The 126,840-nt window shown below is 31.7% G+C and overlaps 2 protein-coding genes across 10 annotated transcripts; both read right to left on the bottom strand.

Moving 5' to 3' along the window:
- Positions 1-7,111: 7,111 nt before the first annotated feature.
- On the bottom strand, positions 7,112-83,480 carry LOC143239618 (zinc finger RNA-binding protein-like). Of its 9 annotated transcripts, none has more exons than XM_076480909.1 (23): positions 83,141-83,479; positions 77,333-77,555; positions 71,118-71,208; positions 60,302-60,424; positions 53,557-53,736; positions 53,012-53,259; positions 50,951-51,130; positions 47,523-47,700; positions 45,494-45,565; positions 44,752-44,805; positions 39,961-40,100; positions 37,002-37,144; positions 35,036-35,216; positions 33,866-34,023; positions 28,844-28,939; positions 26,815-27,010; positions 26,006-26,159; positions 20,795-20,880; positions 16,973-17,068; positions 16,569-16,680; positions 15,132-15,229; positions 14,557-14,692; positions 7,112-7,901 (listed from the first exon to the last, which is right to left on the bottom strand). In XM_076480909.1, exons 1-23 carry the CDS (start codon positions 83,188-83,190, stop codon positions 7,834-7,836), a joined length of 3,063 nt encoding a protein of 1,020 aa, XP_076337024.1. In that variant the 5' UTR covers positions 83,191-83,479; the 3' UTR covers positions 7,112-7,833. The 9 variants fall into 9 exon arrangements, 7 of the variants coding, with proteins under 7 accessions (XP_076337024.1, XP_076337033.1, XP_076337048.1 ...); XM_076480918.1 differs by having other exon boundaries at positions 53,012-53,247; XR_013021284.1 differs by lacking the exon at positions 20,795-20,880.
- Positions 83,481-99,964: 16,484 nt separating this feature from the next.
- Positions 99,965-102,033, bottom strand: LOC143235327 (myogenesis-regulating glycosidase-like). Its single transcript, XM_076473379.1, has one exon. The coding sequence runs from the start codon at positions 102,011-102,013 to the stop codon at positions 100,049-100,051; it is 1,965 nt and encodes a 654-aa protein (XP_076329494.1). The 5' UTR covers positions 102,014-102,033; the 3' UTR covers positions 99,965-100,048.
- Positions 102,034-126,840: the final 24,807 nt, after the last annotated feature.

Genomic DNA, 126,840 nt, shown 5'->3' with positions numbered 1-126,840 from the left:
AAACAAAGAGTTCCCAGACAGAATTGAGTAAAAGAATGAGTTCCCAGACAGAATTGAGTAAAACAAAGAGTACCATACAGAATTGAGTAAAAGAATGAGTTCCCAGACTGAAAAGAGAAAAACAATTAGAGTTCCCAGACAGAATTGAGTAAAGCAATGAGTTCCCAAACAGAATTGAGTAAAACAATGAGTTCCCAAACAGAATTGAGTAAAACAACGAGTTCCCAGACAGAATTGAGTAAAACAAAGAGTTCCCAGACAGAATTGAGTAAAAGAATGAGTTCCCAGACAGAATTGAGTAAAACAATAGGTTCCCAAACAGATTTGAGTAAAACAATAGGTTCCCAAACAGATTTGAGTAAAACAATAGGTTCCCAAACAGATTTGAGTAAAACAATTAGAGTTCCCAAAAAGAACTGAGTAAAAAAAAATTAAATAGTTCCCAGACAGAACTGAGTAAAAGAATTAAATAGTTCCCAGACAGAATTCAGTAAAAGAATGAAATAGTTCCGAGAGAAGTGAGTGAAACAATTAGACTTCTCAGAGAGAAGTGAGTGAAACAATTAGACTTCTCAGAGAGAAGTGAGTGAAACAATTAAAGAGTTCCCAGACAGAATTGAGTAAAGCAATTAGAGTTCCAGACAGATTTGAGTAAAACAATGAGTTCCCAGACAGATTTGAGTAAAACAATGAGTTCCCAGACAGAACTGAGTAAAACAATGAGTTCCCAGACAGAACTGAGTAAAGCAATTAGAGTTCCCAGACAGAACTGAGTAAAGCAATTAGAGTTCCCAGACAGAATTGAGTAAAGCAATTAGAGTTCCCAGACAGAATTGAGTAAAACAAAGAGTTCCCAGACTGAATTGAGTAAAAGAATGAGTTCCCAGACTGAAAAGAGAAAAACAATTAAAGAGTTCCCAGACAGAATTGAGTAAAACAATGAGTTCCCAGACAGAATTGAGTAAAACAATGAGTTCCCAGACAGAATTGAGTAAAACAATGAGTTCCCAGACAGAATTGAGTAAAACAATGAGTTCCCAAACAGATTTGAGTAAAACAATTAGAGTTCCCAAAAAGAACTGAGTAAAAAAAATTAAATAGTTCCCAGACAGAAGTGAGTGAAACAATTAAAGAGTTCCCAGACAGATTTGAGAAAAGCAATTAGAGTTACAGACAGATTTGAGTAAAACAAAGAGTTCCCAGACAGAATTGAGTAAAACAAAGAGTTCCCAGACAGAATTGAGTAAAACAAAGAGTTCCCACACAGAATTGAGTAAAAGAATGAGTTCCCAGACTGAAAAGAGAAAAACAATTAGAGTTCCCAGACAGAATTGAGTAAAGCAATGAGTTCCCAAACAGAATTGAGTAAAACAACGAGTTCCCAAACAGAATTGAGTAAAACAATGAGTTCCCAAACAGAATTGAGTAAAACAACGAGTTCCCAGACAGAATTCAGTAAAAGAATGAGTTCCCAGACAGAATTGAGTAAAACAACGAGTTCCCAGACAGAATTGAGTAAAAGAATGAGTTCCCAGACAGAATTGAGTAAAACAATAGGTTCCCAAACAGATTTGAGTGGAACAATAGGTTCCCAAACAGATTTGAGTAAAAAAAAAATTAAATAGTTCCCAGACAGAACTGAGTAAAATAATGAAATAGTTCCCAGACAGAAGTGAGTGAAACAATTAGACTTCTCAGAGAGAAGTGAGAGAAACAATTAAAGAGTTCCCAGACAGATTTGAGTAAAACAATGAGTTCCAGACAGAACTGAGTAAAACAATGAGTTCCCAGACAGAACTGAGTAAAGCAATTAGAGTTCCCAGACAGAATTGAGTAAAGCAATTAGAGTTCCCAGACAGAATTGAGTAAAACAAAGAGTTCCCAGACTGAATTGAGTAAAACAAACAGTTCCCAGACAGAATTGAGTAAAAGAATGAGTTCCCAGACTGAAAAGAGAAAAACAATTAAAGAGTTCCCAGACAGAATTGAGTAAAACAATTAAAGAGTTCCCAGACAGAATTGAGTAAAACAATTAAAGAGTTCCCAGACAGAATTGAGTAAAGCAATTAAAGAGTTCCCAGACAGAATTGAGTAAAGCAATTAGAGTTCCAGACAGAATTGAGTAAAGCAATTAGAGTTCCAGACAGATTTGAGTAAAACAATTAAAGAGTTCCCAGACAGAATTGAGTAAAACAATTAAAGAGTTCCCAGACAGATTTGAGTAAAACAATTAAAGAGTTCCATGACAGAATTGAGTAAAACAATTAAAGAGTTCCATGACAGAATTGAGTAAAACAATTAAAGAGTTCCATGACAGAATTGAGTAAAACAATTAAGAGTTCCCAGACAGAATTGAGTAAAACAATTAAGAGTTCCCAGACAGAATTGAGTAAAACGATTAGAGTTCCCAGACAGAATTGAATAAAACAATTAGAGTTCCCAGACAGATTTGAGTAAAACAATTAGAGTTCCATGACAGAATTGAGTTAAACAATTAAAGAGTTCCGAGACAGAATTGAGTAAAACAATGAGTTCCCAGACAGAACTGAGTAAAGCAATTAGAGTTCCCAGACAGAATTGAGTAAAGCAATTAGAGTTCCCAGACAGAATTGAGTAAAACAAAGAGTTCACAGACAGAATTGAGTAAAACAAAGAGTTCCCAGACAGAATTGAGTAAAAGAATGAGTTCCCAGACAGAATTGAGTAAAAGAATGAGTTCCCAGACTGAAAAGAGAAAAACAATTAGAGTTCCCAGACAGAATTGAGTAAAACAATTAAAGAGTTCCCAGACAGAATTGAGTAAAGCAATTAGAGTTCCAGACAGAATTGAGTAAAGCAATTAGTGTTCCAGACAGATTTGAGTAAAACAATAAGTTCCCAAACAGAACTGAGTAAAACAATTAAAGAGTTCCCAGACATAATTGAGTAAAACAATTAAAGAGTTCCCAGACAGAATTGAGTAAAACAATTAAAGAGTTCCCAGACGGAATTGAGTAAAACAATTAAAGTTCCCAGACGGAATTGAGTAAAACAATTAAAGTTCCCAGACGGAATTGAGTAAAACAATTAGAGTTCCCAGACAGATTTGAGTAAAACATTTAAAGAGTTCCCAGACAGAATTGAGTAAAACAATTAAAGAGTTCCCAGACAGAATTGAGTAAAACAATTAGAGTTCCATGACAGAATTGAGTAAAACAATTAGAGTTCCATGACAGATTTGAGTAAAACAATTAAAGAGTTCCATGACAGATTTGAGTAAAACAATTAAAGAGTTCCATGACAGAATTGAGTAAAACAATTAAAGAGTTCCATGACAGAATTGAGTAAAACAATTAAAGAGTTCCCAGACAGAATTGAGTAAAACAATTAAGAGTTCCCAGACAGAATTGAGTAAAACAATTAGTTCCCAGACAGATTTGAGTAAAACAATTAGTTCCCAGACAGATTTGAGTAAAACAATTAGAGTTCCATGACAGAATTGAGTAAAACAATTAAAGTTCCATGACAGAATTGAGTAAAACAATTAAAGAGTTCCATGACAGAATTGAGTTAAACAATTAAAGAGTTCCGAGACAGAATTGAGTAAAACAATTAAAGAGTTCCCAGACAGAATTAAGTAACACAATTAAAGAGTTCCCAGACAGAATTGAGTAAAACAATTAAAGAGTTCCGAGACAGAATTGAGTAAAACAGAGTTCCCAGACATAAGTGTGTTACTTAGTAGAACTGAATAAAGCTTTTAGGAATGTAGTGTGTTGTAGTTTTAAGTATATGGGCAGATTCTGGCAACATGAATAATACTGACTACAGCATTATTTAATTTGATTTTCCACCACTACAATCAAATTAGTGTAAATTTAAGACACTGTACATACATATTGGTCATATCAGCCTTTCTTATGCAAGTCTAATGATAATGGAAATTATCATCTAGAAATTGAGGTAAAATATTGTTAATGACATTTTACATACAAAAAATAACGAATTAACAACTGTTTCCTCTTATGAAAAATCTGTATTTTATACAATTTATAACAGCTGGTGTCTTTTAATTCTCACAAAGAATGTTAGAATGCTAGAGTGCCATGGTGCGAATAGTCGCTTTACGTCTAAGGTCATTGCATCAAATACAACGAGGCTTTTTAATTTTATGTTGAGAAAGTCGTTACAGATTATTCTGTATTAAAACTTTCAATGAATACAGGGTAGTCCAAACTTATCCTTCCTATTTTAAAATTTAATAACTTACTAAGAAACTACACCTATGTAGTTTTCAATATCTTATAGGCCAAGTCAAACAGGTTTTATTGACATGTCAGCAGACTTGTATGTGTGCACCAGTAGTGGTTACCATCATCCATGACCAATACTTGATTTCAGTGCAGTATCACTACAGTTATGCTGGAAACAGCATGCAAATCATGATCTTCAGCTTTGTTAAGTTTGCTACAGGTGCACAATGCACGATATCCTTAACGTCCACCCATACTTCCTTCCTGTACTTGCAATTGTAATTACACCAGACTACAGTGATTGATTTGGCCTGTGAAATTCAAATGCCACATTAAGCCTTGTCTTGCACAGATGTCACTTTACAGGATAACTTCACTCACTGGAGTGAGAAACAACAAAAAAACATTATAATAAAAACTGTTTGAGACTGGCTACAAGATGTTGAAAACTGTGTTGTTGTATTTCTTTAGTTATTTATTAAATCCTGAAATAGGAAATATAAATTTGAGTCACCCAGTATTATCTGTCAGAAGCATACTGGTTAAGGAACATTGGTTCTAGTGCCTCATCACTGTGGCATTAATAAACAGTTTGGAGTTAAAGGTACTTTACCATAATTTTCATATACCTTCTGCGAACCAATACAACTGAAAATACTGACAATACAGTTTACAGGTGTGGTCGAATATTCTTCTCTGAAGATTTTGTGCAAAAGGTGCTCTTATGTTGTTTTCTTGGTAGTATTACTACCACATACATGTGTATGTTAATGTGAGATAGGCAACAAGAAATGATCTCACTTAATCAAGTACTTGAATGTTTCCATCCTCATATATGTATCTTTGGTTATATAGTTTACTGAGTGTCTAGTATTTTAACTTGAAGGTGTAAAAACTTGAGTCATAGAGGAATTACTAATTTAAGCCGAAAAGCAGTGCTAGAAAGATTAATATGATTTTACAGAAAACCATTTAGTGTTTAAAAAAGTTACATCTGACACTAAAGATGATCCATAACATATTAGCAGCCATCACATAGGGTTAGCTCATAGTTTTATTTTAAAGGAAAGCTACAGTGGGCTATCTGCTGTGTTCACGCAGGTAATCAGTCACCAGCTTTTACCATCGTAAATCAGTACACATATCAATGTCTGATCGTGTACATGGACTATTTTGGTTCATGATGTTTGTCCTAAAAGGGAGTTAAAAAGTCTCTAAAATAGAACACATTCATTTTCTACAGACCTTTTAATGTTAAAACACAAGCACTTGACCAATTAAATTAATCAGGATACATCATTACTTCAGATTATCCTTTGTACAATATTTGCTATCGTAATCACTCCCAGCTGGATAAAACAATAGTGGATTACAAATAAATTCTCTTAATGACATTTAAGCACTTCAGCTTTAGTAGTGGCAGACCATGTATTATATTCTAATTATAAATCCTGCTTTATAATTTGATTAATTTAACTGATTAAGCACTTGTTTTCAACATCCAATATCAAAAAGCTCTGAAACAGAACACATTTCTATTGTATGGCTTATGGTGAGATTGGAGAAAAAATAAGACTACAATAACTCAAAGGATTCTATTGACATAGCACTATCTTGCACGTGTAATATACAGTGGTACCGACAAAGTCTAATAAGAATTATGGACATCAGAAGGAAAAGATATCAGAGTTAAATGCAACAAAACCCCTCTTATTACAATCCACATTCAGTGTAGTTCTTACAGATATTAAAGTTGAAGTAAAATCAAAATCTGACAGACCTCACAACCAATAAAAACATTATTTACTGTCAAACATAGAAGGAGAACAAAATTATATATTTAAAACTATGAAATGTTTATGAGAATCTGAACTTTTGCACTGTTGAACGACGCAGCAGATTCCTAAAAACCAGAAATCACACTCGAGTTAGGAAAGGCCCGAAAGTTAACATTAACACAAACAGTAAATCTTATAAACTGTGTACAAAAGTGCAAATACATCAGCAATTTCTGGTGTCATCACCGCTCAATATTCCATTGACTGAATGTCTGTACACTTGTTACAATGAAAAATTTGTAATTTTCCCATTTTACAAAATGTTTGTAAACAGTGAAATAGTGTAAGATAACAAAAACTAAATATTTCATAGAATCACTCTGGCCAATACTTACAGTTAAAAACAAAGTTCACACACACTTGTGTTCTTCTGAATTTCTACTTTATTTTTATTTCTAACTCCATTTGTGATGTATTAGTCAGAACAGTCCACCTAGTGGACAAGAATATAGATTAAATAAAGGTTTTTACTTGATTATTCTGAATTAAGTTATACTTTTTTTTATTCTGTCTGTACCACGTATGGATAAACTTTCCACAGTGCGCATGTTTGTTCTACTGAATAGGTTCCACTATTCTCATTAAGAACTTCTGAAACTGGTGCTCTTACCAGTTTCCTAATAAATATTTGTAATTAAATACAGGACTCTTTTACCCTACAAATTAAGACCCAGTTTCTTTTCTTACGTCTGATACTTTCAATCTTACGATTTTTCTTTTCCACAAAATTAGTTTAATTAAAGCCATAACAATATTTTTTCATTTTTTATAACTGTCTTTTCTGCTATGCCTGAATACATTTTTTCTTTCTGAATGATATATGTACATCATGTAAAATCTTAAATCTTTAAAAATGTGATCTTACATACTTTTGGAGCAAATGTAACAAATTAAACGAAAGTGTTTCATACTAAAGCAAAGCCAAAGACAATACCTAATAAAAATGATAAAATTAGCTGATTGTAATTCCTTGGTACACTCACATACACGTAAAGGAATGCTTAAAATTTTCCAATTCAAATCAGCTACTTGTTACTTGTCTTTTATTTTAGCACTTCATTTTATTTTAACAAACTTTATGGATTAATACATTTGTCATGTTTAATATAAAATAACCTTTTAAATGAGCAATCCAAGAAGATAACTTTCATGTTTTATACATTTTGTATCTGAACAGAAAACTGAATTAATAGTTAGATTAAAGTAAAAATGAGATTATTTTATCTTTTTTCTTCAAGTTTATACATTTATTAACTTTGTTCTTTACATGAACAGTTAATTTCACATTTGTAGAGGAAAGACTAAACTGGTACTAAATAAAGCGAGAAGCATGCAGGATTGTAATGTAACAACACATGTAACCTTAAATGGTAAAACGTCGACATATGGTCTGTACGGTGATGACAAAATATTAATGTTCCCTTCAAATATCTCACAAGCAAACTTGAAGTTAAAATTCAGAAAACTGATTGACTGCAAGCAAAGATTTGGGAAATGCATTCCACTAAAAATGTGTTATGAAACCTTTCAGTGACATAATATACCATTAGAGACAATGACAGTTAAAACAAAACTAATACTGCAAATACAGATTACTTGAAAAATCATTTCCTATCAAAATACACTTTTGGCAAAACTAGAAGCACTACAGGAAATGGTGAAACAAGTACTGACAAATGAAAAAAACAAGAAGAAAATGTGCAAATGACTGGATAATTCTGCCTAAACCTCCATTAGGTCCTTGAATTATAAATACAAGTTCTTTACACCTTCTCTTGGTTTTCTTCAACATTATTTTCAGATTCTTTCTTGTCTTTCTTTCCCTCTGAACCTAAAACAACATTTAACTTTTTACAACAAAGGAAAACACAAAGTTTTTGATATACAATTACACTTAAAAAGGATAAAAACAGTAGCACTGACTATAAATATTTGTCTAGGTGTTATACCTACTTAAGTTTGTAGCTGAAATTAACACACTTTTAATATATTCTACATTTTGTTTATATGGCTCATTCCAAGTGCAATGAGCAATTCTGTGGTAACAGAATGCAAACCAAAGATCTTTGGATTCACAGCCAATGATAATACTCACCAGGGCATGTGCAGTTCATGCTTTCATTACAAAAAGATGGTACCGAGTTTGTTACAAATATAAAAGTGACATTAAATGTACTAGCTTGTTGCACTTATAACCTGAATGGAAGTATGGTAAATTAAAGATTAATGAAAGCTCGTCTTACATCCTGAAAAGTTGTTTCCTTCATATATAATTGAAAACATCCACAGCAAAGCACAAAAGGTGAATCCGTAAATTTGTATGTATCTCCTCATGGACCCAACAAACCTCCATGCCAAATTTGGTGAAGTCCATTGAGAGGCACAAAGTGGTGGAAAGAAAAAAACAACAAACTGCAAAACACTCATTAAAAACTGCAAAAAATTGAAAATGTGTGTATATTTCCCCATGGACCTAATGAACCTCCATGCCAATTTTGGTGATAATCCAAGGGAGGCAAAAATGGTAAAATCGTGACTTCTGTTGCAAATCTACATGTATGCAGGATAAAAATTTCAAAAAGTTGGCAGTTGCATATCACATAACAAAAATGTTTTTCCAGTATGATATAAGCGAGAGTTCCATTATAGTACAATTTTGTGACGTGAAAAATAATGTTTTTAAGGCTTACTTCCTGTAAAATACTTAACATTATTTCCATTATGATCCCAAACTTCTTTAAGTATTTGAGTAAAAATATTCTTTCTTCTTCAAACTTAATGCAAGACTATTTTAGTGTTATGTTCATAAAAAATGTTGATGACTGAAAGAAATAAAAATTCCACACACACACACAAAACACCTAACTTTTAAACTATTCAGGTCTATTTATATCAGGATATGATATATTAATAATGTATTATATCCAACAGTGGAAAATAATGCTATTAACAGAACTATTAAGATAAATGTGTGTGTGTGTTTCAACATTCCAAGTTATCCACTTTTGCAAGTACCTACACCAAAGTCAGTTAAGTTCAATCACACACTAGCATGATTAGAACTACAGAAATAAATATCTGATAACCAATAATTTATCATATATAATAACAATGACATAATAACATCATAAACCTAATCTTTCTAAGTGATATACCTAATTTTTGCTCATAATTCTTATCAGAGTGGCTTCACATGAAACAAAAGTTAATTTAATAAAGGTCTTATTTATTTTCTTAGCATTATATAGCACTCACAGCTTTCTAGATGAAAAGTTATAATAGTTTCAGACACAACAGTGCCAACTTGAGCCTTGCAACAAGTGTAATTTTATCAATTTTAGTCAATCAAATTTTTGAATCCCAATTGTCTTAGTGTGATGTAACCTGTTATATCCCAACTTGAAGGCATCGCAGGCTAGTGATAAAAACCGTAATAAATCTCTTTGCAACTGTATAATGCAACGTGGCTTCCAGTTCAGTAGACTCGCACAGACATCAAAATGATATAATAAAACTTAGTTTAAAACCTAGTAGAAAACATGTTTATAAACAACTTCTGCTACACACCTAACTTACTTTAAAACAGGTTTAATTATTTCATATTTAAATCATGATATAGCATTATAATAGGAAAATAAATGCTTCTTGAGAAACAATATAAGTTGGAGTTATTTAAGCCATTTTGCACTTGACCATATCAAGTTTTGTTCTACAGCTGTTATGCCAGAATTATAGTAGGTATTAAGTAAATAAATTTATATTAATAAATTTGTCAAAATCCATCAGAGAAATTCCATACATCTATATTCAACTCTCTATTAAGAGCCTCTACAAGGTTCTCAAACATGCTTAAAACCAACAAAAGTAATGGTTTCTCCTCTATAGAAATCTTACATTGCACTGTTTAGTTTTACTATTAAAACCCAGGGTAAACCATTAGTTGACAAAAGTATTTGGTTTTGGTGATAACAGTTCTTTCCTCCAAGCACTTAGATTTATTTAAGCTCACTTAGAAAGTTGAATAAATTATAGTTGTTTTCAGATATCTTATTCTAGAGCCTGACATATTTTGTGTGTTTGAAAGCTACATGAATTTTACTTTCAATGGTTAGCTTTCAATCACAAAGAATCATACATTTTACTCATGGTCTTAACTACAGATGGATAAATAGATTTTTACTGAGATTTATTGTTTTTCAAGAAGACAAAGGTTCAGAGTCCAAACAATAAATCCATAAACTTCAAATAGATGTGAAAAGACTAAAGATTGAGATAGTAAATTAAAAAAAAATGAAAGTTTTACAAAAAAGATAAATTTAAAGAATAATATGATAAAAATATTATTCATTTTGTTTCATATTTTTCATTTCACCACACATTCATGATTTTTCTATAGTTAGTATTAGGGTAATGGAAATAACAGTTAAAAAGTTTTGCCACAAAACTTTAGATGTTTCATTAGAAGCCTTTGAGGTCATGCAAATGAAACATGAAAACAGTAAAATGAAAAATATTTGCATTCTAGACATCAATATTGCCTTTTGTGTGGACTGACTGCAAATGTTTGGTAAATTCAGAGAGAATTCTTTAGAAGGAATGCTTTATTAAAATACCTTTTCTTGAATACAATCCATCTGTAATGTTTACTTAAATGTTTACTGATTTTTGTGAAGATACACTTGGTGAATAAATAATTATAGTATGTATAGTTTTACATGTCTGATGTTGATCAATGCAAATGATACTTAACTCCAACTGTAAGTAAATAGAGCAAGTAAGTATGTCAAGCAACCATAATTACAGAAAGGAAGTAAGAAGTACAGCAAACCAAACCCAGTACTAAAGGAACTTTACCTTGCCTTGATTCAACCATAAAAACAGGAAATTCTGTAACCAGTATTACATACAGAATCAGAACTCACTCAACTGTAAATGTAGGATAGAGAATCCTTAGTCCAGAATTATGAGGACAAACAGCATTCACACAACTGTAGGAACAGAACAAGAACATCACACTGCTGGTTATTACAAAACAGACAGTCTCTCAAGTCCAACTGTAGAAGCAAGAAAAAACTTTCTGCAACTAGAAATAACAAAGAGAGAGAGACACCTTCTGCACACACTGGAGTACTGTCATTCCTAATCTGGAATTATGAGGGCAGCTCAAAATATTTATTAGTTTTAATGAGAGTGGGCTGCTCAGGTAGAAAAACTGCAGGAGAAGCACCACTAGGGAGCAAATTGTACCCTCATCTCCTAATAATTATAGTAACACTGAGGAGGAGAAGTGTGGTCCAGAGGAACATCACACTAGAGGGTACAATGGGTGACTATGTTTCTCTTTTGTGAAAAACAGACCGAACCTCATTAATCCTCTTACTACAAGTATCCTTCACTAAACATAACACAAAATTCTACTGTTTTACATTCAAAATTTTACTCAAGTACTTTTGTTTTGTGTTATACCAATTAATACAAGGTAAAAATCTTGGCTAGTAATCCATATTTTAATAATTAATCCCTGAGACCAGACGAAATTTAAGTATGAAAATAATTTGGTGATATCAGGATGAACAATGGCTGTTTGAGGTTAATGAAGGAAAGACCTAGACAGGGGGGTAAAGGCAGGGAACTTTTTGCAAGCAAAGTCCAAAGCAGAGGGAACCAAGGCTGTGTAGGCCAATACAGAGCAACCAGCAGGGCGAGACAAGGCATGTTCTGGATTAGGTATAGAACTTAAAAAAAAAAAAAAGGGGGGGTGGGGTGGAGGTGAAGGTCCTTCCAATTCTGACTGAGCATGTTTTCACCCAGAAATGATGAGTTGGAATACAAGATCAAAAGAAAAGTTCAGCGTTTCAGTGTGTGTAAAAGGTATCGATAATGATTTCCCCAATTGAGAACACACCCACTGAAAAACTTGTTGATGAATGGATCACTCCTTTGGAGGAACTTGGTTCTGGAACTGACAAAAGCCTTGCATACAGATTCATGGCTCCAGGAACATGGCAAGTTAACACCACCATGGTGTGATTGCAAAACGAAAAAAGAAGATACAAAATAGGAAAACACAGAGGTTTGGATTTCTTTCTACCCTGCTTGGTGATGTAATTTGATGACAGTGAAATCATCAGAGTGGATCATAACCACCCACCCATGCAGGAGTAGAAGAAAGTGGGTCAAAGTGTGATGAACTGACGAAAGCTTGAGGATGTTGATAGAGTATGGAGACCACAGACTTGAAATCTCTAGAGAATTGAAGATAGTCCCTCAATCCACCAAAATGTATACATGAGCAGATGTAATTTTGTTAGTTGGAGGAATGGGATCCTCACTGTGGTATGATCCTCATCAAATCACAAAGCTAATCTTCTCTAATCACAGAATGAATGAAAACAGGATGGTCCACAAGGGATCTAGGGAGAAGTTCCAACTGAAGTAAATGTATGTCAGCATAATTCTAGGGAATGAGAGCTTCCATGGAAGCCCAAATCCCTAAGAGAGATAGAACCTCTTGAGCCATGAGATAGAGTTAAGAGCTTTTAGAACTGACCATTCCATATCCTCAAGATGAAGAGAAGTCTGGGCCCAACTGAGGTGTGAATTGAAGAAAATCCCCAAATAAACCAAATACTGGGTGAAAGTAAGAACAAACTTTACCACTTTGATCAGAAAACCCACTCAAGCTGGTTCTTGTAGAAGTAAACATGTGTCATTCACTGATTACAAATAGAAATAGATAAGGAGTCAGTCATTCATATGATGATGAATGTGAAAACACAGTGAGTGAAGGTGTTAAAGCAAACCACTTGACAAAACACATAAGGAGCTGAAAAGAGGCAGAACAGCAGAGCCCTAAACTGGAAAACTTAATGCTTATCAATGAACTGATGAAAACAGTGACACTGGAGCAATGGGAATGTGATGATAGGCATCCATCATGTCAAATTTGGTCATCCAGAATCCCAGTGAAAACACCCACCAATATGAGAGAAGATTTCATGGTGAAATGAGAGGGTTCCAGAAATGAATTCAGCTATGACAGTTCTATAATTGGCCTCCAATCACCCATCATGTTGGGAACCATGAAGAGACAAACACAAATCTCCATGAGTGCGAACCACCTGCTTAATTGCTACTTGGCACAGCAAGTCTTAAACAACCTTGGCTAGACAACTGAGGATCCCGAGAAGGAAAGCAAATTGGGGAAGGGTAAAGAGATAGGGACTGGAACTGAAGATAGGATCTGTAGAACTCATGGTCTGTTATGAAATGCCACATGGTTAAGAAATGGACCAATTTAGATCCAAAGGACAGGGAACCTCTGTTGTGTAAACAATAATGCTGGCATCTGAACAAACAGAGATGTGAATGCCTTGAGGAAGGTAAAAGACAATCTGAAAAAGAAGGACAGCAAGAAAGCAGTGGAAGTAAATCCTGAGAGGTAATGAGAGGATAAGAGAAACATGTGGTGTGGCTAGGGGGGATAAGGATGGATGTAACCTAGCTACATCAATCCATGATTCTAGGCCAGGGGTTCCCAACCTTTTGGCACTCGCGACTTGAAAATGTAATTGATGAAATAAAATTAATGTTATCCCAAGCTACTTCTAACAAGGCTACGCGACTACCCTGCCAAGGATGCGCGACCCCCCCCAGGGGTCGCGACCCACCGGTTGGGAACCCCTGTTCTAGGCAATTCAGACAACCCCAAAGACAGAATCATGTATAAAAGGGGTGGAGTCAGAGACCTAGTAAGGAGGAAATGGACGACAAACCCCTTCCACTAAAACATTTCCCTCTAACAAGTCCTAACACCAAAAGAGCCAGGTATTGAGGGAAAAGGCAGAGGCTGATATACGAGCCATGGCTGCCAAAACAGGAACATGAGCACTTCTGAAAAGTCAACAGACACTGACTGAAGGGAGAAAAGGTAAGATAAAAGTGAGATCAGATAAAGGTAAATACTATAAAACTGCATCTAACTGAATTGCAAGAAAGACCCAAGATTTGTGCACTACAGGGTAAAGAGAGTATCTAAATGCTTATAACCCAAAAAGAGATCAGAGGCATAGTCATAAGCCAAGGTACACTGATACAACAAACTAGGTGGATGGGCCATGCTTACACTTGATTTTAGTTGATCAGAAAATTTTCAGAAAGAACAGGGGAAAGGGAAGAAAGAAAACTGTAATAATTAGAAGGTGTAAACTGTCACCCATGGTTGGAACATCATTTTCCATCCCATTAAAAATGTGCAATTCAGAAATAAGAATGTAGCTGAATGCACAGTTGTAGAAACAACTGAAAACAAACACAAAGTTTAAAAAACTATGAGAATAAACTTCAACTGAAAAGGAAACAAAGCACAATTAAAAACTGCAATCACGCTTAAAAAAGTAAACATACATCTGAAGTGTGTCATTCCAATCAAAAAAGTGGGAACTGAGCAGGAATACCAGACGAAGCTAGTTTATATATAAACTCACCTTCTTCATTACTTTCTGGTTTGTTGTCTCGACGACGCTTGCGACTGAACTGCCCCCTGTTAAACTTGGGAGGTGGAAGAGGATCCATACCAAGTACTTTATGAATCTGGCGGAATGTTATTAATCGCAAAGCGTGCTATGGAGAAAAATAAATATTATCATCATATATTCCAATGGAAAAAATCTCTAAAATATTAAACAAATTAGTTTTAATTTTAAACATGTTTATATTTTGCTCTAGTTCTAAAAGATAAGCAAACTATTGTCATGCAGCCTCACTCAATTTTCAAAAAATCTACAAATTTACACAAATATTTTCATGTGATTGTAATAAGTGAAGAAAACTAACAAAGATACAAATAAAACTTCTACTACCAATAACACATACAACACAAAGAAGAAAGATGTCCAATTAAAATAATGCCACCAGTAACACCAAGTACATATTGAAACTATTGTAATTCTACAGTTAAAAAGTCATCCAACCTTTCAAGATTAAAGCATTTTGAACCAAATGTTATGCTTTATCAACTGCAAAATGCTGAATTCTGCAAACCATAAAAACAAGTATTCACCTGTGCGCTTGCTGTAATATCTTCTCGCTCTTGATTGGTTAGTTTCATAATTGCATCCGTTGTATCTTTTTCACAAGGATCTAGCAATCCAGGACCAACTGTAATGAATAGGGAAACATAAAAGATCATTCTAGAGAAAGTAGTAAAAAATATTATTATAGATAAACATAAGAATTATGTTCCTACGTTCCTTACATTTTCCATTAAAGAACAATAACCACACAGGTGATTGCACAAAAATACCAAATTCATATCCTCTAAAAGACAATTACAGTACTGAAAGCAGAACAGTCAGTTAGTCTACAGATAACTTTGGGAAAAAAACCCACAAAAAACAAATATATTTATACTGTATCCAGAATGTTTTAAAACTCATGTTCCTGCTGGTATTAAAGGTATATGAATAGTTAAACCTGAAATTTATATGCTAAATATATTTTTATTTAGGTGACAAAAATACATAACTGTGAGTCATTCCATAACATTTCTAAAATTCAAACCTAGTTCACAAAAATTATTTTCCTAAATATTTTCACAAAACCACTTAAAATGTTCCTAAATATACTCACTGTGTGCTAGTTTTATCAGTAATATTCAGATTTTACCTCCTGTACTGATAAAAAGCTGTAACTTTCATTACAAACCTTTTAAACCCTTAAAACAAATCTCATGACTAAAAGCTTCTGTGCCAAAATAAATGACAAACCAATACCTGAGCACTTAATATTAAGCATTAAAAATAATAACATTAAACGTTTACCTGACTTTTCTAGGTTAACTTGATTTTGTGAATTTAATAAGGCGCTATCTGTAATAATAATATCTTCCTATTTTTTGCCATGAAAGAAGAATAAAGACTGTTCACCATTCTTCACTCAGGCAACACTTAAACGTTTATGTAAACAGATCTAAAAAACTAAAACTTTACTATTTCTATTCTATGTCTAAAATTATCTTGAGGCTACAATGGCAGGCTAAATCCAGAAAAATGGAAATTTGGTATTCCCTTTTGAAAATAATTTTATGTAATGTTTTCAATTACACAAAATAGTTCAGAAACAAGAAATGAAAATCATGAAAAGTATAATTAGTATTTATAATACAGTACACATACACTACACTATCAGTCAGTACTGCACCCACACCAAACACTTTGTTTATCAAAACAAAGTACTCCTGATAGATTCTTCTTTAATAGTTTAACACAGTTTTCTAAACAATTATCAATATCCGAACGTCATTTCTAACATTCTTCTGTTCTTGTTCCAACAAAAGTTAATAAATATTTGTTCAATATCTGTCTAATTTAACCAACTTAACAGACAGTTATTAGATCCATCAAAGTAAAATCATTTTCTTTAAACTACACTAGAATAAAAAGAGGTTAACTTATGCTCTGTATAACTTCACGAGAAAAGAAATTTGAAACAAACAAACTTGATAATAGAATTCCAGATGCTACAGCTTCAAAGACTCTGCGTAAAGCATCACCCACACTCAGAGGGTGTGGATGGCTACTAAGAACCTTTTCAACAAGGAGTTCTAATGCCTGTATTAAATACAAGTAAAAACTTATATTTACCACTTAAAATGACTATATATGAAACACTATTTCATTCTATTTAATCATCAAGAAATAATTCATAAATGTTTTATCATATATAAACAAATAATACAAATCACAGTATATATTTTTTTTTTTAAATGACAAAAACAATAATTTCTGAAATATTATTTTCAGCAAGCAACATTTCAGGCAATGAGAAAACAATATTTTTAATCTATCATGGAATTTTATGATTTTCATTTCAAAACAGTCAAATTTTTTATGTTAGGCTTACCCAGTTATCTAATTTGCTCCAGGTAGGAATTCTCTGACATAAATCTCGCATTATTCGAATAACAATTAAACAAGACCTCAGACCACTTGCTCTAGCCTGTAATATGCATCAAAATACAATATCTCACAAGAATAATAACTTCCTAAAAGTTCCACATAAGTTAACAAAAAAGGGCACAATTTTAAGCAAAATTTATACAGCAAAAAATGTTTTGGTATAAGGTTTTTAAAACTTAAGGAATAATCTGTTAGCTTTGATCTTTTAATATTTTTTTAGGCTGGTATCACTAAATTGTTGTAAATAAAAATCAATAAATATAATATTTTATGTTACACAGGATTTAGATACGCAAAGACCCCACTTAAATAACTCAACACCAAAATGTTGCCTGACTCACCAATGATACAAACCTTTTGTTTTTTTACTAATGTTTGCAATATCTCACTGGAACAAGTACAACTGCATGTAGTAACAAGAAATTACTACACCCAACATCATTATTACTCCTATTAGTATATTATTATTTTGTGAATCCCAGCAACAAAAACCAGGAATAATCTCCAATTATAATAATTAATTCACTTGTACAACAAAATTTCATTTAAAGTGAAGTATTTATTTCATATGTTAACATCTCTTATATAAGATCATTTATTTATAAGTTACAAGTTCATTACATTAATTACATTTTGTCTGTAATATAAACTTAAACAATTATATCTAGAATATCTAACAGCTTGTGGTTTTTTTAAATTGGTTTCTTCTGAAAGCTAAATTTTGTAAGAACATCTACCATCAACCTATGAAATGTTAGATGTTTAACCCTTTCACTGCAACTTTTACAGATGGATTCTTGCTTTTAAAATTCTTGCACAAGGTGTTAGATTACAAAGTTTTGTGGTAATGTTGTCTACGCAGATTTCACTACATGTTTTCACATGGCAAGTCGATTATTTCACTTTTTTTATTCACAAGTCTCTCTCCAAATGTCATAGAGGTGTGTAAGATATCTTATTGCTTCAGCAATCAGTTTCATTGAAGCTGAAAAAAACTTGATTATTTTATGGGTTTACTAGATAGCATTAACTCTGATGAGTTGACATAATCAAAAAAAGAAACTTAAGAGGCCACATATGTACTAGTTGCAGTGAACAGGTTAATTATATTACTGAAAAAAAAAAAAACAAAAAAAAAAACTAAAAACGTTTCACCTCTCAACAAAAACCTAGATTCCTCTCATACATTTATGATTAATTTACTTGTACAATATAATTTGATTATGGTGTAGTTATATAATGATTTATGATGAAATACTAATTTCAGAAAATGTTGTGCAAATGTTTCATTTCTAAAAGTAGATATAAACTAATTTCTAACAAATTCTCATTAGAGAAACCTTCTTATGGAAAAGCATTATCATTATGAAAGCTTTCAAAAGATTATTTCTGGTCACTAAATTATAAATGTTTGGGCATCAAAGTGAAGGCTAATGAAATAAAGAAAAAAAAAATCTCTCAAGAATGAATATCTTATACATCTCTAATACAGTACAGAACTAAAAGGCAAACATAACAGTGATGCATTGTTATATATATGGACAGGAGAAACTGAGTTTAAGGTGTAACAATATATAAATATAAATAAAAAATTACCATATTCTAGTGTGACCTGATGTTACACACATGAACTGCAAAGATTTGACACAAAGTGTACAAGTAAACTATGCCTTTCTTTTTTGTGTTCTGTTCAGATAAGTAGTGTGTTTCAAAGTGCAGAGCAGTCAATATTTCAAAATCAATCAAGTTCAATATATTATTATTTAATAAAATATCTGTGCTACATAAGAATATCATGTAATCAATGTTTTCATTTCATCAGTGGTTGAAGTTATTCAATAGATGAAGATTTCATTTGGCCACAACTAAGTCTCCAGGACTATCAGGCCTCGAGAAGTAAAGCTACTCACCAAAACAAGCTATATCTGTTAACAAAAAGGGGTTAAAGTTTTTAGACCATAAATTGTAAACTAGCTGGTTAGGGTTACAGGTGCCACTATAACAAGATCAAGCTGTATCAGCAACTGTCAAATTGCTCACAACAGTTCAATTCACATAAAGAAAACAATGTGGAAACAGTTTTTAAAATAAAGAGAGTACCAACTTCTTAAAGTGCTATTCTAGAAAGAAAGATTACATGTTTCATATATTTTTCTCATAATATTACTTATATTATAGGCAGTGCATCAAAAATACAATTACATTTGTTTTTTTTTATATTAACAACCATCGTGAGTTGCAAAAAACAACTGTTGGGAAGAGTCATGCTTCAGTCGAGTGCTAAGGAATCGAGCACAAACTAAACTTTAATGATTTAGAAACAAAACAAAAAGTGGTATGTTTTTAAAGTCCTGTAATGTAAATATTAAATGTTTTAAACTGTTGAATCTAAATTTCTCTAAAGCTGCATATTTCTTTATCATTTTCGGTACATTAATGTATTAAAAAAAAAAAAAGCCAGTTTTTAGTAGCTGGATAGTAATAATACAGTTTAAATTTGTACCATTTAGTTTTTTTCATATCAAGGTGATTTCAACCATATGCTGATCTTACGCAAATCATGATAATAAACTAATAAACTGATAAAATAAAAGGGAATACTAATTAAAGAATAGTACAACAAGCTAGCCAAGGAGAGAGTAAAATCAGAATGTAAACCTGTCCAGCCACTAATAAAATTAGGCCCAAGGAACAGAGCTTCTAGGCTTGGGTTAGAAGATGCCTACTTCACCAATCAATTGAAGAACTGTTAAAATAAACACATTCTACAGCTAATCATTTTGCAAGAAACTTTAACAAAAGGTAAGAAGAGACAGAAATACAAAGCAAGTTTCTTTTCCTACAAACAGAAAATTAATTTAGAATCACAATAATTTGGGAACATAATAAATAGTTAGAGAGTTTAAAATATGTTACATTATTATAATGATTACAAAAATGTTAATGATAAGAAAAATGTGTCAGCTTTTAACTTGCCTTGCTGGGCAAAACAAATAATACAGAATGTTTACTAAAGCTCTGTTCTTTCAAAACAGGAAAATGATAACCATGCAATGTAACCTCTCAGGGAATAATTTTTCATAACTGTACAAATATGAGGGCACTCTGTAATTCATTAAAAATGAGTAAAAACTTAACCCTAACTATTATATCTAGAAGTGAGTAAAAGAATGCTCATTTTTGGCTAGAAGTCTTTACAATATATACAAGAGAATTTTAAACAGTACAATTAGTGAATCTCACTTCTCAACTTTCCAGCCTCATGTGTTACACGCTAGCATATTATTTCAAGCTGCCGATGTGTATCTGTTCAAATGTTTCAAGTGTTCAAAATAAAGCTTAAGATAACAAAACCTTCAAAACTAATTACGCTTATATTTTTATATAAAAATATCTAAAAACAGTTTACTATTCAAAATATTGGCAAATCCATGTAACATTTTTTAGGGCACACTTATAACATTTTATTTGCTTGGTTTATATCATATGCAAGTGAATACAATACCTATAAAAACCTTGACATTATTAAAATCATAAGCAAGGCTTTAAGGTACCGAAAACAAATATTATTTTTCCAATTTTATTACTGCAATAAAAGATACTGTAAACATTAAACTGGTCAATCTAACTTTTCCACTAAAAAATGTTAGGTGGACTTGTTCTTATACAAAAACAACATTGTCCTTTCTATACGTCACCCAGTGAAACTACTAAACAAATATTATGATAACACCAACAAGAGGCTGAAAAGTAGAAGGTTGCAAACCTGGAACCACTTAGCATGTCTCAAGGCGGCCAGGGCATCCAGGCATTTCTGCCTGTCCAACACATCCGGAGGGTCTTTAACACTCTCTAGAAACCAGATGATAGTATATATTAATGCGTTTGGTCAAACACTAACACAAGAAAGGTTTTTTGATCTTCAATTTAGCAGAACTGTGTCCTTTCAACATAAAGAGACCAACACTGCCAACATTTATTAAAAATAAATAGGCATTACACAAAAAAAACCTCTACAAGACTTTAAGACTAAAATATCTTAAGACACTTCCTTTCATTACATTTTTTCTTAATGAAACTTACTTTTTCAAAACCTTCTCTACAAATACACAAAATTTTCTAAATGACATAATTTACATATATCAACATTTTTCAGCCACAGTATTCTGGGTCACACATGGAGAAAAATTGTGTTAAACTTGTTATGCATACCCACATATTTTCTCCAAATTAAAATTACTAATAAACTATTGACATTATAAACTTTCTTTTGATTAAGTTTTATTATTTGTTTATAATAAAATAACTTTAAAAAATCTAATCATCAGCTTTAAATTTTCATAATCAGCCTCTTTTCAGAATTGTTATTCACGATACACGAGTAAAATGAATGTCCTGTTTGAGCACAGACACTAAAGATGACATAAGACCAGAAACATAGATTTAGAAGAAATGTCAACTTTACTTTTAACTGAGATGGTTTAAAAATAGTAACTTTTTAATTCAGTGATACCAAGAACTGCAAAATTCTGTCCACAAAATTTTTTTATTTTAAATTTCTTGTTCCTAAAAGTTGTCAAAATTATACATAATCTGAAACATTGGATCATTTTCTTTCTCACACTTTTATCTGTAGAACTTCCTTTCTTCTTTATATACAATAGAAAGTTTTAAATGTTTTTGTTGGTACATTATGAGAATTGTTAACAGAAATAATGTAAACAGCCTTGTACTGTTTCTGTGCTATAAATATGTAATGAAATGACTTACTGGTGTGTTTATTTTGTTCACGTTGTTACTTTCATAGAAAAATTCTCGCTATGGTAAATTGACATCTAACAGAGAAGGCCACCATTCTCAGTTATGAAGTTCACGAATAGCACAAACTAGATGTCTAACTGTGCACTCTAGCCTTTAGCATTTGAAACAGTTTTACATGATAAACATACATATTATGCATAAGATCTAATAATACTGTATCTTTATATTTGTTATAATGTTTCACAAGATATTTTACTAAACCATTTCTTTTAAGAAAGTGGGATACTGCTTGATGCATTTCTCATAAGGACTGCTTGCAACATTCTTCCTGTTGTGTAGTAATTTTTTACCATCGTTCATTAGAATGAAATACATAAATAAAGGCAATGATTTGTAAAGATAAAAAACTTGTTTAAAAATTGAATGCATGTCTCTTTAGTGGATAATTCCACATTTTATGTAATAAACAATATATTAGATATTTTAAGAATGAGAGAGAGATATAAACATATCTTGAGTAACATCCAGTGTCCGCTATAGGTCAATCATTTACGAAATGTAACTTTTAGACTAAAGGTTACAAGCATACTGTAAAATGTCAGAGTATATTATGTAACATACTGATTGTTATTTCATTATAATTTGTAAACTTGTCAAAAAAATCAAACTTATACTTACGCATTTCTTATGATTAGTGAGATGTGTGGTTGAAACGTATGTCTGCTGTGTGTTCAGATTTGGAGACTTATAAGTTATTAATTTTTATTAATGAAAGATCATGGGTGGATTAATACTGAACTAAGGAGTGAAAAGGTTAAAACCTGACATAAAACCATGTTTTACAGCTTGTTAGATGTTACACTGTGGAAAATGCACCTTAATTTTGGAATGATTTGTTTTGAATTTTGCACAAAGCTACACGAGGGCTATCTAGCCGTCCCTAATTTAGCAGTGTAATACCAGAGGGAAGGCAACTAGTCATCACCACCTGCTGCTAACTCTTAGGCTACTCTTTTACCAATGAATAGTGGGATTGACCATCACATTATAATGCCCCCACGGCTGAAAGGGCGAGCATGTTTGGTGTGATGTGGATTCAAACCTACGATTCTTGGATTACAAGTTGAGTGCTTTAACCACCTGGCCATGCCAGGCTGTCTAATTTTGGTAAGACAAAAATATTTTGACTCAGCAACCAACACTTTGATGTAACTATAACTTTTTCTCAACTGAGTAAATACAGTCAAATACATCATATTCTTCACAGTATATTGACAATATTAGTTAAATTAAATGTTTTATGATATTGAAAATACTTGTAACTGGTAATTAATGGGATTACGATCTATACGAGAGACTGTTTTCAGAAGACCGTACGCTAACCTCTTTCCATAACCCATCACTTTTGTCTTGGAAGATACATGAGAATTTTTCAAGGTACTTTGAAAGAAAACAGTGCATCTTACAGGTGAAAAACATAGTATGTGAATTGTTTATAGTTTATTAAAATCCCACTAATGTATTATGAAGCACTGAAGAATTAAAAAAAACATATAAACACAGCATGCACGCTCACACACAACTTCATAAAGATACCTACATATAATAGTCAAAAACCACTAGTGTGAAACATGAAGACAAAGTTTTATATACTGTTCTACATTCAAATCATTAGTAGAAGACATGTAAAATTAACCTTTCTCGTTATCTCTCTTATATTCTAGAATATATTTACATTCATTTTTTTTCCTTTCCTTTAGATTACGATATAAAACATTTATAAACTTATTTTTAGAAAATACACCAAAAGATGTATAAATATTTCTAGATAAAATTAAGTACATGTATTTTTCAGATAGTGATGATTTAAAAAAAAAATTCATATTTGCTAAGAATTGATCAAAACTGATTGTTAATATCTTCAACAGTTTTGTTTTTATTGTTTCATGCAAAACTACTCAAGGACTATCTGCACTAATTATCACTAATTCTGAAGTGAAAGGCTGTTATTTACACAATAATAGTGGAATTAACTATCAACTCACAAAACCTCCCATGGCTGAAAGGATGAGCATGTTTAGCGACAGATTTTGATCATGAAATCTCCAGAATTCAAGTGTCATAACCTAACAACCAGGCCATACCAGGCCTGTACAAGAGAGAGAGATAATCCAGTAAGAATATGTAAAAAAAACAAACTCTGAACAGTTTGGTTACTGGATTCACAGCTCTGTAGCAATAAGAACTGAGAAGTATGGATATATTATTCCCAACAAACAGTATCATAACACATAACGCCTCAACAAAACTTCTGCAACATCAACTGAATCACGAGCAGGAAAATTTCCAAGTCAACTAGCTGTTTCTCTCTTTATTAAACATGAAAATAACAGCCAAACTGACAGACCTTCCCACTTACTCCCATAAGTTACTTTCTTGGTCATGCAATCATACCTAAACACTTATAATCATAGACTTACAGCTTCTCTAATCAATTTTTAAAGCCTACTTAAAACAATATTCAGATTTTAAAGCAAATCTATAAAAAATATTAAAGATTATGACACAGTGTCCATAAGATCAAAAATCCTTTCTTATTCACCAAACACAAAAGAGCATTCTCCACTCGTGTTGATCACCGTTACATGTCGGACTGACAAATCTGTCTCTCAGCTAAACAAAGCAAAGCATATGGATTACTAAACACAATTAACTGCAGTGGCTTCTGATTTACAGACAACAGATAAAAATTATGTATCTTGTTAGAATATATGCTTGTTGGTCAAAATGGAAACAATTTCAATGTCTGCTAATAGTTAAAACTAACAATAACATATCGAAATCACTAGATATACATCAAAAAAGAAACAGACTAGACATCTCATAAATACTTTTAACTTTATGAGACTATTTTTACAGACAAAAAAAATAATACAACTTACCACAATGAACTGACATAAATAAGAGTAATTAGCACACATACTTTTATTCACATACACACAATAAAATTATGATTTACTGGAAATATAAGCCTTAAAATGTACTCAATGAAAGTTCCAAGCCAAAACTTAAATCTTAGCACAACTCATATTTTTGAGAAAAGAAAGTATAATTAGGAGAAAATAATTAAATTCAGAAGTTTTAACAAATTTGTATTTTTCACAAAATGTTAGAAGTACGAAAAAAATTGCATATTGTAAGAAAATTTACCATTCTTCTACAAATAAGCATCTTATAGGGTAATGAAAATTAAATATGCATTATAACAAAATCTTACATACCCTAATTCATGTTCTTACTGAATGCTGTGTGTGTGTGTGTCTAAGGAGAATATACCGTGTCTTTCTAATCCTAGTTTGTGGTTCATTGCTTACCAATGGTTCTTCATTTGATTTTTTTTTTCCTACTTTAAGTACAGATGCATTCAGTATATGTCAGTGGATACTGAGTGTAATCATAGAAGAATAAAGCTGTTTGCTGAGATGTTAATACACGTACTAATTCTTTAGCCATAAAGGGTTTGGTCCTTCACCTTATAAAGGGTTTATCACAAATCTAATAAATCACTTCAAAACTGCCTGACTGGCAAGTCATACGAGTTATATAACTGCTAAATAGGGATAGTCAAAAATTATTTATCACATACAGACCTAGAACTGATGCAATTGATTTCTTTGTGCAGTATGAATTAAAAAACATTAAAAAACTGAAGCATAATCAAGTATGAAATGTTTGTCACGATATTAAAATAATATGCGAAAGATGGTATTTTCAAGCATCTTCCTGATTACCGATTAAGGAAGGGTTTGACTTTATCAGAAGAAATATTACAGGTTAAAAAAAATTCCTCATTTTGAAATATATATTAACAAAATAGGTTTCCCATTATTACACTTTTTAATAATCAACAGTGTTTCACTATTTATGACAATCCTGTCTGTTATGAGAATTTGTGACTCCAAGGCAGCATTGGTCATGTTACATTGCTTTTGAAGCCTTCTAAACAATATTCATTGGAGCAAATATCATATACTGAAATTAAATACTTCATATTTGAAACCACTCAATTTCCACAGATAATATCAAAAAATATTTGTAGTTTTCTTCAATTCTTACTCTTCTTTATAAATAATTTACCTCAGCATAAGAGTAAATGAAAATAACTAAAAATACAGGTACAATTTATGACATTTCTCAACTGCACAGAAGGCCTTACCAGTAGCTGTTCCCTCAGTATCTTTAGCTTCTCTCATCATTGGTGAGGTTAGTGTTACAGTTACTGTCACCTCTGGACTGGACTTGGCATGAACCACAATCGCTGCTTCCTCAACACAGAGCTTTACTTTGTAAGTTATCTTGGTTTTCAATTCCTATTATAAAAAATGATCTCAGTAGAACATTTAAACATTATTAGAATTTTTTTTCTTATTTTTACATCATATAAACATCTTTAATTCTTTTCAGTTCAGTGGACAGTTGTACACACAACTCAAAAGCAACATGCATTTGAAACTACAACAATTCATATAAAAACAACACAGAATGCTCTGGAATCTAAAATCAGATTTTTTTTTGTAACTTTACACTTCATAATGGAAAACAAACAAACAAAAAACCAACAAACTATGTGAAATCGCTGTATAGTTTGCCATTAAGATATACACCCATAATCATTCACCTGAATGCCAGGTTAGACAGTAACTTATTAGCAATAATACAATCACAAGTTTAATGATGTCATATGCTAGCCTACTTTGTTGAAAGAATATTTTCAATAAAATGTTTCTTTCTCATTGTAAGTGCATCAAAATCACATTTTTTCTCTGAAGTCATGTAAGCAAGTTTGCAGACATCATGCAAACTAAACAATTTGACAAAGATAAAAACTATAAGGCTACTTTAAACATTTCCATTTTGTAAATTTGCCTGAATCTTCCAAATAATTTACAAGCAAAATACACAGTTTTGAGTAATCTTAAATAACTCTTTGACAAATAACAACTGGAATCACTTAGCTGTTCTTACATCAATTTGTTTTGGAAGGTTGTCGGCTACTCTTTCCAGTAACGTGCGTGTTGGTTTTTCTGCACACATGACCACAAGCTGAACTGAAGTTTCCCCGGTGAGCAACAAGCCTTTTGCTAAACCCCCTACACGCATGACACCTTTCAACACACGCTGTGAATGAGCTGATTGGTCAGATTCCTCTTTCTCCTCTTTGCTGTCACAATAATGAACAATATTCATTTATTACAAGCTGCTATTTTGCTCATATCAAAAAAAAAGTTCCTGTCCTATCATAAAATTAAAAAAATGAACACACAGTAAACATTTGTGCTTCATAATAGCTTTTCATTACAAATTATCTAACTTAGTGTAGTTCAAAATCATAACTTTTTGTTAGAAAAAAGTACACAGTATAATTTCTTTAATGTCTTGTCATATCAGTAAATTCTAATACAAATATAGCCCACAAATGCATCTCAGAACAGCTGGTATGGGTACTAACACTTATTGATAAGGAGAGAACAATGTTTCAACCTTCCTTCAAGTGAGTTTCTCATCATCAGGAACAGTCCACAAACTTAAAATTACAACAACATCCATTTTAAACAAGTAAATGTATACAAAGCACTGTCATACTAAATATATCTTCTGTGGTTATTTCATGCTTAAAATTAGTACATAAGTACCAGGAGTGGTATAAAGACTAATTAAAACTAATAAACAATTTCAAATTTAACCCAAAATGAAAGTATGGTATTTTGCTAAATGGATAATGTCCCATCAAATCTTGGAAAGCATAAATAAATTAAAGGGGTAGACAGAGTGTATTATATGGAGAATTTTGTTTCAGTTGGAAAGGTCAAATGCTGTGGGGGTTAAGAATTACACAAAGTGGAACAGCTCTGTGTGATAGTCATCAGTCTAGCTGAGCAGATACAGCTATTCACTCCCACTATTTATTTCTGAAACCTTCTACAAAATACCCAGTCATTATACAAACGTCTAGACCATTTCATTTTTTGACCCCTTTTATGCCTTATTGTTTTTAGCTACAGGCACCCCACATTTGCTATTCTGATAACATTAGGGGTATTTTAGAAATCTTGCACTTGCAGGTCAGCTTTGGAAATGACAACTGTAATACTTTTGTGAAGTTTAGAATGACTAGTTAAAGAATTTTTGATGAAATGTAATGCATTACTATTAAACCTCATTAAATGTGTGTATTTCATAGCAAAGCCACATTGGGTTATCTGCTGTGTCCACAAAGAGGGAATGAATCCTTGATTTTGGCATTATAAATTCAAAGTTTTACCACTGTACAACCAGCAGATAGACTGCATTAAAAAATTTGACAACAATTTCTAGCAAATATAATTGTTACAAATAACCCTTAAAAAAACACAGATATTAACCTTTTCAGAATTGTTCGACACAATCATAAAATAAGCAGTACTATTTCTTGTTCTTCACACATTTTTTTACTTAGTATTATAAAAGTAAAGTAAGGTGTAAAAAATTAGAAACATTAAGTTATATAAGGTAAGAATGAATAAACAATTATAATAATAAAAATTCATGAGGTAGGCTCATGAGTTAACATTATCAGCTATGCATTCACCGAGTGATTTACTACTTGTGGCAGAATTATTAGTTAGACACTAAATATAAACAGATGCAGACTGTTACAAGCCATAACCTATTTAATCATTCTAAAGAGAAAAAGGATAAGTGAAGTTTATTTTGTATTTTTTATGCTTTTTACAAGGTCACTCAAACAAACCAGATATTTAGTTAGGGTAAAGAAAGTAACAATAATGCAAATATTATAATTCTAACTTTGTCCTTTCCAGTTCTTAATCAAATCCATTCTTTCCAATGATTAATCATATTTTATACCTTTAATATAATATTTAACAAACATCTGTAACATTAACTTTTAATTACTATGATGTCTCACTGTGTGGTCTAAATAAACATATATTATCAAAAGAAACTTTAAGCCTGATATAACACTTTTCATATAAAATATTTGAAATTATCACACCTTGTTTCTTTTTCTACTTTTACATCTTTTGTTTCCTTTTTCTTTGATTCTTTTTGGGGTTTAACAGTTTCTTCCTGTTTTCTTTCAGCAGTTTGACTAAAACATTAAAAAGAAAAAATATACAAACTTTACCCTTCAATAAGTTTGTATAATTCATTTTACATTTAGCTCAGAACTGCACTTAGCAGCTTGGATTTATTAATGTATTTTCCAATTAAAAAAAATCCCCAATGAACTTCCTTTACCACTTATAAACTGTAGTATGTGATGAAACAATGCTCAGCAAATACATCTCAGCAGATAAATTAAGACTTCTCAAAATGTACATTATAATGTCCTTTCAACCTCAATACAATGAATTAAAAAAATATTTAGAACACAAAACATTATGAATAATTAAGACATTTTTACAAATAATAAATTATTGATTGAAATACAAATCAATCTTGAAAATTACATCTCACTGAAACAGAAATATATATCAATCAATTTAGTGCAGCAATTTGTCAAATAATAGTATTGTCGTACCATCATGGCTGATAAACAATTTATAATGTTACTTTCTGATAGCTAAAACCACCTAAAACTCCATAAACTATAAAGAAGTGTAATCGTAATTTTCTTCAGAATGAGATTTATGACTATGTTTAAGTACCACCAGTACTACATATAACTTAACATAAAATTCCACAAGGCATTTCAGAGACAAAGTAACTTCCAAAGATCTAATATACTAATTTTAACTAAATATGGACTCCATCAAGATTAACTTATTTTCGAATACATTACAAATATGTGGTTCCAGCTGTATAAATGTTCTAGCAATAACAACAGTGCCTAAACTATCCAAAAAGCACTTATTCACAAAAAATTCAGATAACAAACCCTCCCTACCCAGGCACTATGCATGTCATGTGGTTTTAGCGATTTACTTTCAAGATTTTATAAAACTAGTTTTTATTTTATAACAATATTACAAAAAGAAATCTTAGCTAATAATGCATATTTTAATAACATATATTTTAAGTTCTTGATATTATATGGCAATATTTTTAAAAAATCCTGAATTCCCCCTAGTGTGAGAAAGGTGACATTTTCTTCACACATCTCTTTTCTACTTCATTCACCACCCTTACAATAAGTATTACATTTAATGTAAATTACTCACTATAAAACTGTCATTGCTCAGACAAACCATAACTTTTATAGCCTTCAATTCTGTTTGTAAAGAGCCATCAAACAAGAAATCTGATTCCTCCTGCCTCACCACCTGTCACATCCTCTCTTTGAAGATTTCTTGATATTTCTCTTGTATGTTTACTTCTATATTATCTAAACGCAATGGAATGCCAAGGTTTACATTTACCAAATGACACGTTACATTATTTTTTAATACATTTTTTGTCAATTTCTCTGTTAGTACAAGCTTCATTCCTATGGGAAAGGCAATGACAAGTTTGATTGAATTTGTAACAGCACTTATTGCATAGTTAAAAAGCCACAAAAACTATGATAATTGAGAAGAAATTGTCTGCTTTTTGCATGTTACCATTCTGTGTTCTTTGGTGTATTATTTAATTACATTAAATTATTTAGTGTATTACCACTATTAATTAAAAGAAAACTGTGGTTAATTGTCATCAGTAGTCAAGAGCAGGAAAAAAAAAAAAGACACATAAGTACTTTATTTCTTGTTTGTATGTTTAGTCTTTACATGTTACTATAAAAGTAGCTAAAAAGTAAAAATAGGGATCTCTTTCCATTAGTTAAGGTCAGACAAGATAAAATAAATAATAAAAATATTTCATGTCTCCTGTACTCGAGCAACCCTCAGGTAACATAATTCAATGGTGTAACAAGAGCTCCATGTTCCTCAAGTAATTTATAATGATGCAATTAGTACTTAGACATGGTTCAAAGGACAATAAAAGAGCAATAAAAAATACAATTTATGCATAAATAGATGCATGTTGTTATAAGGTTAGAGCTATTTAGGATAAATAAATAGTTTCATGTTACAGTCTCAAGTCATTTTAGAAAGTGTACTTTAGATTTATTCAATTTTTTATGGTGGTTATTGGATTGGTGAAATTGGCTAACTTTGTATACACAGTTAGGATTGAAAAAATAAAAGATAAAATATAATGCTTTACTGAAAAGAAACATCTGAAATGTATTTAGAAGGTTTTAAAGATTACACTAGTAAAAACAGAGTTCTGAGATGAAGACCAGTATTTTGAACATTTTTTATATCAAATCAAATTTTATCAAATACTTTGCTAAAAAAATATGACTTTTTTGTATGTGAAAGACTTCTAATGTTTACTGAAAGTGTGCCAAATTGTGTGAAAATATATAAACTACATTAAATGTTAGTAGCACTAAATATATATAGACTAAACAAGTACAAAGAGGTTACACAGTTGGTCAAATCAACCGAGCCACACTGAGAAAAAAAAAATAAATTTTAATGCTGCTTATAAACCTTGTCTTCACCAACAAGAGTCTAACATTTCTCTGAAATTAAAATTGTTATTGAAAGTAACTGTTACCTCTTGAAGATTTGATAATAGAATTTTCCAACTATAAATATTGCTGGTATTGTTTAACAAAAAATAAATTAATTCATTAGAAACCCATGGATTGAAAATTAGAAACAAATTAACCCACCTTATTTGTTTCTAAGAAAATGTTAAAACACTATCCATGTAATTTTCATTTAATCTTCACACAATTTAAGTCTTTCACATAAAAAAAATTATATTTTAATAAAGTACTTTTAATAAAATAAAATAAAGATATGTCCACGAATATATTTAGTACTTCTTATAAATAGTTCATGTGCAAAGTGATTTTCATGTAAAGATGAAAAATACTATTATCTCAAAAATCTCAAATTTACCTTGTGTATTCCTTAAAACCTCCAAAATAAATTTCAAACATTTGTTTTCAGTAACACTTTATATATTAAACTCTCTACCCTACCTTTATACAAGATCAATTTGACCTACTTCAAAACCACCAAAAATCTAAAAATCCTCTTTTTTTTCTTTCTGGAATGACTCCAAATGTAACATCACATCACATTAGTTTATTCTTATAAGAGCTAACACTTATTTACAATTAAATTTTATTTTCCCTCTGAACTGTGGCTAGTTACTGCTCATTTCATTATAAGTTGTAAATCACTTGTGAAATGTGGAGTCCATGTAACACTATCAAATGACATAACCCAGTTGCTCATGCACATACCACGTGAATTTTATTATTGTTATTTTACTTTAATCTAACCTTAAGTAACCTAGAGAGATCCCTATCTTTACATTTTAGTTAATGTTTAATAATAAATAAAAAAAACATGAAAAACAAAGTGCTTACTTTAGTTGTCTTCTCTGTTGATGATGCTTAAACCTTATGTTTTTAACTGGTAGCAGTAATGTACTAAACAATGTTCATTTAATTAAATACTGCATTAAATAACAGAGTACAAAAGAGACAACTTCCTCTATCACAATTTTTCAGGCTTTAAACCAATGTGATAAGATCTATTAAAAATTTATCCAAATTAGTTAAATGGGAACGAAGCTTATACTAACAGAAAAACTGGCAATTCTCCATTGAGAAAACCACATGTCAGATAAAAACCTTGGCTTTCTACTGGTTATTCATAAAACAGAATTAAATGTAAGAAAGAACTATTAAACAATCCTAAAAGAGAGGTTGTGAAGGTAGGTGTTACAAGAAGTATCTGACTTTCTATTTGTTGTCTCTGTAAGCAAAAAAAAAGAAAGTTATAAAAATTAGGGTTTGTTTAAACAATGACGGTTTTATAGTGAGCAACTTACGTTGAATTTCATAGTTACTGGAGGAGCAGTGAATAAATTCAGAGAAGTCAAGATGCCCAGAGAAAATCTGTTACCTTTTTCACACTCGGCAAATTTCAGAATTTTTAAAAAATATTTCCTTATAAAATTAGGAACTTAATACTTATATACTATCAAAATAAAGAATATAATCTACAGTTTTATCCTATACTAATTTGTATAATGTAAACAAAAAACAGCTTAATAAAATTTGACCCCTTACAAACATAGAAAGTGAAATAAAGGAATTAAAATATTAACCTTATGTGTACAGTTGTGTCAAAATACTGTGCATGTCGTGACCTTTTCTGGGGTGCATTCAAAACTAAATTAAAATTCCCCTGAAGCTAGTTCAGTATTTCTGAATGACCTTGTTATCACTAGGTAATAACAACAAATGTTCATCTTCACCCCATCATACGTCTCTTCACAAAATTTAACAAGTTCTTTGTACACAAAAGAAATGTGATTGTTTAACAAAGTATTTTAATTAAAGATTTGTCTGTCAATATTTAGACAAGTGTTGAAAAATCCAAATGCAATGTAATTTTCACATTAAGACAAATACTTTTTTCACCTAAAAATTTTAAAAAATTTAATTTATGTAATTTATTAAAGTTCTTATTTGGTTTGGTTTGTTTTGAATTTTGTGCAATGCTACTCAAGGGCTATCTGCACTAGCTGTCCCTAATATAGCAGTGTAAGACTAGAGGGAAGGCAGCTAGTCATTACCACCCACTGCCAACTCTTGGGCTACTCTTTCACCAACAAATAGTGGGATTGATCATCACAATATCATGCCCCACAGCTGAAAGGATGAGCATGTTTAGTGTGACAAAGATTTGAACCCATGACCCTCAGATTACAATTCGAGTACCTTGACCACCTGGCCATACTGGCCCTAAACCTCTTAAATGGATAAACTATTTCCATATTTTATCTATTACTTTTACTACCCTAATTCTACATTGATTTTGAACATATAACATTTTAAGTATGGTCTTCTAAATACAAACTATCACACCTAGTTTTATTCCTATTCTATATATTTATCCAGCAAAAACTAAAGAAGTGAGGCAAGGAAGATGAAATTATGTACGTTACACACACAACATTTACTCTAAAAATGTGTATCAGTTTTTCACAGTAAAATTAATACCTATCAGTTAAAAAGTCAGAAACCAATTTCAAAGCTTTTTCTGTGTCAGTTAAAACAGTTTGCACAGCATTCAATTCTGATTCCTTGGGATATATGGTGGAATGTTTGGCCATGACGTGACGATCGTCTGCAGAGTCTGGTCTAGATGTGGGACGACTCTGAAAAGGAAAATATTCTCAGATGACTTCTGGAACATGTGTAACACACATTACTGCAAAATATACTCACACACCCAAAAAGACTATTTGATAAATGACTTTCCCATTCTTTTCGTTAAAATTCTATAACCTGCTTGTTTTAGTTCAAAGTTAAACATTTCTTCACTGGCAATTATATCATTCTTCTCAGATGGAAACAAGACTAAATAATCTATACTAATGTATGCTTAACAGTGGGTTCAAATATCTTGTCATTAAATTTCACATTACTATCAAAATATATAAGTTAAAATATGAACTGAATTTTGATATATCATAAATTAACATATTTCTTTATAATACTGTCGAGTTTGGCAATCACATCCCTTAAATCAAACAAAAAATCTTCATGAAAAGTTCTTACTGAAACATTTAAAAATAATAAACAGCAAATGTATAAAACAAGAACTAATTACAGCAATGATTCCTATTGTAAATAGACGTTTCAAACAATATTTTCTGTTTTGGGTTTCGAGGTCATTGAATATGGTATAGGTAAAGCTCTTAAAACAATATCCTGATAATTCTAACATATTTGCACAATTTATAAATGGAAAAAATGTTGAAGAATTTAAAAAAAATTTACACCTTTCTTCACCAGTACCTTAGTAATATCTTCATTTCACAGCTACCAATTGAAACATTGTGAAAAACAGAAATTATTACAAATTGAAAACAAATTTGGACAACCATCTTAAAATCTGTTCCTGTTTGGACAAAATGTACAAACTGACAAAAACAAAATGATGGCTAAACAGGTATTATTGTATTAGGGACAAGAGATACAAGTAAATTTATAAATATAAAATTTGCATTATATATTATTATTTTTCTAGAGAATTTTCATAAAGATATTTGAATTTCAACTTTCCAACACACTTACTTCAGTCCATACTAAAAACAAAGTAAGAGAATTTTTAGTGGTCTTTCTACATGTTACAGCTCTTTATCTGACACAAAGTTTTTAACTCACCATTAGTGGCATCATAGGAGGCCTCAATGGAGGAGTCCCAAACATTGATCGTGGTGGAACTGGCATTGGTGGTAAATCTCGAGGATCACGACCAGAGCGTATTTGCCATTCCATAAATTCTAGTTCTTCTTCATACCTACGCCGCTCATCCCAATATATTCTCTCTTCTTCTTCCATAAGTCTGATTAATGAACAATAATTTTCAGATTCAGAAATACATGTTTTCCTATGCATAATTATTTAATTTAAAAAAAGTCATAGCACATAAATTTAAACACAGTAATTCAGAACTTGTTAAAACATCATCAAATCAAAAAATATTGGCAAACAAAGCAAATACAATTCAAGATTTAACACAAGGTCTTATGAAACACCCTTTTTAACCTTTTTTTTAACCACAGAACCCAGAATAAAATAAAGGAGTATGATTGAAAGACCATATAACAGTCATCCAAACAAAAATAAAATTGTAAAGAATAATGTTTCAACCTTCTTAGGTCATCTTCAGGTTAACTTTCAGTAAAAGTTTCAATACCCATACCAGTAATCTTGAGATACATTTATACTTGTTATAAAGAGGTCAACCAAATGTCTCATGTTTTTTTTCAGTTTAATGGATATCACTAATATGGAAAAAATCCTGATAGTATAAAAATTCACTATAAAGGAATGATAATATCAGAATATACCATTTCTTAAAACATGACTGAATTTGGTGATATAGGTCACTGTTGCAATCAGGGATCACAGTGTTGAAAAGTATCAGATAATATCTACAACTAGCACTAATTCATAATGACAACTTGAAAGGCTTTGTAAATTCAGAAAACTGGACAAGTAAACCGTAACTGTTAAACAATACTACAAATAGTGGGTAAAATTAAAAAATAATGTATTAAATGTTTAAGTAGAATACATAATAATGATGCAAAAATATAATCAAAAATACACACATTTTACATAAATCATTTACAGAAGCAAACAAACAGAAAAAATCACAACTATGTTATGCATGTAGCACAATCAGCCAGTTTCAACTAGTATCTAAATGTATTTTATAAAAACTGAAGAACTGAAATGTATTTACACCTGTGAATGTTCACAATAATTCTGTGAAGTAATGAATATGTTATGATGCAGATACTAAAGTGCAATACATCAATTACACTCAGTGTCAAGTTGAAGCTTAAACAAATATCCTGGGTAACCTTTATTAATGCTTTTAAAAAAGTACCCATTATTTGCTTGCAATTGTTACAAATCTTATACTTCAAAAACTATTTTTATCATGTTTTGAAAATGATGCAAGTACCATTACACTACTTCACTGTAATTTAGATACATTTAACATAGTTTAAGAGAGTCCGTTGAAATTTCAAAATAAACATATGTTGTACATGATAAAAACAAGTTACAAACAACATGAGATTTAATTTATTCTCAGGTGTAAGGGGTACCTGATCAACAGATTTATACTGTTAGTGTGTTCAGTATATTAGTGGTACTCACGATAAAAACACTCAGACACAGTACACACAAGAACCTTCTACTGCCATTTGGAAAATAAAAACTAAACAAAAACTAACAAAATATAAAACTAATTAAACCATTGTTTTAATCACATATGCCAAACTTCTGAGTATACATTAATCCATTGCAGCAAAAATTGAAACACAATATGAAAAGTATTATAAAGCACAAGAAAATATCATTGCAAACCTGGCAAATTCCACTTTGTTACTATACTGGTCATTAACATATTAAATAGTGTGTTTGTAATTAATCATTACATGTGTAACACTGAAAATGATATTTCACTTTGTAATTCAAATGGTTTTATCAAATAAATGATTATTTTAGGCAATATGTACTGATAAACATTAGTGGAAATTGTAAGAAAAACCAAAATACACAGATTTTATAATACCAGTTTTAATCATTTTAACATCTCCAGGTTTCTTCTCACCTCATTTCTTCCCTTAACCGCTCATCCTCAAGTCGTCTGTAGAACTCTTCACGCAGCTGTTGTCTCCGTAACGTACTCTCCTGGATCTTTCTCTGACGTAAACTAGGTTTGATATCCACGACAAGCTCAGGATCCACTTTTTTCTAACAGAAATATGTTATAACTTTCAAACAGAAACTTCACAGTCTTTGTTAAATAACTAATATTTACAGTAAATTGTATAGTTATATGTCAAGTACCAATTGTTGCTGTGAAATAAAACATCAGCTGATTAAATAAAAAGAGAAAACAAAAGCAAGATACATTTATACAACAACAGATCACTTAATTTAATTAACAACCACGGCAAAGACCAAAGTTGTAAGCTGTCTTAAAGAAAAGATTAACATACAAATAATCTCCACAACATAAAAGTACTTCATGGTACTAACAGATAATCCGACAACAGAATGGCATCAAACGTTAAATGTCATTTTTGGTTTATTTTATACACTGTAAATTATTACACACAACATCCTTTAAAAAATACATTTTATCCCCTTAAAGATTAAACAAATTTGAGAAAATACATTAAACAATATCAACATAAACAACTGTACCATCTTATCACATTTCTACTGTTTTGGTATATACATAGTATCCATAAAGCTTTATACATTAAGTTTGGCTGAATAATACTATACTGACCTCTCTAGCAATGATTAGCATTTTAAATATGGCTCTCAAGGTAATGTTAAGAGCACTGAAGTATTTCCTTATACCTAGTTATTGAGTTTACACATTCCCATATATTCTACCAACCAAGCACATCTTCCCTTATAATAATCAAGCAGATGAGTGTATCAAGCATGTGAAAATATTAAAAACTATTTTAACATCTGTGTTGTGTCACATATCCACCATCACACTTCAATAAACTTTCAAATATGTGCACAGTAAGCTAATCATTCCTTGAACTATCTATTTTCAATGAAAGTCACTATATACACACACTAATTTTTGATATACCAGATAATTTGAGCAAAAGCAATCAAGTTGTCCTTTATTTCATAAAACTGCACAAAAATGGGTTTGGGTATTGTATATAAATTTGTAACCATGATGATATACAAACCATGACTCTTAAGATACTTAACATAACAACAAAATTTTGTGCATTTTCAGTAAACATTAAAACTTTAGCTGTTGTTGTGACACTGTCAGTGTTGACTACTTCATGTACAAAGTGATTTTCACGTAAAAATTAGAAACATTTTTATTCACCTGAGAAGTTTGAATTTCCATTTCCATAATCCACTCTCAATAAATATTTTGTTTTATTGCCCTTTACATTGTTTCTAACTAAATTCACCATTATAAGTTGTAAATCACATGTGAAGCATACACACCTCATGTTATACAATCAAATTACATTATTCATGAGCTGCTTGGAAAATTTTTATTATTATTACTATTATTATTTATTTTACCTAATTTAACCTACAAAAATATCCAACTTTACATTTTAGTTAGTTTTGTAATGATAAAGATTAAACATGAAAAACACTAAACAAAGTACTTACTCAGGTCCACCTTTTTTTTTTTTCTTTCCTATTGGCTGTCGATTACACTTAATCCTGCTTTACTATACATTAATGGTAGTAATACACTAAATTTGTATTTAGTAACACAACAAAGAATAAAAACAAATATAAAAATAAGATAATTTCCCCCAACTCACAAAACTTTTCTGGCTTTCAACTACATGACAAAAGCCATTACAAATACACCAAGTTTGACATCTGCTTTCCATTGGGAATTAAGCTTGTACTAACAAGAGAAACTGACAGTTCTCTGAACAGAAAACAATATATTGTTTCTTGATGAAAACCTTGACTTTCTATTGGTACAAATAATACAGAATTAAATGTAAGAGAAAACTATTAATAAATCCCAAGAGAGAATGTAACAGTGTTTGATGAGGCATGCACAGGAGAAGCTCACTGGCAAGGTAATTTGATAGCATAACATAAGCTCCATGTTAACCAAGTGATTTATGGTGGTGTGGATAGTAATTAAACATAGTTCAAAGAGTAATCAAAGAAAAACAAAACAACTTAAGTATAAATAAATGCATACTGTTACAAGTTTAAAGCTACTTAGGATAACTGAAAGTAGTTTCATGTTACAATTTGAAATCATTCAAAAAGGAAGAAAAAGGTATACATTTATTTCAACTTTTCTTTTTGTGGTTAAAGGTTGGTAAAACTGACCAACCTCGTACAGAGTTAGGACAGAGAAAATATCAAATGAAATATAAAGTTTTACTCAAAAATAAACATTTGTTTACATTTAGGATGTTTTAGATATTATACAAATTAAATTTTAGATTTTTGAGATAAAGAAAAGTACTTTTAATTTTAATACAAAAATTACTTTGCACACAAACTAGTAAAAAAAATACTCAATATATTCAAGAATAAACCTTTTAGTTTGTTAAATATGCAACTAAAATAAATATTTTTCATATCTGAATTACTTATAATGTTTACAGACAGTATGCCAAGTTTTTTACAGATACACAAATTAAAAGTTTGTAGTATCAAAACCATAAAGACTTCAAATGAGTACAAAGAGGTCATGTGGTCAGTCAAATAGAGTTTGAGAGTTTACATCTCTTTGTTGAATATTGGCTGCATATACTAAAGATATAATTAATGTTAGGCCTCAGACAAGTGGGCATACAGATTCAGTGTCTTCAATTAGAATTAATTTTTATTTCTGAATGAATTGTGTGTTTATAAACACACTGTTGCAACAAACATAATAATATAACCACAGATATTTTGAGTCTCTGTAAATTCATAATAAAAGTTATGATCAAATTTCTTCTGTGTGAAAAATAACTTATAAACAGTATAAAACCTCAGTTAATTAACACAATTAAAGTACACATTTTACATTAAAAAAAATTAGTCACCTTGTATTGCAAACGATGCCGACGACCTTTCATATGCATTTCCTTAGCATTTGGGTCATTAAATCTGCACTCACATAACTTACACTGAAAACTAATTATTTTACCATCATCATTTTTCATTTCTTCTATGTAGTCATGCCCTAAAAATAACACAAATTTACATCATTGGTAGTTCTGTTTCTTCAACAAAAATTAAATACCTCTTATGATTTCGACACTTCTATAACTTAAGATTTAAAATTAAACTGGTTATCATCAAAAACACACAGGGTCAAGAAACAACTAAAGACACCAAACTAGAAATGCTCAATTCTTTATTTCTCTATGTTAACACAAAAAGACATCTACAATATATCATAAAATTCAGTAATAATTAAAATAGTATTATTTAACTGTTGATTAATACCTAACAATTTTGTAACATTCCAGAGGGATACCACTGAGCAAACTATCCACAAAAACCCTCACTGTTCATTACGTACCACATCGTTATGTGCTGGTACATCAAGGTTTCTTTCACTAAAACTATATTAACTATAAAAGCCTGCAAATGTAAACATCAATAAAAGCTGTTTTGGTTTTAATAACCGACTGTTCATCATTCAGCTACACAGATTTTGAAAATAATATTCTTTTTCTTTCATTTACATAAGAATTTTGTTACATATTGTGAAGAAAAAAAACTTACTTATATCAAGTTATTGTTTCATTTTCCATGATTAACATTTATGTTTTTCAACAAAGTTACAAATAAACTGAAGGTAAAAACAATGATGTCAAGCAAATACACACCCTCATTCATCCCAATTATTTTGTGAAATGGCCATATTTTAATCTCAAAACTACATGTTGTGAACTTTCTTCAATTACGTCATCCGTACCATCTAGCAGTAATCAGCTATCATGGTAATGTTTCACTTCCTCTGACACTTCAGCTTCATTTCCCTAATGTGTTGATCAAACTTTTCCCCTTGTTCTTTGCTGACAATGGAGATTTTCAGGTAAATAGTCAATATACGAGTGTGTAAAAAATGACCTTTCAAGCAGATATTACACCTCGACTCTGAATTTATCAAGTATGTCGTTGACAATATTTTTGCAATTTGGGTCCTTGTTGGAAAGATCAAGTCTCTCACCAAATAATTAAGTTCATCTTGTGTGAAAAATTGTGATTCAACAGGCGCTTCAAGTTGAAAACAATCCCTATTTCTATTCAAATTAGATGGAACTGTACCAAGAGTCTCCGAATGGATGTACTTCACATCCATGAACAAATCTTACAGCAGATTAAAGGTTTGCATGGGAAATTTCTTTTTTATTTCAAATGTTATAGTCTTACATGTTATGCGATTAAAAAGAGCAGTCATCTTAATGGTTTCAAAGCTGGCACCAAACCAATGGAACTCCAAAAGGCAGAGATTTTTCTTACCTTCAGTCCATTGTTTTAACTGACACAAATGGTGCAAACTTTGTGCAAGGCCCATGATTTGTCTATGGCCCCAAGTTGTATTCCAAAATACATGTCATACACAGTTTTGATGAATTCTGCAGTGTTTTGCCTTTTTCTCTACAACGAATTTACCATAAATATAACATAATATTTGGGTCATTTAAATAACCTCTTACTGCCACAGAAAAGAAAAATATTGAAAAAAATAATGTGAAAGAGCATGCAGTTTGTTCACCATTTCTTAATGAATAGCAAGATTCTCATAGATTCTAGAACATTTGATGAGACTCATGTCATGACTGGTCTAGAGAAATCTATAGCCAGTGATTGTCAACATTTTAAGCATAACAGTGTGAACTAATTTCAATGAAAAAGATCCATTTATGTAAAAGTGCAAAAGAATTTTCATAAAATATCACAGGCACTTTTACACAAGTGAATATTTTTTATTTTTAGGTGTATTACAGAACTTGTAAACATTTTGAGACAATAAAACCATCACAAGCCTGTGTTATCACATCTGGCAATAGTTATCTTGTTCAATTCTATGATACAGTAACAGATATTACAAAATCACTTCTTAGGTTTGATATATTAACACACTTAGAATTAAAGATTACTACATATAATGTGATATCTGTAGTGCTTGGAATGTCTTTTATATTGCACAAAAAACAATAAACTTGGATTAAAATAAAGATGATTCCACTTTGTTCAACAATTATACCATTTACAATATTCAAGTTCTTCTCTATCACACACAGTCATTATTCAAAATACAAAAATAAGTTTAACACTGTTCACATACTTCAAAAACTGGGTATTTTAAAGACCAAATGGTGATATACAAAACTAATACAAATACAAGTGGGTGAGCCATAGCATCTAAACATTTACCAGTTGGTACTGGTCTATAAATACACAGCATTATAAAGCAAGTTAAGTATTTCTGCCAGACAACTTTGAAATAATACATGCTAATTGTACGGCACCATTAAGGACTGTTGTGTGAAATGTTTTGATATTGGAATCCATTCATTCATTCACCAATCAGCAGGACTATAACAGTTAACCAATGTTAACACTTGACAAAAAACAAACAAAAATCACAATCAACACACATAATGCACTTATCCACTGCTGTCATTTATTTACTGTATTTCAAGGTCATTGTATTACTATCTATTCTTGTATGTTTTCTTTTATAATTTATTCTGTACAAATTTCATAGATTTTTATGAAGCAACAAAGCTCCCTCTTGTACAACAATTCTCCCACAAACTATATCTTTACATCCAGTATATTTTTCATCAATATATTGTTGGTGGGAGAACTGTACAACAAAGCTCCCTCTTGTACAACAATTCTCCCACAAACTATATGTTTACATCCAGTATATTTTTCATCAATATATAGTTGGTGGGAGAACTGTACAACAAAGCTCCCTGTTGTACAACAATTCTCCCACAAACTATATGTTTACATCCAGTATATTTTACATCAATATATTGTTGGTGGGAGAACTGTACAACAAAGCTCCCTCTTGTACAACAATTCTCCCACAAACTATATGTTTACATCCAGTATATTTTTCATCAACATATTGTTGGTGGGAGAACTGTACAACAAAGCTCCCTCTTCTACAACAATTCTCCCACAAACTATATGTTTACATCCAGTATATTTTTCATCAACATATTGTTGGTGGGAGAACTGTACAACAAAGCTCCCTCTTCTACAACAATTCTCCCACAAACTATATGTTTACATCCAGTATATTTTTCATCAATTTATTGTTGGTGGGAGAACTGTACAACAAAGCTCCCTGTTGTACAACAATTCTCCCACAAACTATATGTTTACATCCAGTATATTTTTCATCAACATATTGTTGGTGGGAGAACTGTACAACAATTCTCCCTCTTGTACAACAATTCTCCCACAAACTATATGTTTACATCCAGTATATTTTTCATCAACATATTGTTGGTGGGAGAACTGTACAACAAAGCTCCCTCTTGTACAACAATTCTCCCACAAACTATATGTTTACATCCAGTATATTTTTCATCAATCTTGTGCTTCTTTTATTAAATCCTAAAGTTTAGTTCCCGAAATACTTGGATAAAATCCCGAATTTATTATTTCTTTGTTACTAGTAATATATAGCTGACAACATAAAAACACAACATAATACAAAACATTAGCTTAAGAACATAGGTTCTCTATAATAAAATCCATATCTGTTTACCTGTATAAAGTACTTTACATCAGAAGCACTTTGTGTTCACTTTACAAATACAGTAGAGATTTTGTCAATTGGGTGTGATGTGCCTGTTGCATGTTTACCACACGAAAAGTTAATGTTACTACAGTGAACTTCCAACTCTATTAAACAAAAATTATTAAATTTTTAAATAGCATAATAATGACTTAAGTAAGAAGCATATAATTATAAATAAATGAAACTGTGAGTGATAGGAGATCTTACCTGGTTTTATTTACTATGTTCTGGCATGATGCCATAAACAGGAGCTTAACTTTCTATAACAAACTCTAACTAAACTAAAATTTTTCTTCATAACTACAAACTAAATGTGTGATCACTTCTGTGGCACATACATAGAAATATAAATATCATTATAAACAGGGAAGAAATACTTACACAGTACAGTTCCACATAAGAAAATCAACTGAACTCAAACTAAATAAGTAATGTTTAAAGTTACTATGTGCAAGCTACTCTATATTACAATTTCAAATCAGAAATTTTTGTTAATATTTAATTACATTTGAGAAGACCATCTATTATTTTTATTCATTACTAACATGTATTTTTCTGCAGGAAAATATTCCTTAATTTTCATGTGTGAGAAACTGACAACTCCAGAACAGTTCTTAAATATTATCTGGCATTCTGATCTGCAATTTATCATAATCTAAGAAACACTGTATTACTGCTTCACTTTTTTCATTCCATCTTCCATTTGTTTGTCCTAGAATGTGCTCATATAATGAAATGTGCATTGAATGGTCTCCCACTTTTATTCTGTGTATTTTTTGTTAAATACCATACTCTCATATTTAAGAAATTGAGAAAGATTTTTGTTTTGCTGTACATGTTGGACATGAAAGTTGATTGAGAAAATATTTCAGAGTCATGCCTGTTACCTGTATGCTTCTAATTAAGACACCAACCATTAGTTAAGATTTGCATAATTTCTCGGCCAGTCCACCCACACAGCTGAACAATCTTTGTACTCACACTTCTGTTTTCCATTTAATTAATTCACAAAGAAAAATTATAATTTTAAGGTACTTGAAGTGAAAGAGTAACTTACCAACAGGTTGAATATCAGCTTTGTCATCCAACTTAGACAAATCTATTTTGGTTTCTAATAAAAGAATAAACAAGTACATGAATTTGATTGTGAATTAAATGAATGAAAAAGTTAGAGTTCACAGTCAAAACATCAACAAATTCTACACAAAATAACATACAACTGCTTACAATGTGAAAATTACATACCTCTTTGGAGCTGCTTTAGCAATACAAATAAACTCTCTCAAAACAAAAGCTTTAGTTTTATAAAGTGAAGATTTATTCACAATAGGTAATTTTTTAGCAACAAACAACATTTTACTTTATTATTAGTTTATAAACTTTAGTTTTATAAAGTGAAGATTTATTCACAATAGGTAATTTTTTAGCAACAAACAACATTTTACTTTATTATTATTATTGTTTCCCATGCAACTGATGAATGTATATTAATTAATTGCTCATTTGTAATTCTTTAATCACCAAAATTATTGCTCTAAATTTACTGGCAAAGTTAAAAGAAAGAAGTTTTACAATAAGTACAGGACTCATAAAAATATAAAATATATTCCATATATACACTGAAAATTGAGATATAAATTATTTAATATCTCATAATGCTATATACAAATTTTCATCTATTTTTTTCAAAAAATATCAGTGCTAAGAATATAGTTCTGTTCAGAAAAAATACAAGATAATATCACTATTCCACTTTATCATATAATGTCAACGAGATTAAAAAAATAGCACTATCTCACCCTCAGTTCTTTCTTCTGATTTACTTTCATCTTGTTTCTCCTTAGATCCAGTAGTATTCAATTTTGCCCCACCTAGAACAACACCAACCTGACCTTACATTGCATACATACCTGTTTATACTGAGCTGAAGTGAAAATTACAACAATCTCTGTGGGTTCAGAATACCTAATGTTCTGCTAGTTTGTTTGTTTTTTACTAATGCCCCACAAGGTACAACTACATTAAATACCTGCTACTTATCAAATTTAATGTAAGTTCTTTATTGACAATTATTCTACTTATATTAACAGTCTCAGCTTTCACATTTTTTCATAAACTTTCTAGTTTTACTGTTTTACAACACTATTTGATGTCTCTAAGTATGTCAAGCATGTTATACCTCAGAAGGACAATGTAATGTAAACAAATGAACCAAGTTGCATCATGCAACCTTAGAGCGTGAATTACACAAGCCAGTTTGATCACGAAATCACAAAATTTTTAGTAAGTTTTGTTTATCTGACAATGTTTCTTATTTTAAAATTTTACTTATTTTTGTTTACAAATTAAAAACTGAACAAATTTAAGACATTCTGAATGATTGCTTAAGGGACAACCATTTCCCAGACTTTTGGTTGTTCTGTAAAGAAAAAGACTCATTTTGTAAGCAGTAATAATTAAAAAAAAATACTCACAACAACGTTAGAATTGTGTACACAAAAAACAACAACAGATGATTAACGAGGTTATATCAAATAGATTGTTAATTACTATAAACACCATTATCACCACTGACACAATATTATGTATTCACTGATGCCTCAACAAACAACTGTAAAATGCTCATCAATACAGTGGGCTAGTTCTTTAAGTCATTATGTCCATTACTGGACACTAAGGTGCCCTTGCATTTCTATTACTGAAAAGAAATAATAATATATAATAAAGGACATGCAAACATATGAGAATTGACCTAAATAGTGAATACAATATTCTCTTTATGACAGAATCATTAATTTATTATCTGGAAATAAAACAGAAATAGTGACAAAGGTTATAAAATGCTGTGAGCTCTGAAGCACAAACACAAGTGAAAAATTATGAATATGTTATGTAACAGGATAACATTTAGTTCTCACACAGTATTTTTAACTTGTACAAGAACGTAAGACTGCTGACAAAATTAGCACCGAAATATATGGTGATTACTGTGTTTCAAATTTAGAGTTAATAAGTTTCAATAATGATACGTTTAAAATAGTAGAATTTGCTAAACTGTTAAACTACACTCCTGATATGAAAAATGTACTTGAGTAAATTGTTCTATGAGTAACTTTCCAACTATTTAAAATTAATATCTGGAATTTAGAATCTAGATTTACAAAAAAATGTTCAGTGTATTTTCTTTCCAAACAAAATTTGTTCTAGAAAAAGGCCTAGCAAAATCTCAGGTGCTAGGTACCATGACACCCAGTACTTTCTTCCACTCTATTCATATGTAGGGCTATGCTAAACAGAACCCAAATCTGGAATACTTTTGAAGTCCAGAATTACATTCACACTCTTTCAGTCCAACATTAAACTCTGTTTCTAGGATTTTAATAATGGATTCAGCTAAAAATAAAAGAGGCAAGTCTAGACTTGCCAACTGGCCAACTTACAATTTGAATGCATGCCAAATCCTGTGTGCAAAAAGTCTGGATATCATGCAACACCTGAACTTTTGCAACTAAAATGCATTTCCAAGTGACAATTTTTCAAAACATAAGTTATTGCCTAGAATTGTAATAGCACAATTATTTTGAAAAAAAATTTCAGAAAAATGCAAATAACTAAGAATTGCAAATAATGAAGGTGCAGATAATCGAGGCACCAGTGTAGCCCCCCATTTCCCAGTACAAACAGTAGTCAGGTTAGGCACACTTAGCTCATGAGTTTTGGGGCCAACTCCTAGATCAAAAATATTTGTCGAGGATTGTTCTTGAATAATAAAATAATTACACTTACAGTACAAAAAGATAAAGAAAAACCTATATAAAATGGTCTTACCGACAAAGTTTATTTTAGGCACCAATACATTTGCTTTGTCTCCTGAGGTACCACCATCTGACTTAGCAGAATCACCATCACCACCTTTGATACCTTTCTGAGTGATGGAATTGGTACTAATGACTACAGGATCTGCAGAAGGAATTGGTTTACCAAGTTTTGTGTGCAACTTTACGACCTACAAAAAGTAACAAAAATATTCTAGTAACATTGACTGAAGTAACAGCAAAACAGGCAAACAGTTAAAAATTAAGCCAAATAATATCTCTTATAAATCACCTGATGTGACTTCTACAAAACAAGATTATTACATACCAACTTCATATGCTTTTTACAAGGCAAGATTACTTCACAACTACTTAACTTCTAGAAAACAAAACTGCTTCACAGCTACTCAACTGACTTCTTTGAAAAACAAAATTACTTCAAGTTTTTAACTTGACTGGCCTTGTACTTCAAATTCTTTATGAAAACAAATGGCATGACATTTAAAAAATTGTCCCATCTCTCTCCAATATCATCTATAAAACAAATTAAAACTGTTTATCCTAAAAATAAAAAATTTTAATAAGGTAATTTTATGAAAACTGTCTATAATTATATAATGTCAGAGGCTTGACTGTTATGAGCTTATTGATTTTCATGTTAAGATCAAAAATACTTTTCTTCATTTTAAAATTTCAATTGCATAATCCCTAAAACCTCTTCAATTAAATGTCAAATTCATTTTTTATTGCAGAAAAATTTATTTCATCTGTTATTTTCAATAATATAACTATATATAGGGATGGTTCATTTTACTGATCTCATAACCACTGTAATAATATTAAGTAATTTTAAGTTATCCTTTTTTCTTTCTAAAATGACTGCAAACTGTAACACAAAACTACAACTGTTTATCCTAATTATCTTAATATTTCTAACAGTATATGTATATTTCTACTTAATTTATTGTTTTCTTGCTTCTATAAACCTTGTCTGACAAATAATCCTGCCAAACAAGTTGTAAATTACTTGGCATACATGTAAATCATTATTTTATCAAAGTACATAACACTTCAGCTACTTACAAACATACCGTGAAAAACTTTTATTAATGTTATTCTTTATCTTACCTAAAGTAACCTATTACACTCTTAAGTTTTACAATTTAGTTACATCCATAGCAGTAAATAGAGAATACACATGAAAAACAAAAAATATCCAATTACCCAGGTTTTCTTTTCCTTTGCTATCAATGAAACTTAAACCTAATTTTTATACTAATGGTACTACCACACTAAATGTTTGAACTAAAATAAAAATTGATCATTCTCTGTATAAAATACAATGTAATGTAACACATCATTTGATAGATTAAAACCTAAGCTTTCTACTGGTTATATATAATATGGTATAAAACATCAGAGAAAACTAGCAGAAAGTTCTAAAATACAGAATGTGAAAAGTGGGCATGGGAAGAGGGATCTGATTTTCTACTTGATGGCTACAAATAAAGTCAAAAGCTATAAAAATTATGCATTGTCTGAGTGATAATGACATTATAATAAGTAATTTATGTTAAATTTTGTACTTCTTGAAAGAGTGATAACTCATTTAGAGAAAATCGAGTTATCTAAAGATAAAATGTCACAATTCTCATACTAAGAGAAATTCAGAACTTTTTTAAATATTGCCTTACAAAATCAAAGAATTTAAAACTTAGATACTATTAAAATCTGAGTTATTAGCTAAATTTTTATGTTTAATCACATATTACAATATAGTTTAATTAAACTTTGAATGTAACTCACTAAAACCTAATGACATGCAGAGCAAAAGAGGCAAATGACAAGTGTTGACAAGTAATCCTTGACTCAACAGTAACAGAAAAAGTAGGACACTCTGCAGTAACTATATCCAGAATTTACTTTTTTTTGAAAATCCATAGGAACATGCATTATTTTATAAGAAATCTAAAAGTATGTAACGAACAGTAACAGGATAAAACCAAAGACATTATGACTTTTTTTTTTTTTATCAGTACAGTTGGGTGATTTTTTACCTTAATTGAGACAATTGTCATGGCATGATTTTAGTACATCAATTAAACATTTGAACTTTTTGAAGAACTACTGACAAAAATTAGACTGTATTAAGAGTTTGTTCTTGACAAGATGTAAATGAGATAAGATTCAAAGCTAACCTAAAATTTAAATTAGCAATGTCTAAAGTGTTACAAGTATGAATGCAACCATGATTCACATCAGATCCTCAAAAAGTTAGCAGTAAGGAAATGTTAGAAGCAATACTGTTAAAGAACCTAAATAGAAGTACGTATGCATATTGGTATAGTTACAAATGTATCCAATGTCTTGTCTTCAAATGGTAAAGACAGAGAAGACAATGTGACATGATGTGAATCTTGAGGATACTAAGGGGAACAATTTAAGATCAGGTAAGGAATAGAGAATAAAAGGACTTTCTAACTGTAGTAAATGTCCACTACACATAAAAAGACATAAGAGTACTAATATGATGATGACATAGCAAAATAATAGTTTGCAGGTAAGATAAAACCACCTTAACAACTACCCAAATTAAAGAAAACAACACAAAGTGCAAAGACAAACTTGATTAAACTTTATTACAAATGTGTGACATTTTGACAAAATTGTCATCATAAATAAATAACCTTGCCAAAACACTGTAAATTTGTGATAAAGTTTATTTCATTATCTATTCAAGCTGTCCCAAACTTGAATTTTCAAAAAAGCGAGTTCCTCGTCATCAAATTCATGCACGGTGAAAAGATCTTTGTATCATGCCACACCTAGCCATATACCTCACTCTCAAACTTCCAGATTTCTGGATGAGAAGAAATACCCCACCATTTACCAAAATAGTCATATCTGCTGCTATTGAGTCAGAGATTACTAGTTAATTAAATTTTGAAGGTACCCTATAATAATAAACATTATGATATTTGAACTTTAACCAAACTACTTATACACAGTTCATAGAACTGTATATTGACTTCATTAAATATAAACCTCAGATAGATGTAATTTTTGTATATTTTTGCTCTACAATTGCTTTGCTGCACACAAATAAAAAGCTTAAAATGTACTGAAATATAATTTGGAGTTACACAATTCTAATTTTTCATGTTAAACAACCAGCTTGATTATAGCCAAACTTATAACTGCCATTTCTATTTAAACTCTCATATACCTTGTATTAGCATTTGATGATGTAAATATTTCAGTTAAGTTTCAGATGTTTTAAAGGAAACTAATTACATTTTGTTTAAATAAAAGATATTTCAAATAATTAATCTACATATTTCAAAAAATGAAATATTTTGGTTATTTACAGAAACAACTAATCTTTTAAAACCTTACTGCATCAAAAAATACACATGATTAACTGTTCTTCCTTTCACTCACTTTTTGATGTTTAGCTCCACGAATGTGTGCTGCATAAGTATCAGCTCCTGTGCAGGTAACATCACAGAGCTCACATCGAAGAGATGTTCCACCTCGAGGATTTGGTACGATATTATTTCCCTGTTTTGATGAGGCTTCTTTCTTCTTGTGTTTCTGACCTTCTACATGCTCTCTGTATGTCTATTATCATCATCACAACAATATCTGAATTACTACTTAGCCTGGGTTTACAAATGTAAATTAAACATTAATTATCAAAAGCATTGAACACTATAATTTAGAACTGAATCAAATATGTTGAAAGTATAGTTTCATAAACATTCACCTCACCATAAATATAATCAGAAACTAGATTTTGGCCACATCAACACATTTTAATTACAGGCATTACTAAAATCCTTATACTTGGAATACTTTACACCCACATCTGTTTTACTGATGGTGGATGCAACCCAAACCATGAACTACTTGATCATGAGTGCTGATAAAAGCAGCTTCCAAAGAGGGTCTTACTAATGATATTTTATTGAATACAGCACAATAAAAGAATTATTTCAGTAAATCAAATATCTACATCATAAATATCTTCAATATAGTGTGTTTGTATCATAAATAAGGAATACTAAATTATCTAACTCTATTTGAGCTATGTTCAACTAATAAGTACAAAATTTGTCAGAAATCAAATTTTAAATTAGTTATTTTTCATTAGAATGATTTTATTTTTCAAACTATACATTTATTTAAGGAAGTTATTTTACCACTTTTTATCCATTTTTAATACTAATTAAGTTTTTCAAATGGCTGTTAAATAATTAGTTTTCAAAAAATTTATTTTTTATAACAAATGTTTTGTACATTCTCCTGAATTATTTCATTAACACTACTGAATTAAAAATTATTACAGACAAACTTCTTTTCATGTCATTCCTGATGTGTGAAGAATCTTAATATTTTAAAATGTGGCATATCTAAAAACAGTTGTTGGTATTTAACAAAGCTATACAAAAAATTACTTATACCACATTCACTACAGGCCCAAAACTCAATTTTTAGCATTACAAGCCTTCAGACTTATTACTGAGTTCAGAAAAAGATACATTTATTACATAATCTGTAATGCTAAAGGCAAACCCCAGCACAAACAATTTGAAAAGTGGGTTAATCACTGCTTAATAAATATATCTTTTCAACTGCAAATTTCAAATGCTATTTTTAAAACAGAAATACTTTGAATAAAGCTTAAATTACTCTGTTACTAGTAAAGGATAAAAAGAAACAGTAAACAATTTAGCTTTCACCTTACTTTCTATTATACGTAATCTTCACTTACTATAAGTTAGTAATATGAGTATATTTCACATTTATTCTTTAAATTGTAGTCTATTTAATATTCAATCCTCATTTCTAGGTTTAACAACAATGAAAAAGACAATTTCATAATTTTAAAGACCAAATGAAAGTTATGCAATTTTTGCATTCAAAATAACCAACTGAATATTACCTGCTGAAAATATAATACATTAATTTGCATGAACTGAACACTAATAGCTCCAAAAAATTGATCTAAAACCTCATTAACAGTTATTTTTACAACTGAACTCATGTTGACTGGTACAAAACACTATACAAGTTTTATTTTCATACAATCAGTTCATTTACAGTAAAAAATAATGTAATCCTTCACATTTTTCATAACTTTACTAACATACTTCCTCAACATAAAATATTTTTAAAAAGTTGCTTGTAAATCCTGCTACCATAAAAAACCTCAAATTATCAATAACTTAAAAAACTTTGTAATTTTTATTAACAACTTGTATAATTAGCTGTCATAAGTTATTTTAGAACTGAATTTATTTCAACTAGCATTTTTTACTTTGCTAAAAAGCATGCAAAAGCTCAACAGGGTCATTCAATAAACTTTCAAGCAATCCATAAAATGGAACAAAAAGACCAAGGTTTAACTAGAGAAATAGCATACAATGCCAAAGTTATAAATTAAAGGTATAATTAAATAGAATTGCAACTTGACTAATACATAGAAGGTAAATACCACACCTGAGGACCAGCACAACTAATCTTGCACACTTCACAATAGTGTAACTGTTCAGGTTTGGGTGCAGCTTTTTGTTTCTGGAACCTCATAGGTACTCTTTTAAAACCAGACCAATTATTACTGTGAACTTTTGAAGGCTGCAAATTAGAAGTGGTGGTATTCTGTTGATTGGTAGTAGTATTAGCAGCAAGAGGTGTACTAGACTGAGCTGTCTGTTGTTGATGTCCATATACAGGAGCTACATAAAGAACTGATATATATTAGAAAATGACTTTTCCTGATCAAAGGAGCGCACTTTTAATTTATACTATGAATACAACTCTGAATATTCACATAACAATTACAATTAGTTTCACAAATGCTTTTTTTATTATAATGTCTTCAAAATGTGCAAATAAATCTAAAGTTTCTTTATCTAAGTTCTTCTAATAGAACTGAAAATAATTACAATGCAATGGGTATTAAACACAAAACCAAAGCACACAATCTAAAGCTTCATTGTTTTAAATTTAAACAACTGGTATTCATATAAATAAAAGAGTATTACTTCTAGTAGTGTAGTTTCCACTACTTCCTGTATTAAATGTAGAGTAACTAGAAGATACTCCAGGTGTATTTGTTGTGTAGGCATAAGATGAAATTGAGCCAGCTGGCACATTCTGAGTCTTCTGTGGTTGACGCTGAGATGCATATGCTGTATTTGTTGAATATGAAGGTTTTCCTGCAGCTATAAAACATATACATATACATGTTTTACCAAATTTAGAGATTTGAAAATAAGACCACTAGCAAACTTCTTATTCATTATACAGTATATTCTCTATGGAGTATCAATATTTTAAATTGTTTGTACAGTTAATTCACATATTAACTAATCCTTTTCTAAATGCTTGGTTTGTACATCTTAAATTACAAATTAAATTATAAATGGGTCTTCCTACTTTGAAAAATTATCAACTTCCCAAACTAGAAAGTATTGAAACCTGTCCCAATAGGAAAAAAAAAAAAAGCTTAACTTAGTCAAAATACTATAATATCAGAAATGATCACATGATGTTTTTAAGAGTACAGATGATCCCAGAGATTCATAAGTTAGATGAAGAGAAATTCAGTTAGCACCTCTCCTTAGCCAAACAACTTTTAAATATTCATGAAGACTAAATGGAAAAATAAAAATATAATGCTGGAGTAAAACAGAGAAGAGAAAAATCATGCTAGTTCACAACTACAAAAAATAAAAATACTACATGAAGTAAGCATAACTAAAACAAATAGTGAACACAAGCTAACAATCAACAAATGTAAGTAATTTTTTTATAACCAATCCTCAATTATATTTTATGGTTAGTAAAAAACAAACAAGTATTTGTAAATGAAAATTAATACCAAAAAATTCTATATTTTAATGCCATACTGCAGAAAAACTGTTAAATTCCAAGACACTTCACTTATGTATGCATGTGTAATGAAGTCACATTTTACATTATTTTGTGTTTTAAAACATTAAAAAAGATTAAAGCATTTACTGCTGTGCAGGAAAAGCCATCAGATGAGAAACACTTTGAAATTCACATTCAGTCATCATCTGATCAACAAATATAAAATTGATATTCAAGCAGTTTATTTAGTTTGGTTTAAATTTCGAGCAAAGATACACGAGGGCTATCTGCATTAGCTGTCCCTAATTTAGCAGTGTAAGACTAGAGGGAAAGCAGCTAGTCATCACCACCCACTTGGGCTACCCTTTCACCACCAAATAGTGAGATTGACCATCACATTATAATGCCCTGATGGCTGAAAGGGCAAGCATGTTTGGTGCGATGGGGATTTGAACTCACACCCCTAAGATTACGAGTCGAGTGCCTCATCCACCTGGCTGTGTCAAGCTTATTCAAGCAGTATCAGCAACAAGTTACTCTTATAGTTTGTGAGATATTAGTCAACTTTTGACTGCTAATCAAATATATTTACATTACAGCAATATATTTTAACTGACTTGTGTTATTCCCATAAATGATATATTATTAATTAAGGAACTTATGAGTGGATATAAGGAAGAACATAAGTGCCAGCAAAACCTTTCACTCACTTCCATGAATCATCAGACCAACTGGGATACAACAAACACTGTACCAGTCAAAATGCTATTTATCATCAACTACTCTTACCAGTTTTGCTTAAGCTGTTTTATATCAGAATAATAACTGATTTTTTATTACACTAAATTGTACAAAAATAGGAGTACCTATGGGTACTAACACTTATTTCTTCCATTCTAAATAAAGCACTTTTTTTTTAAAACCACAGGTAATGTTTATGTCACCACCACCAACAACAAAAAACAAATAACATATCGTTTCTTTAAGTAGTTAGTGTTTAGTCAGTCAAACACTATGTATTTTCACTCTATTTACATTAGTGGTGAAAACTGGTATGTGTTAGCCAGTACAATCAAACTTGTATTCCATTTTTCTTCAATTTCATTTCCTGATTATTTTCCCCTTTTATACAAACAAAAAAATTAATTATGCCAGTAAAAAAAATACAGATTTTAATTCAACCAAGTTTCATTCATTACTTTGGAGTTGTCCTACTGAGAAAACTGATGCATTAAGTCTAGCCATTATGAATATTAGCACCTCAATGATCACAGACACCTTTCACTAAATGAAATGGAGTGATATTTTACAACATAAAACAAACATATAGAGGTTAACAAGCACTACTTTCTACTTTAAAATTAGTTACATTTTATGAATGGACTTTATATTAATCACAAAAAATTGACTCAAATGTTTTACACTACAACTTTCCTCATAGGTAAATGGTTGAAAAGTAGTTTTAAAACAACACTTGCTCTGAAATCGAAACAGATCTATTAAAAGATGCCACAGTTACACAAAATATAGAACTGAGTGAAGTATATAGTCACAAACACAACAGAAATTGTTAGACTCTGAATAAATTTGCCATAGATTAATATATCACATTCCCTTATAAGTCTATTTATAAATAATATCTTGAGTAGATAGATTATTTTACAGTATTTTGTCATATATAATGCACATCTACATTAATTACAAAGTAATTTAAAATTAACATTCTATTAAATCTGTAGTACTTTTGATGTTGTATCTACATTTCACATACATATTAAATTGTATACAATGTATTGTAAGTTATTTTCCGTGATTGATGTAATTACAGAACCTGGCTGACATTTTTAGTAGCCTACAACTGCCTTATCTTACCAGGATGGTTTCTTTTAATTGTTTAACAAATCTACTTGTAACTCACTCCATAGTTATATTTTAGCCTTTATTCTACAAGAAACTTTTAACTGGATTCCAAACCTAGGATCTTAGCAACTGGATACAGGAATTTCATATATTGGACTGGGTTTGCATGTTAACAGCTCCTTTGACAGTTATCTTTATGTTTCCATTAGTGATGATTAGGTTTATCAATGTAAATCCTCAGTTTGTTTAGAAGATTTTTAGCTGTTGGACATCGAAGATTTCTTTAATTTTCTTGTTTCTAAAAATTACTACTGGAATATTATTTTGTATATGGTGATTCTCTTGTCTGACATATGTAACATATTGATCTTACATGAACTTACTACTTCACTAATATATTTATTCATGTTCATGTACAAAGTAAAAACTTAAATTTTTCTTTCTAAATGTACTTGAAGGAGGGGTTTGTTATTGGAAATGGTCTAAAGTGAGAGTGGGTGAAACTGGAATCCTAACTTTAGACCACAAATTAAAAAATAAGTATTACACTTTCAGTGAGATTTCTTGATATTTTCACTTTTCTCTGAGCTTCAAACATGAACTGAGGTACTTAAGAATAAAACTGTTTGCATACTTTCACAATGCACAAAACACAGGGCACCTTTTAAACTTATTGTACCAGCTATATACTTGGAAAATCCGTTATAAGCCTTTCTTCTAGGAATCATTCTCTAAATTAATAGGGAGTTACTGTATGTTGGAAAATTATCTGAAACAATTGTACTAAAGTGCTCAATCCAGAATGTGAAATGGACAGTAATTTTAACAGTTGTAAACTAAAATTTCCATCACTTTGGATGAGCTGTTCTCTGTATTTTTCTAGCTCGCCAAAAATAAAGCAAGATACATATCAATTCTCTGATATAACTGCACTATCTTCTAACCCTACTGAAGAAATCTTTCAAAGTATACTTGAAGTAGCTGTAAACACAAGTTTAGCTCTTTATGAACTAGTATCTCAGGTTTTTATAGAGATAAAATGAAAGCATCAAGTATTAGAGCATTACATGCAATATATTCCCTCTAATAAACTCCAAAATAAAATAATAAATGAAATTTTGGGGTTTTAAATTTTCTTGAGATGCAAGCTTTATTAATATATGTTTTGAGTGAATTTAGTTTAAAAGATTTCAACTGATAGCCCTAATTTTCAATTACTTCCCTATTGTAATTACTATTGAGTCTTTGGAAATCTTTAAATTTCCCACCTGCAATGACATAACTTAACGGATGAAACTAAGCTACAAATTTGTAAGTTTTCACTGATTTGAGGCTTGTTTTTGTTCAAATAGTTTTAAAACTAAAGTTTGAAAGTAATGTCAAAAACTATATATTTTCAACTATCTGAATGTTTTTTTTAAAATAATATTTAAGTTTTTAAAGTTGACACGTTCGTATATATATCTTCTAGAACCTTGTAGTATTTCCTTTCCCACAATCATCTACCACAGAGATCCATCCCTTCCTCACAAAGTGACAACAAACTGTAAAGTTACAAAACTTATTACATCCCAATGTGCCTTGAGTAAGTAGATCTCTTGTTCTTATGTTAGTAATGGTTTAGTGATATTTGAGCAACACAGAAAAGTAATAGGCTAGTTTAATATATTTCAACTAACATTTATATACTGCACTAAAGTTTTCTAACTTGAAGCTGTGGTGAATGCTGGTATGATACTTTGTCCTCAAGCAAGGGTAAAAACATGAACACAATAACTTGGTAAAAGGAGGAAATTTACAAGATTTATACATGTGTTTGAAGTGCCTGTCTTTGAAATACTGTGATGTTTATACACACGTGTTTGAAGTGCCTGTCTTTGAAATACTGTGAATTTTATGTATTACCAATTTTTATCAATGCAAATTTAGAGGTGGCATAATACTTACCACCAAGCTCCTCAAGGGATAAACCAGTTTTTCAAAAGCCATAACAAACCAATATACCAGCTGGTATGTATGTAACTTCTTCAGGATTCAGTTGAAGAAAAAAGTTAATCTTATGCAAACCATATGAATCAGGCAATGAGTATTGGCAAACCAATAGACCAATCTAGATGAGAACTTCAAAACATCAATAACATAAGCTTTTATATCAATGATAATTCAACAGCTGTATTGCATTTGACACAAAACCTCCAAATTAGCAGAACAATACCAGTACCATAACCTTAGAGTCACAAATGAAGCAACCTTCCACATCTGCCTAAGAACCCACTAAGCAAATCATCTGCTGAAATTAGAAAAGTCTAATTACCACTACTAAAAAGTATAAATGGAACATCCATAATCAATAGCCTATGAATATATATTACTTTCATTAGTGTCTCACAAAATAATTAATTGAAACTAAGTAAATCAATTAATGCCATGAAAAGAATCAAGTCGGTTATCTAATTGTCACCATTTTCCATTACTTCAACTATCCTATGTTTGCTCTAGCTTTTATACAACAACAAATATGGGAATGTATACAAATTATGCTAATTTTAAGAATATTCATTTAAAATAACTGCTCTTGCACTTGGACATAGAAAAATATCCTCACATCCCAGTAACAAAAGACACATCAAGATACCAAGCCATCAGTAAAGGTAGGGGATAAGTAAATCAGCTTTAACTTGTCCTTCCTTCTGAACATTGCTGTGTAGAGTACTAAGAAACAGTGAAAACATGGTGTCCAAAGATTTTTCATATCTGCATCTTTTTTTGAAAGAGCAAGATTCGGTTACAGAAGCACACATCTGTAATTGGCTTTTGCAAGTGCAAGTTAAAAAATTGTACTGCTCTAAGTTTTAAATACAAGTAAGTCTGTGTAGACTTTTCTCTGTAGCTTACTGAATAAACAATTAGTTCTGAAGCACAACTGTTACATTGCTAAAGCAACAAAATGTATAAATTATGACATCTGAGACATGAAATGAACACCTTTTTAAAACTACACCAAACATGTATGTACAAGGAAACCTTTTCACACTGATATTGGATATTACTTAAACACTAAAACATACAACAAATGTACAGTGTCAGAATGGCACCTGCAGTTGCACTTACACCAAATATCCAAATATAACAGTTCACAATTTGTCAATGCAAGTCACAGAATATTTATAAATCAGAGCTATTATACTTTCTAAGACCTTTGAAAATGATATATTTATGGAGCATATGAGCAACAAATATTTAATACTTACCTGCAGCTTATTTCATAACAGTTATCTTACACTTGCTATACATTACATTAATACACAATTACTCCTTCACTCACACAGTAAGAATGGTTTGCTTTTATCAAATGATTTTATCTCACTCTAAATTAAAAAATAACACATCAGAAAAACAATCTGAGCAAGAAGGTGATAAAAACAATGTTCTTTCATGTCCACTGATATTTTCCATATCATGAGACCAAACATAAATTAATTATTACATAAAAAAGGAAGGAAAAATATATAGAAAGTTCAATAATTTCATAAGCAAAGCTGCACAAGTACATTCACATTAGGTTACTCTTATTAAAAGAATGGAAGAAATGTTTCTTAATACAAAAAGTAGCACGTTTGTTAGTGTGTTAGATTATCCAAAAGCAACTGAAGGATATATCTAAAAAAAAAAAAAAAATTAGAGAGAAATAAAGAGTTAACTACAGATTATATCAAAGTTGTTAAAAACACACACACACACACACAGACTAGGTGATATTTATGAGATCCTCGAGTTTCTTCAGTAATGATCATTCATACAAGTTGAAAGATTGCAGCTGTTTTAAAGTCATTCAAAACAACGTTTAATATACCCAGTACAGTATTACATTTTTATGTTGTCTTTCACTGAATATTGCTATTTCACAGGATGATCTGAAAAAGCCAAAAGTTCATTATGAAAAAATTAATAAGCCTCTTTGCCCTGGCTTTAAACTGAAACTATAATATAATATTAATTTTATTTGTCATGCTGTTGCCCTCGGGGAAAACTGCCATTTTTCACAATACTCACTCACTAATGACTGCACAAAGGTGTTTCCAGCACGAGGGCTTTTATTGAATACGGTTTTATTCTTGACTCCAGCATATGCAGTAGTACCACTGCTGTATCCATAAACAATGTTGGAGGTCATACCTGGATAAGAAAGGTGGTATAAAATCCTGGAATGTTTATGGGATTTACTCCCTCAAATTTTCTCTTTCTTTTGTGGTTAACCAATACATACACGCCATCCTAAAGAAATTATTTTCTACGTTCATAACAGACACATAATCAGCATTTAGAAATCCTTTACCCAGGTGATAAGGTTCAACATTTAAACTACCTGGAATAAAATAAATAGCCTACTATGTTATCAAGACGTTTGCTTACGAATCTAATTCTAAGGAGAAACTGACCAAATCCATTCTGTTATAAAACCCTTAAGAGAAAATTTTTATATCAACCACTGTCATTACATTTCACAATAACATTAGCATTTTAGTAAATACAAATCATTAAAAATTCCCTATATATCGCATCTTATGGTCTACGTTGGCACCTACCAAAAGAAAAATGCACCTTTTGTTTACCTATAAATATATATATATAGACTTATATTTTTTGGCATCTTATATAAAACTTTAGAATGAAAAACAAAAACCATGAAGTTTTCTCTGATGGAAAAACTATTTCAATCTATTTTAGAATATATTTTGCTGATCATATATACTAACATTCTAAACTGGTAAAAACAAACATTTTTTTCATTTTCTACCTTTTATATTTTGAACTTCTCAATATAACCATTTCTTTAATCATACATCACATTTTACAAATAAACCTTGTTCGGTTACTGGATTAAATGAAGTTCACTTTAATGACATTATCATATTTTACATGTGAATGTAATTATAGCTGGACAGAAGTTATTCACTTTGAAAGTTAATTTACTTGTCATATATAGCTGACTGAACCACAAGAGACCTAATTTGAAATTTGAAATATTTTCCAACTAAACTGTATAAAACAATGTTCCTAATTTTTTACAAGAAATACCACATTATTATAACCTCTGGAAATTTATGCAAATAAGAAGAGTAGTTTCAAATTACACATGAAGTTTAATTGTGACACATTTGTAATAGTAATTTTTTTTATGGATAAAATATTCAATTAAAAATTTAACATTAGGCTTGGCAAGCCATCAATAAAATAATTCATTCAAATTTATAACAATTTACTCAGTGTTGAAAGGGTTAAACAAGTTGAAATAGGAAGAGAAAAATTAAACACACACAAGTATAAATTGGTTTAACTTGATTTTTTTTATAGGCCTTAAACATATTCAAACTCAATTTTGTTTGCATTTATACAAGTTGGGTTCCCAATATTATAATAAAAAAAAATCTATTTTCAAATCCATTTCAAAAAGACCAGTTATATAGTCTCACTGGAACAAGCCAAGACACAATAAAATGCATTTTCTTTGCAACTATTACATTTTCATTAAAAATTATACACATTTAAGAAATAATACTATAACATAAATTTTTAAAACATTTAAGTTTTTACATATTTTCCAGGGAACATGCACATAAAACAAGAAGTATGAATCAGCACACGTTAATGAAATATCCATTGCTTGCACATGTTAAAAAAAAAAGGTCTTCAATCTTATGAACAAAATTTTAACCTTAAAATCTGGTTTTAATCTTATACAAAATTCAGTGACTACTTTGTTCATCACAATTTGGTCAAAAAATAAAAAGCACAAAATACTGATTTTTAAAGATAAATTATTTTTCAAACTTATTTCCTTATCAGTCAATCTCTTTGTAGAAATCTTCAATAAAGATTTGTTCTTTTCCCATTTCTATCACAATCTTTATAAAAGATCACTGTGCTTTGCAAAGTAATTTACCAATAAGTATCTGTTTTTAATTAATGTACACTGGGAGAATGTCCAAAACTCATGTTCAACCAAGTTTCACTTGAAAATATAAGAATGAAAAGTCTGATAACAGTTACACTTGTCACAAGACTTAGAATTAGGTCTATTACATTCTTTATTCAGCCTGAAGAGCTCTGGATTCAGTGAAATATACATTCAGCAATGGATACAAAATAAACACAGTGTGGATGGAATGCAATGATTATAAAATGTTCCAATTCCTAAAAATTCCAATTGGACAAAAGTAAGAATACAGTGTTTAAAAATACAATAAACCTAATGTCTTACAACAAGTATAATTAAAAGATTTGTTTCTTGCATGAAATGATGTAGATGCAGTCACAATAGGGTTCCTCTTAAAGTTAGAGAGATTAAAAAAGAGGTCATCAAATACCATTAGAATCCAATCCAAAAGAGGACAAGAAACTATAATGCATAATGAAAATTAAGAACATGAAATTTTTCATTGTTTTAGGTTATTCAGCAATGAATAGGTTTAGACATGATTGAACAGATCTCAGTCAATAAAAGTCACAAAAAATTGCTGACAAACATTTATTATTGTTTCTAATAGGTACACAATTGTATTATATATGTTCATGTTGAAAACCATTTTTACCAATGGAATGTTCTTGAGTGAAGCAGTTTTGCTTGAGGGAAAATTTCATCAACACCAAAGTATAACATTATGGAAGTTTCATCGCATTTTTCAACAAATGCTAAACTAATGCAAAGTTTTTTTTAAGAAACTGATGTGTTGGTTTTCCATTCTTCAAAGCTGAGACCAGAACATGGACATTTATTTAGAATTAAAAAAAATAAAGATTATGTACTGATACACAAATAAAGGAAATTAGTAATATGTTTCACAGTAATGGTCTTAGGAACATTACTTCAATTCATTCATCTACTGTTTTCTCACCAACGATTAAAGTAGTTTACAATTTTTCAAACTAATCTTTGTCCGCTTTAAAATTTACGAGCCAAAACTTGGCTCTCTCATACCTATTAAGACTTATTTGTGAAACAAAATAATCTTGACTGCTCTCACTATTGTAGTTATTGAAAAATTATTTTAATGAGTCATGTTTTTTTTTTTTTTTTTTTAATGTTTGAAGTACCTGTCTCATAATTAATTTTCTACCCTTTCAGGATGTTACACCAAATTAATTAATAAGTGAAAATGGAATTATCCACCTAGGCAACCAGATTCTTTGGGTAGAAAGAGGTCAGAACAGAGAAGAGCATAGGAATGATTGAAAAAATATACAGTGAACAGCATTCACAAAGATATCAAAATGACTGTAACCACACAACAGTAACAAGAGGAAAAAGAACTTCAATGAAAGGTGATGTAAAAATCAAGACAATAAAGTTTAGACAGAGAATGAAGGACTACACTGTGGTTCCAATCATAGAGAAGAGCAGGATGGGGAGGATGAAAAATGGGCAATGAATGAAATAACACAGAACAGAAGATTGGAAGACACACAAATTCAGTACAGTGAAAAGTGGAAGAAAAACGTCCTGTAACTAACAACAGAAGCAACTAAGAGAACCTGTCATAAAACACAAGGGAGTAATGGTAGGTCAAGAAAGATGGTAACCCTGGCAGAGAGACCAAGAATGGTATGTTGCCCAGTTATGCTGATAAACAGCCAAGAAGGATGGTAAAATAGAATGGGAAATCAAGGAAGTAACACAGCTTGAATGTCTTGACCATTTGGCAAGAGACTGAACAAAGTCCACATGTAAAGATGGAATACAGATAAGGAAGAATAACATATGCCAGAGTGAGACTGACAAACGGACTGGAACTGGTGATGACACCAACTGCCACCACAGAAGTGGAAACTACATCTGATCCTGCCAATATAGGGTCACCAACAGAATCCAAAAATAAGTGGTCTGACAATCAAAGTGAAACATGGAAAACACCAACATAAGAATAAACATTCCAAACAGCCCAATTCTGGCTGATAACATCCACTGAATATATGAACCAAAATCCAACATACCCAATTAAACAAGTCAACAAAAGGAGAAGAAAGCTTGAGCAAGTCCTCCTATTTGACATGGAATTGCAAAGCATATTCAAGAGGGGTAAAAATGGTTTCCAAAATCTAATGCCCATATGCATGTACATATACAGAAAGAAGTAGGAGTTACTAGGTTAGTGGTGAGTAAAAAATCTGCATTGACAGAAGGCAGTACTAATCAAGAAACCTTTTGTAAGAGAGAAAAGAGGTGATATGAAATGGCAAAGTCTTAAGCCATCAAATGACATAAAAATTCATTACTTCTAAAAATCAGCATTGTCAATTTCATCTTCTATGTGTGAAAGTTTATCTTGTAGTGTTCAGGTAGTGGAACTAATAGAATTAACTATAGTCTCTCTTGTCTCAGTTAAAAAAAAAGATAAATCCCATTTGTCGTAAGACATTGTTTGCTTTGTTTTCTCAGATACATAAGTAAATAAAACTGTTAGGTGAACTTACATCATCATTATAGAAAAAAGTAGGATTACATTTCATTTGCAAATGACAGCAAAAAACAGTACAAAATATCAAACATAAGTACAACATTTCTCATTTTTTCATGTGTTTTCATTTATTACTGAATGTAACAAGTAGAAAGTTATTAAGTTAGATTATAAAAAATAATAAAAATTCTTCATGAGTTATGCTTGTGCATTACATTATTGAATTCTTAAACATAACTTGTGTATCTCGCCAGTTGATTTACAACTGGTATGGTAGGAATATCAGTTAAACATGGTTCAAAGGGCAACAAAATAATAAAACTAAGTATCTTCAGATGTAGAATGTTATGAGTCTTAAGTTATTTAGAAAAAACAATTGTAACTTCCTGTTACAAACTGCTGTCATTCTACATAGAAAAGTGTAATTTAGACTGATTTTATATTTTTTTTTTTTTACAATGGTTACAAGGTCAATTAAATTGTTCAAGTCTACATGGAGTTAGGGTCAAGAAAATAACAGATAAAATATAAAGTCTTACTAGAAAAACATGCGATATTTATTTAGAAGGTTTTAAAGGTTACACAAATCAAATATGAAAAATTTCAGATAATTAAACAGACACACTGGTATGTAATCTTCTACAGGAAGAAACATTTCAGGCTATGTGCTAAAACCTTCAGTTAACCTTAATTATAAGAGCATACATCTTAATATTGCTCTCTTTCTCATGATGTGACTATCTATGGTACACATATATAAAATCATCCTTCTTCAATACAAATGGACAGATCTAAATAACACCTACAGCTTCTGTAAACGATACAAAGAAACCAGCAAGTTTATACTGAACAAACTAAGACAAATATAACAATAAAATAAATGTTATACAGAAATACAAGTTGCCTGTATGCCATGATCAAAACAAAGAGACTTTGACAAAACCCATATTATAGAAAATAAATAAAAAGAGTAATAGATTATACTCTATTAACCCTATGGCCCCCTGGTGCTATTTTTAAATTCCTTGCTGCATAAGGTGTTGTGTTATATTCAAAACTTAATTAAACCATTTTACTATCACTATATGTCAATGAAAGTTAACATTCTCCTATGCTGAAAATGTATTTCCAATGGAATTAACCTAAGCTGACACTTATATCTATTTCTCAACATTGATTTTGACTATCTAATCATTGGTCTCACATGATTCATTCTTTTATACCACACTTAAATGCCCATGACAATATCTAATTTCCAAATTACGCCACTCACATTGATGCACCCTCTATCCTGGTACTGTATACAAGCACCTCAATCAGATAAGGTAGTCACTTTTTCAAAACTTACCCCATCCCAGTCACTTAACACCAGGTGTTAGTGGGAAGGAATGGTAGGAGAGTGTCAGCAAAAGTATTACTGAAAATACATTTTCAGTTTAGGAAAATGTTAACTTCCAAGACGTATATTACCTTCACTGCCACCTATAGCTAAAGTTCCACATTAAGTTGGTGGAGGGGCCAGTACAGGCATTATCCACATAGAAAGCATCTGCATACAACAAGGATGTACAAAGATAAAAATAGCACCCAAGCAGGGAAACTGAACTACATCCAGAACAGTTACGCTCTTTGTTCTTTTCTTTTTAGAACTTAGGGTGGAATAGTACATGAGTAATCATTATAGGCTAGCTCCAACCAAGAGACCAACACTCCACAAAGTAGTAGGTTGGAATTAAGGGGTCTTGGGTCTATATCCTCTGTTAATGGATAGGACAACTGGAGAATGGTTCAACACTATTAGGTTTGTGTGTTTTCAACTACATAACTGTATATGAAACTACAAAGTTCCTGAGCATTTCATCAAACAGTTAACTACAGCATTCTTAGTCACACCTCAATATTCATAAATCAGCACTATTATTATTCCTAACATAATGTAGGAATTGCTATTTACTAGTACAATGTTATCAATATTTTATAGGTACTTTATGTGTTATATCATTTTAACAAAACTTCTCCATCCTGCCCTGCACTGTTTTTAATATTTTTGAAAGATGTTTACCCGTTTTGTCAGTTCAACTGAACATTGGACCCTTCCCTTTTAATAAGTATCTTTATTTAATGCACCATACCCAGCACCTTGTCTTGAATGGGTATCTAATTCAAAACCAAACTCATTGTTTGAAAAGCTAATTATATTAGCCAACTCAGTTTAGTTTACTTGATATGACACCAAGAGAGTTGATAGCATGCATTTGTATACTACTGACCCATGGGTTTCAATACTGCTTATATTTTCTTCCACATATCTTTTATCTATATGCTAAGTTCCTAATAAACTTTTAACCAAAATGATGCACACACATAGATAAGTTTAAAATGCCATAGTTTAGCAACAGCACAACTGGTTTTCAATCTAGAATTTGATTTGCACTAATGAAGAAACTGATATCCTTATTCTTAACTAGTTAAAAAAAAATGTGTAAACCACACTTTGTTGTGGAATAGGATAAATGTTTGCATTACAACAAAAAATGAACTATCATGGAATGCTGGATTCTATGTCTATGGGCATATACTACAACTGGAAGTTACAAAGCAACACTGCTTAATTTACAGTTATACTGTAACATTAAAGCTGCTGTTCAATTTATTCAACACCGTATATTACTTTAACTCTAAAAATAACACATTTTATACACATGACCAGGGTTAATAAATAAAAGAGCATATGAAAGTGTGATAAAAACGGTTTTAAAAATTTCAACATTTACAATTAGTGAATAAACTGGATAATTGTTTTTCTATGAAAGTTACTCTCACTAGTTGTACAGAGTAAAATCTAGTTTGATTACTGAATAGATTTATAAAACTATGATGAACCAGATATATAGAAATAGATGAACAGCAAAACCAGTGGATAAGTTTAGCAAAGATTTAACTAGTATAGCTAATCACCAAGTCAGGGACTGAAACAAACAAACATTAAAATATCTTTAAGCAGTTTACCTACTTGAAACTTTTATATTAAAACATTTTGATTTTGTTTAATATCAAAAACGATGCTTTCAAACAAAAACAGAACCTTATGAAGTATAATAGCAATTACAGGAAAATAATTTTCCATACGAAAGTATTACAAAGATAACATATATATGTTAAATCTGGAAAACTACCACAGTAGGAACTGCTCAAAATCTGGTCATTTGTAAATGTAGATGAAAATGCTTGCAAGGTACAGAAGCTAAAACAGATACAGTAGTCAGCAAATTTTAATGTGCACAATGATTATTTATTCACAAGGCCAAATACAATAAAACAGAATGTGCAGAACAATCATAGGTAATGCTAACACAAAGAAAGAGATAGAAATGTAAATGATTTAACTAAGCTGTACTACATGAAACATGTCTAAAATAAATATAAAACTATAAAAAACATTTTCACAAGCATTCAGAAAAATAATTAGGGTTTTAACTGTAGCAAAAATCATTCACAAACGCTTTACTTCTGGCAATGCACAACCAAGCTAAGTTTTTTATCAGTTTTCTACAGATCTTTAAGCAAATGCAAGCTTTTTCATTATCAGCTTTCAGAGTTCATAAAGCATGAAAGAGTGAACTTTTGCAACGTGTTTAAAATAGTTGCCTATGCCTTCTCAAAGCTGATACATAGAAAAAAATATCATGACAACCATGTCTGTAAAATAAGGATTAGGTAAAATTTAATAAAATTACCTTGTATTCAATTTACAAGAACAAATAAGTACTATTTTGTTAAAGAATATAATAATTTTCCTCTTAGGGAAAGAAGAGCCATATGATAATCACAAAAACTAACAAACAATTTTATTGGAAGCCCTTTGAAAATCAACCCAAAATCAAAAGTTGTAATCTTTTGGAAAATTCTACTCTGAAGTTTTCTGTTCTTCAATTTGTGGAAAAGCAGCTACAAATTTATTTTATTTAACATTTTTCATTCAATAATACAATTTTACTTTCAAGGTGAGCTGCACCCATCTGGGTGTGAGTGTTAAAAGCCCACATCTTCTAATACCTTCAAGTAAATAAAATTAAACCTAGAAAATTCAAATACATTTAACACTAGAATATGCATCTTAATTTCAGCCATTAAATAAAAGGCCTTAATAAATGTCCACATATCAGATGTATATTTTTGTTTATTTTGGGATTATACACAAAGCTACACAAAGGGATATCTGTACTCTGCCTATTACAGGTATCAAAACCAGGTTTCCAGTAGTACAAGTCTGCAGACATACCACTGTGCTACTGTGGAGCTGTATATTTTAATAAATTATTATGCATTATGTGAAAGTCGTCAAAAACTAAATTATGAAATACTGCTTGATAAAAAGTTTAACATTTTCAAAATTTCATTAATGATACAAACATGCATCTTAAATTAACCAAGTATCAATTTTTAATAGAACATTGCCCAAATATCTAAAGGTTTATCATGGTTTAAACAAATAAACAAAAAACATGTAATAAGCTTAAATAGCTACTTTGAAAAATAGACAAATTTTATTATTTTTCAACAATGCAAGAATCATCATCTGAACAGTATACAATACAAATATAACTTCAACATTCCAATTTGATACAATTCATTAAAGTCTTGTTTTTCTTGACAGTTATTTCAAGTTTTCTGAATTAAATTGTACATTAATAAACTATGCCATATTTCATACAAAAATCAAGAATAATCATACCACTTTACAGTATTGTTTTAAAAGATAGACTATTATCAACACATATCCGACACAACCCTACAAATGATAGTAAAAACATATATATAATCTTCTGAAGCTAATATGGATTTCCAACATAAACTAACTTCCCAATTTTGAACAAAGTGTTAATTCTATGACATCTTTTTATTCCTTATAAAGTATAATGTTTAATTATAATAATTAAAGCTTAAAGTTGACGAAAAAAAATGACCAGATTAAGAAGCGACCTGTTTCTATTCTGAAAAAAACAACAACACTGGTATTCAAAATTTTTTAAACTTCACCATGCAAAAATTTTTAAAAATAAATATTCATGATGACGAGAAACCCATTTGAAGTAAAAATGTATCTCATGACAGTTGGTGTGGGTGTTAAAACTTTAAAATAAAGTACAGAACATTTTGACCTTCTGAAGTCATCTTCAGGTTACCAAAGAGAAAATTTGTAACTGACCATTGCCTGGCACGTCTTAGGGACAAACGTAAACATGTATAGGATTATCGATGGCGTTGTAGTTAGTTATTGGTTATTAATCAGTTTAGGTAAAAAGGTGTTCCTTTATATTGATTTAATTTTGGTGTCAGGTGTTGAATAAGTAGGGCTTCTTTGATTTTGTGTTTGTTTGTATTTTTAACACTGCAACTTAAACATAGCATAACCATAAAAAACATCCAGATACTAAGTAGGAAAGCAAATAAACACAAAATCAAAGATGCCCCACTTATACAACAACTCAAACCAAAATTAAGCCAATATAAAGGAACACCTTTATACCTATACTAATTAATAACCCAATATCTAACTGCAACACCACCTACAATCCTGTACATCTTTACAGTGTTGTCCCTAAAACATGCAACTGGCAACAGTCAATTGCAAACTCTCTCTTTGTTAACTTGAAGATGACCTAAGAAGGTCAAAACGTTTTTGTCTATATTATTTTAATAAAAGTCTTAATACCCATATCAGCTGTTTTGAGATAGAAATATATCTAAACATTATCAAACAACTATTTTTAATAAATAGAAAGAGTGATTTCACACCCAGAAATTGTTTAATAGACACATTTGGCATGTCCCCATTCAAAGACCAAAAGGAAGAGATAAGCTGGATGAAAACATACAACAATAATGTTGCCAAGTTTGTTACTGTCAGGCCACAATGACGAGGTGTTCAAATCTTTATTACTGGTAACATAAGGCATACCACATATTTCTCAATCTTTCATTACTACAAGTAAACTGTGACACCATTAACTGAACTAACAAAATATCTGTGTATATTGTTAACCAAAACAAAAACTTGAAAGTGTTTGTAATGAAATTTATTTAACACTATAAAAAATACACCTTGTACCAACTACTTCATGCCATAACAAGTACATTTAATAATTACAGGACACAAAATTTAAAATAGTTCAGTTGTGCCTCAGTTAATCATTTCAACTTAAACTTTTCTGAAGTAACAAAGCTCTTGTACACAATGCTAAAATATCTAAATACCATAAATAAATTTAAGTATAACAAATACAATCTAAACATGCGTTTTATTTTAAGTATAACCACATTATTTAGAAGCTGATTTTGATTACAAATATCACAGGAGAACTGTTCTCAAAATAAATTTATTAGCATCACATTCAGTCAAGACCACTTACCTGTTTGATATGCAGCAGTAGCAGTGTTGGTAGGTGAATATCCAACTTGAGCTGCTTGAGGATAGTAGTTCTGTACTTTGTCATAAGTTGTCTAATGTAGTTAAATACAATCACGTTAGACTAGAAAACAATCAAGTACTGAAAAGAAACAATCTAATGGAAGAGCATGTAATCAAAAGTCTTAAGTACAAGAGTGAAAGTAGAATTGAGTTTTTATTCATCCTTTTGAGCCCTTCTCATATCCTACATTGTTAGATTATTAATTGCTATAATAGTCTTTTTGTTCTCACTTTTACTTTTAGGATATCATTTCAGTACTAAGCTTACAACAAAGAAATTGATGAAAAGAATGATAATTTTACAACATGAATGATATCCACAAAGAAAGTTGCATGATAAAATATATCACAACTTCAATACAAAAAACTGCATCCTTTAAAACAAGAAAATAAATCTCGATTTAAAGAGCATAATTGTAATGGTGCAATCTAGGGTTAAAAAAAGAGGAATAGTTGGCATCACTGTTTTCCTAGGCCGTAGTTCACTGTAGTCACTAAAATGGGTGGGTTTTGCTGAAAAATGTGGCCAATAATATGATGAGGTTATTCCAAGCCACTCAGGTGCAGGATTAGTAATGCTTTCATGATAAAAAGTTTTATCTTGCTACAAATGACTTTCTTTTGTTTACTTGTTTTTCAAGAGGATTAACATTTGAAATGGTAAGATAGAATTTCAATTCTGTTGTGTGCCACTACTTAATGTATACTTGCAAACATGTAACATGAACAACAAGAATTCTTATTATGTATATCATTACACACACACTACCACCACACTCAGTAGTCTCATGCCGGCAACTAAGGTATGTTTTCTCCATTACGTTTAGAATCTACAATTTCAAATATGGAAAAACAAAGTAAAAATGAGTTATGATAATTTAAATGAAGATGAAAATTTAAGTTATTGTGTGAACTACTATAATCATACTTGTATGAAAATAAATCAAGAACACTTTGCACTATCACCCTTTGTTAATAAGTCCAACTGTACTCCTATGGAAACTATATAACTCCTAGTATATTCTTTAACTCTTCTACTGTGGTGTTGAAAAATAAACTAGTTCCCAAACACTGTGCACATTTTTTACATAAACAATAAACAAGATATTTTTAATATTGTACTAATTGTTGAGAAACTTGAGAATGGTTAACTTTATGAAATTTGAAAAGGAATACTCTTTCTTCGTGGCGATACAAAAATCCAAACTCAGTTATGATCAATATTACACCTTTAAGTTTAAAACAAAGGTTATATAATGTAACTCATCACATTTCTCTATATGGAAACACATGTTCTTACCATAATGAAAATGCAGTCATTGAAGTATACACATTATCATCCTCATATAATGATAAAGACAGTTTTGTTTTAAAATTTAAACTACGGTATAAATCACACAAAAAAATATATACTGGTCTAGTGACAAAACAATGGTAAAAAGAAAGGTTAAAAAAAATTGATAGAATACTTGTGTGTATTTCCAATGTTTAAAATCATTGTAGAATGTACAGCTCAGTTCTAAAAGTATCAGTTTACTGCTTTGAAACATTTTCAAAATGAGAATACGCAGCCAATAATCTATCATATTCTTCAAAATTGCACCACCTTATTCCATGTCCCTTCAGTGAGTATACTTACAAATAAAGATTTATATGGCAACCACAATATACTTTTATAAGAATATGTTTGAACCTTAACATACTTAAAAATACCTCTTTTTTTACATGTTCAAATGCACAAAATATTTAAATACATGCTCCAAAAAAGTACATAAGCAACTTAATTAGGACTTGCTTAATACAGGATACCAGTGCATCTAAAAACAAAAGTAACCACTGCTTGGTAATTTTAGTAAATATTTTACTAAAAAGGGCAGGGTTTTTTCTGTACAAATCAATTTTTTTGCAATATAATTATACATCACAAAACTGATCAGCACAGCATTTGATTGTCCAATAAAAATAGAAATACTAAGAAGGTTCAAATTAAGATACTCCTGCAAATATGTTTTGGTATCTGAGATTTGATTAGCAGCCCAATTGGTATTAAAAATTTCCTGGGGCTATATATACATCCATATAGTACAGAAAAGATAGAATGGTTGGTTTGCCATCAAAGAATTTTAAAAGTTAAACTGCACAAAAACTAGTGTGTATATTTTTTTTTATGTCCAAAATACACAAGTATACACAAATAAAAATTAGGTCACATACTGTCTTGCAGTAAGATGGCAATAACCCCTCCCTCCTTGCCCTTCAATGGATTAATCTAGTATTCTGGCAACCCATTACATTACTGATCTTTAAGCCTCTTGCCCTTAGAGTGGTATTTAACTTTTACAAAAAAAACACTGAGGAATTAGTATGATTTATCATAAAACCAGACTACAATGGTGAGAATTTCTTAAGCTTTTCAACTAATTTTGCAAATAAAATTGATAACAGCCATCTTTAGAATATATTTTTTATTTCAAGTGGGCTTCTCGTCATCATGAATGTTGGAAAAATCTTTCAAACATTACAAAATAAAAAGGGAACCAATTCATTGATTGCAATACTCATTGGAATGTATAACCTTAATTAACAGAAGCTGTGATGATATGACTAGGACTGATCAGCTTCTGGTTTTTTGGATATACTAACTTTATTCTTCAGTTAATCACAAGTACATATAATCTTTATCCCTGTTTTGAATGACTGACTTTTTGAATTAAACATGAAACATTTTTTATAATAAATATTAAAAACATGACAACACTAAAAACATCCTTAATTATAGATGTTTCTGTATTTCTTCAAATTCTATCACTTTTAAAACTCAAAAATGTAAGTTCATAATATTGTAATTACAAAATAACAGCTACTGAATTTGTTTTTGTATTAAATTGAAAGTTTAAAATAAGACAAACAGTAGCAATATAATGTACAATAAAACATACAGCACACGTTTAATAACAGTTAAAGAAAAATATTATAAAAAAGGCTTCAATATGAGTACAAACACTGCATCTTTAAATAATAATAATAATTATTATTATCATCAAATAAATATACTGCAAATCTGGAAATTATTAAATTAATGACAACAGAAAGGAGTTGATGTCATTATTTGGTGTTGGGTGATAAATGAAATTGGAGAGGCTTTCTTTAATAGTATTTGAAAGCTGTGGTTCCAGACTTATAGTTTATATCTGCTATTAACTGAAATTCCCATGGGCTCTTGTGAACATCTTTGTAGGTGACATGTAGTTTTACCAATATAAGTAGCTTTACAGTTATCACAAGTGTATTCATATAAGACCCATCAGGGCACAGAAAGGGGTAGTATATTTGGTTTTAAATATATTTTCACTTTTAAATGTTGACAAATATTAAATATTAGTTTAACTTGTAGTAACATTTTTATTATTATATGAATTTTGGATTTGGGCTTAAAACGTTTTTGCCAATGAAAGGAGTGATAAGAACTAGCAGATACTTTGAGACAGTAAGTGGATTTTTGGAAGGTTTTATTTTATATGTTAAAATGTTTATGTAATAATGTTTATGCTATATCAACTAGTATAACATAAAATCATAGCTTATAATCCAAATTTTTTAGGTATGTGTGCTTTAAATTCTCAAGTTTATAAGGCAATATTAAATAAATTCTGAACTTCCCATAGCATTAGAAATGTTAGATTTAGGCTTCCCTTCTTCTCTAATTTATTCCCCACTCCTACAATAAGTAGGAACTTTATGGTAGATTACTCACTATAAAATCATCATTGTTCAGACAAACCACAATTTTAAAACCTTCAATCTTGTCTGCTTACAAATAATAACATCAACTCCTTCCTGTTGTCATTAATTTAACCAATTCCAGATTCTCAGTGTTTTTATCTGATAATTATCATTATTTTAAAGATGCAGTATTCATATTTATATTTAGGCCTTTCTTTATAATGTTTTGTCTTTCAAATGTTATTTATTAAACATGTATATGCCACACTTTTTATCATACATACCATTATATTGTTACCACTTAACCCTTTCTCAACAGGCTTGGTATAATATACACAAGTATTTATACTTTCTGATATAGTAGGTGCACTTTCACAAAATTTGGTACACTTTTAATAAAAATTGCAAGTCTTTTGTATGCAAAAAAAATAAATCTTATTTCTTAATGAAGAATATTTATTAAAGATTTTTTGTGAATATATCAAGTCTTTGTGTTACTTGTCTGAATGTGAAGTGACTTTTATGTTATGATTAAAATCTATCCTTCATCCCAAAAATCTCAAATATTATTTGTGTAATCTCCAAAACCTTTTTAATATATTTCAATACTTTATATTTTGTATGTTATTTTCTATACCCTAACTGTATGAAGGAGGGTGGGGGGATCCTATCAATTTGACCAGCCCATAACTACCATAAAAGATTAGGAAATGAATATAAATAATGCTTTTTCTATTCTAATATAACAACAAATTATAACACAAGTATTTAGTTTAAATAACCTAAATCTCATAAAATTATACCTTTATTATTTTTATTATACTGACCTTCCAGCCATGCCCGGTTAATACTGCAGAAGTTGCAACAACTATCTCTTCTAGTTACAAACTTTGTACTCATTTGGTGCAAGTTGCTAAGCCTTATCAAATTATGTGGATGGAAGATGTGAAACTAAACTTTTTTAGGTTTCTTATATACATTTTGAAATAACCAAAAATGATAAATTACTATATCAATACCATAAAATTACACGATAATTTATCAAACTTAGTAACTAAGATGTATCTGGATGTAAGTAACATGAGCTTTAGTACTAAAGTCTTACCTTACCCACTAGAAATCTAACATGAAAAAGAAAAAACCCTTAGCAGACATTCTCAGCTTTTGAATGGTTATTTATGCCTTAGACAAAAGTAAGTGTATGTGTTTCAAAAATGAAAAGAGATGGGCAGGACCATTGAGTTTGAGTCAATAAATATTCCAGAAAAGCAAGAGGTTCTTACTTTACATTCTAGTATTAATATTGGTAATTTGAGTTCTTAATTTATAAAAAACTACAGACTTTATATTTGGACATAAACATCTAATATGAACTAATGCTGCATTAAACAAACCATCTGACATATAAAAAACAATAGGTGTTTTTATAACATTTACTTTTAAATTAAGATATTAACTGATATATAATACTAAAATTTAAATTATAATCTATAATTTGATGCAAAACTTAGACATAAATTCATAGAATGGTACTTCAATACTGAATGCAAGTCAACAAACAAGATGACATGGTCTTTCACTCATGTCAATAGACTTAAAAATATTTCTTAAAAGAGAATATAGGGGGGGAATGTAATGTAGTTTGAACAAATATTGTAACATCTCAGTATATACTCTAGCTTGATAACTTGTATAATATACATGTGTTTCTTATTAGTTGAACAATATGAAGTCTTTAAAAGGGAAGAGGAAAAATATACAAGTCACACTGCCACCACACATCAGGTGATTCTAAAGTTCAGATTGTGAATTTAACTTTCCTCTGGAAATTAAAACCTTTTATATAAGAAATTAAGTTATAATTAAAGTTTTGATGTCACGTTTATTTAATATATTGACAATAAAATAGTTTAATTACACTGTGACTAACTCTGTAAACAATATGACACTTTGATCCTTCCAAATCTACAGAGTTAAAATGTTTCATTCTTTACGACTGTTGGAATTTTTTTGCAAAATTAATACTGGAATGTAAAATTAACCCATTTTCTGATTTTTTCCAATTCACAGATGCATATTCAGTACATGAAAGCAATGTACAATGCTTACAACTGTGATACTGAAAATGTACTTGTCATTTATTCAATAATGGAATTAACATTATTCACTGACACTTAATATTTTATTTAATGCTTTCTGAAAAAACTTAATTTTTATTTTATATTAGGCAATTAATAATCTATTTTAAAATAACCAGACTTACTACAGGCAGTATTAGGACCAATTCACCTCAGTTGTTAATAGCAATTGTTTCTCACAAAATGTCTACAGAAAACAAACATGTTAAAACTACAAAATTACTAATCAATAAATTATTACATGTTAGTAGAAGATAACTGAATTTATACACATTCAACCTGCAAGAAACCTTACTTGTTGACGAGATGCGTAAGGGTAGGTTGTATTTGTATGTGCTGTAGTAGGCTGATAAGTCTCATACCCAGTTGGAATTGTACGAGCTGCTGCTGCTACTGCAACAGCAGTTGCTGTTCCAGTAAAGGGAGGCTGAGCAACTGCAGCAGCTGGATGCTGAACAGCATACCCTGTTGCAGGTGTTGCTGTTGGACTAGTCTGGAAAGTTGCTGCTTGAGCAGTTCTGAAAAACAAAATTTTAAGAAATTCAAACATCTGTATCTCAAAACAGCTGTTATGGGTACTAACACTGTTATTGATTAGGAGAGAACACATTTTCGACCTTCCTAGGTCATCTTCAAGTCAAGAAAAACACATCTTACATGATCCAATTACTCTTGGTGGAAAATTAAATTGGGTTAAATCTGAAACAAGGCTAATTTATGGTAACGTTTCTCATGATTATCAAAAATGTGGATATAAATACTTAAAGCACAAAACAATTTGCATTAAACCTTCAAATGCTGTATGGCACTCAAACCTTTTGCCATAAGTATCCTTTACTGAGCACAACACAAAAGTTTAGTGTCTTACATTCAAAATTTTATTATGCTATTTTTTTTATATTATACCAATTAGAAACACATTGTATATAAATTTTAAGTTCTTAATTTCATATGGTAATATTTTTAAAAATCCTGAATTTCCCCAAGTGTAACATATTTTCTGTTAGCACATCATCATCCATATTTTATCCATCACCCCTTAAAAAAGTACAAAATTAAATGTAAACTACTCTCTGTAAGGTCATCATTTTTCAGATAAACCACATTTATTAAAGTCTTCAACTTTATTTAATTACAGAGAAAATTGGACCCTTCCTAACACACCCAAAATGCCACATCATCTCTTTCATAATTTGTTAATAGCTCTCTCATGTTTAATTATATATAACCTATAACCAATAGAAACTCAAGATTTTCATCTATCAAATGACATGTCATACAACATTATGTTCTGAACATTTAAATATCAATTTCACCGAGTAATAACATCATTCCCATGAGAAAGTTAACGACTAGCTTGAATAAGTTTTTACAACCCTCGTCACAGAGTTGGAAAGCCACACAAATTTTGAGTAGTCAGGGAATTTGTCTATTTTTTTGCATATTATTGAGCTATACTGTTTGGAGCATTATTTAATTAAATAACAATTATTAATAGCAACACTATGAGTAGTTTTAAAAATTAGGGTTAACTCTCTTGGACAACCGAGAGCAAGAAAAAAGGAAACTGGATACAATATTTTTGTTGTTTTTTTTAAGTTTATTCATATGTATAATTATAAAAATAAACTGTGAAAAAAAGGATATTTTTAGGTTAGTGAAGATTATGGTAAGTACAATAAATATTAATAATAAAATGTTCATGAAGCACAGAAGGCAATAAAACAATAATATTTAATTATATATAGATGAATATTGTCATGAACTACAGCTATTTATGATAAATGAATGTAGTTTTGTGAGAGGAAGTCATTCTAAAAAAAATAGTAATTTTATATTTTAATGTTTCTTTGGCAGTTGCAAGGTCAGTCAAATTGACAAATCTTATTTTGAGTTTGGTTAAAGAAAATAACAGATAAACTATCAAGTTTTATTAAAAATAACTGTTTGATATGTATTTAGGAGGTTTTAAAGATTACATAAAGGAAGTTTGAGATTTCTGAGGTGAGGAAAAGTATTTTTACATTTAATATAAAAATGTCTTTGCACATGAACAAAATAAATATTCAATATATTCATGGACAAATATATTTCATTAAACATACTTCACCAAATATGATATTTTTTGTATGTTACAGGCATGTAATATTAACTGAAATACTGCCAATTTTTGTGAAGATATACACATTATATATATTGAAAGTTAGAAGTATTAAATCTAAAAATACTTTAAAAGAGGTCACATGGTTGATCAAATAGTCCAAACCCATGTTGAGAGTTAACCCTATCATAATAGGCTTGGTTTAACATACACAAGTTCATATACACATTTGCACATGTTAAGTATTTATACTATAATTTTTGATGCAGAATGTGTATCTTCAAAAAATTTGGTAGACTTTTGGTAAAAACTACAAGTTTTTGTGCATAAAAATTCATATTTTTAATGAAGTATTTTCACTAACGATTTGTTTATAAAAATGTTGAGACTGTTTCGTTACTAGTCTGAGTGTAAATTGATTCAATATTGTGAATAAAAATACTATTCTCCATCCAAATATCTCAATTATTTGTGTAATTTCTAAAGCCTAAATACATTTCAAATTTCTGTTTTCAGTAAGAATTTATATTTGTGTCTACCCTAACTATGTGGGATCTGTCAATGGCAGACCTCATAACCATATTATATTATGTCTCTAACCTAACTATACGGGGTCAGTCAATGACCAATTTCATAACCATCATAAAAAATTAGAAAATAAATATACATTATGCTTTTTTCTTTCTAAAATTAAAAAAATTACAACACAAAAGTTTAGTTTAAATCTCATAACATTATACATTTATTCTTATTATATTCACCTTCTAGCCATGCCTGGCCAACATTAAAGAAGTTTCAATGATGAGGCACACATACACTCATGTTACTCTATCCAATTATATAGAACTTAGCTTCAGTCTTTACAAAGTGACCATGTCTTGGCTGCATTTTAGTGAACTAGTAATATTTTATAATATACAGTTACATTTCAGTTATTATACATGTATATAAATTATTACTATTTAGAAATAAGTATTATGGTAAAAGTGCCACAGCTTCTTCATTGTGCTATTCATTATGGTAAGGTAAACTGGACGTGTACCACATAATTTTCAACATGTGTCAGAGCATTTGTAGTGAGACACGGCTCAAAGATGATGAAAATAATAATCAATAATTATAAACAGATATACCAATTATGATATTTAAGCTATTTAGAATAAACATTTATGATTTCCTGTTACAATTTCCAGTTATTCTAAATAAAAACATAATTTCCTCATTTTTATAACAGTGAAGTTGGTCAAACTGTCCAACGTCACAAAATTAATACTGATAAAAATAACAGAATAAAGTTTTATACAAAAAAAAAACTGATGATTACCTAAAATTATACTAGATCACACACATGAAAATTCATAAAATTAAAAAAAAGTATTTTTTACCCTAAAATCACAATTACTAGGCACATTGGATAGTCAACATTCTTAGAGAGAAAAATTCAAAAGCCAACCTTTATTAAAAAATACTTAATTTTAAATTTAAAAACCTGATATTTTGTGTACAAAATATTTGTTAATATTTACTGATAATCTGCAAAATGCTGTATATAAAAACCTGCATAATTATCAATTATAGTACAGTTACTCTCAAGGAGATACCCCCATGGTAATAAACTGGGTGGATTCCACTCAGCCTGTATTTATAAGGTTACACATTAATCTGTATATTCATAGTTCAGGTTTAGGCTAGCCTGTGAATTACAGTTTTAACTTGATTTGCTATATAAATACATTTATGCATGAAATTTTATAATAACAGTGTCTTAGAACTGTTATATATAAAACATAACAGACAAAATTTTTTGCGATACATATCCTAAATAATATAATTTTACCTCAGTTACACGATACAGTTTTTGTAAAATAATGTAAACAATTTGCATCTTCCTGTGAAACTCAATTTTGACAAAAATTGTACAATTTCTAGGTGCAAAAGCTTCAACTGTCAGAATGTTTTTATTTTCCATAAAAATTGAAAATACAGATATCTGCATTATACCCAGTCACCAGAAATGTTTTTCACGTAGCTAAGAAACATTAGGGAAAATGTTACAATAGTTGATTCAAATGTACGTAGTTTATGGAAACATTAGGTTCAATTCATGATTTAACCTAGCTTTAGTGCCATTTACAGCATGGCACATTACAACCAGCTCTAATTCTGTGCAGAACTTATACATCTCTTAATAAAATTTGATAAAATTTAGCGAGCAATAAATGTTTGTTGTAAACAAAAAAATATGTTTTTAAATGAAGTTATTTTCACACAAAGTATTAAATTACAGAGCCCAAGGCTCAGAGTACATGAGCTAGTTACATAAAGAGATAGCAGTCCATGAAAGTTTCTGAAAGAAAAATTCTATTTAATTTGTTTCATACAAGTTTTCTTATATAAAGTAATAAATTTGATCTTAAATTTAATTTACTTTTGTTAAAACATATGCAACAAAAAATTAAAAAAAAATACATAAAAACCAAGAAATCTTGTTTTCACTTTAGCCTTTAAGCCTTTTGCACTTACATGAAATGTTTAGTAAGCATTTTTTTCCTAACTGCATAGGTTGTCCAAATATAATTTGTGCAGCTTTCAAATACAGATTTTTCCAATAGAGAAAATTTTTCTGACATTATAAGAAATGTCTCCTGTTGGAATGTAGTTACCAAAACACCCTGACTTTTTCATGTATTAATCTGATTATTACCCATAATTATTCTACAAATACACAACAAATTTATTTCTTGAATGATATTTTAATTGGCTCACAAAGAAATTTACTGACACTCGACTATCTCAACTGTACTTTCCTCCCTCTTTGCTGGTCAAGCTTGAGTTTGTAAAATTTGTTTCAGTATCTATGAAATGTGAGGTTAGTGTATATCATGTGGTGAAGGGGGGTGGTACTTGTCCAATCTTTTCTGATGGACTCTAAATTAGTAAACAATAAACATAAAAGCAGTGCAGATTATGAATTACAGCATCAAACAACTGCTGTTTATAATCTGAATCAAACTTAAATTTTCATGTCAGGGTAGCAACATGTTCAAACACATTACATTTTTATTTTTTTATTTTTTTTTATTAACATCACAATGGCAGTTTTTATATTTGGCTGTGTTGATAACTCCATCTAGATAATTGTCATCCTAGACATCTATTTGCTCATGGATGACATTTAGGAATTGGAAGGAACTTGTGATGATTTTATTGACAGTAAATTTTTACTATCTCAGAACAAATACAGACTGAACTGTGGGTACAATCTTAGCTGTACAAGTATCCTCTTTGAACTGTAAGCTAATTCTCATAGGCAAGGTATGTTTACCATGTTTGCTCCATGAACAAGCATAATGCATTTTAAACACTGTACAGTTTAAAGAACAAACTTCTATTCACATATCTTTAGCCTATTACTTTTTTGATGAGGTACTCCTGGTCACAAATGCCCGTAAAGCTTTCTGTAATATCTATTTGTTACTTTCTTTATGTCTTACTAAGTTTAAAAGTATCTATTACTCAGACTCAGCAACTAAGTTACCCAATTGCACTTAAATGTAAGGTGTATTAATAAAACAAAAAATCCTTTCTTTAGTTACTAGTGATAAGTATGCAACTTGTGACAGTAAACAAAAGTAGTACTACTACTACTTAAATTACAATAATGTGCTACTATTATTGTTCTAATACTATAATCAGTTATAGCACCAGATTAACATAACTTAAGTGATCTTTTACTGTATCAGTGCGGCCTTCGTTTGAATTTTTTGTTTGTACTACAGTACTAAGTTTTGCGCATCGTAGTTATTTGCTGAGACTTGTGTGATAATAGGTATTAAGTTATTGTGATAAGCCTAATAGTAATATTACTATTAACATTTGAAGTAAGTACTACTACTGGAAGTATGATTAGAGAAAGAAATTACAAAAAACAACAACATATAAATAATTAAATTTACATTTTATAGATCTTATAAATAATAATAAACTAATTCAAACGCTTACCCAAACTGAACTCCACCTGTAGTAAAAGTATAATAATTGTTAGTCGCCATTTTACCAATAACCGAAGCTTAATCACGTGATTGCTTGCCCGGATGTTTCTTTTCTGAAACTGAATTTAGTCGCTTCGTTTATTATAAAGATTATGATTTAAAACTAAATGCAACAGTTTTTAACGAGTTTCCAAACTTTTTTTGCTTATTACTTACAATTTAAGGATTTTTTAAGTTAAGTTTCGAAACTTTCACAAAACGAATCACGAGTCTTTAAATAAAAAAAAACCAACAATTTCCTTGGCAGAAGTTTCAATGAAGAATGTTATTAGAAGAATGTTTTCATAAAGAGTTTTACAGCCGATTAGATTTTATGGCCTCCAAAATCAAGTAATATGAAAGTAAAAAAGCAGAATATTTCAAAGTTGTGAAACATTTTGACTTTTAGAGTACAAAAAATTCTTTGATTGAGATATCATGGATTTTTATCAAATGCAATTATTCAAAATGAAATCTATAATCTCTCTTTTGTTATTTTGTGAGCCAAAGATAGAATCAATAAATATCTAGAATAAATCTTGAATTATAATTTTACCCAAAAATAGGACTTGGTGAAACATAATAGTTCCTCTAACTGTATTAAGGATACGTTTCCCAAAAGAAACATGAATAAGTGGATACACTTTGTATTCAGATACACTGATATCTAACAGAAAAAGAACAAAGTACCACAAAACCGTGTTCTGGAAATGATATACAAAGTGTTAAAATGTACTCAGACAAGAAAAGAACTACAACCAAACAAGTGCGTAAACAAACATGGTGAATATGTTTTACTTCACTGGTTAGCTTCCAATTCATTGAATAGCTTCTAGCTGCTGGTACAGGGAAACTTCCAAAGTAAGTACACACAAGAACAAAATCAGTAATAGAACAACCACGTATATACCTCTTTTTACGTCAGACGAGAGTCTTAATATAGAACCCAACATTCCAGAAATGTCTTCGTAAAAAAATACTCCAAATAAACGTGATCATGGGAGATAAACATATAATTTGTGCTAACATGTACAAGTTTCTAAGACACCTCTTTGAATGAGTATTATTTCCTTCCAGGAGACATAGAATAGTGAAACAAATATAACCCTTATACAACAAGTGCTGTCACACCTAATCTTTGTCTAAGTCAGAGGATTAGCGCAGGTCTACGATCTCTATACATCCGTTTTTACAACGATATTACTTTCTACGTGCATAAAAAATGTTGTTTCTCATAAACAAGTCCAACTGATATGCTATAACATTGAACAAAAGGTCTCTTGGACAATGACATGTGGGAGACAAAAGATAGATCTGAAATTTCATTTCACAAAACTTTGAGCTGAAATGCAAAATTGATAACTTAAAAGGAATGTGAAAAGAAGTTTTTACAACAAAAGTTAAGCTTAATAGTTTCAAGGCAATATTTACTTATAGTGTTTAAATCATAACTTTGAAATTATTATATTGCATATTAGGAAGGAGGTAGCACTACCTATGTATGAATAACTCGAATTGTTTGTCGAAATATCATCATAAATATATTTTCAATGGGGCATTAGAACTTTACAATACTATACAGTGTTTCCTCTTATAATAATATCTATGCAATGACTGAGTCACAAGTTCTGAGAATGACGTAAATATCATAGCAAAAATCTGAATCTCTTGTTCCTTCTTCTGTTTCTCTTTTATTACCCGATAACTCATTAACAAAGCAATGGTATTAACCAGTTTCACTGAGATGACATCATTTCAAATAGAGTACCCGCTTATAAAAGTATTATTAATAACTAACAATAATTTTGAAAACAATCTTAATTTTTATGTAAACAATGTTATGCTTACCCCTTGAATATATTTTTCTTACAGAAATTTGGTGTTAATTTAAAAAGCTTAAGCATGATGAATTACCAGCCAATAATAAATAAACAATAAATATTGCAGATGGAACCTCATTCATTTTTTTTCAACAACAACAAAAAAAAACCTGTGTGGATGGTTAATATTAATCATTTAAAAACAATGCGAACAAAGTGGCAGGGATATCATTTTTGTTTGCAGTATTTTTGAAGGATTGATATTAGCTACTCCTATGTTAACTCTCTTTCTTGAAAAGTTTTTATGCTTACTTGTGTGGATTGTTATGACAGATAAAGCTTTGTTTGTCATCATCCAGTCTTGTTGAAGAATTCTGATATCAAATGGAGTAATTTCTGCGTCATGACTTGCGAGTTATAAAAAAAAAACAGTTCCAATGTGATTTTTAGTACATACGTTATACCGTTTGTTTTTCATGCTTCGCTAGTTTTTAATGTTTGCAAATAGCCATGAGTGCCTAATCTGGTCCATACCCTTTATTTACTTTCAAACAGGATGAAATATTTCTAACCACTCCAAAGCATTTGTAACCAACTATTAAGCATCTAAATGGCTTATTTGGTTTGATATTTGCATAAAGTTACCAACGAGGTTATCTACAATACACGTTCCTACTTTTAAATGACAAGCAAACGTATAGAAATCTCAGATGGTAGACACACATTGATTTGGCAATTACAATTCCAAGAATTTTTAATGAACCTTCTACAAATTAAGATCAAATAATGTCATGTTTATATGATACCGTACCCCCAATCTTCAGTAGAAAAGCAGTAAGACTGCGTAATTATAACACTAGAAACCGGGTTTCAACACACGAGGTGGGCACAACACAGCTCGTTGTGTGGCTTTGTTCTTAATTACAAACAAACAAAAGTGTTATGGCGTGAAGTACCATTTAGAAATATGGACGGCCATAGATGAGTAGCTGCCTTCCCTCTAGTCTTACATTGCTAAATTAGGGACGGCACTGGGCTTGTATTCCGAAGGTTGCGGGTTTGAATCCCCATCACACCTAACATGCTCGCCTTTTCAGTCGTGGAGAGTTAGACGCCAGTTTATGGTTAAGGACGAATCACAATGTGGTAGTTCATATTTGGACAGCCTGTTATGGTGCGTGGTTAGGGCGGTCAACTCAAAATCCGAGGTCGAGAGTTCGAATCCCCGTCACACCAAACATGCTCGTCCTTTCAGCCGTTTGGGCGTTATAATGTTACGGTCAATCCCACTATTCGTTGGTAAAAGAGTTAACAGTGGGTGGTGATGACTTCCCCTAGACTTACACTGATAAATTAGGGGCGGCTACTGCAGATCGCCCTCGTGTAGCTTTGCACGAAATTAAAAAGAAAACAAACAAACATGCACAATTTATTTTCCTTTGTGTCTGTTTTTTGCAATACTACTGTAACATACACTTTAAGTATTCTTGTTAAGGCTGAACTATTAATCATGCGAATTATTTCTCATTTAACTTATTTTCTTTTTTTCCTTTCTGTAGAAGTCGGCCCGGCATGGCCAGGTGATTAAGGCGCTCGACTCGTAATCTGGGGGTCGAGGGTTCGAATGCCCGTTACACCAAACATGCTAGCCCTTTCAGCCGAGGAGACGTTATAATGTGCTGTCAATCGCACTGTTCGTTGGTAAAAGAATAGCCAAGAGTTGGCGGTGGGTAGTGATGACTAGCTGCCTTCCATCTAGTCTTACACTGCAAAATTAGGGACGACTAGCGCAGATCGCCCTTGTGTAGCTTTGCCCGAAATTCAAAACAAATCAATCCTTTCTGTATCTGCGCGTATGAGTAAAGAATATAAAAATTATAAATTCATTAACCAAGCTGCTAAAGGTCTATCTACATTATTCGTTGCTAATTTAGAAGTGAGAGACTAAAGAAAATGTTGCTAGTTATAATAATACAAATTATTGGGCTACTCTTTTACCTACGAATAGTTGGATTGACAATCGCATTATAATGTCTCCGTGGCTGAAAGGACGACCACGTTGGTGATGTATTCCAAAGATAATGTCTAAACTACTTTTCTACCTAACATCCATGGTACTTTCATAGTTCCTAATATTAGAAGCATCTTTAGAAATGAAGTATACCAGGAAACATGGTTTCTCTGACCAGTGGTGTATGGTGATACACAACAGAAACATGTTTATGGTCTAATTTTAACGTATGAAACGTTTTGCAATAATTTTAAACTTCATTTGCATGTTTGTAATGTGAAATTTGTTATTCAAGAAACCTATTTCCATATTGAAATCGAGTAACACACTTGGTAAGTTTTGTTTCAGAATTTTTACATTGATAATAAATAATCTAATTGTGAGTATTTCGAGATCTTTAGGGAAAATACGTATTGTATATATTGTATTTATGTATTGTATTTATTCAACTTTTTTTTTAAAGATTCCTAAAAATATTTTTTCAAAAATAAATATTGTAAAGAAGCAAGACTTGATAAACTAGTTGTATTTTACACTTTCAAATGAAGATATTGTTTCTTATATAATTTATTTTTATGGGTAAAAATTATAACAAACGTTTCGTGTTCAATTTGGCGTGGGAAGTTGTTGCAACTGAAAGCTGTGGCACCACCAGCGACACATATTTCCAAATTGTTCAACATTGCATTGATTACACAAGTGAACTTTAAGTTTAAGGAATATATAAAATAAAATAATTTGAGCAAGGTGGTTACTGAACTAGAACCAAAAGATATAATATTTCATATAAGAAACCCTTCTGTGTTCCCAATGGAAAAGCGAAAACACGTATATGGCAGGTTTTTAAAGCACAATTGAAATTCAAAACTACACGTTATTTTCACACAGAACAAAATTTTTATTTGCAAAATGAGTTATTTCACTGGTCCTCCGACTACTAAAGCTACAGGCTGGACATATCTTCTTGTAACAAGATAATAAGCAAACATTGAAAACTGGGATGGCATATGAAGCTATACCTCATCATAAACCTAAAGACTGTCTTTATGGAAGAGAAGATGAAATTGAAATCAGAGTAATTCCATTCGACCACGAATTGGTCAAATTCACTTATACAGTTTTAGTGCATTTTTGTGTTATTAATCTGATTGAAAGTGGTTTATAAAGCTGACAATCATGTATAACGATGGATTTGAGGAACATTTCTCAAGATTGTGATGTTGTTAATCTTGTTTCGGTGTTAAGCAACAGTTCAAAAACAGGTTTCATGAAAATGAGAACAATTAATAACGTGCAGAGTGGTTTCGAGGGTGTTAAAGTAAAAAACAGATTATATAAAATGCAATTAATACACAAAAATACACAACAAAACAAAAAATCCAGAAATTTTATGATATACTGATTATTCTTATAGTGTCCGTAATATCATAATTTTTTTCAGAAATATGAATTCACATAAATATTTTAGTTTGAAACAATTGTAGTTTATTTTCTTTATACTAGTAACGACCTGGCATGGTCAAGCGTGTAAGGCGTGCGCCTCATAATCCAAGGGTCGCGGGTTCGCGCCCGCGTCGCGCCAAACATGCTTGCCCTCCCAGCCGTTGGACGTTATAATGTGACGGTCAATTCATTGGTAACATTGGTAAAAGAGTATCTAAAGAGTTAGAGGTGGGTGATGATGACTCGCTGCCTCTTCATTACTAAATTAGGGACGGCTCGATGCAGTGGGCTAACAACCTACTCACTTAAATACCTGTTGAAGAATCCGCAAGCGATTGCGGCCCTATGTTCCTTGATGGAATCTAATGGTGATAACTAACTAACTCTAGTGACCATATATTACCTGTCAATGCATTGTTTGCATTTTTCTAGTTTTTGTATATATATATATTTAAATAGGAAATTCTTTAACAGCAATATTTGCAGTAAGTATCAGTACTGGTTTATAGTATGTCATATGTTCAGAACAATATCTGTTATCTCATGTCTCATCTTTGGAGTTACCTTTTACTGAATGCCTATTCTAGTATTTCAGCTTCCTTTTTCACAGAATTATTAATGTTTGATCTGGTAGTTCTGAGTTCATACTTCAATCGATATGCGAATCTCACATTGAAAATTGACAACAGCATGAAATATGGGGAACAGGTGACTCACTTTCTCTAGAAGAGAACGTAAATGTTTGCCTACGTGAGATATGTGCGTGCACGTTTAATCCTTAGCTTGCAAGCAGATCAAAGTGCGCATGTCACGACGTTTTGGTAAGTTACATTCAAATTTAATAAACTACTTAATTATACGAGCAAACTTAACACCAAATCATTGATATAAAGTAAATATGAATATTATATAAGTTTAAGTTATTATTGGTATAATGAAGCATTTAAAATAACCTCAAATTCCTCGACTATGAGAATTTGGGTATTTGATCAAGAGTCGTTTCCTCTTGTAAATTATTTTGATCATTCCAGAAACCCATAAAAAACTACGAAATGTAATTTAAAATATTCTCTATACTTTTGTTATTAATATTCTGAAGCTATATTTTTATATTATATAATCTTATGGGGCTAAAGAGCAATCAATGAAAATTCAGAAACTATTTTTTACGCCTATTTCTGATATAATTGAACTCGCCTGTGTGGTCTTTGACGAAAAGGAGACAATTATTTGAAGTTCTAGATGTAACTATGGTATCGCAGATTGTGCAATAAGAAACAGAGTAGACAAACAATAATTCGTGACTGAACTAACCTATGTGGAATTTTTAGAAGAAATTGTAATAATTTAAAACTCTTGATACAACTTTGATAACCAGCAGTGAAACAAATTTATATACAAACGTTTTTCTTGTTTTAATGTATTTTTTCAGATATGTGGATTGTTTGCTGTCCGTTTATTGCTGACATTTATCGCCAGCAAGTCACAGACACCTACTTTAAGGAATTCGGTCCTATATACACTTTTTGTGCTGACACATTTTATAAATATACTATAAGAAGTTAAAAATAAACATTTCAACATTAGCAGAAATTCTATCTATTTCATCTTACATTTATAAGTAGTTCACTTCTGAAGATCGTTTTCTGATTAGCAAAACAAAAACAAAACATAAAGTGGTTTTCCAACTTCTATACCCTTTCCCATCTTACCACTACTCTCACTAATACTTATGTAGAGATCTGAACTGATATGTTATTCAGAAGATGTACTAATTGTGAGAGACCGATGTTAACTCAGAAACTATACCGTATAAGACAGATGCCTTTATGTCCTAGTCCCTCGTGTTTAACTAAGTACGAGTCTATATTAGTTGGAAATGTATATGACAAAAATTCGTTAGTAATGTTATTGAATATAATTAACCCTTCTGCATAAAGTAGTGCGTGTGTATTCAACTACCACACATGGAATTTGTACACTTTAACAGTAGTGAATACAAAACTTCTTATTTAACACATTTATCTGTAAAAACTACAGTTTTATACAAACTATTTGTGTTAATATTTTAATGCTATTTTGTCTTTTTAACATAAGAATTAAAAATACTCTATGTATTGATTAAGTTAAAAAATTTCGTTCCATTGTATAAACTTTACACATTTATTTTATTTTGGTACGTAAAATTACGCCATGTATATCTGGCTGTTTGAGAGAAAAGAGCTTCTTAATCGTAGCAGAGACAAAACGCGTTAAATGATTTAATCTTTGTGATAAGGAAGGGTCTACAGTTCAAGCCCACAATATACCATGAATATAATCCGCATTTTCGCTTCTAGTACGCAATAAAAGTACGTGTCGATTCAAGTATTCATTTAGGAGAGCTGCGAAGGGAACGGCTACCCTTGATTATACTTCTTTTATACTTTGAAATTAGAGACATTTCTGTCCGAACTTTAGTGACCGTGAGATAAAGGTAATGCCCATGTGCTACATAAAATACCATTCAGGTTGATCAAACCGAATGCACTTTCTATTATTATTTTTTTAAATATATATAGGACACATTTCACAAATAAATGTTTCGTCAATTTTTTGGGGGCTTTCTGTGCAGCACCAGTATTGTTTTTGTATTGTTTTTGAATTTCGCGCAAAGCTACTCGAGAACTACCTGCGCTAACCGTCCCTAATTTAGCAGTGTAAGACTAGAGGGAAGGCAGCTAGTCATCACCACCCACCGCCAACTCTTGGGCTACTCTTTCACCAACGAATAGTAGTATTGACCGTCACATTATAATGCCGCCCTGAAAGAGCGAGCATGTTTGGAGTGAGAGGGATTCAAGCCCGTGACCATCGGATCACGAGTCGCGTGCCTTAACCACCTGACCATGCCGAGCCGTGCAGCACCAGGACTGTTCATGAAATATTGTTGTAACTAGTACTGTCCACAAAAAAGTATTTGTCCTTTTCACCCAGCTATCAAGTGGCTCAATAACAAGCTTGGAGGATTAAACATTGGGTTAAAATCACCATTTGAACACATCTTAGGAAGTTATTAAGATTCTTATAAAAACAGCAACTACAATTACAAGAACCGATACATAATTTAAAACAGAAATCCAACGAAAAATCACCCATACTGAACTATACATTCCTTGGGACTCGGCACATGAAACAAAACAAAAACTCAACATACTAAGAAACCAAATAAACACAGCCATAAAACTATGCTCACCACATAAAATTAACGACGAATTAGACAACATAAAACAATACTTCATCAACATCAATAAGTTTCCTCCACAAACCGTAGAAAACATTATACGCACACACCTAGACAAAAAGCAAAATCAACTAACAAAAGTACATATATCTCACGAACTAAATAATCATGGAACCATATACTGCTGTATACCATATATTCCAGACATCAGCAGAAAAATAACCAACATTTGGCGAAAACTACTAACAAAATATGACATTTCAATTAATACCAAATTTATTCAAAAACCAGGCACAAAACTAAGGTCTATACAGTGTAAAAACTACACTGACAAACACCACACCAAAATTATTTATAAAATACAATGTGATAACTGTCACGACTTCTATATTGGAGAAACAAGTACAAAAATGGAAACCAGATTCAAAGAACATAAAAAGTCACCTTCACACGTTTTCGAAAACTGCGAATTAAATAAACACAACGTAACCATAGAAAACACTCAAATACTAAATAAAGAAACAAACATAAACAAACGCAAAATTAAAGAAGCCTTACTTATACAACAACTCAAACTCAAAATAAACCAATACAAAGGAAGATCTTCATACCTATATTAAAAAATATAACCCAACATCTAACCACGCCCTCTAAATTCTTACACTCAGTTTCACAACCGCCTTCAAACATGTGATCAGCTATCGGTCAATTACCTCTTTCATTTTTTGTGAACCTGACGATGAACGAAGAAGGTCGAAACGTTGTTCGCTCCTCTACATAGAGTTTTCTCTATCCATACCAGTCGTTTTTACATATATATTTTTCTGAAAAAATTTTGTTAACTGACGTTTATTAGAATAATTTGCTGTGTTAGAAAGCTAATTTTTTGATACCTACGTATCACTTCCAATGATAGCACGATACAACAGAGGTTATGTGCATTAAATCAAAATATTTTTGAGCATTACCAAGGCATTATAAGTCCACGTTGCCACGCTCGCCAGTATGAATCTTTACATCAGTCATTTCATCGTAATTTTTACTGGAAAAAGGCTGTCCTGTCAATATCACACCACTCCACCTTGCTGGTTTTTCATAAACAGCCTTGTATATAAATATGATAGTTTCGCAGTGTTTGTTTTAAACAGTCCAATGAAAGACTTTACAAGTTTGTAATTATCATTAGTCGTTGTCCAGGTGCTACCGGACCTGCAAAAAGACAATACGGAATGTGACATCAGCAGTAGCCGAGTCTGGCATAGAAAAATTACAACGCACGCACGAAATAAAGTTCACTATTGTTTCTTTTTAGAGTACAACCACGTTGATCTGTCTTCTGTGTACAATATAAGGAATCGAGTTTCGAATTTTTGCGTTATACGGGGGAACAGTTCCGTACTGACAACTATTACATCCAAAACAGTTGTTTCACTTTCCGTAAAACATTTCATGAGTTACTAAATAAGTCACCAACATGAAGAATGATTTAATAATATTATACACAAACACCAATTTTCACAACATTCTGACTTGTAGTTATTATCAGTTGTTACTTCTTTAAGATATAATATCAGGCTGTTGCATCTGAAATGTCGTATTTTCATGTGCAAATTTGAAACTTGATTTTTAGTTTTTAATAAAATAGTATATTGTCGGGCTTATTTCAAGCTCACTTTATTTTTCTTATTTCAAAAACTAAATCATCTTTACGTCGATTTAAAATTGACATTAGTGTAATTTTGTTTTACTAGTTCAAGCTTGGTCACAACATCAACAGTTCTTAATATCAACCACGCATTTGATGATGGAACAGCTAATGAGCGTATAACACAACTTTGGTCTGGGAGATTTTGCTCTCGTGACACAAGCCCTAAAATGAGCTTTGGGACCGCCCTCAGACAGCCAATAATGAGAAAGAATTGAAGGTCTTAGTTAAATCAGATACCTGTCAAACCATAACAGAACCTGTCGAGAAACTTAATGTTTATTATTCAACAGTTTCCCGAAATCTTAAAGCTCGATAAATTGGTACCTTACGAACTGACTGAAAACTATTGACCGAAACAAGTTGAAATTCGTTCCTTACTCCTTACTTGCAACAAAATCGGCTCGTTCATCCGTAAAATTGTCACCTGTGATGAAAAGTGGATTATTTACGACAATCAACGACGATATGGACAGTGGCTGGACTATGAAGAAACACCAAACATATGCCATCAAACAGCTCTTCACCCCGAGAAACTTATGGTCAGTATTTGGTGATCGTCTGTAAGTGTGAGCTATTATTCATTTTTAAACTTAAAAGAAACAATTACAGCAGAGAAATATTGTTGTGAATTCAAAATTATGCATCAAAAGTTGTCAGAAAAACATCTCGCAATAGTTAATCGCAGTGGACACGTACTGTTTCATGACAGTGCTTGACCTCATGTCTCACGTGCTAATATCCAAAAACTGAATAAAACTTCAGTATGAAATTTTATTTCATCGACCATATTTACCAGATCTCTCCCCTACATATTAGTTCTGTTTTAAACATTTAGACATTTTTAAAAGGAAATAAACGTTTGCAAACCAAAGTTCAATTGAAAGTGACTTCGAAAACTTCATTCCATCAAAGGACATCCAGTTCTTTAAAGATGGCAATTATAAACTTACAACTCGTTAGCAGAAGTGTAGTGAATCTAAAGGAGCTTATTTTCATTAAATAGATTAAACAACGAAAAGACATACTTGTTTCACATTTTCCTTTAAAATCCTACATTACTTATACAATATCCTGATACATTCAATGTAATCCACAACGACCTCCTATACTTTATTAAGTTCGATATGCAGCTTTAGCTGCAGTTGAGCTAAAATAGGTTGCTAAATAACCTCCTGAAAAGGAAAGACATCATTACATTGTAATGTAAAAACTATTTTTTGAGTCCGTAATGGCGTGTCCACAACAAAACTTAAGATTCTTCTGTGTCAGATCCGTTTAATAAAATCCAAAACGACCTCATATACTTCACTAAATTTGGATTTTATTCTTTTTGTCGTATCCCAGCAGGCCTAACGAACTGTGATATTAGACAAAATATCTCGTCAACACTGGATACAGCAGATGTAATGTTTAATTGTTTGTGATACTGAATTTCGCACAAAGCTATCCAAGGACTATCTTTGCTGGTCGTTGATACGGAAGTGATAAACTAGAGAGAAGATAAATAATCAACACACCTCCCCAACTATTGGGCTTTATCAACAAAAAATAGGATTGATCGTATAATTATAACGTCCCCTGCTGAAAGGCTGAGTATGTTTGATGCGTGATTTGAACCCACGACCCAAAGACTGCGAGTCTAGCGCGAAGAATCAGTGTGGTTGACATATTTTTATGTTTCCTTCTTTTGTTTCTCTTATAAGTTCTTAAGAGTTAATTAAAAACTTGATGGACTTTCATATTTTCTCAACATAAAATGAAAAAAGAAGAGAAACCACAGAAATATTTGTTGTGTTGTTTTCTTTCATTTAGAGTTAAGTATATTAATTAATTTTAAGTATATTCATTAATTTGAAGCTTCACTTAAAGTATTCCATTCACCTTAAATTTTATTTAGTCGGTCCATGTAAGTTCGTTGATGTAAAACATTTTATTAATTTGAATGAAAGTTTTAAAAAAGTGAATTGTTTACAATACACAGTTTAATGATAAAAATATAATAGTATTTTAAATTTATTTTTTATAAAAATATATTGGTATTTGTTTAATATTGTTATGTATTAAGAAATATAGAACAAAGAAAGAAATATTGAAGCTTATTACTTTCGACTCGTTATCCGAGGGTCGAGGATTTGAATCCCCGTCACACCAAACATGCTCGCCCCCTTCAGCCATGGTAGTGTTATAATGTGACGGTCAATCCCACTATACGTTGGTAAAAGAGTAGCCCTACAGTTGGCGGTGGGTGGTGATGAGTAGCTGCCTTCCCTCTATTCTTACACTCCTAAATTAGGGACGACTAGCACAGATAGCGCTCGAGTAGCTTTGTGCGAAATCCCAAAACCAAACCATCTTGCCTTCCCACACTGGTACAGCTGTAAGTCTACGGACTTACAACGCTAGATTTTTCTCGGTGGACTCAGCAGATAGCCCGATGTGGCTTTGCCTTAAGAAAACACACACATACTTTATCTTTTATGAAGTTTCTATTTATTTTACGTCGTTTATTTTTGAATAATAGAAATAAAAAAGCAACTATGTCTGTACTTTATAAACAAACAATTTCCTAATTTCTTTCCACTAATATGCAAGTAAAGTGAATTGATGTATAGAGTATTAGGAAAAAGTCGCATAGTATTAAATGTAAACTATTATAGATGAAATTTAATAAATATGAATGAATCCTATCTTAGAAAAGGAACTGTAGCTTCTATCAATATCATAATGTATATTGCTGTTTGTAGTCTCGTGTGTATATATGGTTAGCAGTTGCATACTTTTAACAAGATGAATAATGATGGCTTTCGAATGATTGACGAATGACACACAACGGTTGGGGGGTTGTTGTACATCATTTGTATAAACAACATAGTTTATCCCTCGTAGTTCTTGAGGTTAAAACTATTCTAAAGGACAAATCCATTAACTTTCGTTAGTTGAAATTGATACTTATATGTTTATGTGTGGCATTTCGACATTTTGGAATGTACAAATATATAAATAAAGTAGATCTGTGAAATATTGATAATCTAACATTTGAAGAAGAGTTAGAGTTTTGAGAGTTTCCAACTGTTCCTCTAAACCCGAATAGCTTTCCTAAGTTTCTCTGAAACACAAGTTCTTGCTAGTGTTGTCATTTCGTGTAAGTATTATAAGAATTGATGAATGAAAATACATAACGTAATGATATGTAAACCACAATATATATATGCTATATCCAATGCCGACGAGGCCTGTTACCAATATTCATGTTTAAAGTACAGAACAGTGTGTTATTATGAGCGGAGTGGTAATACAACCTAAAAACTTTCTTTAAGCTTTAAAATCCAAGTGATTGACCTCACATCAATTTATTTCTATTTAAATTTCACTTATAACGTTTTACTTCCAGGCAGTGAGCTTATTTAACATTGGAGGTATGACTTTAATTTTTTTCAGTAAGGTTTCTGAAAGAATTGTTATTATGTTGCTAATCTATAAATATGAAAAATATATCTGTAAAAAAACAAAGGTGAAAGATCAAACAAGAAGGAGTTTGAAAGCAAGTTATTTTTTGTGTAAAGAATAACAAAGGGACAACGTGTGAAGAGTACAATATGTACCATTAAAACAAAAGGACAACGTGTGAAGAGTATAATATGTACCATTAAAACAAAAGGACAACGTGTGAAGAGTACAATATGTACCATTAAAACAAAAGGACAACGTGTGAAGAGTACAATATGTACCATTAAAACAAAAGGACAACGTGTGAAGAGTATAATATGTACCATTAAAACAAAGGGACAACGTGTGAAGAGTACAATATGTACCATTAAAACAAAAGGACAACGTGTGAAGAGTACAATATGTACCATTAAAACAAAAGGACAACGTGTGAAGAGTACAATATGTACCATTAAAACAAAAGGACAACGTGTGAAGAGTACAATATGTACCATTAAAACAAAAGGACAACGTGTGAAGAGTACAATATGTACCATTAAAACAAAAGGACAACGTGTGAAGAGTATAATATGTACCATTAAAACAAAAAAACAACGTGTGAAGAGTACAATATGTACCATTAAAACAAAAGGACAACGTGTGAAGAGTATAATATAAAACCATTAAAACAAAAGGACAACGTGTGAAGAGTACAATATGTACCATTAAAACAAAAGGACAACGTGTGAAGAGTATAATATGTACCATTAAAACAAAGGGACAACGTGTGAAGAGTACAATATGTACCATTAAAACAAAAGGACAACGTGTGAAGAGTATAATATGTACCATTAAAACAAAAGGACAACGTGTGAAGAGTACAATATGTACCATTAAAACAAAGGGACAACGTGTGAAGAGTACAATATGTACCATTAAAACAAAAGGACAACGTGTGAAGAGTACAATATGTACCATTAAAACAAAAGGACAATGTGTGAAGAGTACAATATGTACCATTAAAACAAAGGGACAACGTGTGAAGAGTACAATATGTACCATTAAAACAAAAGGACAACGTGTGAAGAGTACAATATGTACCATTAAAACAAAGGGACAACGTGTGAAGAGTATAATATGTGCCATTAAAACAAAAGGACAACGTGTGAAGAGTACAATATGTACCATTAAAACAAAAGGACAATGTGTGAAGAGTACAATATGTACCATTAAAACAAAAGGACAACGTGTGAAGAGTACAATATGTACCATTAAAACAAAAGGACAACGTGTGAAGAGTACAATATGTACCATTAAAACAAAAGGACAACGTGTGAAGAGTACAATATGTACCACTAAAACAAAAGGACAACGTGTGAAGAGTACAATATGTACCATTAAAACAAAAGGACAATGTGTGAAGAGTACAATATGTACCATTAAAACAAAAGGACAACGTGTGAAGAGTACAATATGTACCATTAAAACAAAAGGACAACGTGTGAAGAGTACAATATGTACCATTAAAACAAAAGGACAACGTGTGAAGAGTACAATATGTACCATTCAAACAAAAGGACAACGTGTGAAGAGTACAATATGTACCATTAAAACAAAAGGACAACGTGTGAAGAGTGCAATATGTACCATTAAAACAAAAGGACAACGTGTGAAGAGTACAATATGTACCATTAAAACAAAAGGACAACGTGTGAAGAGTACAATATGTACCATTAAAACAAAAGGACAACGTGTGAAGAGTACAATATGTACCATTAAAACAGATTCTTCCATGTTTTTGTCACTCGTGTCATTTTCTTATTGTACATCATTGTTTGAATTTCGCGCAAAGCTACACGAGGGCTATCTGCGCTAGCCGTCCCTGATTGAGCAGTGTAAGACTAGAGGGAAGGCAGCTAGTCATCACCACCCACCGCCAACTCTTGGGCTACTCTTTTACCAACAAATAAGGGGATTGACCGTCACATTATAACTCCCTCATGGCTGAAAGGGCGAGCATGTTTGGTGCAACGGGGATTCGAACCCTCGACCATCGGATTACGAGTCGAACGCCTTAACCCAACTGACCATGCCGGGCCTATTATACATCATTTGTATAAACAACATACTCTATTCCTCGTAGCTCTTGAGGTTAAATAGTTTGCTTTCAAGAGACTGTGGCACATCTTTGTGATATCAATACATTTTCTAATTTTTGTACCTTATATCATTTTTCATATTAGTATACCTTCAAACTTCCAATACACTTCCTTAACATTTCTATAAATATGAGTATATTTCTGTTTTAGCTTTTAGAGTTGTTAGTTAGCCAGTAAATGTTTTGACTCACTTGGATGACTTCAAATAACTGTTGTTTCATCAAAAATCGCTCAGCACATTCCTATTTAATTTACTCATCAGGATTTTCTTTAGCGCAAGTCAGATATATATATTCTATTAGTATTATTTGCGCAAGTCAGATATATTTTTATATTATATATATATATTCTGTTAATATTATTTTCCACTACACCGAGTTTTCATCCTTACAGATTAACTTAATAGAAGCTTCAGTCTTTACAATAATCAAAACCAAAATTAAACCAACATAAAGGAACACCTTTATACCAATACTAATTAATAACCCATCACCACACTGCAACGTCCTCTACAATCCTGTACCCGTTTATACTCTCGTCCCAAAGACACGTGTTCATCAAAGGTCATATTTAAACACTCTCTCTTTCTTAACCTGAAGATGACCTAGGAAGGTCGAAATGTTGTTCTCTCCTTATTAATAAAAGTGTTAATACCCACACCAACCGTTCTGAGATACATTTTTATTTCAATTGGTATTTTTCGTATTATTAGTATTATTATATTTCATATATGTATTCATATGATTCACAAACACGGAATGATATAAAAGCACTTATTTCCCTGAGTAATCACACACACACACACAAAAATTATGGTCAGCGTATTACGTAAAAAAATCATCTTTTAATTACTGACTTAAGAAATAAATAACTTATCACATGACATCAACTTACTTACATCGCTCAGAATTAGGTTTACGTTTTATAAATGTTAACAATTTATACAAACAGTGGAACACAGTAAAACGAACTTAGTTATTTTGTGTAAGTTGGTCATTACTCCATGTGTAATCGCATTCTTTGGTTTACGATAACGACAAAGTAGCATAATGAGTCCATACATAAGGAAATTAATACCAATGAGAAAAATCATGAGGGTGGATTAGAACGTGTAAAATAAGCCACTTTATCTAAAGGAACAGAATAGTTGTAAAGCCATTTACTTCCTCTTAATATTTCAGTTGTTATTTCGTCACGCCACCAACCTTTTGGTAAGTATATGTCTAGGTTGTTCTTTCCTTTTTCAAGAACGGGCGCTACAATAATTTCAGCTCCAACGGAAAACTCCGTATTGCACACGTACGCATTTGGTTCACGTGGTTCCATCCACCACAAGGGGCGTAACACTGGGGTTCCACTTTCCTCATATTCTTTAATGCATCGGTTTATGATAGGCAATACTTTCTGTTCACGTATCACGTACATCACTTTGGCAACTTTAACCACTTCCAAGTCGTAATCTCCTGGAAGGAAAGAAAACTCCCAAACTGGCATAAATGCCGCTAGCTGGAGCCATCGTATGTACAGTTCTCTTTCAGGTTTTGTGTTGTTCACAGTTCTTAACATGTCACCTCCAACAGCACCAGGGTTAACGATGGCGTATCCCAGCAACTCCAGTGTTAACACTGTTGGTAAAACTGATGCGATTCCTTTAGAAGAATCCCACGTAGATGTTCTAGGAGATACTTTCACAAACACATTGACGTTTCTGGTTTGAAAACCAACAGATGCTCCCGAAACCAGTTCGAACTCATGTGTTAATCTCAGAAATTCTGTTAGAAGGTAATCTGGGCTAATAAGCTTTCCAAGATGATTGTAAGAACGAGGAGGAGAAGATGAATACTCTCCTACAAAAATAAATCCATCGATTCCATATTTTTGTTTCAGTTCTTTCAGACGATTAATAAACCAATCCGCAGCTTTTTTATTTGAAATATCAATAATTGCGCACACTGACCCTTTCCAAGGATAGAGAAGTGGCACGTTCCATTTAGAAGATGATATAAAATATGACCGTTTCACCCCTTTACTGAAAACTGATGATTCAACACAAACAAACGGATGAATGGCTAGAAGTAATCGAAATCGTTTGCTGTGCAATTTGTTGATCACCTCACTTGGATTTTCAGCAAAATTTGGATGAAATTCAAAATCACCCTTGTGTTTTTCCCAATTAGAGTGTAACACTATAAATCCAGGTTCAAACCCATGTTCTTCGATATGAGAAGCATAATTCAGCAGAGATTCATTGGTCAAATGCGCATTGAGCTTGGGTTCTGTTGACCACAGTGGACTCTTGTAAACGGTAACATTGGAAGTACTCGGGGTTTTTAAATGAAATTTTGTTATTGCGTGTAAGTGAGCTAGAACGATATTATCTTCCTTACAAATAGTATATTGTAAAAGTGGCAGCTTTGTTCTTGTCGAATCAAAGGGAATGCTGTTAAACTGTGTTTCTAAACATAGCTTCTCATTACCGCTAATATTTACACTGAAGTAAAGTGGGATTTCTGGGTCAACACGGATTGAAACTCCTTCTGACGATAGCCAATACCTTTCAAGAACTGGCCCCAACTGATTTTGATATGCATTCCCTGTTATAAAAGGTTGTAATGGAAGTGATATATTGGAGAAAGGAAAAGAGGTTTTATAAATTTCACCTATTCCAAACCAATAAGCTTCAGACAAGCTATAGCAGTCCTTTAAATAGGTGTCGGGTGCCAGACTTCTCCACTTTAAATTATAGCAGTTGAGCCTTTCTTCGTGCCAGTAGTCAATGTGAAGTCGAGCACGATATTTCCACTCTACACATATGTTCTGCGCATTATCTGAATGCAACAAGTGACAGTCTAATGGATGAAGATCTGAAGGAATTCCGAGGCCAAGGTTTCCTGCCAAGTGTATCTTGTTATCGTGGCCTAAGAGATGGAGAACTCTCTTTATCTTATGAAACCGAATACTTTCTCCAGTTGAGAGTTCCATAAGGTCTTGTTGATAAGATAACACGGTAAAAGTTACAAGTGCAACGATATTGCAAAGTAGCATAAACAGCATAACTCGAAAACGAAATTCGGAGGTTTTCCCCTGTAAATATGCAAGAAAATATAGTTTCAATTTGTTCCTTTGAAACAAATCAATTTCAAAATATTAATGTAATAAAAGTTTATTTTTAGTACTTATATTTTAAGATGCTTTTAGAAACTTAGTGTGTGCGTGTGCTTTCTTATAGCAAAGCCACATCGGGCTATCTGCTGAATACACCGAGGGGAATTGAATCCCAGATTTTGTACATTCGTAGAATTACCGCTGTACCAGCGAGGGACATTAGAAACTGTACTATCGGTTTAAATACAGATTTCAGGCGTCTATGGACTTGATTCGTTTTGCAGTGTATGACTAGAGAGAAGGAAGCTAGTCTTCACCACCCATCGCCGGCTCTTGGGCTGCTCTTTTACCAACAAATAGTTGGATTGACTGTTAGATCATAACGCCCCCACGGCTGAAATGGCGAGCATGTTTGGTGTGACGAGGATTCGAACCAGCGATTCTCAGATTACGAGTTAAGCACCCTACCCACCTGGCTATGTTGGACTGCATCGATGGACTTAATCCTTTGCTATAAAAGTTTGAGGAAGACTAAAGAGGCACATTCGTATATACTGCGCGACTTTCTTTCACATGTAGAAATGAAAATCTATTCAGATATTTCTCTAATAAATTGTGCTTTTAATTCACACGTAATTTGAATTACATTCATTTATAGCTCCATTCATTCCTTTTTACCATATAAATCTCAAATATTTGTCTTTCTAAATTCTTCTGCACATCTGCAAATATATCACGTTCCTCAAGTACTACGAGTCTCTGGTAAACTAAAGACGCTAACATGTGTTTGGTGTTCCTATAGACGATTTAAAGAGACAGCGTTTTATGTAGCTGTGCCCTAAAAAAAACAAAACTACTAGTATTGAGTGTTATAAGATCGTTTGCTTCTAGTATTGATATTTATTATCATTGAGCCGCATCAGATGACTGAAAATGTATTGCCATCTAGGGAAATTAATCTGAACTACATTTCAACATTTTTTTTTTAGTTCATGTATTGTAAAACAACTATTAATTAAACATATTTATCATTTTATTACATAACTACAGAACTAAGTGATAACCTTTTAACATTGGATATACGTCTACTTGTTTTACTTTTATAATAATTTGAAATTTTCAAGAAAAATTACATTTTTAAAACATTTTATTTTAAACATACTTCAGTGCACACACAAAAGTTTAAAACATTATCTGCTTAGAAATAATATAAACTATCTTTCTGCAAAAAATTGGGCACTTTTATACTGTAATTTTGATGCAGTAAGGGGATTTCTATTTTCAAACATTAGTTTTAAACCTCGTATAATAAAAACAGTTTAATTAACGTCATATTTTATAGTATTTAATTCACAACACTCTTAAAGTATATATTTCATGAGAAAACGGCTTTAAGAATACCTCTTTTGGAAATAACTATAAACACACGTGAAACATATTTATAGGCCAATATATATAATGGCTGAGGAAACCCTTAAAACATATTTATTTTTCTTATAGGGTAACTGGCTTATTAATAACTTGTTGTTACCGTTAGAGAAGATAACCATCTTGAAATGTGTTAATCAGAAAAAAGTAAGGATGGTCTTTATTTTTATTTTAAGAGAGTGGTGTCCAAGAAAGCCTAGAATGATCAAATGGTTCAGAATTGTCTGTGTATTTCACTTTTTAAAAATAATATATCATTACCTTAAAGCGAATTCTAACTTTTAGTCACGGCACAGTGTCTCATAGAATGGCTCTGGATTTTACCAAGTACAAAATGTTAGTTCGTAACTCCGTCATTTCTTGACCGATTTCAGATCTAATTACAGTTTTGGATTCAATACGTCGATCCATTTGAAATAATGTATTTGATCACGACGAAAACATCATAGATTAATTTAATATGATCCTCTCTAAAAGAATTTCAATTTGATGGTTGGTTGGTGGATGTCCTGATGACTGACAAAATCGAATCATATATACTCGCACCTCGCACTTGGTATTACTGGCGTACAAACACCATAATCATGAAAGACAAGTTTAGCTCGGTTTCTCCGAATTTATCCGATTACACTTTTAATCTCGTAATATTTCCTTATTTGATTGTCTGTTTCCATTTTATTTGAATTTAATCACTAACATAGGCTTAACAATCTCCTAAATTTCGGCACATTTTATGCTGTATAAAAGCTTGTCAAGGAGAGAGTTTCCAGGATCAGATTAGGCATGGTATTACGTGTGTGACACCACATCATCAACATCATTATGACGTCAAACTAGGTATAATCCGACTAGGATTCCCGTGATCGAACACATGGAAGTGCATTAGTACTCTATCGATGTCTATAAAGAATAAGTAAAAAAAACAACAACTCGTATAAATCTATGCTTTGAATTTATTAAGGAAAAAGAACCTTTGTTTACACAGACTGAATGTATAAAATATTTGTATGGAAGAGAACAACTTTGCCTCAAAAGAATAGATGTGTATGCAATCACGTGGTCATATAATGTTTTAATCTCTTATCCAAAGGAACACGCATGTAGCATGCTTCTCGAAAAGAAACTTTTACACTTCTTCTGTATATTGCTGATTTGTATATGGAATAGTTTGGGTTTACAATAGTTTCCCGTCATATCTGACGGGCTTTTGCACTTGTATAGCTAACTCATAAACCGAGGATCGCGGGTTCGAATCCCCCGTCGCACTAGACATGCTCGCCCTTTTGGCCGTGGGGACGTTATAATGTCACGGTCAATCCCACTATTCGTTGGTAAAAGAGTAGCTCAAGAGTTAGCGGTGGGTGGTGATGACTAGCTGCCTTTCCTCTAGTTTTACACTGCTAAATTAGAAACGGCTAGCACAGATAGCCCTCGAGTAGCTTTGCGCGAAATTCAAAACAAACAAACAATACCTAACAGAAGTTCGAGCGCCACGATTATTGGGGATTCCCACTTGTTCATCTATAAGTGTCTAAAAGCTAAACGTATTTATTACATAACAGATGCCTTTGATTGCTTGATTTAAACACTGTTGTTGTATTAGATAAACTAAAGGTGATTACGTTTCAGAAATAAATAAAGCTACGTTTTCTAATCGATTGCTAATTCATCAGATATACGTCACGGCTAGAAAGTGGACGTTCTTGAAAGGAAATGTATAATTCATGTTACAAATTAATTAAAACATTAAATAATAATAATAAAATTCAAAAGCTGAATTTATTTTAAATATAATAAAAACTTTACATTTAATGACAAAATAACTTTCAGTAAATTGTACTGTCTTTGCTTGTTACAAGTAGTAAAAACAACAGGATAGCTATTAGCACACTGTACGGCTTATGGCAAACAACAAAATAGTTGTTAGCACATTGTATGGTCTGTAATTATTTGACAATTGCTTGTTGTTTGGAAGTAAGTACAGGGCAACACAAAGGGGTGTCCGTGCTATACCCACCACGGGTATCGAAACCCGATTTTTAGTGTTGTAAGTTCGCAGACATACCACTGAGCCATTGGGGAGCTTCACATTCGACAAAAAACAACAAGAAAATAGCTATTAGTACATTGTAAGGTCTGTGCCTGTTAAAATAGTTAAAAACAATAAAATAATCGAGTAATATAGGTTTAACATATAACTACAAATTATCGAAAGTTAAAAAATTAAATGATACATTAATGTGAAGAGTTTGGTAACTACACAAACAAATCGTAACGCTACGTAACTGTCGTGAGAACATGGTCACACTTCGAACTTTTAGTCAACATGTCCTTAAAGTGCTTCAAGCTCGACATTTGTATTTAATTAATAACTGCTTGTTAAAAAATGTAAAAAACGAAAGAAGGTCACATGTATATTAATTAAAACATATATTTCGTTATGGAAACATATTATGCTAATACAATGATAAGTTAATAAATAACGATTTATAAACCTAAAATATTTTCCATCATGCTTATAATTGTAATTATCATAAAAAAACACCGAAGAGAAATGTTCATAAGACAAATTAAGTTTGAAAACAACAATTATTTAAAGGTAACTTTTGTAGCTCAACGTATTAGCAAACTTACCGTCTGCTAAACAAGTAAGATTACTTTAAAACACTTAATTTTTCTATTAAAACAACTGTTACAGGTAGTTGAGTAATGTAAGTTTGTCTTAAGCAGAAATTCCTAATAACAATAATAAGTGAATATCCAAGATTCCGATAATTTGTATGGATTATGGATAATTTAACTTATTTTATATATAAGCTATAATGTGCTATGCTAGTCATAATCCTACCTTATTATCATATTCGAAACATATTACCAATTTCATTCTTCTGCGTATAATATGTTGCCTACTTTACCTACGTACTGAGTCACTGGAAACTCCTAACTAAATAAATATCATTCAGACAAGAGCAACACTGTAAATGAAAGTCTACTGTGCCCTTAGTTCAAGGTTCATCTTGCGTTCTCTGTGTTAAGGCACAATCTCGTTGTTCAGCTGACCAATCGGTGGCTAGTCAAATGACCTGAATAAACCGGTCATAAACAACTGCCCGAAATACTGACAGCAATTCTGTTCTGAGAAACAAATCATGATATTTGGAATCCACATATTTAATTTAGAAATTGAATTATTAAATTTAATTTAATTAAAAAGTAAGAATAATAAACATTTAGTTGTGCTGATGGCGTTAGTGTCGAAATAAAATTCATGACAATTTTTGTCAAATTAATTGATGACGTTTCTTTTTGAATTTCGCGCGAAGCAACTCGAGGGTTTTTTGCGCTAGCCGTCCCTAATTTAGCAGTGTAGGACTAGAGGGAAGGCAGCTAGTCATAACCACCCACAGCCAACTCTTGGGGTACTCTTTTACCAACTAATAGTGGGATTGACTGTCACATTATAACGCCCCCACAGCTGAAAGGGCGAGCATGTTTGGTGTGGCGGGATTCGAACTGGCGACCCTCGGATTACGAGTCGAACGACTTAACCCCCCTGGCCCAAGTTTTTAAATATTCAAGATAAACAGATCACTCACAAGAGGTATAAGGGTTAAAATTAAGATGAAAAGAAAATCATCACAAATTTAAATTAACTGGAATGACAGGAGATCTGGAAGATGAAAAATGATCAAGAAAGTTGATCAAACAGGAAGTTAGAGAATCAGTAAGATGTGTGAAAAATTTTGGCTGAAAATATAGACATTAATTGTAAGAATTTATTTAACACGTAAAGTGTAAAGAAGATGTTAGGATGAGGGTAGGGCATTTGAAGGATGATAAAGGAAGGCTCGTATGTGACGATTATAAGATGGCTGGGTTATTAAATTCTGCCTTTTCTTAAGGTTTTTTTTTCGGTAACAATTTAAACAGTATTCCTCATCTTGAACAGTCGATAGATGGAAACAAGATCGAATGAGATGATCACATTAATTCTGAGTTTGTAAAGAAAACAAAAGTGGAAAGTTTAGAGATATTACTTCCCCAAGGGTTTTGAAAGAAGTTAAGAATTGCATATGTGAGCCACTTATTACTAGTTTTGGCAGTCCCTGAATAGTTAATAGGCACCGAAGGATTGGAAGTTGGCTAATGTTAGTCCTCATTTCAAAGGAGGTAATAAAAATCATCTCAATAATTATAGGCCTATTAGTTTCGCATCAGCTATGGAAAAATGTTTGGATAGACTGATAAAAGATGATTTACAAAGTGAGATAGCAAAATTTAGGATTTTATTTGATATTCAATATGGTTTCACTAAAGAAAAATTTTACATTACAAATCATTTGACATTCTTTGAAAAGGTACATGCTTATGGAGATGAATAAGGGTATGGATTTAGTGTGTCTGGATTTTCAAAAAGCATTTGACAAAGTGCCACACAAAAAACTTGTAAAACAAAGTATATTTATAGGCGTGAGGGTTAAGTTAGCTAATTTGATAGAAGAGATGCTGGGTGGTAAAAACAGAGGGTTGTTATGAATGAAGTTCAGTCAAGCTTGATTCAAGTCATAAGTGGTATATCTTATGACTCAACTTTAGCCCTTTTTTCATTTACATCAATGATATACATGAAGGGATGGTCTATAAGTTACTTAAATGTGCAGATGATACTAAGATGTTGGATGTTGTTGATTTGCAAAAGAATCATTTAATGAGTTGGAAGTAAATAACAGACGAGTTTTAATTATAATAAATGTGAGATAATGTATGTGGGTTATCATAATTTGAATTATAAGTATAATTTGGATCGGAATAACTTTAACAATGAAGCAAAGGAATTTTGATGTAATAATCGATCAAGTCTCTAAAGTCTAAAGCCACCCAAGCAACATGTTATTGCTAGTGGTAGGACAAATAGAATTTTATGTTATATATACAGAAATATTGAATATAAGTGTAATAATATTATAATTTCACTGCATATGTCATGGTATTGTGTTCAGTCTTGGGCTCTTTATGAAAGGGTTAGAGGAATATTACTAGAATGGTGCATGAGATGGAGAAATTGTTTTATCTTGAAGTAAGGAAGGTTATCTGATTTAGGTATTTAAAATTATTAAGGGAATTGATAAAGTTGATACATAATCGTTTTTCATACTTAATGGTGAAGAGGATAAAACTAGGGGACATAAATATACATTTTAACAGGATAAGAATCATCTTCGGTTAAGACAGTTTTATTTTCTAACACTGTGGTCGGTGTTTGGAATGACTGCCTTTTGATGTAGTGGAAACAGTAAATTGAATTGAGTTTAAGATATGGCTTGATAACTATATGAATGATAAGATGTTGGCCTTGAGATGGGATAGTCTAGATAGATCAACAGATCATTTCTTGTCCCTAAATACCCCGCTGGTACACCGGTAAGTCTACGGAGTTATAATGCGAAAATCAGGGGGTTCGATTCACCTCGGTGGACACAGCAGATAGCCTGATGAGGCTTTGCTAAAAGAAAAACTCACACACTTTTATCTCTAAACATTATATTATGTTAAGATTAGTTTTATCGAATCTAAAAACGTTTTGTGCAGATTTATTTAAGTGTTAAAGAAAAAAATGTGAAACTTATGACACACCTTTAAAAATTCGAAAGGATTGCATTCTGAAAAAATTGAAATGGTGTTAAAATTAACAGTATTGTAACAAAGAGTAAGAATCTCGGTTTGTTACCCACTGAAAGATGTTCAATTTGCCCTGGCATTGAATTTTAATGTGATATTGATTAAAAGCATACCTCCCAGCCAAAAAATGAAACATGTGGAAAAAAAGGTTAGAACTAGCGAGGTAAAATGACCTGCTCAAAGGCTGAATACTAGTTCAAATGAAAATTTATGGCCAGAATTGAAAGGTAATTTTGCGACAGAGAAACCACACATAGTATTGATTGGGTGGTTTCGTGATACATTCACTCTGGTAGAGTTTACCTTCTATCAGAATAAATGAAGTCAGTGATTCTTCTAATCTGACATTCACTTCAGTATTTAGCCTTTGGGTAGATCAGTTCTTTCTCAGCCCCTAAAGCGGAAATAATGACAAGTATATAGCATTTTGAACATATATACATACCTAGTGGATTCTTCCAAGAAAACCTTTTGTCCTCTGTCTGAACATGCCCCCATCCCTCCCCATTTAAGAAGTAAATAGAAAGCATACAGCACCAGAAACCGGGTTTTGATACTTGTGATGAGGACTTGTGGCTGTCCAATTAATGCAGTTGGAGTTAGAATTCAGAAGTCAAACTATTGAACACATTTTTTTCTGACTCCATAGTTACCTGTAGGGTTTGTTTTTCTTACAGCAAAGCCACATCGGGCTATCTGCTGAGCCCACCGAGGGGAATCGAACCCCTGATTTTAGCGTTGTAAACCCGAAGACTTACCGCTGTACTATCGGGAGGCTACCTATAGGGAAGCAACTTATCAGTGAATATGACACAATAGTGTAAAACGTGTCTACACATTTTTCATATCGTGTTTGTTCAGTTGTTTACTTCATTCTAGTTCTTTGGACTTTATAGTCTTTTTCCAGTTAATTATTTATCACTTTTTTGTGTGTGTTTACCTTTACCCGATTACTTATATATTTAATTCAATACCATATCCTGGTGGTCATTTTTTTTGGATCCCTTTGGCTGTTCACAGTTTTTGTCACACACATCCAAGCGATGATTTTTAGGGACCTTGGTTTTCAAAGGAACGGATTTCTGTGAAATCCAAGTTGGACTGCCTTCGGACGTTAAGGAACAAAAATATGTTGTTGTTGAGTGCAGGTCTGTGCTGGGTTTATCCATCGACATATCTGAAATGTATTTGATGTAAAATTATTTTACTGGCCAAAAATACTGTTAATCAATCTGAATTTAATAGTTTCTGTAGTTTAAATACTCGTTTAAAATTTTAAGTGATTAATTTGATTTGATTTCAAGTATTCGTTGGAAAATTTCTTACCATGTTCTTTTTTTTTTGTAACAAATATTTTTGAAAGAGTTCAACTAAAAATAAGTTAAATAGACTGAGTTTTAAACCCCTAGTCAGGTAACTGAAAGAGGATACGGTCTAACAGTTAATCCAAAGATTCACGATTCTCGACCCGTTGTCGCAAAAAACCATTCCTTTATAAGAGTTACGGTCAAATCTCATTCTTCGAATACCCGTAACATTAAACATACTCGCCATGCCGGGCCAGATATAGAAATTAACAGATATATATAGTGAATTATATTAGTCAATACTCTTCACGTGGATTTAGTAAAGGCAAGAAATATGCTGAAACATAAAATATATTTTCACACATTTATATTAATATAAGGGCCCGGCATGGTGTCACTTATAGCACATACAGTATCACGGACATATAACAAATGCTTAATTTCTGAATCTGAAATAGGAATAATGAAATGCTCATAGATGAATTATTAAAAACAGACTTTAACAACTACCACAAAACCGCTGCATAAATTAAAAGGATCAGTAAAGTACAGACTATAATGTGCGATGTAAGATATGCCCTGAGCTTTAGAGGTGTCTGCTGTGACACACATTTCTATGGGAATATCCTGTCTTCCAGTTTGAACCTCTGTTCGCTGGTCTACCATGTTAAAGAAAGATGAATAAGCAATAATAAGTATTAAACATGTTAATAAGTTAGAAGGGCACAACGTTTCATATGAATATCACTCTTCGCTGTTTGCAGACAGTTTTAGAAAGAAATAATACATGAAAGTAAAATGAAGCAAACGTAAGGCCCTACAACTGGTGATAAGCGGTAGTAGGACCTTATGTTTCTTTGCAGAACAATCACTTTCCCACAACTGTTGTAGGCTTAAGCAATCACATTTGGCCAGGCATGGCCACGTGGGTTAAGGCGTGCGACTCGTAATCCGAGGGTCGCGGGTTCACATCCCCGTCGCGCCAAATATGCTCGCCCTTTCAGCCGTGGGGGCGTTATAACGTGACGGTCAATCTTACTATTTGTTGGTAAAATAGTAGCCCAAGAGTTGGCGAGGAGTGGTGACGACTAGCTGCCTTTCTTGTACTCTTACACTGCTAAATTAGGGACGGCTAGCACAGGTAGCCCTCGAGTAGCTTTGCGCGAAATTCAAAACAAAAAAAAAATCTTTAGTATAAACCAAGACAAGCTCCTGAACGGCGCTGTTGTACAGCTGCCTAGTGTATGAGTTAAAAATTACAGACGTCTTTAGGATGGTAGTTCTTTGTGGAGTTTTGCATAAAAGTACCGTAAGAGCCAATATTAAAATCAAGGTTTAGAATCACAAGTAATATCAAATATGATTTGTTTGTTTAACAGTAATGTACAGTAAACAACGATAATAAGCAATGCAGATACTAAATCTATTTCTTAAATCAGAATTTCTTCAGAAAATGTATCGTTTCGAGCTATTGATCTTTAAAAGAATTCATAGTTTAGAACTAGCAAAATTTTATAATTTTAATACGTTGAATTTAAAAGATCTTCAATATGAAAAATTAGTGTAAATATTACGATTATTAGTTTTCGTTAAAAGTATCGCACAATGTATTTAAATTTTCATGAGTTAGAATTCAAAGTATTAAACAATGTTAACAAAATTGTGCTCAACTAATGTGCTGGTAGTGTGTCAGTCTTTTTGAAATAAGATTTGTAGATACATTGTGAAATATATGCAGCTAAATTTAAACAGAATGGATATTTCAAACCTGTTTTTGAGGTATGTTATTAGGAGTTAATAATAATAAATTGAAGGAAGAAACAACACTTGAATATCTTTTGTTGTTTAAAAAGAATGGTTGTTTAAAGTTATCTGTAGATAGTTCTAGTGTCTACGATTACCATAACACTGTATAAAAGTTAATGTGTCATATTTCTAAAAAGCCTTCAATACTCTCAAGACACGGACATAAAATTCTCAGAATTTGAATATAAAAACTCCCAATGAACATTTTCTTCTCCACTTGAGATTTCGATTCCATGAAATTATTGTGCTGCTTGAGGTTGACAGTATTGTATTGTGGATCCAGTACCTTAAAGACACCTAACACTTCACACATCTGTAAAGAAATCGATGTTATAATTGAAAAAAAGTACAAACTTTGGGGTAAACGAGAGTATCTCCAGTGTGAGAGACATACTGCTGAAACCACAAGAGTTCATCTCACGTCTCACAATCGTGCATAAGTGGTACACAAGTTCACCACAGCAACTCCTCACCTTGTTGATTGAAAGAAGTGACCACGGTTCTTTAAGTTATATATCTCAGATGCAATTGGTCAAAATGTCATCACAGATAGTTGTTTTCGCTAGCTATAGATTTGAGTCAGTAAAGTGAAACAAATAAATCCCTTGACAGTTAATGACTCTGTCAAGAAATGTCTGAACAGCTTTCTTAAGTATTTCAGGTAAGGAAGTGTTTGGAATAGTTAGGAGAGGCAGTTTAATATCTTTTGATGATTCATTATGTATTTTCTTAAGGGATTAAGGCGGTAACGTTAAAGCACCAAACATTGAGTTCTCGACAGACCAACACATGAATAAGTCGAACATTTGGACGAGTAGGGGCTTCAGTAGCAGGGAAACAGTTGTAGATAAGTTGTATTGACTGTAAAACCCATATTATCTATTGTTTTTTGCTTGAAATATAAAGTACAACAAAACTTTGATCAATTTTGCAAATGATCTGTTTACAGCTGTATAAAAAAGGATATCCAATTATGGTGGCTAAAAGCCCATGAAGATATATTCGTGGATATATTTACTAAAGGTTTTTAGTAGGAAGTAACGCATCATTATATTGGTGTTATAAATACTTACACCTTAATGGAAGCAATTTCTGTGACGAAAAGCTTTGAAGTAACTTTAAGCAGGTCACAAGCCTACAGGAACAATTGAATGAACGGGAATTGGCCAGAAGAAACTATGATGTGCTCACATCTATAAGTACTGAAGAATAATACCTAACTTTCTTTCACTGCCTCATCATAACCACTCTGTAAAGTTAATTTGTCATGCTTTGGTATGAACTCCCTGATGAACCCGGGATCGGAGGTAATTTCTCCGTTAACTCCTCATTGGCGGTCCTGTTAAATGGTGGCACAGCTCCAGCACTTCAGAGCTACAGACATTTGGCTAATCTGTTGGAATGGTGAATAATGAAGCAGAAATGCTGAAAACAGCTGGTGTCACTTCGATTTCACTGCACATAAAAATGAACACAGGGTTGAGTATATTTTTTGATAACTGCATCTACAGTTTAGGTTTAGAACAATAATAAACACACTGTGAGCTTCTAGTAGAATATGCTAATGTGTTTGTGGGATCAGACTGTCAACTGAATTAAACAACAGCAACCCACCATCAGAAAGATGTAGAAATTCATATAAAAGAACCAATTTTTAGACACTTTCCTGGAACACTAACAACACAGCCAGTACTGAAGTCCAATGTATGTTAAAAGATGTAATAGTACAATCTTTACAGAAAGCTAAATCATATCTAATGCCAGTTTACAGGAAAAATTGTTTATTAATGTTAGACATATGAACATGGTGACATTCATCGAAGATTTTTGATTGCCACAGACATAAGAATATCTGAATGTATTGAATTATACCTATTGATTCAACATTGTCAGTTTGGATTGGAGATGCTGAAAATAAAACTGTATGGTGATCGTTTACCTAATACTGCTTTTATAACTTTCAGGAATTGTGTGTCACGTCATTTGACCTTTGTAATACGCCTGCCGCTTTTGAGCGGCAAGTGGAACTTGAACTGAGAGGACTACAAAATCATGAAGTGCTTGTGGATCACGAATACTAAGTGTGTACATACTTAAAGGTTTTCAAAATGTACATTTTACTTCTTGGCGTATGTAATCTACAGTGTGAATAAAGCAGCAGATCGAAAATGTTATGAAAAAAAAACATGGACATCAGTGAACTACAATGCCAAATAAGAAAGATAAAGGCTTGAAGCTCACCACAGGAATCAGCCCAGAACATTCCAGTCGTGATACCAAAGACTAAAGAATTCACAGCTACTAATTCTCGCGCCAGACAGACGTGGTATGCTGAGAAAACCCTAATAATTAGATGAAATCCATGACGAAATGAGCCAATGTCACACACACACACAAACAGTTCACGGGAATGCGTGTGTGTGTTTTCTTATAGCAAAGCAACATCGGGCTATCTGCTGAGTTTATTGTAACGGGAATGCGCGTGTGTGTTTTCTTACAGCAAAGCCAGATCGGGCTATCTGCTAAGTTCGCTGCAACGAAAATACGATGAAAGAAAATGATGAAATACCCTTAGTAAAGAAACCAAAGATTCAGGGTTTCTTTCTCGACGCCCAAAGTTAATTGTATAGGACGATTTCATCAAAGACATCAGATAAGAGATATAAATAATTTCTGTAATGACTAATGACAAAGTAGATTTGGGTTGCAGTCTGATGGAATTGTCCTCTTATTGCTGGAATATTCCACTTATAGATTTATTACACTTCTTGAACAATCGGAAAAAAACACACTAAAGATTGTATACATAATTCTGTGTTTCCGACTCCAAACATCGATTTCTCCACACTTATCAAGCTGCTCCGAGGATCTGATCCGAATTTAGAAGAAGATGGAGACAATCCAGAATCCACAAGTTCGCTACTCGACCTCTTTGTGAGTATGATCCATTCTAACAGTGTTTTATTTATGATCCATTCTAACAGTGTTTTATTTAAGGTTAAATAATGTATAAATAGTGAAAAGTGAATAATACAACTGTACTATAGAAATAGTAGATTCGATAATGTTTATAGTGGCACTATTGAAAGGTAGGTTTAAAGGTTGTCTGAAGATATATTAGTTGTTGGTGTGTTTGTGCTATTGATTGTACAATCATCTGCTCATGATTTTCTTTTGTCTTATCAGGATAAACCAAATGCATTTTTAAACTATATTTTTCTATGATTCTTGTGTTAAAATGATGATAATAAAAGTTAAGTTGGTTGATAACATCATAAACTATCTTTTCCCCTGACACTGAAGAATCTTAAATTTAGGTAACTGCTCCCCTTATAGTCTTACACTATATTCTCAGTTAATTCGCATATAATCCACCATCAGTGAACTTATCTTTTATTCATATATATATATTAATTTACGGTTGGAAATAGATCAGGTCACGCAAAGTGCGTATTTTGTAATTAAGGCAAAGCCATCTGCTGTCGTTCATAATTTTGAACAACAAGCCAAAGGGAATGCATCTATTCAGCACCAGTATACCACCTACCATCCACAGCTTCAAGTACGGGAAATATTTGTTAACTTAAAGATTTGAACCAGGCTCGCAATCTCCAACATCCCTCTGTTATAGGGCCAACCTACACAAAAGACAAGCTATCAGATGGGTCATAATCTGAGGGTCGCGGGTTCGAATCCCCGTCACACCAAACATGCTCGCCCTTTCAGCTGTGGGGGCGTTATAATTTTACAGTCAATCCCATTATTCGTTGGTAAAAGAGTAGCCCAAGAGTTGTCGGTGGGTGGTGATGACTAGCTGCCTTCCCTCTAGTCTTACACTGCTAAATTAGGGAGAGCTAGCACAGATAGCCCTCGTGCAGCTTTGCGCGAAATTCAAAAACAAAAATAATAAGTTGGGTCAACGAGAAGTGTAATGAATTATAATTTTAAAATCCGGATATCGATTCCCTGTGGTGAATGGAGCGCAAATGGCTCACAAGAAACAAAAGGATTACTTTTAAAATAATAGAAAAAAAACAACAGAAAATAAAAATACAAATAAATACACTTTTCTGACAGTTCAACCGGCTATAAATATTTCTTTTTGCAAGGAGTAAAATCACCCGAGTGGTTTCGTGTAAGGTAAAATTAGCCTAAATAAAGGTCACATGACGTATAGTAATTAATACGTGTCAAGTTTACATGACTGATAAACCTAAAGCATTTTTGTTCTCGTTAAATTGGAACACTTGTCACACCAAACAACGAATTATATGTTATCTACAAGATTAGTAAAAAAATTTAATTTAAAAGGATTGGTTTGTTTTGAATTTCGCGCAAAGCTACTCGAGGGCTATCTGCGCTAGCCGTCACTAATTTATCAATGTAAGGCTAGAAAGAAGACAGCTAGTCATCACCACCCACCTTCAACTCTTGGGCTACTCTATTACCAACGAATAGCGGGATTGATCGTCACAATATAACGCTCCCACGGCTGAAAGGGAAAGCATGTTTGGTGGGACGGGGATTCGTACCTGTGACCCTCAGATTACGAGTCAAACGCCTTAACCCATCTGGCCATGCCGGGGCTTTTCAAAAGGAATGTTTGAGCGTTGTTTCAAGAATACGTTTCCTTTTTTTTTAAAGGTGGTTTTTGTCCAAATGTTCAAGTAGAGTTTTGTTCAACTTAGTTGCATTCCCTATTATGAAACATTATCGTAGTTTAGGGCACTTCTACAAAACATGAGCTCGGCATAGACAGGTGGTTATGGCGCTCGACTCGCAATCTGAGGGTCACGGGTTCGAATTTCCCTCACGCCAAACATGTTCGCCCTTTCAGCCGTGGGAACGTTACAATGTTTCCACCAATTCCACTATTCGTTGGTAAAAGAGTAGCCCAGGAGTTGGCGGTGGGTGGTGATGACAAGCTACCTTTCCTCTAGTCTTACACTGCTAAATTAGAGACGGTTAGCACAGGTTCGAAATTCAAACCAAATGAACATTAACATACGTGTCACATGCCCTGTAGACTCGCAAAAATGCGCCAATACTTCACTTCACGTTCGGGTGTGAGGGGAGAGCGCCATTCCCTTATTCCTTACAAGAATTAATTCTTGTGTTGCTTTCCTACCCATTTCACCATGGATCGCATGGAAAGAAGTGTTTATCATAGAGCTTCCCGACCTTGAATATATTGCTGACTTTCAACAATATACTTCAAACAATTACTTCATGAATTTCTAATTAACTATTAAATTCAGTAGGGGGTTTTGGTTTGAATTTCGCGCAAAGCTACTCGAGGGCTATCTGCGCTAGCCGTCTCTAATTTAGCAGTGTAAGACTAGAGGGAAGGCAGCTAGTCATCACCACTCCCCGCCAACTCTTGGGCTACTATTTTACCAACGAATAGTAGGATTGACCATCGCATTATAACGCCCCCACAGCTGAAAGGGTGAGCATGTTTGGTGCCACGGGGATTCGAACCCGCGACCCTCAGATTACGAGTCGAACGCCTTAACCCACCTGGCCATGCCGGGCCTGTATGGGGTAAAAAGAAGATCATGGTAAGGTCTCACTTCTACCTTTAGTGTTACGTCATATAAAAACAACTTTATAATAACATGTTTAAGTCAGTATCAAACTTTACCTACCTTTAACAACAACAGAATCTATTCACTGCACCAACGAAACGATCTCGTATGTATACTTCTAGGTGAAATTATTCACGTGTACATCGAATATGGCATGACTTTACCCAGCAGTTTCTACACACGAACCTCTACATTTGGAGCAAACGTAAACATTTTTTGGATGTTGCATATTACACCGCATTTGCCCCGATTCTCTCATTACTAGACTAGGCCTACTTTCTTTTCACGTGTTTTATATGCATTTAGGGCACCAGTTTACGATCTCTGTGTCATAATGAAGCGTGTGTGTGTTTTCTTATAGTAAAGCCACGTGGGATTATCTGCTGAGTCCACCGAGGGAATCGAACGCCTGATTTTAGCGTTGTATTTCTATTGTATTTGTTAAACTTGCAAACAAATAATGCTCCAAAATAGCGTAAACTGAAGTCGAAAATTATGGAACAATGTTTTCAAAAACACATATTTATGTTCTTTGTCACACTGAGAATAGTTCATTTTTAATAAACTGGATAGCATGAGCGTAAACACCTAATGTTTTAGTTGACTTTTTTGTTTTCAAAGAACATTTTTTTGTTTGTTTGTTTGTTTGTTAAGAATTAAGCACAAAGCTACACAATGGACTATCTGCGCTTTGCCCACCACGGTAGCGAAACCCGGTTTTTAGCGGTGTAAGTTTGCAGATATGCCGCAGTTGTTGGGGGGCATTTCAGGGAACTAATGTTAGTTAAATAACTAATAATTAACAATACCATATCGAATCAAATTACATTTTATTTATTTTTAATTTCAGACAAGTAACCAACTAACAATCTCTGAAAGCTATTCACTGTTCGAGATGCTTTAAGTTTTACTGGTAAGGAAATAAGAAACGTTTATTCAAATATTTCTTTTGTTTTCAATATGTGTCATGCGATTTGACATTTCAAAACGCACGTGAGCGTGCAGTGAAGAATACAAGACAGCTTACCCCAAGGCGGATGACACAAGTGACTCCTCTTTCAAATATTTAAATTGCTCCTCGTGTAAAAACATATTGTTGTTAATTATACTGTAATTAATCCTTACATCTGAAAAAGTTATTTGATAAAAAGGTCAGGGGCGCAAAACATATACCAGGGTTATAAAATAACACGTGAATACTGTTTTTGCACCAACAAGTACGTGTGTGAAACTATGATTCATAAACGTATTTATAGCTAGTAATATACAAGTAAGATTTAATACTTGAAAACTATTTAATTGAAGTTTGGTTCATCTTTATATGTATGTGTGTAGATGTAACCATAAAAATTAATATCACAGCAGTAAATATAAAGACAAAATTCGTAAAGATTTAATTATTAGCTTGATATATAAAACCTTATGAGCATGCTTATTTGTTTGCAATTAAACACAAAGTTACACAATAGACTATCTATGTGTTGTCCACCACGAGTATTGAAACCTGGTTTTTTAGCGGTTTAAGTCCGCTGATCCACTGACACATAATAAATAAAAACATTCTTATAAATTTAAAGCTGATGGACAGTAAAACCGAAAAAAACAAACAAATAATTCGTTGTTAAGGTCAACAACTCAAAGCCTTTTATTAATAATTTATATTTACATAATAAATACCACATTTCACACAAATATAACTGGTAAGAACAAATAAATTAATATTTTCCAACAGTAACGAGGGTTGAAAAACACCCCCCCCTCCCAATCCGAACAACGGTAAGTCTTCCGACTTGCAACGATCCCCTGCTGTATGCACATGCTGTTTTTACTTTTAAATAGACCTCTCACACACAAAAAACAAACAATAATTAACCGGTAAGAAAAATCCATAATAAGTGCTACTTGCATATTATAATTTTTCAAAATAAGGGAAAGGTAGGAATACATTTATTTGTATTTATTTATATTGTGCTTGTAAGAGCTTCTCTGAGTGGGTATTTGGGTATTGATGTTAAATACCCAGGAGAGTCAGGTGCATTAGACCTCTTCCTCCAGTGCTTGTAAGAGCTAAAGTTTGTTTGTTTTGAATTTCGCGCAAAGTTACACGAGGGCTATCTGCGCTAGCCGTCCCTAATTTAGTAGTGTAAAACTAGAGGGAAGGTAGCTAGTCATCACCACCCACCACCAACTCTTGGGCTACTCTTTTATCAACAGAATAGTGGGATTGACCGTCACATTATAACGACCCCACGGCTGAAAGGGCGAGCATGTTTGGAGCGACCGGGATTCAAACCCGCGACTCTCGGATTACGAGTCGAATGCCTTAACACGCTTGGCCATGACGGGCTGAGCTTAAAAAGAAACTTGGACTTAGAAAAGTTGTGTAAAGATAAAGTCACGATCCAAGGCACTAGGATACCTTCTGATCTACGTTTACATGCTGTTAAATATTAATCTAAGTTCTGTGCACCACAATAGTTCTTTTTACCCTTTCTATTGCTTCACTTATAGTTTAGTTACAAACACGTAAGTTGGCAGTATCACAGAGTGCGTAGACTTTATATCTAGGGGTAGTTACTCAACAGGCATGATACAAACATAGACTTTATATCTAGGGATAGTTACTCAACAGGCATGATACAAACATCGATCATAAATGTCAACATTGGCAGATCGTATTATTTTCGAGGATGGCTGGCACTCAGTGTGTGACTCATTTCAATTTTCAGCAGAACATACTGTTGTGAATCACTGGAACGAAGTTTGTGAAGTCGAAGCATCGTGCAATCCTTACAAATCAAAACCTAACGGAGCTAATTCGTATAGCCTTGACAACATATCAGCCAGAATTTAAACCAAAATGAAAACTCACAAGACATCTACCAGCAGAAAATAGCATGATAATTGTACCAATGTCTCTTTGTGTCAAAAATATTACAAGACTAAAATTTTGTAAAGTGATATCTGATTAAAATATCTCTAATTTTATTGTTTTACATATTTTCCTCCATGTTTTAACCAGATATTTACTGAGACAAATAAATATTATTAAAAATATCTGTTTTTACCCCTTTTATTTTTATTTTTGGCTGTCTCATTTAATGTTAATGAAATGGAAATTTGCATTTTTTTAAAAGATATTTCTGTAGTTCATTACCGTATTAAATATGCTCAATATAGTTAAAACATTAATCAGCCAGGATTTTGAAAACATTTGGTATATATATGTCTACATTGTGATTATTGAGACTAATAAAAATTAACAGTTTATAAACTACATACATGAATGAATATTATTACATATATGTATTTATTAATATTTATATATAATTTATGTTATAAGATGTGTATGTAACAATAAAAACGTGTGTGTAATATTTGTTTGTGTCTTGTGGCTCTCAAACATCTAAGTTTATCGTAAGTGACTCTTACGTTCAGCAAGTTTGACCACCTCTGGCATATTGTTTGTTTTTTGAACTAGAGGGAAGGCAGCTAGTCATCACCACCCACCGCCGACTCTTGGGCTGCTCTTTTACCAACGAACGGTGGGATTGACCGTCACATTATAACGCCCCCACGGCTGAAAGGGCGAGCATGTTTGGTGTGACAAAGATCCGAACTCGCGACCCTCGGATTACGAGTCGAGTGTCTTAACTAACCGGCCATGTCGGGCGCCCCTGGCGTATAATGATTATTTTATTTTATTTGTATTCAAATTAAAATCACATGTACGTAAATAGCAAGGAGTATGATATAAAATAGACTGTAGTCGTACATACAGCTTCTGTTATTTTCAAGTCAATTACTTCTACTAAAGACACGTACGTAAGAAATTTTCGTACAATGCAATTTGATATTTGCTCTTTCTTTTTTTTAATATTAAAATATGAAATACTTAGTAAAACTCATGTTATAACACCAATGAATATTCTTTACTTATTACTGTCTCGTATATCACCTTTCACTACCTTGCATAATATACAAGGCAGGCTCGGCATAGCCAAATGTGTTAAGGTGTTCGAATCCCCGTCACATCAAACATGCTCGCCCTTTCAGCCGTAGGGACGTTATAACGTTCGGTCAATCCCACTATTCGTTGATAAAAGAATAGCCCAAGAGTTGGTGGTGGGTGATAATGACTAACTGCTTTCCCTCTAGTCTTACACTGCTAAATTAGGGACGGCTAGCGCAGATAGCCCTCGAGTAGCTTTGCGTGAAATTCAAAACAAACAAAAAAATTATTCAAGGTAACTGTTTCTATATTTCAACATTTCGCTTTGTCGTCGCATAAACATAGTATACAAGGCAGTAAAAGGTAAAATACGAGACAGTAATAAGTAAAGAAAATTCATTGGTGTTACAATATACCTTATTTAAAATAATTGAAAAAGGAATTCAGTATTTCTGTCACCGTAACAATATTTGAAATTTTGTTATTGCAACTGAATATTGTCAACTGAATTAATACTTTTTTATTTTACTTCTATTTTAAAGTTTGCTGAATTTCTTAGACGCTGTATAAAATAAACTTGAGATAAAACTTACTTTGTAGAAACTGAGAGTTTGCTCTGTGGTAGTACTCTATGCTGGAGCTGTCAAGTTTGGATCGAAACAGGTCGATATTAAAAATATTCCTCACACAGTGTGTGTATCATAAAATTGAACAGGTGATGGGTGTTACAATAGATTAAAAATAGGGACAGCGGCAGATAAAATTTGTGCCACAAATACAATAAATATCTCAACTGTGACACTGTTTAAATAATTTAAAAGAGTTAGCCACTACGATCTTATATGCTGTAACGAAATGTTAATATCGAACGGCTTTTCTTTACGTTCAGGCCTACTACTGTTGCCTCATTTCATAGTTTGATATATACTTTAAAGTTGCTGGTCACTAGAGTAAATTAACAACAAGTGATTGAAAGCTTTTATCTGAAACAAGAATACAATGGCAAATTGTTTTGTTTTTTCAATAATGTATAATGGTTATTGCCTCTTTACGTTACTGACAAATATGCACTTAGATACGGAAGTACATACTAATTTACTTTATCAGGCATTACTCGTGTGTGTCTTTTTAATTGCTGGTTTTGTTATTTTTTTTCTGAACAGTTATGACTTAAATGGAAAATTACAGTAATGGTATTTTACAACATGCTATTATTAAAAAATGGTTAAGAGGGTGTTACTGGTATTGTTGTCAGAGGTGTTATTATGTATCCAATTAGAGTCGTTAAAGGGTACAAAATTCTACTTTTCAAGTTATTGTCTATTCGTTTAGCCATTTTAATGTTGCTGTTTCTGATAAATTTGAATATTTATTTGATCAGGCGAAGAACTAAATAGAATTTTAAAACATCCTGCTTTTCGTAGTATTGATAAGACATTACTTGTTCCTTAATATGCCTTTTTAGTGCTTCCCATTTATGTCGATACTGCTAGGCCAATGTAAATTTTCAAGATGGTGGCGAGTCAACTGAAAAAATACCATTCTTATTTTTCCCCCTTCGTATCTTCTCGGGTTCCGCAACAATAATGCCTTAAGGCCTGGCAAGACCAGATGGTTAAGGCACTCGCCCCGTAATCCGAAGGTTGCGGGTTCGAATCCTCAAACATGCTCGACCTTTCAGCCGTGGGGGCATTATAACATTACGGTCAATCTCACTGTTCGTTGGTAAAAGAGTAGCCCAAAATTTTGTAGTGGGTGGTGATGATTAGCTGCTTTACCATTTAGTCTTACACTACTAAATTAGAAACGGCTAGCGTAGATAGCCCTTGAGTAGTCTAAAAGTTAAACGTATTTGCTACAAAATAGATGCCTTCGACAGCTTGATTTGAACATTGTTGTTGTATTAGATAAATTAAAGGTTGATACAGGGGTTGAGATAAACATTCATATCTATTTCCACAGACAGAAACCTTGTAGTGCCCCTTGAACCCTAAATCTTTGGTCACAGAGTAATTTCAATTTTAACTCAGAAGTCACAAATCTTACACAGAAGACTGGTTTGTTGCTAGATAAGAATATGAAGTAATAATGGCTAAAATGATACCTGTTGAAGACGTATCAAACCAAAATAAAATCATGCATCCGAAGGTGAGAAAAACAATTGTGATATTCTTTCACTGTAATAAACTAATAATTATAGTTCTCATGAAGTACAACTTCAACAGAGGATTATTATTGCAATAAACAGAATATTTTGTATGTTTTTAAACAATTTAACAATATCACAAAATTACTTAAAATGTATTTGATCATACAATTTGTTTCCGAAATATATTCAATATCATATTTGTCTGTTTTTAAGAGTTGAAGTTACATAAAATTCTATACCTACACATCGTGTCATAAGATTTTACAAGATCGAAAAAGATGGAAACTAGATGTGCTCTCTTGAGAAAGGCTCCCCTGATCGACGTTTCAAGTGAAGTCAGGTGGTCACTGATAGAGTAAAGTCGTCGGAACCTACAGTGGCGGGGAAAAGGAGGTTGTTTAATTCTAAGAGCCATATGAGACGAGCATTGACTACCCTATCCAAGACTTTACACAGACAGCTCATCAAAACAATAGATCGATGGCTTGTTGGAATCTTAGGATCCTTCCCAGACTTAGAAAACTGTAGTATAATTGCCTGTTGCCAAGCAACAGGAATAATATTCTTATGCCAAATTCAGTTGAAAACAACCAAAAGGTTAGAAAGAGAGGCAAGAGATAAATGGTGCAGTATGTTTTAATGAGTATTGTTGGGTCCGACTAATTTACTGCCGGAACTATCTTCAGTTCCACTATGATAAACGGGCTACTGTAGTCAGAGAGACCCACCTCCTGAAAGGTGAGATCTCTCAGCCTGTGTCTTGATAGCCACAAAGGCTGGGGAAGGTAAAGAGCTAGAAAGACAAGAAAAAAACTCTCCCCAAGGGCATTAGCAAAGTTGAGGGTGTTGTCAACTTCACAGTCATCAGAAGGCAAGATCAAATGGGTTTGGGAGGTGTACAACTCACTGACCTTCTAAATCTTATCACGCATAACTTTGGAGCTGGTGGAACAAGAGAAGCTGGAGGTGAACTTAATCCAAGATTCCTTCTGGATTTGACTCCTGACCTACCTAGCATGAGCACGGGCATGTTTATATACAATGCAGCTAGAAAGAGAGAGATACTGTTCGAAGGTCTTTGAGGCTTGTTTTTTAGCCTTCCATGCCTCCTGGTAGGCCGAACTCCACCATGGACGAGGATACTGTGGAAAACGTATGCAGGTCACAAGAATAGAATGAGCTGCTGCCTGGACTATACAGTCAGTCACTGCTCTCATGCAGTCATCAATAGATGACAGACAGGTTGCAAAAATGTAATAATATTTTTACTTGGGTAAAAGGTACCTTAGACAATGACTACAGGCTTTAATCAATTTTGGGCTGATTCTGTATCCACTCTTGCAGGAAAGGAATCTTTAATCACAAGGTATGACACACACACTTGAACAAATTGGTAAAAGTTACAGGTTTTTCTCTCCTGTGTGTATTATCAGTGAGTTATGAAGGAATATAGTATACCAAACTTTGAAATATTAACACAAAGTGCAGCATACTTATTTTTCTTTGTCATGTATGGTTGTGTTGGAAAAATTACCTTTCCAGCACCAGCATTAAAATATATACAAATTCCAAAAAAAAGGTGTAATACAATCATGAAGTAAAATATACCAAATCACAATTACTGTAAATAGATATATATTCTATCTGATCTGTGCTCTCGTGTGCTTGATTTTTTTTTGCTATTCATATTCAATTTATTTTTTGTATAATTTCTTCAGAATTTACACTTTGCATATACTTTACATTTGTATGCTAGGTATCAGTGTACTTGAATATCATGAGTTATATACAAATCTCTGAATAGGTTATGTGAAAATAACACTGGTAATAACAGCAGTGGTTGAGGTAGAAAGCAGAAACTCCCCAACTGTGAAGATAAGTGTACATCTTTATGAACTAAATATCATTCTAGTACAGATTATGCCAACAACTCTGCTATCAATAGAGATGTTACCTCAATGTCTCATTAGTTATAAAAAGCTCATAAACTTATAATAATAATAAATGGTACACAGAAAAAAACCACTGGACCATCAAAAGTTGATGGAGAAAAACTGGACATATGCACTCCTTACAGATGAACCCAAGTTTAAATTATTTAGTAACAATTAACAACAATTTGTTTAATGGCAAAGGAAATGCTATTATTTTCAATGTACAGTAATGCATGTCGAAGATCAGCGAAGGTTTGGGCTACAGTTAGCCGGTGAGATTGGTAGTCTATACAAAACTGATGGTACCCTATGATAAGTACAGGTTATTTTTGATTCATCACACTATTTTATAAGTAACACAAGTCATCAGGCATGGATTCATTTCCTAGCAAGACAATGATCTAAGAATAAAGTAAATATGGTGAAATGATATCATGACAATAAAGATTAATGGAAAACTTTCACAGCCATGACTTGACCATCACAATCTCCTGATATTACAGTTTTTGGGACTCAGTGGTTTATGTAAAAACTAAAGTCAAAATGCAATAAAATAACTTGGAATTGTGGAAAGTAACATGGACCAATGTTCAACAACCATACATTAATAAACTCAATGGCAGTATGAAGACAAAATATAAAGTACTGTGTAAAGCAAAGAGCTCAGATACAAAATGTTAGTGCATTGTAAAACTTTACTTTTGTATTATATATTATAATAATTTGTACCATTAAAATATTCAACATATAGCTTCCACTACTTGTTGTTCATGATTAATGTGTTTCTGCAATTATTTATAATAGTGTATACATTACCTAGCAGAAAGGTTCAAATGCAAAACACAATTATGATAAATACATCTGAAAAACAGAAGTGCATTAGTCCAAAATAAAAGTAGAAAAATATGAGGTAGTTACAATGTAAGGTTTTGT

This window comes from Tachypleus tridentatus, chromosome 2 (assembly GCF_004210375.1).
Source record: "Tachypleus tridentatus isolate NWPU-2018 chromosome 2, ASM421037v1, whole genome shotgun sequence".
Classification (NCBI taxonomy): domain Eukaryota; kingdom Metazoa; phylum Arthropoda; class Merostomata; order Xiphosura; family Limulidae; genus Tachypleus; species Tachypleus tridentatus.
This window is presented reverse-complemented; position numbering and strand designations above follow the sequence as displayed.

Excerpts from the sequence above, each read along its gene's own strand:
- LOC143239618 (XM_076480909.1), bottom strand. The coding sequence starts at position 83,190 with ATGGCGACTAACAATTATTATACTTTTACTACAGGTGGAGTTCAGTTT. Across the intron at positions 17,069-20,794 it reads GACATGCTAAGTGGTTCCAG|GCTAGAGCAAGTGGTCTGAG; the intron begins GTTTGCAACCTT and ends TGCATATTACAG. Across the intron at positions 14,693-15,131 it reads ATATTACAGCAAGCGCACAG|CACGCTTTGCGATTAATAAC; the intron begins GTGAATACTTGT and ends TTTTCTCCATAG.
- LOC143235327 (XM_076473379.1), bottom strand. The coding sequence starts at position 102,013 with ATGCTGTTTATGCTACTTTGCAATATCGTTGCACTTGTAACTTTTACC.